This window comes from Euprymna scolopes, chromosome 11 (genome assembly GCF_053919585.1).
Source record: "Euprymna scolopes isolate OS-2025 chromosome 11, ASM5391958v1, whole genome shotgun sequence".
Classification (NCBI taxonomy): Eukaryota; Metazoa; Mollusca; class Cephalopoda; order Sepiida; family Sepiolidae; genus Euprymna; species Euprymna scolopes.
Genome location: NC_136492.1, coordinates 106,381,744 through 106,525,922, shown reverse-complemented (window position 1 = coordinate 106,525,922; position 144,179 = coordinate 106,381,744). Strand labels below are relative to the sequence as shown.

Sequence of the window (144,179 nt, the reverse complement as noted above, 5' to 3'; positions counted from 1 at the left end):
CTGACACACATCCATGACAGATATTATTTTTTTAAAGTCTAACACCGTTAATATCTGCAACAGAGAGAGGAAACTTTCAGGCCATGAATGCATTTCCAGTTACGATATAACTGAAAATGTTTTCTCAATTATTAAATCATTTCTCTCTGATAGGCTCATAAGAGTAGTGGTTGATGGTCAGAAATCAGAGGCCCACAGTATTAATACTGGAGTCCCTCAGGGGTCCATCCTGGGCCCAACTCTCTTCCTGATCTACATCAATGATCTCCCAAAACACATACTTAAATCATTCATAGACATCTATGCTCATGACACGACCATCTACGGCAACACATCAAAGGCCGTAAATGACAAAATTCTCTCTAATTCTCTCTCCTCTGATCTTGAGCATGTGGTACAGTGGGGGAAGAGGTGGCTGGTTACTTTTAATGCATCTAAAACCAAGCTCCTATCTTTACATCATCAACGCTCTGATCCCCATCTGGCATCAACTGAAATGGATGACTCTCGTCTTGGAGAGGCTCCATATTTTGACAAGCTTCTGGGCTTGACCTTTACTCCTGATCTGAAATGGAACACATACATCAAGTCTGTTGCCAATGTCGCTGGAAAAATGGTAGGAGTCTTCTACCATTCCAAAAGATATCTCACTGCTGATGCAATTCTCTATCTATATAAAAGCCAAGTACGTCCAAGGATGGAGTACTGCTGCCACATATAAGTAAGAGCTACTAAAAACAGCCTATCTTGCCTTGACAGAGTACAAAATAGACTTCGTGGCTTAGTGGGGGATGCCCTTTTCTCTTCCCTGCAACCTCTCTCCCACAGAAGAGATGTTGCGAGCTTGTCTTTGTTTTATTGTTACTTCCATGGCAAGTGCTCGTCCGAGTTCCCATCTCTGGTCCCCCCTCGCCAGTCTTTCATGATAAACCCGCCTAGCTGAAACCACTGTCAATAATTTTTACAATCTTTATCTGTGCCAAATCAAAACGTAGATTCCATGAACAAAGCTTCTTTCTTACAAGTGCACGACTGTGGAACTCTCTTCTGTTTGCCTGTTTCCCACCTAACTACAACTTGGATGTCTTCAAGTCCAATATAAACAAATTCCTGATGAACCTCCCCCTTAAGTAAGACACTTTATCAAATCTCCAATATTAACGATTACTACGATACTATCCCAATGATTACTGTACACGCAATAACCCTTATCTCCGAGTTGCTTCTGGGCCTTGATAAGTAGTGACTACCATGTAAAAAAGAAAAATGCATAAGTCCAGTCATCATAACAATGCAATTTGCAATCCCCTCAGATCCATTCGGGTGGAATAAAAAATAAGAGGCATTTCTTCTTGGAATGCTCCTCGTAATAATAATAATAAGAAGAAGAAATAGAAGAACGGAAAATTTGTAGATTAACAGCTAAATCCGACTTCAAAAATGAGATTCTACTTTTTTAGGTGATTACGTGTAAACACGGTGGACATGTTGACATAGGGAAATAACAACAATTATTTTAGAATTTAAAGTGAGATATCAGTTTCGTATATGAATTTAATATGAAACTAGCGGGACCCGTTGATATTTCACAGTGGATTCTTTCATATGTAATATATTGATGTTGGAATTCTGTGGATGCTCAGTTTAAATGGAGACAACCTGATATTATTGTAGCTCTTTTGTTAAACCTGCAAAAGTATTTATTTAAACTAAAAGGGACGTCTGGCGTAGCCCAGTTGTAACATACGGTTAAATATGATATTTTAATTTATGCAGATTTTGTATATATTGTTATAGAGTCAATTCTTATATATTATAAAGTTGTGCTTTCAAAAATATATCCATATGACTTGGGTGCATCAGCTTGAATCGAAACCGAAACCAAAACTTATGAAGAAATATATATATGTACACACACACATATATATATATCTTGAGTTCCTTCAGCTATAATCAAAACTGAAACCAAAACTTATGAAGAATTCTTGGTAAAATTATTTATTACATGAAATAAAAGGTCATAACAATTAAGCGACAGTCACTCAAAAGAAAAAAGATGTAAGCATGATACACAAAATAACACACATACTACCGTGTTAATATATAGGTAATTATAATTTCTGGACCATTCGAAATTGTGAGGGATGTTCACTAAATTCATAAAACTATTTGTAATTGCTTAAAAAAGTAGATCCCCACCTTCTATAAAAAAAAGGTAAAGAGTTTATCTCCCAGAACCTTATAAAAGTTTTTTTTTATGTGTTCTAAAAATCTGAAACACATAACTGTCTCAGAAATGGGAGATCATTTTAGGTTAAATTTATGTGTGAAACTGCTCCTCCACTCAAATTCTTAAATACTGTTTTTAGGATGTCAATCACAGTCATGTCCAACAGTGCCCGCCACTAGATGACACTACCGTATGAATATTGACGACAGCCATTTCATTTCAAAGCAACCAAAGATAGATTGACATGATCAATAATGATCGACAATGACCAAATGCAAGTAACCACCTAAAAATGCTAATGACCACTAGTGCTCACCACTGAAGACAGACAATTTCATTTCAGAGCAGGTCAATGGAGGCTGATACTGGTCGTAACCGGCGCGCAGCCAGTCTCCACCAGCAAACACAAGTAAATATAAGTACATGCTTCAAAACAGTATTAACTACCAGTGACCATCACTGCTCAGCCCAGGCAGCCAGTGGATGTCAATATCCAACAAAGTTGAAGACAGAAGATTCAGTTTGGAGCAGTCCAATGGAAGTTGACACTGATCATGGCGGTTAGTGACTGTCACTTACAAAAGCAGCCAGTGCTTCCTAGTACCCACCAGTAATCTTCCTCAAACCAACACTAATTGCTAGTAAACCTCAGTTTTGACAATGACAGCCAAGGGCTTCTACTAGCTGCCACTGCCAGACAATGCCCGATAGTTAAAGCCAGATGATATCACTTGGACCAAAGATGGCAGTGCCTGCTATTTTCCAGGGCTGACAACAGTAGTTTAACTTGTTTTTAAAAGTAGGGGGGAGGGTCATTTACCGAATCTGTGTTTGTGTTATACTTTCACAGAGCAATGCCGGTACACATGTCTTGCTAGTATATATATATATATATATATATATATATATTGGGACATTTCACAAATGGTCAATTAATGGCAATGCTTGAACACAAATTTGAAGTCACTATGTGTGTCGTGTGTGTCTGTATTTTCTGTATAAGTTTGTATTTATACAGCTTTATTATGTAAAAAGTATTTCATACAACTATTTATTCGTTTTTTTTTTTGTTTTTTGTTTTTTTCTTGCATAATTTCTTTCTTTTTAAACTCTCTTAAGTATGGGTAGATCGAGTATTATACAGTGCAAATTTAATGTGTAAATATGCATATATTTTATATACATATATATATATATATATATGTATATATATATATATATATATATTACTGGTAGGACTTGTTACCTACACTGATGATTGCGTAAGCATGAAACACTGGTGTATTTAAGTATTAATTAATAATTATAATTATATATGCTCAAATAAAATAGCATATGTATATTACCTGCAGGAATTTTTACCTGACATTAATGATTGCGTAAACATGATACACTAGTGGATGTACGTCTAAATTAATAAATATTATATAAATATCTATCTATCTATCTATATATATATATATATATATATATATATATATATATATATGCGTATATATAAGCAGTGCAAATTTCAGATCCAAATTTATGCATAAAAGGATGAACATTTTAGTCTATTGTTGCATGGATTGATAATGTTTTATTATTCAATTGCATGTTTGTGTAGTACTGTGCGTTTTATAATGTACTAACCTCTACAATTAGATTGTGTGTGTAAATCAGAGAAATTTTATGTGCATATGTGATTAAATGTACCCGGTATATTTACAAATTGTTATTCTACTTGTATGCACTTTAGATGGAAATTGGCCTTCAAGGGAATTAGCAGCAAGGAAGAGAATAATCAATTACGATCAAAGAAAGAAGGTAGAGCAAGGTAGGGAAGAGAAGTAAAAGAAAGAAAGAATGGAAGAAATAAAAACTGAAAACAGGAAAGCGGTTTTAAAAAAAAGGGAAGAACAAGAGCTAAACAAGATGAAAAAAAAGAAGAAAAAATCAAAAGAGAGAAAAAGAAAGAAATTAGTTATTATAATAAAAAAAGAAGGTAAAGATCGAAGGGAGCAAAGATAAAAAAGAAGGCAAAGGAAAGAAAAATAGAAGACAAAAAGAGAAGAACAAATAGAAAGAATTCCACATAAAAGAAGTTTATCAATAAGTTTATCGTTTGATATATAATGATTTGGTGAATTTGAATCTGAAATTTTCATTCTACAATGTTTGACTCAGAATCAAGAAATTTTTCATAGCAAGTAATTATACCGTTAAATAGATATACATAAACACTAGAAGAATATCCGTCCCGGATTGAGTAAAATTAATTTCCTGAATAGAACGTTTGCCTGTTTCCCACCTGACTACAACTTGGATGTTTTCAAGTCCAACATAAACAAATTCCTGATGAACTGCCCCCTTAAGTAAGACACTTTATCAAATCTCCAATATTAACGATTACTATGATACTATCCCAATGATTACTGTACACGCAATAACCCTTATCCCCGAGTGGCCCCCAGGCCTTGATAAATGGTGACTTCCTTGTAAAAACACAAAACAAAAAAAATCAGGTTTACACCACTTTTATGTCACCCGTACAAAGATTAAAACAAGATATAATAGTACTAAACCTTATGTCTAGAATTCTTATTCTAATTTGGATCACAATCACTTACATAATTTTGATTCGTGAAAATGTTTAAAATATAAGCTTAGAAGATCTAAAGAAAAAAACTGAAATTCAAGGAATCGTGCTTAATTTTTGCCTACTGATTATGCATTAAATTTAATGAAATTGTCAAATACAAAGTTGGAACGCTTTAAAATATCCCCCCAAAACTGAAATTTGGAGAATATTTATTAATTGTTAAAATGTCCCAAATATTGGAGGCATTTAAATGTTTATGTAGAGTTTCCACTTTCTCTTTGCCTCCTTTAAACAAAATATATTCAACATTACTCACATTCTTTTTTTATTACTAACAATTTTGAAATAAAGTAATGATTAAATATATACATGTCTTAAGCCCAAACACTGACCCTAAGTTCGAGATGGAGATCATTAATCTTGAGAAGCATTCACTAACCCCAAAACTTGTTATAATTATATAATTGTGAGAAAAGTAACAAATGTTCTCTAATGTATTGGTAAAGGTTTATTATATTAAGGCTAGTCAATCGAAAAGAGAGGATGACTTTCGAAAATATCGGCGAAAAAAGCAACCCCTCCTTGTAGAAAAGTGCCCAGTTGAGGGTGAAGGAATTCATGCTTTTAGGCAATTTTTCGATATTTGTCGTCTGAAGAGTCGAGTTTCAAAATGATACCAATTTCGTGAAAATCCGCCGCGCCTGTCGAAAGTGTTCAACATACATACATACATAGATACATACATACATGATGATGATTGCAACATCTTTTCAGACGAGTGCCACTCCCTCAGACACTTACAGTCCATAGGCCTAAAAATTACTTTTATTTTTTTAGTCCTACCGATAAATTCACATGCTCAAGCAGGCATGATACTGAAGATGGTCATTGAGATCAAGTATTACATGTTTCCAGAATTTCAAGCCTCCACATGTCACAACTTTTCCATCGCCACAGGACCATTTTCATAGACAAATGCCTGAGGGAATATCTATACAAAGATGATGTTACAGGGTCTTAGCTTTGTCCGACAGCTAAGTCTCTCTCTCGGTTCAAAATGTTGAGATCCAGCAACAAGCAAGAGCAAGATAGCCAGCAACAAGTTTAACTGCAGACCAGCTTAATTCAGGTACTGGTCTCCCACTTTATGGTTTTTTAATCAGAGATTTGCTTCTCCTAGAAAGGTTGCCTTCACCACGGCTTATGGGAGCCCTCTCCACCCATACATACATACATACATACATACATACATGCATACATTTAAACAGACAGGTGATATTTATATAATAGATGCATCTCATGATCAAGAAAACCATGACTGAACACATAAAGATGTAGCAGACAACGATGATATTAAACCACAATAATGGGAGAATAACAATCCTTACTTGAACGTCTGCAGAGAAATTTTCTAAGGGGATAGTTTATCTCCCTTGCTCTTGTCATGGTGCCAGGGACGCCAACACGACCCAAATAAAAAAGTCAACCACCAGTTTTTATGGATGATCTCAAGATGCATGTCAGTTCAGACGTAAACTTAAGTCAGTTCTTGCAGATTATACATAGCTTCTCAAAAAGATATTGGAATGAAATTTGGTCTCGACAAATATGCCAAGTGCTCATTCAGAGCTGGTGAAGAAGATCCAAGCAGAAAACATACAGCCTGGCGAGTGTACCGATATCAAAGAACAGGAGTAGTACAAATAATTTGGCAGAGAAGAAAATGACTCAATGTTGAAACATGGCAGAATGACAGAAAAAATAGGCAGAGAATATGTACGCCGTGTACGAAAAATTTGCAAAACACATCTCACAAACAAAAAAAGTAATTGCCAGTAACTAGCTTGTCATGCCAGTAGTAGTAGTAGTAGTAGTAGTAGTAACATATAGCTTTGGCATTATTGCCACAAAAGAACATAAACAGGTTAGGCACTAAAACAAGAAAAATGCTGACACCATACAGAGTAATGTATAGAAACCAGTGTCTACCAAAATTGTATCTGCCCAGAGGAACAGGTGGTATGGGTCTTTCAGAAATTGATCACCGACACAGCCATATCTGATGAGCAACGGGTAATATCTGATGAGCTCCCCGAATCCAAACTTAAAGATGACGTATGAACACCAAGAAACAAGAGCCAGTAGAACTATCTCCATCACAAAACTAGTGTTGTGGTGTTAGTGGTTGAATAAATGACGAGAAAGACACAGTAACAATTAAAATAAATATGTTTTAACAAAAATGCATAAAAGTGGGAATTGAACAATATCTTTGCTCATGGCAAAACTAGTTGTGAACGACCATCCGCTTCGCGTGTCTGGCACCGACTCTCTCGTAAACCGCTTCTCGTTGCCTGGAAGTGATATTATGGACGGAAGTAACGTCATGGAATAGTTTATTATACCTGGCAATAGGGGTACGTCCTCAACAACTAGCCAAATATTTTGGACAGAACTGTCTTACAAATGAGACAAAAACAGAAAAGAAGCTTGCAACAAAAACAGCCCAGAAGAGTCGGCAAAAATACACAAAGAGCTTCTATTGCAGAAAACTGGAAGAATGGGCCAACCAACAACGTGCAAAGTATTTCCTGGATGAATTATCACAGTAATTTATAACTAAGGAAGACTTTGTCGAGTGGCTGAAAAGAGGATCACTTCACTTCACTATGATCAGGAGAGAATGATAATAGCTGCCCATGATGAATGTTTGATGACCAATGCTTTTAAAAAGATGAGTGGTTTCAGTAATAGCAACAAATGCAGGTTCTGCTACACAGTGGTAGAGTGCATGAGCCACCTGACATCCAGTTGTAAAGTTCTGCTGGGGACGGCTATTATACAACACAACACAATGGAATGTGTAAATGGGAAAATCTGTAAAATGCTGATATAGTGATATGGAACAAAGAAGAGAAAGTAGCAACCATAGTTGAAGTGTTACAACGATGCTAGCCTTAATAGAGCTGAGAAGGAGAATATAAGGAAATACAAAGGCTTTATACACGATATGAAAGTAAAATCTTAGAAAGATTTCTATCAATCCAGTAATTATAGAAGCAACCGGACTCATGAAAAAGAATTTCAAAAACTACCAGGCGAATATATCCGGTGAACGAAGTGCAAGAGAAATGCAAACAATTGCACTGAAAGGAACAGATAGAGTCTTTAAAAAGTCTTTCGGATGGAGTGACCGAAATAGTAGGTGAATGACTGATATCTGATAGAATGTCCCATCCCCAGCAAAAAAAAAAAAAAAAAAAAAAAAAAAAAAAAGAAAAATTAAAGCATAAAAGTAAAAAGTTAAAATTACGAAAAACTTTATTAAAATCGCTAAAAGTGATGAAGTGGAAAATACTAGAAAATGCAACTTGACCCCATGTTAGATTTGTCAATAAATTTTTAAACATAGAGGAAAATTGTTGAACCAATTTTGATAAGAATTGAAAAGGTAACTAAATGCGTCAATGGAGAACAATTAAAATTTGAGGGCGAGCTAATAGCTACAGTTACATAACCTTTAAATTCAAAATGTCTTTGATGAACAAGTCAAACAACCTTTCAGTTACGGATTAGATTGAAATTTCAATTATGTGATATCCCTATGATTTCTTTCTGTAAAAATATAAAAACCTCAAATGCTGACACAGAAAGACTAAAGAAAAAAAATTAAAAGAAAGCTATTCAGAAGTTTTATTTTGGTGGACTAAAAAAATACAAAAAAATAAATAAATAAATAAAATTGACAAAGTTGAATTGAAAATATATATTAAACCAGTTTCTAAAAAGAAAAGTGTTATATTTTATTAAAAATTAACGTGAAAGATTTAAATAAATAGATGTAGAATACAGCAAGTGGGTTTCGCTTACAGTTTACGAAAATAAAATAAAATGTATTAGTCGAATTATAGACGAATATATTAAAAGTTCAGACCCAGAGCGAGCGAGTGTGATAAAAATGTACCAGCTTTAGGAAACGTATCGCCTTCACAAATTCTCTTGATTTGTGAATTACTACAAATGGTTTATTCAAGACATGCTCGATTTGTTATAGTCTCTTAGAAAAAAGAAAAACATTAGGTCAAAATGTTAGATTGCGTTTGAAAAAAATTCCTTACCTCAAGAAGAAACCGAATGATTACGAACTTCATTAAAATAAATACGAAAGGAAAAGGTGTCAACTCCATACAAAGCAAAGCTAAAAAGGCGTATAGTCTGATGATAATCTTTTCTTTTGTTACAATGAAGTCACCACTTATCAAGGCCCAGAGGCCACTCAAGATAAGGGGTAATAAATGTAAGGTGGTAGTGTAGTAATCCTTAATGAAGATTGGGTAGAATTTGATTATTTAAGGGGACGGCTCAACAAGAACTTGAAGGTTACCATATTGTAGTCGCCCGGGAAGCAGGCCAATGGAACAGTATTCCATATGTGGGCAGTTCTAGGAAAGAAACTTTGTTCATGGAATCTGCGTTTAGATTTAGGCACAGATAGAAAGTGGGGAAAATTGTTGATAGTAGTTGTTGCTAGTCAAGTGTTTTTTGTGAAAGTTTGGCAAGGAGAGGCCATAGATTGGAGCACAGATGATCATATTTTGGTAGTAGATGGACTCTTCCAGAAACTATGAATAGAATTATGATGAAGTAGATGGACTCTTCCAGAAACTATGAATAGAATTATGATGAAGTATCGTAGCAATTCTGGTGGCAATCATTTGTGTTATGTGTCGGCATACATACCAGTCGAGGATTCGATCTCGACAGTCTGGCAGAAACTTAGCCATTTTGGTAGACTTTTATCTGTCAGGCTGAGGTATTGTCCTGAGTAGCCATAGGAAATTAACCTTCCTAGGCGTTGTCTCCCCTCTTTGGCGTGGAATTAGTCTATTGCTAACTGCCTGAGTTGCCCCAACTAGGGAATAATAACATGACCGGCCAAGTTAATTTTAGGAAACCAGAGCATCGCCTTCATAAGGGGCAATTGCTTGATTCTTCCCACCTTTCAACCTTGCTCCATATCTTCCTGCAGTACAAAGAGAGTAAATACCGCAGCAACCATAGCCACAGTAGACTATTTCTGTAAATGCACTCATAGGTATATCACCGTGTTGTTTTCATTATTACCGGCTCTTCAAGGTCACAACACTTTTTAATTTGCTTGTCGATATTTTTCTTTCCTTTTGTTTTCCGTTAATCAAAGATTTTTTTTTCACTTCTTTATCGTTTCTTTCTCTGATTTTTTTTGTTTGTTCATTTGTCTCCATGTTTTCATTCTCTTTTTCTCTTTGATTTCTTTTTTCTTCCTTCGTCCTTTTTTACTTTTTCTCTTTCAAAAATAAACTTATGAAACGTTAAGAAGCAGAAAATCTTTTTTGACTTGAATCAAAAATTTATCGAAGGAAATTTGAGTCACCAAAATGGCTGCTGCCCCTGAAATAGTCATAAAACTAGGTTCAAGAATCGACACATAACACAAACAAAACCAAGTGTAGATAACGTAACCTAACACCAAGAATGAAAAGATTCAGGTAACCAGAAAACTTTGTCAGTTCAGTTCATTAGTCTATCTTCGAGTGCAAAGAGATAATGTCAGAGATCAGGTACTAAAATATAGAATTTCAGATTCAGGTTGGCAACTAAGTTTTGGCCGTTTTCTTTCTTTTTTAATTTAAGTCTGAAAGGCTTAATAATAATAAAGAAACATAGCAACTAATTAATCAATAGCATTTTCTTCCTTTTTCTTTTCGCTGTCTTTTTAACCTTTAACAAGACTTTGAATATCTTGTTGGTAGATTTAAGAATAAAATAAATAAAATAAAATAAAATAATTGCCATTCCGTTTTAATGATATCGAAGTAAATAGAAATTTATTTAAATTAAATCGAAAACAATTTTTAAGTACAAATCTTGTAAAAATTTATTCCAACGTTTGAATATTCGATACATTCCAAAAATTAAAAAAAAAGAAAAACACGATACATTCCAACAATTAGAAAAAGAAAACAAAACACAATGCATTCTAAAATTAAAAAACACACAGTACATACCAAAAATTAAAAAGTAAAGAAAAACACAATGCATTCCAACAATTAGAAAAAGAAAACAAAACACAATGCATTCTAGAATTAAAAAACACACAATGCATACCAAAATTAAAAAAAAAAAGAAAAACACGATACATCCCAACAATTAAAAAAGAAAACAAAACACAATGCATTCTAAAATTTAAAAAAGCACACAGTACATAAAAAAAAAATTAAAAAAGAAAAAAACACAATTAATTCCAAAAATTAAAAAAGAAAAAAAACAGTACATTCCAAAAATCAAAAAATAAGAAAAACACAATACAATCCAAAACTTAAGAAAGAAAACAGAACACAATTCATTCTAAAATTTAAAAAACACAATAAAGTCCAAAAATTTAAAAAATAAAACATAAAACATTCCAACGATTAAAAAAGAAAACAAAACGCAATTCATTCCGAAAAAAAAAAAAAAACGAAACACAATGCATTGCAACAATTAAAAAAGAAAACAAAACACAATTCATTCCGAAAATTAAAAAGGGAAAAAACATAATACAGTTCAAAAATAAAAGACACAAAACATTCCAAAAATGAAAAAAAGAAAAAAAACACAATATGTTCCAAAAATTAAAAGGAAATGACACAATACATTCCAAAAATAAAAAATAAAAAAACACAATACATACCAAAATTGTAAAAAGAATAGAAACGCAATGCATTCCTAAAATTAAAAAAGACACTATACATTCCAACAATTAAAAAAGAAAACAAAACACAATTCATTCCGAAAATTAAAAAAATAAAAAAAAAACACAATACATTCCAATAATTAAAAAAGAAAACAAAACACAATTCATTCCAAAAATTTAAAAAGGAAAAAACTCAATAAATCCCAAAAATTGAAAAAAGAAAAAACACAAAACATTTCGAAAGTTAACAAAAAGAAGATAAAACACAATACATTCCAAAAATTAAAAACAGAAAGCGAAAACAGTGAGAACTAATACATATCTATTAATATATTAAAGCTTAGTAAACCAACGTTTTTTTCCTGAGGCTTATTTTTTTTTTTTTGCTATATATTTTTATCACACAAAATACGTGCTAAAATTTCCTTGGTTTATGAATTGAGTTATGCTGGAAAAATCCATTTTAATTGTTCTATTTAGACGTAATTTGCAATTAACTCAACAAGTCAGCCAACTTTTACTATTTATGTCGCTAATAGTAATGATTACCAAAAAAAAATCATATTACTTGAGAAGAGGACATTACATCACAAAAATTTAGTAAACCACCCAACAATCTGACTTACATTACACTTACACTTACATACAATGGATACCCCCTGTAAGAGTGCCTGTTCATGTAATTAGGAAGCAAGTGTTGCACGATCTCCAACCACACTTCTACTGAGTCGGCACTGCCTGCCTCCAATAGCAAGAAGTTCAAGCCGATTGGTAACGATGCTGAGATAAGCGGAGAGTACATATATAACTGGACCGATACTGCACCATCTACACAAGGTGTCTCTAACCTCATTGAACTGCATTCGATATGACAGATGCTCTTTCAATCGTACGTTGTCCCGTCACAAGTTGACCTAGGGATGGTCTTCACACGTTGTGTTTCCATGGTGGGATGCTTCGCCTCTCGACTGAATCGTCTCCTACCCTGCATGGTCCCTGCAGCTCACTGCAAAATGAAGAGAGTCCTCACCACAAACAAACAGAACTCCGGTTTATAACAAAACTATTTATTAAGTTCATTACTTCACAATGGATACTGTCTAAATTGAGGTGACTGACTATAGCAGTGAACGATGTATGACTAGACAAGTAAAGCCACAGATTTCCCATTAATACAGGCTAGTTAACATCATAACATCAGGCCCCGAGGGTTCCCAAGTCGGGAGCACTTGACCAGCCCAGCCGTTCAGAACTGTGTGGAACAACAATACTTGATTGTGTCATAAATATTTGCTTTGTTGAAAACAATAATAATACAATATAAAATGAATTCCTTTTCTGAATCCAACCCTTTTTTCTCACCTTTCCCTCGGAGAGTAATTAAAAACATTCTTTCTCTCTTCCTCTCAGAGCCTCCCCTTGTCTCGTCCACTCAACATCTCTCTCTCTCTCTCTCTCTCTCTCTCTCTCTCTCTCTCTCTCTCTCTCTCTGTCTTTCTTGGGAGAGGGTGGTTGCTCACACTGATATCTATTGTCAGTCCCCTGTGTTTCTTTCGCCCAGCACTGTATGTGGCTCTTATCATCTAATGTCACTTCTAATACAAATATCTCATTTGACATCTCATAGATAATTCCAAATCTGTCTCCATTTTTGGGACAATATACCATCTGGTTTTCTTGCAACAAGCCCATAATGACATATTGGCGGTTGATCCTATTTTGCTAGCTAAGTCTTTGCATTTCTCTGCACTCTTCCACTCCATCCCGTCTGCTCAAACACCCCCACCTCTCACGGCAATATGCTCCTCGCTGCATGCATTCATGACACCATAGTGTCACACATACAGCACTTGGTATTCCCAAATAGTTATCTATTTCAGTACCGACCAGGCTCAACGATGCTTAACTTCGGTAATCTAACAGGAACTGGTGTGTCAATGTGATTATAACGTATATATAGTACTTATATCATTACAATCTTTGTAGACTGATTGATGCATTATTTGTACATTGGTCGATAAGAACACATTTGCACATACAAGGCAACTTCCGCTCAAGCCTTTTTTCTTCTGCTCGCTAAAAATTAGTAAGAGTTTAAATATCAAGTTGAGAAGTTGTTGTCTCTATCTAAGACTTTAGCGAGATGCAAGATGAATGTATAATATATTTGTGTCTGCTGATTCAATGTTTTTATATTTTTGTCTCCCAACTGTTATATATACAAAAAACATTTTACTGCAGAATCCATTTGTGACTTTCGGTTTGTTCAAGAGCTTCCGGCAAATGGCTTTCTCCTTAATAAAATGTATTAATAATCTCACTCCGATGTTTATCTCTTTTTTTTTTTTTTGTATACCTTTTCTAAAGGACATCAAGGTCTCTAATCTCTCATAACAACATGGAACACAAGCCTGAACAGTTAGAAGAAATTATTTCATCATTATAACACCCCCAAATGTATAAACACAGTTTATCTCAACCTAGTTTCCAACCACGTGTGTGGAACAACAATACTTGATGGTGTCATAAATATTTGCTTTGTTGAAAACAATAATAATACAATATAAAATGAATTCTCACTTTATTCCACCTCTTCCTCAAGACTTTTCCTCGGAAAATTTTTCTGAAGACTGGAATGTATTCAAACAAGACCTTAAAATATATTTAATGACAACGGAAAAACTCGAGAAAAGTAACGAAGTTAAAGCGAGCATTCTTTTGCAATATCTATGCAAACAAGGCTGCAAAATTTATAGAAATTTTAACTTTCAAACTGAGGAAGACAGCCTTAAATTTGCAACAGTTTTAGACAAATTTGAAGAATTTTGCAAGACAGGAAAAAAAATGTCACATTCTCTCGTTTACAGTTTCTCACTAGTTGTCAGGAAGACACAGAATCGTTTGATGAATTTGTTAGTAAAATAAAAACACTCAGCCAGGAATGTTAATTGGGTGAATTCTGTGACAGTTTAATAAGGAATGTTATAATAATAGGCACTAATGACTCACGTTTACAAGAAAAACTATAGGCGGAATCAGATTTAACTTTGGAAAAAACTATAAAAGCAGGTCGAACAGCCGAATTAATGAGAAAAAGACTTGGAATCTTACAGAGAGAATTAAAATCGGTAAAAAAAAAAGCTCAGTAAGTCTAAAGGTTACAATCAGGATTCGGTTCTGGGATTCGGGAAGGAGTGAGTCACTCGCTCAACAACAACACGTTTCTGCCCTCTTCTTTTCCAATCGACCACACCTGGCCTCTTGCCACCAATGTCACACAACACAATCTGAACGTCAGCAACACGAAATACTTTAAGAGAAGATGTTCACGACTCTTTTCTTTTTGTCCCTTCCAGGGAATTTTTCTCAGATTTATATTCTCCTATCTAGAAAAAAAAGGAAGAGACAGGAAAAAAAAAATATCTTCTCCCATCATGCCCTGCCTTCCCAAGATGCCCTTCGGGTATATAAATGAATTAGCCATCCTTTCCTTCTTCTTTCCCGAGGAGCGATGCAGATACGCCTGATATGTGTTTTTAATTTTTTTTTACCCCCTTTCGCATATACACCACATGCTCCTCCCCCGATCTTCGAGATCAATAAGACACTTCATAATCCTTCATTCAAGCAGGCCTCTTCCTCTCACGTTGAGGCCTCTGGAGGACAACTTCTTTGGGGTTGACGTTTTCAGGTTCACTACAGATATTCTCGTCCAGTTGTAAAGAACCACAATGTGAGGCTAAGTCAAATTGGGGTGCATCGTTAACTTCTCGGTAGATCTTGACTTCCTCCTCTTCACTGCCATCACTGCACACTGGCAGACTTACACGACGCAGGTCTAGGATATGCCGGGAAACGCCATTCACCATCATGTTGTTCTTCGACTGCATTCCCGTTACGGCCCCCTTCCCCCAGCGAGTGGTACATTTTTCATTTGGGGAGGGGCTTCACCCACACCTCCTCACCCACTTTAATGGTAGCTTCTTCGCCCTCAATTACTACCGTTTTGTTGCACAGATGCTGCCACTTATATGCAAAGATGGCTCTATGAGGCACAGTTGTCTCATCTTGTTTGGTTTTCGGTGAGATGTTGTACCAAAACACCGCCTCCATGGGTGAAATGTTGCTTTTATTCTGCAGCAGCCTTGATGGTGCGATGATTCCTCTCCACTATCCTATTACCACTCGGCCGATACGCCGCCCTAAAAAATTGCCTTACTCCCCATTTATCACACATCTCTTTAAAGGCTTCTGATCGTTCATTAACAGTTCCTCAACCGGCCCTCTCTCCAAAAATATCTCTTCGATGACCCCTCTGATCGCCCATGCAGCTTCTGCCCTGTTCTCTCTCCAGATGGCAAACTTCCCTGGTCTACAGTCGACCATCGATAGATACAGCTTATGGCAATAATGGGTCACATCAATGGCCAATCACTTCCAGTCCTCCACAATGTGTCCATTCTCACATTTTCGTGGAAACTGACCTGCATATGGACAGACTTGTAACAAATGCAACAGACAAAATCATTTTGCAAGTAGATAACCTGCTAAAAGATCAATGCATAAAGTGCACCAGGAATGCAGTGAGGCATCTTCTACAGACGATGAGAATTATAAGAATTATGTGGATCCTATCTCTACCAAATTCCCATCCATAAAAGGAAAAATAAACATCCAAAAAGTTAATGCTTATCTGAAGATTGGAATGTAAATTTACAAGTTAATGAAACAAATATAGAATTTAAAATGGACTAATGTTAAAGTGAACATTCCTCCCATAAAAGATTATTACAGATTATCGATTCGTTCGAAATTAAAATCAACCAATATAACATTCTCTGCCTATAACAACGCAGCAATACCAGTTCAAGGTAAGTGTATTGCTCAAATAACAAGAGATAATTTGAAGCGTCATGTCATGCTTAGCAGATATAGATGCATCTCCAATCGTTGGATTGAAAGCTTGTGCTAGTATCAATCTCATAAAAAAAATGGTATGTAAAATTAACACAAGCAAGCATAATTTTCTTTCTGAATTTAAGCACTGTTCTGGAGAACTCGGTACTCTCCCTGGTACTCATCACATTAGAATGCACTCAGAAATCAAGCCTGTCATAAACCCTTCACGGAACATTCCATTTGTATTAAAGAAAAAATTAAAAAAGGAATTCAAAAGTATAAGGTGTCATTATTAATTAGAAGTATTATCGCTGGTAGAAAAATCCAATGGTTCCCTTCATGTATGCAGAATCTAAACAAAGCTATAAGTTACCAACAGTATCGGACATGATACAGGAGATGACAGGTGCAAAGTTCTCCACTAAGCTTGATACATCCAATGCATTTTGGCAGATCAAAGTTGATGAAGAAAGCTCCAAACTGCTTACTTTCAACTCGTCTTGTGGGCGGTACAGATTCAACGTCTCCCATATGGCATACACAGTGCCAGTGAAATATGTTATGCAAGAATTTCACAGGATGAAATCATCATCTGGGCAGATACTCCAGAACTCTTACAACATAGAACTATTGAAGTTCTGAATGCTATAAAAAAAAAATCCGGCTTGAAACAAAATCAGTCAAAGTGCCAGTTCAACATAACTGAGTTGACATTTCTAGGGCACAAAATATCCAGTCATGTGGTTGACCCTGATAGCAAAAAATGCAAAGCCATTATGAACATGTCAGATCTAACAAATAGAACTTCAACATTTTTAGGTATGCTAAATTACTTATGAAAATTCATTCCAAACTTATCAAATGAAACTGCACATCTTCGTCTCTTGTTGGAAAAAGATAGCATGTAGTCTTTTGGTAAACCACATTTAATAATTGAGAAGACATTTCCAGCTATACCGTAACTAGAGATCTTGTGAAGTAGACTTTTATACCATACTTTTAAGGCCTTTGATATGTCAAGGGCAACTGCCCTAGAAAGGAAGCCTCCGTCAAAAGATTCGCTAATCCTACAAGACATAACTGTAAGCACATCTTACCTATATCATTCCACCCCCCCTCCTAAAAAAATATTTTTTTTATTTATAAAACTGCTATACTTCAGATTAACCCAGTACACTACTTATCACACTTCTTTTTTTTTGGTTATTAATATTTTTTTATATATTTACATTATTATTTACTTATATAATGCTTTTATATTCATTATAGTCTATTTAAAAATATATAAAAATTCAAAACATATAATACATACAGGCTATTTACAAAATAGTGTATACATTTGTATATACTATTTTTTTAAATAACCTGTATGTATTATTTAAATACATTATACATTTTATTCTGTTTTGTTTTTAATGTGTCATTGCATATAAGTGACGTTCACCATAAAGAGATGACCGAAAATAATGAGTGTAATGGTCAGAAGATTGTGTAAGAAAAATTGATTATCCGAGAGGGCAGTTCATCAAGTAAACGACCAAGTTCTCTCTGATTCTCTCTCCTCTGATCTTGAGCACGTGGTACAATGGGAAAAGGAGTGGCTTGTTATTTTTAATGCTTCAAAAACCAAGCTTTTATCTTTACATCATCAATGCTCTGATCCCCATCTGGCATCAATTGAAATGAATGGCTCTCGTCTTGAAGAGGCGTCATCTTTTGACAAGCTTAACCTTTACTCCTGATCTGAAATGGAACACGTACATCAAATCTGTTGCCAAGGCCGCTGGAAAAATGGTGGGATCCTTCTATCGATCCAGTAGATATCTCACTGCTGATGCAATTCTCTATCTATATAAGAGCCAGATACGTCCAAGAATGGAGTACTGTTGCCACATCTGGCCAGGGGCTGCTAGAAAATGCTTGTCCTGCCTTGATAGAGTTCAAAATAGACTTTGTAGCCTTGTAGGAGATGTCCTTTTCTCTTCTCTGCAACCTCTATCTCACAGAAGAGATGTTGCGAGTTTGTCTCTGCTTTATCGTTATTTTCGTGGTAAATGCTCAACTGAGCTTCAATCTATGCCCCCCCCTTGCCAAACATCCACAAGAAACACTCATCTACCTGAAAACATTATCAATAATTCCCCTCACTCTTTATCTATGCCTAAACCTAAACATAGATTCCATGAACAAAGCTTCCTTCTTAGAAGTGCCCGCCTGTGGAACTGTCTTCCGTTTTCCTGCTTTTCAGCTGAATACCATGTGATTGTCTTCAAGTCCAACATAAACAAGTTCTTGATGAGGCGTTCCACTTAAGTTAACAAATTTACCAAATTTCCATTACTAACGATTACTATATTGTCCAATTGACTACTGTACACTCTTAACCCTTACCCTCGAGTGGTCTCCTGGCCTTGATAAGTGGTGGAAAAAAATGTGATAGCGGCCATGCTACAGTCGGTTGGAAAGATGGGATGTTTCTTGGAAAGAAACTTTGTTCATAGAAATTTCGTTTGGTTTTTGGTAAGAGAGAGAAAAGAAAGTTCTCTGTTGTAGTTATAATTAGACAGGTTCTTACTTTGAATGTCTTACAGAGAGAAGGCGAGAGATTGGAGCTCAGTCGAGCACCTACCATGAACATATCGATAAAACAGAGAGAAGCGAGCAGCATATCTTTTGTGTGAAAGAAGCTGTAGGAACGAGAAGAGATCGTAACCCACTAGATTGTGAAGTCGATTTTGTACACTGTCAACCCAAGAAAGAATGATCCAAGCGGCACCTCCACAGATATGACAGCAATACTCTATCTTAGAACGTATCTGTCTATCTGGGTGTGTATATGTGCTAATATGTTTGTTTCTGTGTGCGTATGTGCGCGTAAATGTGTTAATGCTGCATACAAAAGAAGGAGAAATATTTTGTATTTATTTCAACTCAGACACTAAACTTTCGCCTGATCGCACCTTTGAGCATCAAAATTCAAAACCCATTTCGCAGAACTAACCCTAATTATTCGCTAGAAGCTAATATTTAGTTAAATGGGTTATTGATTTCTGATAAATCTTAATCCGTAAAACAAAATATGGGCCGACAGTATTTGTCATCCTCGAGCTATGCACTGTATTAATTAGAATGGGGATCAATCGATCACCATTGACTGATGCTGCAATGAAAGAAGAAGAAAAAAAAAACTCAACTAAAGAGAACAACAAATAAACAATGGTTAGGCTGATTGCTTCTGCCATTTTATCTAAAAGTTGATGCTCAATTTACAAACAATAGCAGCAGAGTAAGCACTATGATATTAAACTGCACTCAGAATATTTGAGAAAAAGACGTAGTTTCAGTTACAGACAGAAATAATGTGGATCTGCTTTCGAGACCCATGTAGTTTAAAATTTATAATTTGCTAAAATTGATCGAGAATGAGGAAGTTGTAGGGGGGTAGCGATGTGATACAAACAAATGTAAAAAGTTATAAGCTTATATAAGTTACTCTCTTTCTTTCTCCATTCATTTAGTTTAGTTTTTTTTTCCTTTCACTAATCCTCTTGAAATAAAAAAAGACAGAATATCATACAGACGTCTTGGGTAGACATTTTCCAATTTCTAACTGATGAAAACGATTTGTTTGAATTTATATAGTTAGTGAGCCAGTGTAAAATATCAATTCTTAATAATAACAGAAAACTCGACAACAAAAAAAAACAAACTCAAACTAGAGAGAAGACAGAATTTAACAGCATCAGAAACAAAAATGTGAGAAGGGCTAAGTAGTTAACGAAACAATCTGATAACCTGGATGTGCCGAGTTCTAATCCAGTTCATTCCACGGAAACACTTTCACTTGGGACGTTGGTAACCTTCGCATAGTTCCTACCATAAGCATACAATGTCTTTCTAGAAAAAATTCTAACTTTTCAATCATTTTTAACATTCAGTTTCATCCATTTCTCTCATTCAGCGATTATAACATTTCTTAATTACCAGCATGGGTCTTGATACATTTCCAAAGTTGTAACCATCGTCTATACCCTATCCAAGCCACGCTCCATATTATAAAGATCCCAACTGAGTTCCCCCAACAAATAAATAATGAAAAATCTACAATCAAAGTTAATCAGACATTTTTTTTATTGTGTAGTAGTTACAATCATTATTGACGGCAGCTGCATGATAAGTGGCATTAACTAGAAACTGAATGGCATTAAAATTATTATAATGAAGACATTTGTTATGCATCCTGTGATTGGATAAAAAAAACAACCAATCACAGCCCACTATTTAGAACTTCTGACGCACCTCATATGGGCCCGTTTTTCAAACTTTTAGTCTCTTTTTCCCACCACACTTAGCAGAAGCAGTCACAGAAACTGTTAGTTCCATCTAGCAGGTTATCGGTGTGTCTTACTATGTGCAGCTGGTACACATGGCTGACCCAGAATTCTCCTATTTGTAGTCTTTCAAAGGCATACATTATGAAACTATGATAACTGCTACCAAGATAAAACTTGAAAGCTAAGTTTGCAAAAATACCACTTTTTTACAGCATCCTTTCTTGTTTATTTTAAGTTATATAAAATCTAATTTATAAAACTCACTATGTCTGTCTCCATATTTTCAAACTCTATCTCTTCTGAAACTAAAAGTCACAGAGGTAGAGGCCTCAAATGATTTTTATGGACCATTCTTTTATGGGTCTTTAGTCAGTTAAAATAGTTTTCAAGGAATTAAAATAGGGTGAAAATTTTAAAAATCGTTCTACATTTTGCACATCCATCTTAGTTTATTTGATTGGTACAGAGGTAACATCACCAGCTTTGAATGCTACAGTTTTGCTTCCGGTTTCAATTCTAGCTGATGGCACCCAAATACTTTTCTTTTTTTTTACTTTTGAAATCACGACTCGGTAATAATATATACGAAATCTGGATAAATCAAAATATCATATTTAAGCGTATTTTACGACAGTGCAAAGCCGGGTGCCACCCACCTCTGCTAGTCTTGCTATAACTAAATCGTTGTTTTTGTTCTTTCACTCATTCCATGTCACTTATTCTGGAAGCAGAATTTGTCTCGTATTTGGGTCCAACAGTACAAACTGAAAACGTTTGAGTTTTTGTATTTATTGAGAGAGTAGAGAGTGAAATTTGGGTTAACTTACAAAAGCCTCGTAACTCTCATTTCCCTTATTTTGTCTTTTGGTCCTCATATTCAATGAGAAGTTTTTCTAGATCAGAATCTATATATCAAACACTTATTGGTCCTCAGACAAAAGGACGGTGGACATGTAAATTCACCCTTGTCTGTTTGTCCATTCATCTGTCTGCACTTTTCTCAATAACTACGCCTTGGAAGTTTTTGAAATTTTGTTGGTTGCCCCCCCCCCCCCCAGGGGTGTCTTTCAGGTTAAGATGGCTAAAATTGACACTTTTGTGCTTGTTAAAAAAAATTGATGCCTTGGATTTTTATAAAACTTTCTGAAAAGTTGTAACTAACTGATTTCTATATAATTTTGTGTGTCTATACGTCGTAATAACTCTTGGATGCTCCCAGGAGCTCTTTTAGGGCTAATAAAAACACTCCATTTTTAGGACTATTTTACCATGTTTGTCAAAAATTTTCTGTGTATGTCTATTTAGCAATTTTGCATGGTGATGAACTCAAATTTAAATATGTTAAGGATTTGGGTACTTTTGGGGTTAAATGGGGGGGGGAATGATGGACTTAGTCATTTCTTTTTTTTTGCATGGTGCAGAACCCAAATTTACATATGTTAAGGCCTAAAACTACACCGTGTGTTTATTTTTACCAGGATTTGATGTCCTCTGGGGAGTTTTGAGGCTAAATGGGGGGGGGGCAAATGCTGAACTTAGTCATTTTTTATGCCTCGTTCACTGTGCACTCATAAGGGACTATGCATGCTTCACTTGTTGTTGGATAATTTTTGATCTTGAAGTAATATATTTTTAGCTCCTTACATTAGGTCGCTTCATATCTTGTCTGAAGTGATTTCTATTAAAAAAATCCCTTGGCAGTCAACGAAAGTGGTATTTTCCAACTACAGATCACACTTATTATCAATGTGTATCAACCAATATTTCTAGACAACAAGTCACCACAATTCACCCTGATTTGCATCTATCAGCCATGCACAAAACTATAATGTGACAGTAATGAGATTATTGGAAATCATTTAATCAATCTGTTAACTAAATAATCTACAATTTTTAAGATGCTTCCTCGAACATCTATGAGAGGCTCTAATGATCATTTACTTTTGATTTCAAGTACATTTTCATCCCTGAATGTGCAGAGTAAGTGGTCATATCTTATTTTAGATAAAGCATTTTTAAAGCGTGTTTATAATGTAATGTAATGTGGTGTTTTTTCATCCCTGCAGTATGTTTACTTTCTTGGCAGAATTGCTAGTCGTAGTCACAGTGGTGATGTGGCAGTCAACGTTTTCTTCTTCTTCTTCTTCTGCTTCTTCTTCTTCTTCTTCTTCTTCTTCTTCTTCTTCTTCTCAACAGCTTTCACATAAATAAACATCCACAAATGAAATTAAGTTTTAAAAAATATCTCTTAGATTTTATTCATTCTTCACTGCATACATGTATAACCCCCCGCCTCCCCGCACGGGAAGCTGGTTGTCTACCCTACTATCCAAAAAGCTTGACTCTTCTCTCTGGTGGCTATCCCGAAAGAGAAAGATCCTCAAGGCTCATTTTTCATGTAAAACTGATCGTTTTTTTTTTGTCTGTGTGACGTCACTTCCGAGTAATCTAGCCTTACTTGAATTCTAATGGGAAAAATCCACTCTACCTAATTTTTAACTTTATGTAGAAATGTACCAAAATAATTATATTTTTATACACTTGTCTCTTATTTTGTTACAATAGGAGGCTTTATCTAATAACCAGCTTGTCATGATTTGGGTTGAACTAGCATTTTTGTAGGTCTATTATGCTTAAATTTGTAATAGCATTTTCATTAGTCAGTCACACTTAAGTTTGAAATAACATTCTCTTTGGTCTGTTATACTTAAGTTTGAAATAGCATTTCTTTTCATGCAATTCTGAATTTTTTAGATGAGATGTAAATGTTTGTATTATTTTGATTAATAAAACAATTATTCTCATCTTGTGTGTTATTAGCACAACCATATCTATGCTAATTGTTAATATTAGTAAAAAAAAGTGTTTTACGAAACAGAGGATCGATACCCACGCATATTTTCGTTAAAAACAAAAACAAAAACAATCAACAATTAGCATAGATATCTCGAAAAATTGAGTCATAGGAAAGCCTTAAAAAATATCTTAGTGACTCCTGAAGATTGAACTTTCTTTATGAACTATGGATCCACCCTCAAACTTACGGTTCGAATTCTTGCAATGCAGAGCTAACACCCATAACACCCAAGTTCTTTGCTTTTGAATTTAAAATAATTTTTGTTTTTTTGGTTTGTCATGCTTAAGTTTGAATAAACATTTTTTGAGGTCTGTCAGTTGTAAGTTTTAAATAGCATATTTTGTTGGTTTGTCATACTTCAATTCGAAATAACATTTGAATTGCTAAAAGTGTAGATAGAATAGATGTATTTAAAAATATAATATAATAATTTTATACACTTTTCTGAACACATAATTTTATTGCCTCAGTGAATATTCGAGTTATATCGAAGTGATATCAGATCAGAGAGTCGCACTCCTAAGACCGGACTGATTTTACATTTCGTTTGATATGGAAGCTTCCATATAAACACAATTCCAACGGGCATGAAATAGTTTTATTGAATGACTCCGACTTCTAAAGAAAGAAAGTTAACATGGAGAGTCTTTGAGATAATATTTTCTTTGATATTCTTTAGGAAAATTCAGAATTCAGAAGTTATTGCAATAGTATTGACAATTCAGTATATATATATATATATATATATATATATATATATATATATATATATATATATATATATATATATATATATATATATATAAAATAAAATAAAAATTACAATTAAATTTACCAAAATGATCCAAGATGGTAAAATGAAAGTATATTATAAATATTAAAGAATTAATATTTATAAAATTATCTCAGCCAGATGTAAAAGCTCGATAAAACCAAATAGGAAATAGAGCTTATAATATGAGCAAAAAGTTAATAAAATATGTTAAAAACACTTTGAAATGAGTTAAAAACATATTTAATCTGAAAAGGAAACACTAGATTTTTCAGATTAAATATGTTTTTAACTCATTTCAAAGTGTTTTTTTACATATTTTATTAACTTTTTGCTCATATATATATATATATATATATGTGTGTGTGTATATATATATATATATATATATATATATATATACAAACACGCAATCTATATATCTATAAAAGTGAAAGTGCCTGTCTGCCTGTCTGTCTGTCTGTGTACATATCCCTATTCAATAACTCTGTCAATTTTCAGTCTAAAGACTCGAAATTTGATATACAGGGTATGGAGATTTGGGAAAATCTTTGTAATCCGTTTTTGGCCAGAAATTTGGCTGTTAAGGGGGCAAAGTTCAACGATTTTTGGCCTTTGAAAACTCTACCAAACTCCTCTGCCAATTTTGGGTCTAAACACTTGAAATTTTAGATATAGGTTTCTTGGACATGGATTGATTGAGCCCAAAACAATAAATGTTAAGGTGTCATAATAGGGGTCAAAGTTAAAAAAATATTGACCTCTGCGGTCTCTACCAAATTACTCAGACAATTTGTGGTCTAAATATTTAAAATTTTACATAAAGTGTATTCAGAGATAGGGCAAGCTTTTTAATCGGTTTAGATCGAAAATTTAAGCTACAAATATATAAATGTATGTATGTATGTTTGTATGTCTGCTAAAACTTTCGACAGAAGCAACGGATTTTCACAAGATCAGTATCGTTTTGAAGCTCGACCCTTCAGACGACAAATACCGAAAATTTGGCTAAAAACATTAATTTCTTCACTCTCAACTGGGCACTTTTCTACGGGGAGAGGTCGTTTTTTCACCAATATTTTCGAAAATCATCCTCTCTTTTCGATTGTCTAGCCTTAATTTAAACCTACGTCATTTCCGGTTTGGCGGTGGTCGTAACAGCAAAGACGTCACGTTTTTTCCTCGTTCTTTTCCTCCTTCGTGGTATGGGGTTGAGCCGGCCTTCCTACTACCTCCAAACACTCAGGCACTGCCGGGCACCCATGCTAGTGCATACATTATATATATATATATATATATATATATATATATATATATATATATATATATATATATATATATATATATATACTGTGTATCACAAAACTGAGTACACCTTCACATTTCTGTAGATATGTAAGTATATCTCTTCATGGAACAGCATTGACAATATGACATTTTGACACAATGAAAAGTAGTTTGTGTGCAGCTTATATAACAGAATAAATTTATTTTCCCCTCAAAATAACTCACAATATAACCATTAAAAGCTAAACATCTGCCAACAAAAGTGAGTACACCCCTAAGAAACTCCATCCCTAAATGTCCAAATTGAGTACCACTTGACATTTTCCCTCCAAAATGTCATGTGACTCACTAGTGTTAATAGACCCATGTGTGAATAGGGAGCAAGTGTGTTCAAATTTGTGGTGCAGCTCTCACACTCTTTCATATTGGTCACTGAAAGTTCCAACATGGCACTACATGGCAAAGAACTCTCTGAGGATCTTGAAAGACCGATTGTTGCATTAGATGAAGATGGTCAAGGCTAAAAGAAGATTGCCAACACCCTGAAACTGAGCCGCAGCACAATGACTAAGATCATCCAGCATTTAAAAAGAGCAGGGTCCACTCAGAACATGCCTTTGGTAGATCATCCAAAGAAGCTGAGCGCACATACTGAACGTCACATCCAAATGTTTTCTTTGAAAGATCAGCGTAGAAGTGCTGTCAGCATTGCTCCAGAGATTGAAGAGGTGGGGCGTCAGTGTGAGTGCTCAGACCATTTGCTGCAGTCTACATCAAATTGCATGGCTGTCACCCCAGGATGAAACCTATTCTAAAGATGATACACAAAAAAAGCCCACAAACAGTTTGCTAAAGACATGTCAACAAAACACATGAATTATGTATAGAACCATATCCTATGGTCTGATGAGATGAAGATTAATTTGTTTGGTTCCGATAGCTTCAAGCATGTGTGGGTGAGACCAGGTGAGGAGTACAAAGATAAGTGTGTCATGCCTACAGTTAACTATGTTGATAGGAATGTCATGATCTAAGGCTGCAGATGTTGGAGAGTTAGATTTTATTGAGGGAAACATGAACTCCAACATGTACTGTGAAATACGGCAGCAAAGCATGATCCCTTCCCTCCACATATTGAGTCACAGGGCAGTGTTCCTGCATGACAATGACTCCAAACACATCTCCAAGACGACCACTGCTTTACTGAAGAGGTGATGGACTGACCAAGCAAAAAAAAAATAACTTGCCTGCAAATAAGTGCAGAAACAAGAAATAATGACGCAATGTAGGCCTTTTTTTATTTTGGTAAATCAGAGCTCTTTAAACAGGTCTAATGTATGCGACACCTCTTTTTGCCAACAGAGTGATGATTTGTGCATTAGTACAGTTACGGCCTCCAAAATATTGAGATGCTGTTTGGAATGGGCCTTGTGTACAATGCAAAAACAACCATCTGAATACACTTCACCACATGCTTTATTGTCATACAAGTGCGCACCAATTGATGACTCATGAATAGGTGAGCGCCTGGATGTGCTCCGTAAATGCCTGTATATAGTTGTACAAAATCGATTCTCTGTCCTTTCTAAAGGGACGTCCAAAAAGGGTAAAGAGTCATTTTGCTCTTCCTCCATCGTGAACTTGAGTGCAGGGAGGCTAGGGCAGTAGCCCTAGACATATCTAAAACCTTTGATAGAGTTTGGCACAATGGTCTTCTTATGAAAATTAAATCATATGGTATTACTGGACGAATACTTAACATAATAAAATCGTTCTTAGATAAGAGAAAAATCCAGATTGTCTTTGATGGTCGTACGTCAAAACAACATGATATAAATGTTGGTGTGATACAGAAGTCGATCCTTGGGTCTTTATTGTTCCTGATATTCATAAATGATGTTCCTGATAAAATTGTCTCTGAGAGGGGTATATTTACTGATAACACCATGCTCTATAACAGACTCGAGGGGAAAACGAATGAGTACATATCTAAGGAAATGGCTGAAACTCTCAAGGAAGATCTGTCAGTCTGCAGTGGAATGGGACTGTGAATGGAGGATAATGTTCAGTGCTGCCAAGACTAAACTTTTTCCCCCTTAATAACTACACAAGAAACCTTATTAACCACCGACTGCTATGGCTAATGATACACTAACTGAATGTGCTTCGTTCAAGCTCCTAGGCTTAACACTTACAAGCAACATGAATTGAAACAAATACGTTGAGGCAATTATCAAGGCTGCTGCAAAGAAGGTGGGCTCTCTCTACATTGTTAGGTTACTCACACCTGCAAGTATAAAGCAACTATTCATCCTTGCATGGAGTATTGTTGCCACATTTGGCCTGATGCATCTGCCACTAGTCTTAGTCTCTCGCAGCTAGACATGGTTCAAAAAAGAGTCGCCAACCTAAAAGGTCCCGCACTAGCAACCAAACTCCAACCTCTGTCCCATCGCCAAAATGTGGCATCTCTGTGCATGTTTTGCAACTATTTTAACGGAATATGCTCTGACAAATTTAAAGAACTTGTACCCCATCGATGTAGATACCACTGACAAACCTGTTAAGCATCAAAATTCCACTCTTACACTGTAGAGATCTCTGGATTCTGTAAAGCCTCCTATTCAAATAACTTCTTTCCTCGAACTGTTATACTTTGGAATTCCCTCCCTGTTTTCTGATTCCCCAACTGTACTAACATGCAGAAGTTCAAGTGTAATACGAACAGATATCTCGCTGCTCAACTCCCTGCATAGTATTCCTGCAATTTTGGTCCCAAATCGTAGCCTCTCACGACAAAGTGGCACTATATCTTGTTTTGGGTGAAATAACAGTAAAAATAAAAATCAAATTTAACTTATAAATAGAAGCATCTTGTCACAAACATTGACTTTCTTTGGAAAGTAAAAAGATTATCTGACCGTTAAATTAAAATTGCAGTAAATTACATAGAGTACAGAAAAATAAAAATAGAACTAAAAAATATGTTAATATTGTAACTTGAAATGCCTAAGTTTATTTTAAGGCAAACACGAAGTAAAAATAATTATGCCCCGCATAGGTTCGAACTCACAAATTGTCTTTATAAATCACACTCAACGGGGCAAATACGATATGGTGACACTATTAATTCAATACAACAGACACACACACACACACACACACACACACACACACACACACACTCTCTCTCTCTCCCTGTCTCACAAACATACTCTCTCTTTCTCTCTCTCTCTCTCTCTCTCTCTCTCTCTTTCTCTATCTCTATCTCTATCTCTATCTATCTATCTCTATCTCTATCTATCTATCTCAAGCAACAAAAGGAGAAGGACCCCAAGCTTCTCGCTCTCTCCTTTTAAGCCACCGATCAATACCTAATGTTATCTAAGTCCACATTGAAAAATTCGTCCTTTTTTTTAAAAAAGAAATTAAATTGAAATAGACATTTTGTTGTTACAAACATGGACGAATTTTACACAAAACAAACTGACAAACCAGAATCAAATATGGATTTTGTAGGAAGAAAGCTATAAACTCTTTTCCGTACACAAAACTATTTTCACATTTTTCATGTTATACACAAAAAGAAAAAAAGTTCTAGTTTTTAAACAAAGCAACATTTAAGATTTTAATCGACATAGAAATGAAGAGATTAAAGTTGATAATTTAATGAAATCACCATAAAAATATAATAGTTGTGAAGTTCAAATAAAAATTGAATTTATTAGCAATTGTTATTAAAGCAGGAAAAAATATTACAAGATTAGTCAATGTTATCTAAAATTTGCTCCCCCCAAAAAAGCAGAAGAGGTGATATATTCGAACAGTCACTATGCTAAAATGGACCCGTTTTCGTGTTTATGAAAACAAAGGACTGAAATGAAAACGCAAGGGAAATAATTATGTACTGTCTGTAATTGTTTCATTAGTAAAATATGTCACAAGTAGGATTGTCCACATATTTCTTCACAGCTAATATATTTATTACTAGCAGGTCACCCTGTGTTGCTCGATCATAAATTATGCATAAATATTATATCTTAATTTATACAGAAACTGAGACATGTGCATGCAAGCATTATGTTTTCTCTAAACAGCTCATTTCTTGTAAGTAAAAAACATACTTGAGCTGCTACAATATGGTTGTCTTCAAGTCTAATGTAAATAAGTTCTTGATGAGCCGTTCCATATAAGTTATCAAATTTACCAAATTTTCATTACTAATGATTACTATATTGTCCAATTTCTACTGTCTTTAACCCTTATCCTTCATTACTAATGATTACTATATTGTCCAATTTCTACTGTCTTTAACCCTTATCCTTGGGTGGCTTCTTGGCCTTGATAATGTGGTGATGCCTATGTAAAAAAAAAAAAAAAAAAAAAAAAAAAAAGAGATCAAAACCAAAACCTAAAGACAGTGGGTCAAGTATGATAACCATTAAGCCAGCTTTACACGATCTTTAAAAAGTGTTTTCAAACCTACTTATTCTTAACATAAGGAATCTGTCATGTGAACGATTCACACATGTGCTCGTAAAACAGTTAACAAACAGATAAAAATCTGATAACACCCACATACCAACTGTTCAATTTTGATCCTTTAGCAACACATTTCCCCCTGGATGAAAACCAATTAAAAAGTTTTCCACATGTCTAAATACCCTACATACCAAATTTCAAGTCTGTAGATGAAAAGTTCGTTGAGTATATAGGTTGAGAAGTGTTCTTACACACCCACATTCTCACTTTTATAGATATACTAGCAGGCCACCCTGGCTTGCCCAGTCATATAATACACATAAATATTATATTTCAATTGATGCAGAATTATTATTTTTATAAACAGAAATACCGTAGGTATTAAACATAACGCCAAAATCCTTAAAAAAATGGAGTAAAAAAACGGTAAGAAACTGAGACATGCGAATATTATGTTTTTTCTAAAGTTCACTTCTTGTAAATAAAAAACACTCGAGCTGAGATTGAAATCAAAACCTAAAGACAGTGAGTCAAATATGATAACCATTATACCAGCTTGACATGATTATCAGAGAGTGTTTTCAAATCAACATACTTATCATAAGGAAGCTTTACAACCGCGCATGCGCAGTCGTGAAACAGTTGGATAAAGATAAAAATCCTGTGGCCTCCCACATACCAATTTTTCAATTTTAACCCTTTTTTTCCAAATAAAAACCGATTAAAAGGTTTTCCACATGTCAGAATACCCTATATACCAAATTTTAAGTCTGTAGATTAAAAATTCGTTGAGTATATAGGTTAGGAAGTGTCCTCAGACACACATACATACATACATACATACATTCTCATTTTTATAGAATACTAGCAGGTCGCCCGGCGTTGCCCAGTGGTAAAATGCGCATAAATATTTTAATTAATGCAGAAATTGATGCATGTGAATGCGAGTATTACATTTTTTTTTTAAACAATTCACTTGTAAGTAAAAGAAAAAGAATACTTGAGTTGAGATCGAAACCGAAACCTAAAGACAGTAAGTCAGGTAAAATAACCATTGTACCAGCTCAACAACATTTACAAAGTGTTTCCTAAAAATCTTATTCTAAACATAAAGAAGCTGGAATGTTTCTCGGCCACGCATGCGCAGTCGTGAAACAGTTGACAAACAAATAAAAATCCGATGACTCCCCCCACGTACCAATTTGCTAATTTTGACCCCTTAGCAGCCGCTTTTTCCGGATGAAAACCGATTATAAAGTTTTCTACATGTTTGAATAACCTATATACCAAATTTCAAGTCTGTAGATCAAAAATTCGTTATATAGGTTGAGAAGTGTCCTCACATACACATTCTCATTTTTATAGATATATAGATTATTACAACGTCAAACCGTGAACTTTCTGCTGGGCATTATAGTTATCTATACATGAAAGAAGATTATACATCACTTTCTATAATATTTTTATTTGGAATCTTACTTATACCATAACAAGAAAAGTAGTTCAATTTTTAATAATGGCAACACACTAAATGTTCAGCATTGTTGACGTTTTCTATGCCAAATTATTACTCGTTCCGACCTATTTCCCCCACCCTCTCTATCTTTCAGAAATCAATTATTAGGAAATAATTTAATTACAAATTGTGTGTTAACAGAAATCATATTTATAAAGACTTTTTGCAATGGTATTGGAAAGAGACAGAATCGAAATGAAATATTACAATGTTTTGTTCAGGTGTTTTTTTTTTATGAAAGTAGGGAAAAAATGAATAAAAGAGAATCGAGATATTTGTTTCTGTGTCGTTTTTGGATTCCATGACTGCATTATCAAACATTCAAGCCAATGAAAAAGTTAGACATATGTTTAACAACACGTGTACATTGAGAAAATGTCTTTTAATAAATTATTTTTTTCCGGTGCCATGAGTAGAGTGGGAGTAGATGTGACAGACAAAAAACTCACTACAGAAGTTAACTTTTAATTTATCAATGTCTTCATAATGGCAATTAAATTGCCGCAAAAAAAAAAATATGGAATGCAATAAAACAACTACTCTTATTATCGCCACTTTGTATAAGCCAATTGGCTGAACATTAGACTGAAGAACTAAAAATTCCTGTTTTTATAACAAGTTTTCGCATGTATTATTTTTATTACTATTAGTCCAATAGTTATTGAATTAAAAAAGCAATAGTGTAAAATAAAATGCATTTTTTAAATAGTTTTCTGGAGGTTGAAGGTTCAATCTGCAGTACAGGCGATACTAAGAATAAAATTTAAAAAATACTTTTGACTTCTGTGCGATAACGGGTCACAGAACAATCTATCTGCATGGATTAAATAAAGGGTTCAAATTGAAATTCCATACATAGTTTTGCATACAACATGATGCACCTGAAGAAGGTTGGCGCGGTTACACTGGACGAAACGTAGTAAAAAGAACATCCAAAATGAGAATAGCAATCGAAATAATCCAAATAATGAAAGTTGAGAAAATGTCCCCCACCCCCAGTAATTTGGCCACTGCCCTATCGCCCCCCCCTTTTGTATATCACTAAAGTAAAGCTATGCAAACCTATGCAAAATGTAGTTCTTCATCAACTAATTACTGATGCTCTAATTGTAATAAAAGTTTACTATTATGAACGATTTGGAAGTTGGTATTAATGCATGTGTTTTAGGTAGCAAACCTTGTGGTATTTGACATTGCGGATATCAACCTTTGCAAGAGTAGAATGCTATGGTTCTCGGCAATTTTGTATTCTTAAATGCGTTCATATCACAGTTGTAATGTTGCTACGACTGATAGATGGTATTTTGCCAACAGTGTATCACAACAAAACAAACACAGTGTTTATTTTCCTCTAGCTACAAAATAAATCATTTTTCGGATGTAATGCTTTTCAACCTTTTAGAAGGTAAGAACGCAGCAGAAATATACATACAGTCTCGAGGCACAATTAATAACACCTGTAAAGGTGCTTGTGTGGGGAATCTATTTGTGAAGAAAAGAGTGCACAATATCCAACCAGAGCTATCCTGAACCGACGTTGCTTAAGTCTAGTGACAAGGAGAAGTCCAAAACGATTTTAAACAATGCAGGAGTAAGCAGAGAGCTTTCATTTACATACCTGTATTTCTCAATGATCACCGATTTGGTACTGACTAGGCTCAACGTTGCTTAACTTTAGTGATCTAATATGAAACGGAGGATCAACGTCATTATGGCGTATAATGCAGCAAATATATAAATGTGAATTTTATGAAACAGATTGCATCGATGAAATACAAAAGAAGCTGACGGATTTTTAACTTTGATTAACTTCCTCGATATTTAAGTTATGCTTACCGATTTTCATATGTAGGTAGATGAGCCTCTCCATGATTTCTTAAGATATAGTAAGATATCATAGTTTACTTATTCTAATTTTATTTACACAACTTAATCTAGGGTCTGTTTTTCACAAGGTCTAATTTTAGTTATGAAAAATGATGTTACTCAAATGTCCACCATTTTCATTTTCACACTCTTGTGTTCTCTGCAGGGCATTGTCCATTGTCATTGGCTGAAGCTCTGGCATCAATTGAATTATATATGGAAATTTGTCCTCTTTATGAAGCATTCTGTGAAGAGATGATCGAGAGACCTTAATTTGACATGACCTTCTTACTAATGTGGATTGATCCTCGGCTACACTATCTGCTAATCTCATCACTTCTTGCTGTACGGGGTCTACCAGATTTGGGGAGGTCACATACAGAACCTTGCTCATGAAATCGAGCCACTATAGCTTTTATTGCATTAGGAGTAGAGGAATTTCTTGTGTTGAAGTTTTGTCGAAATTCTCTTTGAGTTTCTGATACTGACTCATTCAACTGAAAATACAACTCTACAATAAATATCCGCTCCTCGGTAGTGTAATAACTCATGATGACCTTGGAAGGGTTACTCTAGATGCTCTGAAAAAATAAAAGAAAAATATAAAAAATTAAGAAAGTTATGAATTTTTTTAACCATCAACTTATTTAGGGACACCCTGTAGTTTTCCAAATTTGAATGAAGGAATCAAACTTAGGCGATTCACTCTATCATATTTAAAAAACCATAATCATCTAATGATCCCATGGATAACCTTATCTTCCCCCTCCAATGCATACTCCCTAGACAAGATCCCATAATATGCCTACTGCTAGACGTTGCATCTATGTTAAATATAACAGCAGAGCATATATAAAAGAATAACAGTATAGTTATATGTATCTTATTAGATTGTCATTATATTGCCATGCTGTTTTTTCTTTCTAAGCAAAGAATTTCTATTTTTTTCTAAAGAGTATATGCGCGAGAAGAGTTGGTGTTGACATAATAATAACAATTGTTTCTACATAACGAAACAGATCTGTAAAACATGTATCAAAATTTTAAAATTTTAACATGCTGAAAGAACTGTTTTGCATGAAAAATAAATATTTGGATCTTGGAATATAGCTATATTGTTATTCTTATATATATATATATATATATATATATATATATATATATATATATATATATATATATATATAAATGCAACCGTCTCTTTCTCATTATCCTTTTTTTCTTTTTTACTTCCCACCAACGAGTGCTTCCAAGAAAATTCATATATAATTTTACTTTCTGATATGCCAACCTGTTGTCGCTGTACAAACGTTAAAATAAGAATGTACAATATAAATCCTTTAAGTGAACTCTTATTTAACAAATAATTGCATGCCTTCAAATGAAGAAACACTAGAACTTCACCATTTAATTCCAGTGAAAAATAACACATGATAAACTTGTAAAATCATTCCCTTAGTTTGTGTATGTAAAGAGAAATGGATGTGTTTCGGAAATAGGAGACTGAGACTAAGGAGAATAGAAAATGGATTTGGGGTTTATTTTTGTCGGCTTCATAACTCTCGCTTCCCTTATTTTGTCCTTTAGTCCTCACATTTCATAAATGATGTTTCTGAGAATATATCCATTTCACACTTATCATTGCCTGTTTTTTGACCTTGAAGGAATATTTTTTTGATTTTAGCTCCTTGCATATAGTGGCTTCATGCTTTGTCTTGGATGATTCCTATGAAAAAATATGTAATATAACTGTAAACTAAGATAAATTTGAAAGAAAAAAATAAATAACTGTTACACAATCAACAAAGGAAGAATGACTCTGTATTAACAACACCAGACAGCACAACACCTCCCAGTTTTAGTAACGTATTTAATAGATGATGCAAAAAAAAAATGCTTGCTGTGTTTATGTTGTAGACTTTGACATTTGAAAGTGACCTCAAAGATTTTAAATTGATGATTAGAAAGAAATAATTTCAGGCGAGAATTAAATCGAGCATTATGGACCAGGAGATTGGGGTTCAATCCTAGGTTGAGTCATACCAAAGATTTTAAAAATTGATACTCTTTTGCCAACAACTTAGCAGTATAAGGTGAGGATTAAAGTAAGTGGAGGAAAGCTGTATACCTCATTTTAGTGACTAATGAAAAGGGAACCTTTGAGTCATCTTCAACTATGGTCGACCACTTTACTTATTTTTATTATAATTCCCTAAATTGAAGAAAAACACCAGCCTAGAAAAAAAGGCTGTTCAGTTCTTAGAATGCATCCAACAAGTCTTGTAAATGATGCTTATTAGAATGCTTTCATAAAGATTTTAGAAATAAAAATATTCCAACTTGTTATGAAGCTGTTTAACAATTCTGAAATAATTCAACAGATTGCCAAGCATCGGTTAATAGCCAATTCTTGGACGTGTGAAATCTGTAATTTAACGTGTGCATTCAACCGTTATTTCCAATCAGTTGATGGTTGGAGATGGGAATGTTCAAAAGATAAATTGCGTGATTCAATACAAACAAACAACAAAAATAAAACTCTTTTTTTGAACAAAGCAAAATTTCCTTACAATCAATTATTTTTATAATTTATATATAGAGTAAGGATTTTTTTTTTCAGTTTCAGTTTTTTCCATAAAAAGAACTCAGTAGACATTTTGTTTTCTGGGCCACTGTGTCTACACATTATCAAAAGAACCACTATTCTAGAAAAAAAAAAAAAAAAAAAAGAAAAGATCTTTGACTAATTGCAATAACAGATAGGAAAACGAACAATCTTTCTGGGTAAAACAAAAAATAAAAACAAACAATAAAAGCAATAGAGTTTTTTATGCTGATTTTGGTTAATGCATAAGGAATGTCGAGGGAATATCATGAATGTACTGCTCAAATCACATTTCATCACCAATAATAATATGCTGAAAGGGGAGATAAGCGGGTTATATATATGAGAAGCAAACAGCAAACAAGTTTGCCATTAATAAATATTGGCATACAGGGACAGATCAGCAATGGCCATATATGTATACAGTCCCTTTGATTTAAAAACATCAATAGGGATCCTACTGAAGTTTGCATGCTGTATGTTCCGAGCTAATGCACAAAGCTTATCAATAAAGACTGCTGGCACTCTTAGGGTAAAAAGAAAAAGAAAATAGAGAGATGTAAGCGGGAGAATGAATCGGGAAAATATTGATCATTTCTTACAATATTCAATACAAGTTTTCAAGATCGTTATATTTTTTGCTCTGTTCCAGATATGATTTTCACCTATGAATTCTAAGATTTCATTTTTTTTTTTATTTAAGTAACAAGCAAATATATTCTCTTGCTAGTTGCATTTTTTTTTCTAAGCTGGGAGGATTATATAAATGTCAAGAAACTACATACAATACATAGTTAAAGAAATTTTGAACTATTAAAATAATTTCTGACGCTATTGCTAATGTTTACCCATTCATTTATTATTTTTTTATTATAATGTCCTGAAACACGACATGAGTCATACATCTATGACGTCATGCCAGCAGTCAGTCATAGTACACCCCTGAAAGTGCTGCCACCATTGCTTATAGAAATCACTCTTTCAATTACTTTCAACCAAATAGACACACTGAAACCGAAGCTGCCTTTAAAACTATCAACAATCATTACAAAAAGGTTTTAGAAAATACAAAATAGTCTGACAAATCAAGAGTGACTGAGCAGAGGCTTGGTTCCCACAAGTTTTGCTGAATAACAAACAGAGCCTGAACAAATGCAAAAAGATCACTATTTCAAATATCATCAATGGACTTTTTTTTTCATTTTCTTTCATTGAAGATTGTAACGCTGAGTATGGGGCAGCCAAACCAGCTGCCAACATTGCCCTGCTTTTTATTGAAACCAACCGAGAGCTCTTTTTAGTATCCACGCTGTTCCCTTAAGTGCAATTGTCTTTTGCACTTGGTTTACCAGGAATATTAGTTAGGTAGGACTTCAGGTTCTTCTTCATAAGCCCTGCAGCACCTACAATAACTGGTATGATTGATATCTGCCTAAGATTCCAGTTTCTTTTCATGTCATACATCTCAGTATCCAGTAAAGCTATACTTTTGCAGAAATACTTTGCATAAAATTCCATCCTTTATGGTCAGGTCCACTTATCTCCCAAATTCCCCTCTAACTGTGAACACTGAGTGACATTCACATATCTGCCCAGTAATGTTGCCAATCTTTTCAAGAACCTTAATGCCAACAATGTAACTAGTCTTAGCAATATTTATTTATTTATTTGTGGACTGTTATCTTCACCTTCATAGTTGTTGTTATACCACGTTTTAACGAACCATTCCTCTGGCCTTCTTCAGGTTGTTAACCATGACAGGATAGGAATGCTGAGTCTCTTAACTGTATCCCCAGCAATTACTGCCGTCCATAGTCGTTGTTGCCTCAGTAATTTCATAGTTGTTGTCTCACCACGGTTTTGGCCAACTATTGCCACATCTGGGTAGGTGCCACTCAGAGCATCCTTTCCTGCCTTGACAGAATACAAAACCGACTTTGAAATCTAGTGGAAGATGATCCTTTCTCTTCCCTGCAGCCCTTTTTCTCACAAAAGAAACGTTGCTAGTCTTTCTCTACTCTATTGTTATTTCCATGACAGGTCCTTGACCAAGCTCTAATTTGGTTGGTTGTTTTTGTTTTATAGCATATCAACCCTTTTCAGATTATTTAATGCCGAATCCAGTGATTTTGAAAAAAAATTTTTTAATAGAGTATATTTATTTTTTTTTTAGTCGGTTTCTATTTAACCCATAGTTGGGGCCCTAACAGGTACTACCACTCCGGGTCAAAGTGGATTTGGGAGCAATGGCAATTAAAGGGTGGCTCCACACTCCCCAAAGCCCACAAGCTGGGGCCTCACCACTGGATATAGTTTAAGGTCATATCCAGGACCTAAGCTCTAATCTGTGCCCCTCTTGATTAAACATTTACAATAGAAACTCATTTAGTTAAAACTACTGTAAATATTTTTCTTTTTCTTCTATGTGTACCTGGAGCTAAACAGAACTGGTAACTGTGCATAAAGTGAGAGCCTAACTTTCAAACTGGCACCCGCGTCTCTCAATTGAGGTATGAAAGCACAAAATGGATACAATTTTCAAATATATTTTATGTTTAATTTTAACGATTTAAAAATAACTGTTTTGGCAATATCATCTACTAGATTCATACTTATTATGTTGTTTGAATTTAATGTTTTTAACACATGTGAAATATTCACGTTTTATAACTGTTAAACTATTTTCTGTTGCACATTCACTTTTTTTAAACTGCTAAAACTGTAAAAAAATGTGACACATTCATAGTTTTCTTTTCATGTTTCTGTAAATAAATATATTTTAAAAATATCTAAATAGTTTGACAAAATATATAACATTAACTTAAATAAACAGTTATTAAAAAAGATATGCGATTAAAAAATAAAAAATTAATTGATAAAAAAAGTTTACATATTTTTATATATTTTTATTATAAGGGGGAGGGGGTGAAAAAAAATAAACATGAAATATATTTGAAAATTGTATTCATTTTTATGTTTCCATACCTCAAATGAGAGAAAAAATTAATTGATAAAAAAAGTTTACGTATTTTTATATATTTTCATTATAAGGGGCGAAAAAAGGAAAATAAAAATGAAATATATTTGAAAATTGTATCTATTTTGCGCTTCCATACATCGATTCAGAGACGTAGGTGTCAGCTTCTGTGTTTTTAAAAGTTAGGATCTCACTTTATTCACAATTACCACAGAACTTCTATGAACTTTCCAAGACTATCTGTCTATAGAACCTTTTCACATTCCCTACTTCCTCTTTCTCACAGAAGAGACATTGCGAGTCTATCTCTGCCCTATCATTATTTTCATAGCAGGTGTTCGACTGAACTTCAATCTGTGGTCCCCTTTCTGCAAAACATTCACAACAAATACTCGTCTAGATATACAACAACTATTAATAATTTCCTTACTATCTAGCAGTGCTTAAAACTAAATGAAAATTCCATGAGCAAAGTTTAATTCATAGAACTGTCCTACTGTGGAACACAATACTGCTGGGCTGCTTCTCAGCTGACTATAACAAGGTCGTTGATACCATGAGGTTGCTTCTCAACTGATTACAACATGGTGGTTTTCAAATTTAATGTTAACAAATTCTTGTATAACCATCTTCTCAAATAATGAAAGTTTGTTCAATTCCGATCATTATTGCAACCCTCAAGATGTTTGTCTCATCGTCCACTTGATAAATCTATTTTTTTTACTCTTTTTAACTCCAAACAAGGCATATAGTGTCTGACAGGGAGTGTAGGGATTTGAGCAGTAAGATGTCTGTTCACTTTTCATTTAAAATTCTGCATGTTAGTACAGTTAGGGAAGCAGAAAAGGGAGTGAATTCCAAAGACTAGCAGTCAAAGGGAAGAAACTTATTGAAGTAGAAGGCTTTCCAACGTCTAGAGACCTCTACAGTGAAGGGGTAGGATTTTGCTGCTTGTCGGGTTAATCGGAAATATGGATGTCAATGGGAACAAGTGCTATGAGTTCATCAGAGAACATTCCATTAATGTACTTGCAAAAACAAGCACAAGGATGCTTAAAATAAGCTGATTGAGAAGCCGTCAGAGAACACATCAGAGATGCTCCATGAACTAATATTCTTTCTCTTCCCACTGAAGAGTCTGCCAATGAAACAATTGAATGGAACAGCCTAATCTTCAAAAGAAAACCGTTCTTTTTGAGAACTCAAGTCTTTGTTCAACTGTCATTGCTTTCAATTGTTTCATGGTTTGATCAAGTTCCTCGGTGCAAACAACTATCTGCTTTTTATCATAGTTAACATGTTCATTATTAGGCCTGTGACAACAGAATATTCTTTTCATTGTTTTGACTCTTGAGTATATATCCGTTAATATCTTATATTTTTTTTATGTAGACTGATGTGGTTCTCGGTTGATTAACTGTGTCTAACTGTATCGGATATATACTTGAGAGTCAGAAGAATGAAAAGAATATGCTATTGTCACAGCCCTAGTCATTATGCATGGCATAGGTGACCCTATGTCGTTTATGTCTGGTAATTAGACCTTATACTCCCTCCTGATCTTGTGATCATACAGGTAGCAACTACGTGACAATTGCTTTTATCCAGCCCTTCTTGAAATTTCTTTTTGCTGGAGGGTTACTGCTTATCAAGGATTAAGGGTCACTTTAGGATAAGAGCTAATGAGTGTCAGAGAAACTATGAGGCAACACCTTGATAATCAGTAAAGGTGGAACTTGAGTAAAGTTTGATTATTTAAGAGGATAGCTCAACAAGAACTTATTTACATTAGATTTGACAACGACCTTGTTATAGTCAGCTGAGAAGCAGCCCAGCAGTATTGTGTTCCACAGTAGGACAGTTCTATGAATTAAACTTCGCTCATGGAATTTTCATTTAGTTTTAAGCACTGCTAGATAGTAAGGAAATTATTAATAGTTGTTGTATATCTAGACGAGTATTTGTTGTGAATGTTTTGCAGAAAGGGGACCACAGATTGAAGTTCAGTCGAACACCTGCTATGAAAATAATGATAGGGCAGAAATAGACTCGCAATGTCTCTTCTGTGAGAAAGAGGAAGTAGGGAACGTGAAAAGGTTATCGCCCACTAGATTGTGAAGATGGTTTTCTACCCTGTCAAGGCAGGAAAGAGTACCTTTATGATTCTATTGAGACCTGTTGGTAACCAATGTTGTCATCGTAAATTGAACACTTAAGACCATCATCGACCAAGTGAACAGCTTCATCCCTCATCATCAACATATAAAGTCTCTTGCATGGTGAGACAATACATCCATTTACACAGTTTGAGGACTCACGGCTTCTGTCACAGTCCTCATCCTCCATTCACAAGTGAAACTGTTTGGTTGGACACCCACGAGCACCACATCTCCGTTTTCATAGATCCCATGTTTGCAGAAGAAAATCTTCATCGCCATCACTCGGATTTCACATGGGTATAATACATTAGCCAATGCCACCATGAACATAATCCTTAAACATAATATTATACCAATAAACCACCATTGAGGTAATGCATCACTTTCTAAAGGCAATCTGCTTTATTGATTTGCCATTTTCATAAGCACAGCAAACACATACTTGGATACCCCAGTTCTCAGAAAACATTCTAAGGCTCCTGCTGTCAATAGTTGTGTCATTTTTAGTTAGGATTTCTATCAATGAGAATACAATTGAGACACTAAATCAAAGCGGCAGAATTCTATCATTGCAGGAGTCACCAGATTGCAAACTGGGTGGTCCCACAATTAATGAATTTCAGATATTGAGAAACCCCATAGAGGGGGAACATCATAAAATTGAGGATTCTAGTTTATTCTTTTCATATCTAAACAGTACCAGATTAACAGGCATACACTCACATTGAAGATTTTACATTTCTTGACAAAAAATGTTAACTGTTTCACTGTAGAGCTGCCATTGTTCAATTAGATGCATTGTATTTGGCTCGGTTCTATGCTGTAACTGAGAGTGGCACATATCTGCAATAAAAACTCTGCGCCCTTCCTGGAGGATTAATGATCTTGTCTGCTTTATTTTGAGGTGACCCGATGAGCATATTATCCACAACCAGTGTGCACATCGATTTCTAATCTACCAGATGTGACTGGTGCATTAAGACAGGTTACTAGTCTTTCTCTGCTCTATCGTTATTTTCCTAGTAGGCGTTCGACTGAGCTCCAAACTATGGTTTCCCCTGTAACACATTTACACTAAAAACTAGTCTACTTATAACCACTGTCAATAATTCCCTTCTTTTGCTCTATGTACCAAAAACTAAATGGAACTTCCATGGGTAAAGTTTCTTTCCTAGAACTATCCGTCTGTTGAACACAATAGCATGGAGCTGTTTCCCAGCTGACTACAACATAGTTATTTTCAACTCCAATGTAAACAAATTCTTGCCAAACTCATTAACCTTTATCCTCAAGTTGCTTTTCGGCTTTGATAAGCAGTGATTCATTAGTAGGAAAAAAAAGAAGAAACTCATACTAGCACAAACACAGTTTGCATACATGCATTTAAACTTCCTCAAACATCTTTCTTTTAACAAACGTTGTTATATTTTAACCACATTAATATCATGGTTTAGTTATTATTTAGATCGCTTGTATTTGAAAATGGTTATAGTCGGCTAACGTACTTCCTCACTTCCAGCGTGGTTGCTACTAGAAGCGGTGACAAGGCAAATCAGTTTCTTCACTTTTATTGTTCTTCAGTATTTCTATTGTGAAGCTATTTATTGAAATGAAATATAAGAAAAGGGCATTATTGAAAAATATAACAATAAAAATTAACAAAATTATACAGATAAAAATAACACAATTAGTCTTTATTTGCACTTGTAATAAAAAAAATTTAAAAAATAACATTTTTTATTTTATTTGAAATTTTATAAGAAATATATGTTTATGAAATTATAAAAATACGCTTTTTTAATGTTAAAAATAAAAGTTTTTTTTGGATTTATGCAGTAAATATATATCTATGAAAGTATAAAAGTAAAATTATTGAAATCAAAATAACAAATTTTCAAACGTTGTGAAAAATGGTACTTATGTTACCACACTGAAATAATGTTATTATTTAGAAAGCCATTCTTAACATGGGGGAGGATATTTTTGTAATTATTCTGTACTTTCACCTAACAATTTAATAAAAAAAGATATTGTAAATCTTGAATTTAACTTGAAAATACTATTTAAAAAATAGCATGGTAACATAAGTGCATAAGCACCAAAAAAACATATCCAATACATAATATACTCAAAATAGTTTTAAAAGATTTTAAAAAGTGTTTTCAATAACCCTTAAAAAAAAATAATAATTTCAATAATTCTTAATTAATAATTTTTTCAATGATTATTAAATAAAAAAGAAAGATCGGAAAAACATAATTAAAAAAAGAGTACATATACAGGGATGATATGGGTGTGAGAGAAAAAAGTGAAGGAACTGATTTGCCTTGTCACCACTTCTGGTAGCAGCCACGCCGGAAGTTAGGATGTACGTTAACTAACTATAACTGAAACTTTTATTTTCTTTGCTTGTTACGTAATATACAATACCTGCAACAACCATTAACCTCGTTTCAACTTGTTTAAAAAAATGGAGAATGCATTTTTCCAGTCTAGTTTAAATTTTGACATTTCACATGTTCCATAAAACTCATGTTAGAAGCAGCAGCGATAGTGAATGTTTTTACATATCGACTCTCAATAGGAAAAAGGGATCAATTAGACCCCATAAAATAAATGTAACATAGTTCGGATGTGGAATATAACTATATGCAAAGTGATGTCACCAGTCGGGGAAAAAATGACTATAATAAGAGAAAGGGAATGATCACGAGATAGACAAAATAATGTTCGTGATCACGTGCGAGGCATGAAGAAAGATGATCATGTGAAGGACATCACAACCGTAGAAAGAGAATAAAGAAATAAATGTTGCTACAAAGAACAAGCGAGTTGGAGTTATTTCCTATTCTTTCCCTTGGTCTCTTCTATAACTGAAACTGCACCCAACATGTGCTGGTTCGCAGACAACATTACATAAGCAAAGACGATTGAGTACTGTCCACTGTAAATTCAAGGTATGGTGTCTTCAACACATGCTCATCCCAAATCTGTTATGGGCACTTCTCATATATGAAGTAACTATGAGTGCAGTTGAGGCAATAGAAGCAAAAGTCAGTAGATATACAAGAAAATGGTTGGGTTTGCCTCCAGGATTATCAAACGTAGCTTCATATAGCAAACAATCTGAACTAAAATTACCACTTAAGTCTATTGCAGAGGAATTCAAAGCTGGAAAAGTCAGATTCCAGATGATGTTGGACAATTCCAATGACACAGTTGTAAAGACAGTACAACCCTCTTTTAAAATAGGGAGGAAATGGAAAATCCAAGACGCTATAAATGAAACAAAAGAAAACCTAGCTCAATCAGACAGGGAAATCTGGTCTGGGAATGACCAGCATTCAAAGATGGTCTACAGCTACAACCAAAGAGTGCTGAGATTTGGTCATTCAGGAAATAAGGAGCAAGAAGGAAAGCAAAAGGCTTGTAAAAGGTGTACAATAGTCACAGCAAGTTCAATGAACAAACTAAGAAGAAGCTATGTAAAGATCCATTACATGGAATGACACTTGGCATATGTCAAGGTTGAGTTTCATAATACGCTCAACTTATGATGTGCTTCCATCAATAACTAACCTTATCAAATGGAAGAGGAGGGATTATTCAATCTGCCCTTTATGCAAAAAAAACAAACAAAAAAAAACACAGACTATGGAACATGTTCTTAGTTCCTGCAGAGTGGCCCTTGCTAATGGCCGATATACGTGGCAGCACAACAGGGTACTGGAGGAACTGACCATAACAATAAGTAACTATATGAAGCCCGAAGCAGCTAACATAAGCCACAAGTTTTTTGCTGAAGGAGGAAAAATGTGGATCGGATCAAAATGTATAGCTGACCCATTACTAGTACATAGCCAAAATATTCTTGGAGTCGATGATGATTGGATAGTCGCCACAGATCTCCCTGGCTGGTAAAGTAAGTACCCAAAAATTATAAGAGAAAAGGGGCAACGGCCAGACATTGTTCTCTCATCAGGAACAAGGAAAAGACTCATCTTGATTGAATTGACAGTACCTTATAAGAGCCGGGTAGAAAAACAACATCAATACAAGATAGAGAAATATGATGACCTAAAAAGAGAGCTGACCCATCCTTCGAGCTGTAGAGATTGGAGCAAGAGGTTTCTTTGCAGACTCCTTATATCAGCTTTTAAGCCATCTTGGAACTAAAGGTCGAAAAAGAATCGCAGCCAGTAAATGCCTCATAGAGATACCTGAACAATGTGCAGTATGCCTCTGGGCAAAAAGGAATTCCACATAATATGTTAGCAAGTGTCAACAGTGCAGTTATCTCTATGATTAGGTTTGTTTATTCATTTATTTAATGATTTTATTAATTTATTTATGTATTTAAAAAAAAAAATTTACTTGTTTTATTTTATTTATTTATTTATTAATTTTATCATTTCTGTTCTTTTTCCTATTCTTTTCGATAAGAGCACATCTTAACTTAATGAATACGTTAGATGCAGCCTCTGAACATTTAAATGTCATGCACAAAGCCATTGCTCGTAACTGGAAATGCTAAATTATTAAACATTTTTATTGTATTGAGCAGTTCATTCAAATGCAATTTAGATAATCAAACCTTTATCAATTCTTAAGCCAGATTGGAACTAAAGGCCGAAAAGGAGCCAAAGCCTGTAAACGCCTCATAGAATAAGTGAACAATATGCAATGTAGCTCTGGGCGAAAAGGAATACCGTATGTGTTTACGGTGTAGCCATTTATTTAATGATTTTATTAATTTATGTATTATTATTATTTCTTCTTAAATTTTAAATGTATATATACACATTTTATTTATTTTATTTTATTTATAAATATGTATATTTTTAAATTCTATTATCATCATCATTATTATTATTAATTTCTTCGATATGAGCACGTCTTAACTTAACGAATATGTTAGACACAGTCTTTGAACATTTAAATGATGCATGCAAAACCGTTGCTCGAAACAGGAACTGCTTAATTATCAAATGCCATTTTTTTTTATTGTATTGAGCAGTTTATTCAAATACAATTCAGATAATTGGGCCTTGCATCAGTGGGAGGGAGGGTAATACATGAAAAAGCCATAGAGAGGAAGGCCCCAAAATGATGTGTATTCTCTCCTGATGACCTGATATTACCTGGAGGACGCTATGAAACACCTCCACACAAAACATGATTATATGCAAGTCTTTTTTTTAAATTTTTTTTTTATTCAATTTTCACCCCAAACAAGGCACAGTGCCACTTTGAAGCAGGGGGCTACTATTAGGGAATTAATTAGCGGGGTCATTATGAAGGGAGAAGAGTAGAAAGATGTTTGTTAACATTACACTTGAACTTCTGCATATGATTGCAGTTGGGAAAGCAGAATCCCGGAAGGGAGTTCCAAAGACCCGCAGTTCTGGGGAAGAAACTATTGGAGTAAAAGGCTTTCTTGCACCTAGGGATCTCTACTGTAAAGGGATGAGACTTAGTAGCTTGTCGGGGGTAGTTACGTCGGGGAGGTACAAGTGTTTGCAGTTCGTCAGAGCATTCACCATTAAAGTATTTGTAGAACAGGCAGAGGGATGCAACATCTCGTCGATGGGACAGAGGTTGAAGCCTAGATGACAGTTCAGGACCTATCAGGTTGGCGACTCTTTTTTGAACCCTGTCCAGAAGCGAGAGACAAGCAGCAGATGCACCAGCCCAGATGTGACAACAGTACTTCATACATGGGCGAATGGTTGCCTTATAGAGGTATAGGATACTGGCAGGCGTAAGTAGTTTTCTAGCACGGTAGAGGGAGCCAACCTTCCTTGCAGCAGCCTTGGCAATGCTCTCAATGTATCTATTCCAGTTCATATTCCCTGTAAACGTTAGGCCGAGGAGTCTAAAAGAAGTACTTTCAGGCAATGTGTTCTTGGCCATTGCTATTGGTGGTAGAGAAGGTTTCTTGTAGTTATTGAAGGAAACAAGCTTAGTCTTAGCAGCATTGAATGTGACCAACCATTTTTGTCCCCATTCCACTATGGATTGGAGGTCGTCCTCTAGTGTTTCTGCCATTTCCTTGGATATGTGTTCATTTGTTTTCCCCTCATATCTGTTATAGAGAGTGGTGTCATCGGCAAATATACCCATCTCCGAAACAATATTATCAGGGAGGTCGTTTATGAATATCAGGAATAATAGAGGTCCAAGGATAGACCCCTGAGGCACTCCCGCATTTATGTCATATTGTTTGGATGTATGTCCGTCGAGGACAACTTTGATTTTTCTATTACTTAAGAAGGATTTAATTACATTATGAATTCTTCCAGTGATTCCATATGATCTAATTTTCCTTAGAAGACCATCGTGCCATACCCTGTCAAAAGTCTTAGATATATCAAGGGCCACCGCTCTACCCTCCCCTGTTTTATCCAATGAACGGTATATACGTTCAGAAACTACAGTTAAGATATCTGCTGTTGAACGGGCTTGCCTGAATCCATATTGTTTGTCAGTCAGGAGTTTAGCAGCTGTTAGGTGCTGGACTAGGGCTTGATTAACTAAGGACTCAAATATTTTGGCGAAAAGCGGGAGGAGGCTAATGGGGCGATAATTTAGTGGGTCAGTTCTTTCACCAGAATTCTTGAAGACTGGTACCACAGAGGCGGTTTTCCAGCAGTCGGGAAAACAAGATTCGTTAAAGCATTTATTGTAAAGTTTGGACAGAACTGGAGCAACCTCGGCAGAGCATTTTTTTAATAGCACAGCCGGGATGAGATCTGGTCCACATGCTTTTGAGGTGTCTAGGTTTTTTATAATAGCATGTACTTGAGAAGGGGTGATTTTCAAATCGTCAAGTGTGGCGTCTGTTCGCAGAGGAAAATCAGGGAGTGAGTGGTGTACTGAGTTCAGTGTGGAGTTTGAGGCAAACCGACTGGCAAGCAGATTAGCCTTGTCAGTTGCCGTGCAAGCAACCTCATGATTGTTTGTTAGTGGGGGAATAGTTGACTGTCCATTATTAACTATGCTGTTGTAGATTTTCCAAAAATCCCGGGTTCCTAATTTCTGTGCTTCGATGCGCTTTCTGGTGGTTTCAGAGTAATCTGTCTTAGCTGTGTCTATCACTCTCTTACAATTATTTCTAGCTTCTATAAACTTCTGTTTATTTGAGCTGGACTTATGTCGGTTGAATCTGCAGAACGCATGCTGCCTTTGACAAATGGCAGCTGCACAAGCAGAAGTAAACCATTGGGGAGAGTGGGGCTTGCTATAGTATTTCCATGCGGGAACATGTGCTTCAATAGCAGTTTTGAACCATTCAGTTGTCTCATTTGCACACTGTTCCGCTGGAAGAGTAAAGATATTTTGCCATGGGGCATCTCTGATGAGCTCCCTGATGGCTTCCCAATCAGCCTTTTTGTAATACCTCGTTGTTTTGAGAAGTGGGTCTTCAGTTTTAGGGCGAGAATTTAGGCTGATTTCTACCATTATCACAGCGTGATCAGCATTCCCGAATGGGCTGTGGGCATTTGTTGTACAGTCATTGGGAACCGTTGTCAGAAAGAGATCTAGAAGTGAGGCATGTTGATCGTGCTGGTCTGGGAAACGTGTCGGAAATGTAACCAACTGAGATAGGGAATGAGATATAGAGAAGCTATGAGTTGCGCTACCAGCTACGTCTGTGTGATTTGAGAATCCTAGCCAGTTACTGTGGTGGACATTGAAGTCACCAAATACATGTATTTGTGCGCTAGTATCGAGGGAGAGTGCTATATCTATGCTGTCTGAGACTTCGTTTATTAGGGTACAGTCTTGGTTTGAGGGAGAGCGGTAGAGAAAATACAAGTAGCTAATATTGTGTTGCATATTTAGTCTGAAGCACATAAAGGTCTGGCCCTCTGATTCTAGTTTTATTTCTCTAGTTAGGGGGAGGGTGTTTCGAATATAGACTCCAAGTCCATGCATATGTCTGTCCGAGTCCTTATGGTAGAGTGGGAGATAACCAGGCGTGTTAAAGTGGTTAGAGGGAATGGAAGAGTGAAGGTTAGTTTCACTTAATGCTAAGATATCCGGGGTGTTTACAAGGAGAAATGACTCAACATCATCTAAGTTAGTTCTAAGCCCGCGGATATTAGTAAATGCAAGCCTCAAGGGAGGAGGCAGGTTGGTTTTCTTTGAGTTTTGTCCTGGTTTAAACGTAACTTTTGCTTGAGCTGTCATTTCATTTTATTTTATTTAAAAGTTTCAGTTAGGGTGGATGAGTGAGGGGGTGCTGGACAAGTAGTTGTGCAGAATACCAGACATGCGATACAAGTAGACCATCAGCTGTCCTCACCCACAGGATTGTGGCCTCAGGAAAGCCCACCGGGGATGAGTGCAAGGTCCCTTTCCATGCATGACATGGCACTACAAACATCCCGATATTTTACAACTGTTGATGGAGCAGCCGCTCTAAGCACTACCAAAGAGTTAGGGCTCCTGTACTATCAGTTGGAAACAGCAGCCAGGAACTGTCAATCCGGTACCCTCAATCCAGCAAAGCCAGCCCAGTCCAACTGCACCGACATATATGGCACTGAAGCACCCCACTGTGTCCAGTTTAGGGGGATGGGATGTGGCGGGAGTGGGGGAAAAGCGGCGTTCATTGCCCTAGTCAGGAAACAAGGTCAACCACTGGGTGATTCAGACGAGTCCCTGTGATAGTACCTCTACGCCTGGCCAATAGGCAAAGAAGGAGTATGAAAGCCGGGCGATAGACAGAGTCTATCTCCTCCTTAAGCAGTTTAGGTTTGCCAACCGGTGATTTGTTTGAGTCACCAGCTCTAGGAAGGTTGTCGTCCAGGACTGAAGAGGCCTCCCTCCCCTAGGTTTAGTTTCAGAGTTTTCCTTCTCCTAGACGGATGACCTGGGAAGACCTATGGGTCCATCAGCTCCGAGGGGGTTCGCCCCACGCCTGGGTCCTAATCAAGGTATTTCTGCGACCCCGCATGGGTAGTTAATATTTATTGGTTATTTAGGTTAATATCTCCTGGAAAAATCGGGCATTTAGGTTAGCTTCTACAGAAAATTTTCACTCCTCAAGCGTGGTTAAAAAAGGGCATTATTAAATAAACTAAAAAATGAAATGAGATACTCCATGAAAAAAACCATAAATACCATTCTATACAAGTCTACGGGGGAAAAAATCTAAGAGGAGGAAGGCTTTGAAACGGCCCGTTTTCTCTCTTGACAACCGACATGAACTGTAAGCTGAAATGGATTACTTCACAAGTAAAAACAGTTCATAAACAGCATTATATACAAGCCTATAAGATCAGCGTTTTCTTTCAAAACACAACATCTTCTGTTGTTTGCTTGTTTCATGATGAGTTTTGCTCCCGTTTTGGTAGTAATTTTTATTCTCTTGACCTTTTGGCTAGAAACAAAGTCTCTATTCTGATACGTTAATTCTGCCTTCGGTCAGTGAAGGAAAAATTTTTCGACACTGAGTGTTATGATGAGGGACTAGATTAACGGAGAGTGTCATCAGTGTTAAAAGGGTGAATGTGATAACGTTTTCTAGTTTCTCGACGAAACACAAATATTAAAAAGTATCAAAACAAAGTCGAATATAAACAAGTCGAATAGAAAAAAATTATATGGTTTTATTTAACATAGCAAAAAACAATAAATCATATTTTTATTGTTGACATACTTTTTTTTATGTGTGTGTGCCCATTCAATACATGAGTAAAAAATAATAAATGAATAAATCAGCCGATGTTTGTGAAAATGTTCTTGAAAGAAGTGTTCTGGCATAAATGCTATGTTTGTTACTTGATGTATAGTTGCTAGGACTTTATATATATTTTTAAAGGAGTCTGATAGGATTTGAATTAAAACATGTAATGAAAAGCAGGAGAGAGAAATCTTCCTCTGACCGAGGCAGAATGTCATTTTTCTAGAAAAATATTTCTTTATTCTTTTTTTATGAAAAAAAAAAAAAATTGGTTGTTTTAATCAGTTCTTTGAATATATCTGATGCAACACATAGTTATATATATTTTTTCTTTTGGTAATTAATCCAGGTAGATTTATAAGCTTTAAGTGCATGGCGCGCAAAATCATATTAATGGTTTAACGTCACGAAACGGAGCGAGCGGTTGTGGTACGTCCTGGTTTGGGCTGAAAGAAAGATCTGACTCGAGTGACTGGGTTTCGCGTGCAGTGCTTTTTATGTGCTTTGATCGGCTCCAGGAGAAAGCTATCAGAAAAAAGAATTTAATCAGTGTTTTCTCTGAGCGCTGATTAGATAACAAATGGCCACCCTGTCACGTGGTATTGCCGAGTACTACGTCCGTGCGAAAAGGCAAGGTTTTAGTTTTTATGCCCGCAGAATTTGTATGAGTATATAACAATTGTACGCGCAACTGGAACGTTCCTTGTCCAGCCACTTTAATGTCTCTGGCATAAACAATTAAAATTTTTTGTTCCAAAATCGACCTTATGTCTAAATGTGTCTCGTGAGGAGGCATGTAAATAAGAACACTTATTTTTCGAATCATGCGTCTTCCTTTCATTTTGTGTATAGTTGATGCCATGACAACAAGATTTTAGAAGTTTAAATAATATTATTCGTACTTTGATATATGTCAACTATTTATAAAAATTTATATAGTAAAATAATTTAATTAATATTATTTTATAATTTAATATCAAAATAAACCATATTTAAAAAAAAATAAACGTATAAGAATAAAATACTAAATTAAATACGAAACTGAATTCCTATCTTTACAAAGCTGTACACAGTACACTAAATAATCAAAATGGCGACGTCTCATACGCGTAATCAATTAAAACGTAGTAAGTTAATTATTTCAATTATTCTTATTTATTTCATATATTTATGCTTTAATGATGCAACACTGCTATTTGTAATGATCAATATAGTCGTGTAGTTTTATTTATTTTGTGTTCATTAATAAGGAAAATTCACATCAGCTCTTTTTACGATTGAGAAACGCAAACACGTGTTTGGGGAAATGATTGATTTTTAGAATTCGACTTAATTAAAAAAAAAAAAAAAAAAAAAAAGAAGAAAAGATACAAAAAAATCTTTATGATGTACGTACTCAACACGGAACGAAGATGTCAGATTCCAAAAATTACGTAAATTGATCTAGTTTGTTTTTATATAGAAAACACTTTTGTACTTGTTGAGATAGTCGACAAATCGATTTTTTTAAAACAATATTACGTACTGAATTATCATGTGGAAAATAATAATATAGCCAAAAATTGCGAAAAAATCATCATCCAATATAAAGTTATTCATAGGTAAAAGTAATTTTTACGGAAAATTGGGTAAAATTGCATTTTTCTTAAAGTAAACGATGTAAAGGTCACGCACGAGACATAACGCGGAACTCCAAATTTAGATTACACCGACACATGTAGCATAGTGATAGATTTTTTGGTGCTAAAACACAGTCTACTCGATAAATTTTCGTAATTCTTTGATATATTACTATTTTCGACGTGATAGTTAAGTACGTAATAAATATTGTTTTGCGTAAAACGACATATTTAAAAAAACGATTTGTCGACTTTATCTCAACAAGCACCGGTGTCTGATCAAATAACGCCGCTTCGTAATAATATTCAATTTTCTTATTTAAAAAAAAAAAAAAAAAAAAAAAACTACTTGATCCAGATACGTGATTTTGGGAATATGAAATCTTCGTTCTGTGACGGGTACAGACATCATAAAGATTTGTTTGAATTTTTGTTTTTTAAGAACCAAATGATTTATTTAAAAAAAAAAAAAAAAAACCTGTTGCTATCGTATCACATGTTTATGTAGCTAAAAAGTTAATCACATTGTTCTGTTTTTGTTTTGTTTTGTTTTTTTTGGCTTTGTATTACTGTATTCGAAAAAGTTGTCAAAAAACAAATATAGAACAAATAAATGTTATCAAAGGCAAGATAAGTTACTTTTCTACCTAACTGGATATAATTCACGTGTTTTTATTCAGTGTAACATGTTTATTCAGCTCGAAAAACATGCAATGTTTACCGATGTATTGGAAAATTCAAAATGGCAGCCGACTGTCTCTCGGAGAGGGTACGTTTGGGAAAAGGTATTATAAACAATAAACTAGACAAAATACTGTTAGAAAACAACCGAATACATGTCAACTTATGTCACGGTAACATATATTGAGCGAATTTCTAACAGTACTTTGTCTAGTTTATTATTTATAATACCTTTTCCCAAACGTACCCTCTCCGAGAGACAGTCGGCTGCCATTTTGAATTTTCCAATACATCGGTAAACATTACATGTTTTTCGAGCTGAATAAACATGTTATTGTTACACTGAATAAAAACACGTGAATTATATCCAGTTAGGTAGAAAAGTAACTTATCTTGCCTTTGATAACATTTATTTGTTCTATATTTGTTTTTTGACAACTTTTTCGAATCTATGTGTACAGTAATACAAACCCGTTTTTTTTTTACTTTGGAACTAACGCATTTTGGAAGTATTTTCAAGAAAAGCTCACAAAGCAAAATAAATAAAGGTCAATAAAGGCCTGTCAAGTTGAAGCAAAAAATAAAATGGTGGTCTCATTAGAGCCGTCGTCGAGCTTCGATCATCACTTAAAAATCGAAAATCAAGCAAAATACTGATAGAAACCTTACACTTTCGCATGATTCGTGATATTGACTGTGTTTCTATATATGAAATAAAAATAATTAGTAAATTCCTATTTCAATCACATAGATTTTTTTAGAATTCATTTCTCCCAAACAACTTATTTTACTTAAATAAACAAAAAATCAAAAACACTATTGCAGTGAGTTTAATGCTGACATGAAAACTGTGCTGATAGACTATAAACGTTACCAGTACTAATGCATTTTACGAACCATGCTATTTTTTAATAGTTTTTCAAGCTAAATTTAATTTTAACGATATCTTTTTTTTTATTAAATTATTAGGCGAAAGTACAGAATAGTTTACAAAGCCGCCTTAATGTTATTTCAACCTGTAAATCGCATAAGTACCAACTTTATAAACAAGTTGAGAAAGAGGCTAGCTAAGGAAGACTTAGTTATAACCCTGTTCTGTAACTAGAAAATAATTAACTTGAGTTATTTTTTCTCTTAGATAACCTTTTTCTTAATTAAAGATGACGACTATATTTTTTTTTATAGTTTTGATACATATAAGCAGTTTAGAAACTGATTAGTGGTGAGGTTACTGAGTCTGTTATTGTGAATTTGTGAAACAATACTTTGTTTCAAGACCTGCGTTGTGCTTGAGAGTTCACTTAATTTTAATATGGTGAAAGTCATCGGTAAGATATTTCTTCTGACTAGGCCAGCTTCAGAACTGGCACTAATTGTACCTATTTACTATCCCTCCCCACGGGACAGAGTTAGACACCAGGGTCGTTTTTTAATGTGGAGAAAAGGTACAAAAATAAAAATTGTCTCAGTCGTGAAGGATTTCTCCTCCACCGAAAGAGAACAAAAAATAGAAGTGCAGCATCTGAAGAACAGATACTACACTTTGATCTTGTCCCGACTAATTGTAGCGAATCTTTCAAGTGGAGACTTGTTCACTACTATCGATATCTTCAACAGCTACATCTGTTATAGGAGTCTGAGTGAAATGCTCTTTCCAGCGAACTAGCTGCTCAATCAGATTTGTGTTACTATTAGCATTCTGAGAGCAAAGCATCAAACTAACCCCAACAATTTGCTGCTTGCTTGTTTTACCATCTAGTACAGTTTATGAGAGTCATCACAGGTTTTTTTTGGTTTTTTTTACATAGGCATCACCACTTATCAAGGCCAAGAGGCCATTCGAGGATAAGGGTTAAAGAGTATACAGTAGAAATTGGACAATATAGTAATTGTTAGTAATGGAAATTCGGTAAATTTGTTAACTTATATGGAACGGCTCATCAAAAACTTGTTTGCGTTAGACTTGAAGACAACCATATTGTAGTCAGCTGGAAAGCAGGAAAATAGAAGACAATTCCATAGACGTGCAGTTTTAAGAAAGAAGCTTTGCTCTTGGAATCTACGTTTACAGATAGGCGCACAGATAAAGAGTGGGGGGAAATTAGTGATAGTGTTTTCTGCTAGACGGGTTTTTCTTGTGACAGTTTGGCGAGGAGGGGACCATAGATTGGAGATCAGCCGAGCACTTGCCATGAAAATAACGATAAAGCAAAGACAAACTCGCAACATCTTTTCTGTGAGAAAGAGGTTGCAGAGAAAAGAACATCCCCTACGAGGTTACCACATATTCAATTTCTTTGGCAAAGGCACCACAGCATGTATTTCGGTGAGTGTGGGTGGAATGAATTCCACACCATTATAGATTATAGAAGTTCACTGTACTTGTCAGCCATGCTTCCTTTGCATTCTCTGAGCAGAGAATAGCACTTAGAAAAATTTCTGGTGATCCAGTGTTAATGACAGCAGCAGGTGTGCCAATTTGTTGATAGCAGATTGAGAATTTGTCATTCCATCTCAAATTGAGATTCTGGTAGTGTTTGTGTGATTAATCGGAATTGGAAAAATCTGTGCCTATTTTCCGATGCTAAAATGATTCTTTTGTTTTCTTTTGATTTGATTTTGTTTCAAACAAAATCTTCCACTGTTTTTACTGATGATAAAATAATAAATGTGTATTGATTTTAAATTACTAGTAAAACTAAAATCTATACATTTTCTCTAATAGTTGTATTTTACATCTATGAAAATATATGCACATTTAACATGCATTTTTACAATAATCGGGAAAAGTAACAACTTTATATTTAAATATTTAGAGATTTATAAAAACTCGGAATCAAAAATTGTATTGAAATCAGGGAAAAATATTGGAATTGTCCAATCACTAGATTCTAGGCTTGGATAGAGGAGTCTAAGATTGAACCAATTGTAAAGCTCCAAGCAGAATTGAACACCAGCTTCAAATTGACAATATTGATTCTCAGCCATTCTTGTCTGAAATCAAAGGTACTGACTTGTGCATGGTCCGAACCATGTTTATTACATGTTTCTGCATTTTAATAAGCCGAGAAATCTAAAATGGAACTTGTTTATCATGAATGCATCAGAATATAGGTAATCTGATGAGATGTACAGCCGTCATTGGAGCGATGGGAGATGAGATGTCATCAAGGATGCTGAAATTCACAAGGTGACAAATTGGCTAGATGGTTGCCATTGTCATGTCATGTTTTGAAAGCAAAACAACTAAAACATGTCTGATGTTTTCATCCATCAGTTCTGTAGAAGCATTCCAATTTCTTACGATTAACAGATCGGTAGATGGGGTATGGTCTATCTGTAATGTTGTATACTTTTTTTTTTTATAGCATTATTACATTTTAAGACTCAACACATTGTAGACTCTGTCACAAGGAACATAAGAAAGGAAAAAACTCAACTCACTTTCTTTTTTTTTTAATAAAGGCCTTTATATCTGGTATTTCCAACAACACATTTTTTTCTAAATATTTAAACTTTTCATTTCTCCTTCTCCGGTTGCTTGTGACTTTTTTGATCTTGGCTCTGACGCCACCCATGCGTCTTTAATACGTCTCGAATTCCACTTCTCTGAACATTTGTGTTTCAAACACGTACTTCTCTGAACATAAGTATTTTTTTATTTCTGTTGTGATGTCACATCGCACAGCCAGCTTCATCATTTGTATATAGCTGCTGCTGCTATCCCAGCATGCGTGGCTCCTATTAGATACCACTGTTTGAAGATCACAGTAGGAGACATCCTTATTTTCTCCCACATGATGGAGTGTTGGTGCATTGGTAGAGATGACTGTGATGTTTGTTATAAAATATTTGAAACAAATTCTAATCAACCTATGGAAAATAAGCTCCCATTCGAACAACGCAGCATGTATTTCAGAGTCAAGAACAATTGTAACTCTTTGCTTTTTGCTGTTGTCAGTGATTCTATTGTGATAAAGGCGATAGACAAAGTCAATTTCAAATACTTTGTTTAGTCTGTAACTATTGTTCGGGAGGCAGAATTATGACAAAGAAGCTACATTGATACAATAGTTGTGAGAGATTGCATTGCCTCATGATGCTGGTACATGTTCTAGCAATTTCCATCATATATTTCCTGTTCAGAACAGTGGTGGCTTATCATCATTCTTGAAGCGAACGTCCTTGCATGATGTGTATTTACAGTTTTTGTATTGTTCTTGGAGAAAGTTTCGTTGATAACAGAAACGGTACTAATGCAGTATAATGAAATTTTGAACAAATGCATTTCAGATAAAACTGCTTTGTATGTATCTGTCATGTTGAAATTTGTATGAATTCTAAAAACTACAAAAAATAATAGAAGCTGTACTAGATCTATTTTTCGCTAAAAGTCATAGACACCAGAAGTTGGACATTTTCTATTGTATCAATGACGGATTTCAAGGTAAGCAAGGGAGATGAGTCAGTTTGTCATACTAAATTGGTCTCATAACTCTTCCACATCACAACATATGATAAAACTCGATAACTATTTAATTACTGGATTATTTTTCATAATATTTTGAATTTATACTAACTTCGACATGACACATAAGAATGTAAGAGTGTTTTTACCTGAAATGTATTTGTTTTACACTGCACAAGCACTAAGAAAAGTTCCCAAGTCTACTGTAATAAACTTATGTTTATCATAACATCAGGATGGGCTCCTTGCACGGACCAATGTGACTCTTCCTCTCCAGAACTTCCTGTCTTCCATCAGCTGCCTCAGATCTTCAGGTTCACAGTTTTTTATCACAGATTCTCCATAAATGCAGGGAAAAACATTTACAGGATTTTCATCAGAGTCCTTTTACCACTAAGTTTTACCAGAGTAACATCTGGATGAGGGACAGCTAAGGTCAAACGCTGTATAGGAGCTGCAAGGTCCACCTTTGTCGATCTCATGCTATTAATATGGGTGTATTTATCAGGGTATGGTGCAGTCGATCAGAATGGTTAATTTGCATATCGTTGAAGTCTTTGATAATTATTGTCTCACATTGTGTATTGCTGCCATGTGGATCAAATACCAACTCAAGCTCTTCAACAACTGAATCTTCACTTCGTTACTGTCAGCAGCAAATAATCAAAAATTATATTGAATTTAATGAACCGACTAAAGTATTTGACAGCATAAAATCATCTAAACTATGGAACATTCTCAATAAAACTCCAATTAATAAAAGGTATATCAGTCTAGCAATGAATATATACAATAACTCAAAAGCTTGTATTAAGACAGACGTAAAAGCATCAAGATAGATGGAAATTACATTTAAATTTCAGGTGGTTAGTACAGTTGGGGAAACAGGAAACAGGGAAGGAATTCAAAAGTTTAGCAGTTTGAGGGAAGAAACTATTAAAGTAGAAGGTTTTCCCATCATCTAGGAGCCTCAACAATGAAGGGGTGGGATGTTGTTGCTTTTCGGGTTGATTGAGAGTTTATATGTTGAGAGGGGGTACAAATGCTACAAGTTCATCAGAGCACATTTCATTAAAGTACTTGTAAAAAAACAAGCACAGGAATGCAACATTGCAATGATGGGACAGATGTTGGTGCTTGGCCAATAGTGCAGAACCTATTAGATTTGAGACTCTTTTTTTTTTGTTTTTTGGAGTCTGTCTAAGAGGGACTAGTGGTAGATGCACTTGCTCAGATGTGGCAACAATATTCCACGCAGAGGCAGATTGTAGCTTTGTAAATATATAGGATGCTCTCTGGTGTGAGTTATTTCGTAGCACAATAGAGGGAACCTTTGCATCAGCCTTAGCAATGTCCTCAGTGTATTTGTTCCAATTAATGTTGTCTGTAAATGTAAGGCTGATGAGTTTTTAAAGATGGGCTCTCAGGTAGGAATCAGTGATTCTTTTTGAAATAGAAAATAAATGTAAATCAGAACACTCATCTAACAGAGTTGTTATGGTTTTTTTTTTTTAAAGTCATACTAAAACTGAAAGCTGGTCAAACACGTCATACAAGTTTGAAAATCAGGCTCAAAAGAGATGGAATCGTTTTCTTAATTTTCCATTGTGTAACTATTAACATCATCACTGAAGTTCCAAAAAGACAACATAAGAATAAAATGCTTCACTTTTTACCTGAGTTTTCTTTTTTGTAAAAAGTTGAGATTTTTTTTCCGAAATTGAATTTTTTCAATATTAAAAAAAGAAAATTTCCTTTTCTGTAATTTCTATCTTTATTTTTGTCATTATATATTCTATTTTTACTTTTAGAAAAAAAAGATGCTGATAAAGAATCTGACTCTTCAAGCTACTCATCATCATCATCCGAAGATGAAGAAGGGGAGGTAAGTAAAATATAAAACTTTATCAGTCAGGGGATGTAACTCTTATTAGAAGTAAAATGTAAGATAATTTTTCCTTTGTTGAGAATTTATTTATCAAAAACTATTAATTTCCTAAAGAAAACAAAAAATTTAACGAAGGAAGAAAATTATTAAACGAATTTGAGAGATATTGCTATTAACGCTTATATTCACTTAGTTATGTACCTTTAAAAGAAACAAATTTATTTTCACTGTTTTGTATTATTATTTTTACTAGATGATTGTTTTTGAGCTATGGCTGTTTGATGATTGGTTGAACTAATTTGAATCTCAATTGCACAAATGTTTGTCATAAAAATCATTCTTTTGATTAACTTGCAAGTTTTCCATAATCACCGCATATTTTTTTGCCTAATGATAAAAATACACGCAAAACAAGTTCTTATGTTTATTCTGGAGCATATTCACCAACCAGTAACCTACCAGATAGAATTGGGCAGTTTATGAATTTTGGTTTTGTTATTGGTTTCATTATTTTTTTTTTTATCCTTGATACTTCAGTTTTCAGTTTTTAATTTAGTATATTTTCTTTCTAGTGATGCCATTAATTATCTTGTGTGGCAATAATTAGGGTTCGTATTCAAAATTCAATCTAATTTAAAAAAACAAAAATATAGAAAAATCTTTGTAATGTACCTATCACGCAATGAAATATTCATTTCTAAAAAGTCATGTAAATTCATCAAGTTTTTTTTTGTTTTTACTAAGAAAAGCAAATTTTATGAGTAAATGATAATGTCAAACTGGGATTAAAAGCAGCTTTGTAATGGCTACGATTTACTATTCAAATTGCTAAAAATTATTATATATATATATATATATATATATATATATATATATATATATAAGAACAAATAGTTAATAAAACATATTAAAAAATACTTTGAAAAAGAGTTAAAAACATATTTAATTTTAAAAAAGGAAGCACAAAATAAGTGGATTGTCCTTAATCCGCTGAGTTTCGAAGAAATACTTTGTCCTTCTCATCAGAGGGTAGGAGTTAGCAAAATGTGGGATCGGATTTTGCTTGCAAAAGTATTTAATGAAACTAGAAGTAAGTCATAGATCTTACTTGGTAACAAATAGTAAAGCAGAGGGAATAGGGTGAAGAAAAAGGTGATTTAACGTGAATGGATGGTCTGGTGAAGGGTAAAATATCCAATAACGGTAAAATCCAAAAATCCACAATCCCCCAAAAAAATTTGGTTAAATTTCCATTTCCACAAGTAAAATCCAAGGGAATCGCGTAATTGGAAGATGATCCAAATAATCTAAAATGCAGAAGTCCATGGAATAATTCACAAATAGGTACAAGGAAAAGGGAATGAGTTCAAATAATATTATTAAAAGAAATATATATATATTGAACTACTTGATTAATTTAGTGATTTTTGGAATATGACATTTTCGTTCTGTGATGGGTAAAGATTTTTATGTATTTTTGTTTTTTTAATTAGTTGAAGTTTGGGCAACAACTATAATTAGTTATTCAATATTCAGTTAAATTATGCCACTATTTCAATAATGAGATGATCAATTTTATGACTCGGTGTTTCTCTATGTTGTTATGAATCATATGTTTTAAAGAGTTGACTATTGAAATTACTCTTCTATGATTCTTCTTCAACGGTTAACTCATTAAAACACTGATTTATGGAAGATTTCAGAAGAATAAAACTTTGAATATCCATTCTTTCTAATTATTTAACTTATCAGAAGCTAAATTACAAGGAAGAAATTCAAGAAAAGAAAAGTACAATTTATTTAGACAAACAGAATGTTATAAAAATAATAATGAAATGTCGGAAGTATTTAACATATCAGCCTAGCAATGGACACTGTTCAATAAAAGAAAAAAGTAATTTTTATGTTAATAGCACTACCATCTGTGCAAATTGACTGCCAGCAAGAGCCACCGAGCTTCAGATATTTTAAACAGCTAATCTCCAAAGATTGGCAACGATTTACTATTAATTCCATTTTGATCAACATGTGAGTTTAGGCCAATTAACGGAGTCTTCAGGTACTAGATCCACTACAGGAAGTGTGAAAGACATTGAAGGATATTCCCTTGACAGTCATTCCTCTTTGAGCTTGTTTATTAATACTCTTCAATCAAAAAAATACAGTTTTTATATTCATAACACAACCACCTAGGTAAATTAACTGCCAGCCAGAGTCACTCTATACAGCCAATGTGAAAAGGGAAGACAACTATTGACAAATATTAACTGTTAATGCCATATCAACATGACAAATAAAAATAATAATTTTGTAAGTGAAAATGTTTTTCCTCATTTTCTTCTTTTTTTTTATTTTTAAATTATAACTTTTTAGCATGCGTAAGTTTCATCCTACATTGCCAGTCACTGGTGATAAGTCCAGCCTTGTTGAATATCGCTTCACTCACTACAGAGGTAGCTGGAGTACTCAGAAATTCCCATGTTAAAATACAAATATTTGGGCAAAGTATTTTGTTTTTCTTCTACTAGCTCAGAGGGCAAGCTAATTTGGTTTTCTCTCCAATATTAATTTCCACTTTTCTAGCTTGCATTTTATTCTGACAAAATCTCCAAAATCTTTTCTCCCTTTTGGCTCACTATTTTGTTGAAGACATTTAAATTCTAAAATCTGTTGTGCAGTGTCACCTAACAGAGTTGACTGCAAAGATTCCTTATTTAATAATTTGGTTATCAGTATGCTTTTTGCAGAAAAAGACATGATTTGTGACCAAATTGAAGATTACGCTATTCTGGTCAACAGCACAAATAACTGCCAACCGATTCTATGGTGGAATGTTTATGAAGAATTGTCGCGAAAGTTGCAAATTATTATCCAATTGCTGTGCACAGAGTACAAGTTAATTTGAGGCAAATCACTGACTACTTAAATGTGCCTCCAAATATAACCAGTTGAATACTACTATGTGCATTCAAAATCCATCTGCAGGCACGTGTTGCAGGAAAATTTATTTATTTGATTTTTGTTCATCCATACAAGTGACTGGGAACCGCTTGTGAACTTAATATTTCCACGAAACTTCCCTCGCTAACGGTGAGTACTGCTTTGGAATAGAGATTCTGTTCACCTCAAATCATATTGCCACTAAGCATAAGGAGCTTCTGTGATAGGAATCAGATACATAAAGGAGTAACCTGATTGGTGAATTGGACAACAAGATGTTTGCTCGCATTGCACTTAAATTTCTGCATGATTGTATAGTCAGGAAAAGGAGCAGGAAAGGAATTCCACAGTCAAATGGTTTGAGGAAATCAAAAATAATAAAAGCATTTTTTTAATAGTTAGATAATTCATTGTATATACGTCTTCATGAAAAATGTATGCAAATGTGTGTATATGTGTGATAATTTTCATTTGTATGTGTTCATTTGTATGTGTGCGATAATTTTCATTTTTTTTATAGATTTTATTTTTATTTCTTTTCATAACTTTGTTTTTTTTTATTTTATGTTCATCTGCAAATGTTGTTAGTAACCATTATTTTTCTTTTTGGTCTGTTTCGTCTTTAAATTTCAGTTATCATTGTGATTACTGTCTCCATTTCAGTGCCAGTTGCTCTTTTATTTTTAACTGATTTTTTTTATCTTTTGCTTATTAAGTTATTTGATGAAAATATAGAATAGATAAAGGAAGATCTTCTCTCCGTCCAACCTTCCTGGTGTTAAAAACTTCTTGAAATAATAATGTTATTATTTAAAAAACATGGGGAGGGGACAAGTAGAAGTGAAGACAATAATTGTTTAAAAAAAAAAAAAAATTTACTATCATAAAAATTTCTCATTTTTTGTCAGTTTTATTATTTATTAGTCTGCCTTGTTTTTTACTTACCAAATGCTACCAACAATTTACTTGTTTTTTTTTATGAATTTTTGTTGAATGTCTGGTTCCATCATTTGACCTTATATTTTTTTTTTTAAATTGGCAGCGAGAAAGTCATTTATTACTACTAGTGTTGGGACGATTAATCGGATTCGGAATCTGGATTCTGAAAAATTGGAACTTTTAGGGATATCAAAATCGGAAAAATTAATATCTATTTGTCAATACCAAAAACGATTCTTTTGTCTTTTTTATTTCATTTTGTTAAAAGCAAAATCTTCCACTGCTGATAATAATGCTAAAATCATAAATATTTATTGATTTATAACTAATAATAAGAACAAGATCTATAGATCATCCTTTACAAGTGTATTTTTTATTCTTGAGAAAATATCTGCACATTTAAACATGTGTTTTTTTTATGATAATTGGGATAAAATAACTACTTCATAGTTAAATATTTAGAGATTTAGAAAGAATTGGAAATTTAGTAAGGAATTGGTAATTGTTATTGGAATTAGAAAAAATATTGGAATCATATTATCACTAATTAGTATCATTACAGCTTGAAAATTAAGTATATTTGAAAAACAATATTTCTTCCATGCTATTTTTTTTTCTTTTTACCCCTTCCTCCCTCTCCTTAACACAGTGGTGCTCAGTCGCTGACTGAAGAAGGAGGATGATGTTAAGAATAGAATATAAGAGAGATATTTTATCTTTTTATAGGCTGTCACAGAACAAAAAGAAAAAGATTGGTTATCGACTCTGGCAGCTTTAAAGAACAAAGATCCAAGGATTTATGACAAAAGCATCAAGTTCTACCAAAGTTCTGGTGAGTAAGAATTGTTCACTAATGTATTTATGAAATAAAAATGACACGTGTCAGAATGCAGAAAGGACATGTGAAAAAACTTAACTAATGCAAGGTATCCAAACGAGTGGATTAAATAAAAAGCTCAGTTTGAAATTTACAAACGGTCACTGGCTACAACAAAAGGTCAAAGAAGACAACAGATGAAATATTAAGAATATAATCACATTCATGATGTTGCAGGGCTCTATGGACAAAGTTATCTTTAGTTGACCTTTAACAACTAAATATTTTCATTTACTAACCAAACCCATGTGATTTTTGGAATATGACATCTTCATTCTGTGACGAGTATGTACATCGTAAAGATTTTTCTGTATTTTTTTTAAACAAGTGTAATTCTAAATATACAACAAATTTTATGCAGATACTTGAAGTTATAAATATTCTGATTTCCTCAGATGTTTTTTAAACAGCCTTCGTGTAAAAATAAAAAAAAGTATATTGTTCTATTAAACTTTTATTGTTTAAATAATTTAACTTTGTTTGTTTTATTAAAAAAAAATTGAAAAGATATTTTTCACTCAGTAGTGAGCTTTGGAAGATTGTCAGTGAAAGAAACGCAATCGTATTTCATGCAGAAATTATGATAAAGTTTTTGTTTCGATCAATCAACACAGGGCTCTACATTGCTAGTGAAACAGTCGCATTTGCAAGTGATTTTTCAAAGTGGCGACTAGAAATAATGAAACGCTTATCTTTTGGCGATTGCGTTTCTTTCACTGACAATCTTCCAAAGCTCACCATTGAGTGAAAAATATCTTTTCAACTTTTTTTTTTTTTAATAAAACGAACAAAGTTAAATTATTTAAACAATAAAAGTTTAATAGAACAATGTACTCTTTTTTTATCAAAGGCTGTTTAAAAAAACATCTGAGGAAATCAGAATATTTATAACTTCAAGTAATCACATAAAATTTGCTGTATATTTAGAATTACACTTGTTAAAAAAAAAATACAGAAAAATCTTTACGGTGTACATCCTCGTCACAGAATGAAGATGTCATATTCCAAAAATCACATGGGTTTGGCTAGTAAACGAAAATATTTAGTTGTTAAAGGTCAACTAAAGATAAATTTGTCCATAGAACGCTGCAACATCATGAATGCGATTATATTCTTAATATTTCATCTGTTGTCTTCTTTGACCTTTTGTTGTAGCCAGTGACCGTTTGTAAATTTCAAACTGAACTCTTTATTGAATCCACTCGTTTGGATACCTTGTATCAGTTCAGTTTTTTCTCATGTCCTTCCTGTGTTATCATAATTTCTGCATGCACATAAAATGTTATATTTTCATAAACTCCTGTGCATTTGCACTTTTTGATCTTTATTTTTAGAAAAAAAAACATTTAGGAGATTACTATAATTTAAAACAAATGTTAGTTTAATTTCTTTTTCTTTTTTTTTTTTTTTGTTTCACTGTACTCATTATTTCTTTGTTATATATACTAACAATGATATACACCGTCAAGTTGTATACTTTGCTAATAAATTTCAGAAACATAAAAATTGTTGAAAGAATGGATGAGAGTTCTTTGAATTAGTAGGTGTAAAACAGTTGAAGTTGCAGGGTCAGTTGACAGAAAAGTCAAGAAAATATGAGAGGAATTGATAATGATAGACTTAGGAGAAAGAAGGATAATTAAAGACCTGGCCAGAAGTAGGTTTGAAAGTCAGTTTGTTCAACACATGCCAGCATGTAAAACAAACATCAAATTCTACAATCCGTCCAATATATGTGAGCATTCAAGATGGATGTTAAACTGAATATGATGATATTTTTTTCATTTAAATTTCAAAATCTATAGAATATTCTCTCCTTTATTTAAATTTAATACAAAATTATACATTTTTAATTGCATCAATAAAATTTAGACTAGTGTTTTCATCTTGAAAACATTTCGGTTGGTGTAACCTCCAACATTCTTCAGGTGAATCTTGTAAAACTCTAGAATCTTTCTGTTGAACACAGAAATTTCAAACAGAACTCTTTTATATTCTTAGTATTGCCAGCACTGGGGATTGAACCTTCAAGTTTCAGAAGAGTGTCACCTTTACAACTGAATTTTACCAAATATTTTATCTTTTGTTCCATAATTGCTTGAGGACAATTTTAGTATGAATTTTAGAAGCCTTAAACCTATTCTTGTCTTTAGATATACAATTTTGCTACTTATCATAATTTTAATACAATATGGAAACCATTAATTATAAATAATAGATTATTTAAAACTTCTACTCACTCATACATAACAAAAACGGCAGCATGCTACCCCCATAGATATTTTTTCCTCATCTTTTCTTTTTCTTTTTCTTTTTTCAGATGAGGAAACAGAAGTAAAGAAATCAAAAGTGAAAAAAGAGAAACCAGTTTCTTTGCAAGATGTTCAGAGGAAGACGTTGTTTGAAACGGATGGGTTTGTGCTTTATTTGATCAACATCATTTCGTCTTTTACATTCTATGTGCTTCGATTCCATTATTGTTTAGCACTTGAAAAAACTTTGGTAGCTTTATCAAAAAGTGGAATCAGCTGAAAAAAAAACTCTTTCTTTCAACTTCTTAAAAAATTTTGAACTGAATCCGGACTCCTTCAAAATTTCCCAACTTTGACTCCTGACTTATCACCATCATCTAATTAAGCAATGAAATTTACCATATAAGTGTATTATGACACCGAAAATCTCCAGAAATTTGTGAAATGCACATAAATATGTTGTAATATAAAAATTCCATGTGTTCATTAAAAAAAGAAGTTTCAGAATTCAAAGTTGAATAGTAATGTATTTTATGTACAAGAAACTTAAATCTAAAAATGAATATATTACAAGATTTCTTTGGTATTATTGCAAATTTACACCTGTTAAATCACCTCCACCTAATGTGATTCTCCCTTTTTAGGCAATTACATATAAACACACTAAAAAACTTGGCAGAAATAATATATATGTAATTTTGATATTGTGTAAAAATAATCTTAGATAGGAGGAGGAGGAGGAGGCTTGCCATTCAGACTTCAAGTTAGTTGGTAGAGCTAGGGGCAATTACATGCATACTCCTGAAAACTTGCCAAGAAGAAAAAACAAAAACAATTATTTTAGAGTGGAGGATTAGTTTCACATATAAATTTAATGTAAAATAATCCACCATTTTCCAGGCCATATTAGCATTTTAAGACAGTTAATTTAATTTTCTATGAAAGACAAATCCTGTATGTGTTTTTTAGAGGTGTGGGGTCTTTTTATACATACATATATATATATATATATATATATATATATATATATATATATATATATACACACATATATATATATATATATATATATATATATATATATATATATATATATATATATATATATATATATATATATATAAGTGTGTGGTTTTAAGGTAGTTTGTATGATAGGGAAACTTGCCGCTCAAATTTAGGGTTAGTTGTAGGGTTAGAGGAGATTTATTGGAATGGAACTTGTCACTCAGAATTAAGTTTAATGCTATGACAGGTTCAAGAGAGGCACTTTTAGTTAGTGGGCTTGTCATTTAAACCTAGATTAAGTGGTAGTGTAATTTTTTTTTATATATATACTAACTATTTAGATTGAAAAAATATTAAAAGAATTTGGAATACTAACTGCTCTAAAAAGCATGAATGGCTGGGAAATGGGAGATCGTTATATATTAAATTTATATGCAAAACTGATTCCCCCTCTACTCTTAAATTTTAAGTTATCTTTGTTGTCAGTTTTTCTTTTTTTTCACTAAGTTATTTAAGATACTCACAGATTGCCTAAAAACGTAAAATCTTATTTTTCCTTTTTTTGTAAATTAGCAGCTAGACAGTCATTTATTACTACAATTTGAAAATTAAGTATTTTTGAAAAACAATATTTCTTGAAGGAACCACTATTTTATAAAAGAACCACAAACTACATTAATTTTAAACAAAAAAGTTTTTTTTTCAAAAATAAATCGGTAAATGTAGTTTATAAAACTCGTAAACAACTGACAATGACTGCTGCTACAGTTATTTGCTTATAAGCTTATAACTGAGGAATCAAGTAAAATTGTTTACTTTTGCTGAAGAGAGATTAATATTTTGTCGGAGGAGTTTATTAAAAACTATTGATACTAAAAGCAAAATCAACATAGTCATCATTTTAATGCATAAAAATCGTAAACGCTTTAATTTATTTAATAGTTGTTCGGTTCTGAAAAATATTGAGAAAAAATGTTTTAAACATGTCATGTTGAAGTTTTATTTTAAAGCCCAAAAAAAAAACAAGACAAAACAAATGAACCAGTTTATATTGTACCCCAACAATAAGTGAGATTTATGCTTTTTCTGATTGTTTTTCAAATTTCATGACAAAATTCCTGATAGGGAATGGTACCAAGCTTTTAAACACCACAGGGGAAAAAAATCGATTTCACATTACATGAAACTCCTAAAATAGAAAATTATAAAATGTAGAAACATGATAAAAAATATGGACTGTATACAAAAAAAACAAACAAACAAACAAATAAACCAAAAAATATAGGGTTTCTTATTCAGTCTTGGGCAACACTGGCTCTTCCTATTTGTAATAAAGTTAGAAATATTTCATTGAATTTGATATATATATAATAATTGCATGACTAGTTTTCTAAATGTTTATCCAATGAAGCTCTAATGCTTATAAAAAAGTGCTCAATAACAAGTAGAGCAGTATTGTAGTATAAATTCCTTTATTCATACAAACATTATTGGCTACTTATGTGCATACGTGTTTCAGTTGCGATTTATTATGAAATGCAACTTCTTCTGCCTAAAATCATGTCAGACCCAGAAGCTTGTCAAAACATAGAGCCTCCCCAAGACGAGAGCCATTCATTTCAATTCATGCCAGACAAGGATTAGAGCATTGATGATGTAAAGATAGAAACTTGGTTTTAGATACATTAAAAGTAACCAGCCACCTCTTTCCCCATTGCAACATGTGCTCAAGATCTGAGGGGAGAGAATCAGAGAGAACTTGGTCATTTATAGCCTTTGAAGTGTTGCCATAGATGGTAGTGTCATCAGCATAAATGTCTACGAATGAAAGGTTGTTGCAGAAGTTGTAAAGTTTTTACTTAAATAATGGAGTACTTCATTTCGAACTTGTATCACTAAAAATTTTAAACATGCATAAAAACAGAAACTATTATTTTGCTTAGCTTATTTTTGAATGCAAAGAATGTATGTCTTGCAAGCACCTCTCGAAATTATATATACAAACACGCACGTACATGTGTATAAATTTTGGGAACGTTCTCCAAAATTTTATTTATGATTTCATTATTGATATCAGCTTTAACATATTATTTCCCTGTTTGGTTTCAGAGCGCCACCTCCAGATGCAAAAATACTATATGAAGATGAAGAGGAGGAAGAACACAATATTCCTGTTGCTCCCAGTTATTATGAAGAACAGGATGAACTGAAGAAGAAGTAAGTAGACATGTTTTTTTTTTTACTTTGAAGTTAACATGTTTGGGGTTTTTTATAGTCTTCTTTTTTATATTGATTTATACTTAGTCCTGTTGTCATATTTGGGTTGATGATTCTCTGTCCCATTTGAGGGTTTTTAATAAGGTGCAGAAACGTATCTGCAATTTGATTGTCCTCCCACACCCTTTCTTCTAATATACAGCCTCTCTCTCACAGATATGATGTTGCTAGTCTTAGTTTTTTTTAAATACTATAATAGCATGTGTTCTTTGGAATTATCCGATTTATTTCCTGCTTCCTTTGTTCCAGCTCGTTTGACTCATTGATCTAGTGGTCTTCATCAATTCAATGTTTTGATACTTCATTAATACAGCTTCCTATTTGCAGTAGTTGTTTTTCCAAGAACTGCAAGCTTGTGGAACTCTTTTCCTGCTGACTGTTTTCCTCCTACCTTGGTCTTTTTAAGACTAAAGTCAATATGCATCTCATATTTTTGCAATAATTCTTTGGTTTTTTTGTTAGCTCCTTACATCAAGTGGCTTCATGTCTTGTCATAAGCAATTTCACCTCAAAAAAGTAGGTGGATGGTTTCCTCTATATAATCTGTTTCTGTATTTCCACAGAAAGTTATTTATTAAATCTCTTGGTGAAAGTGCACTGGGGGACCACCCGATTATTTACCTTTAAGAAGTCGTTATTTTTTTGATATTCGACTGTTTACAGCTGCAGTCGGGTCTGCTGCTTTAAAAAAAAAACACATTTTATAGTATCGCTGACTAGAATTATGTACAATAATAACACGGAAAAAACAATGCTTTCGGTAATAGTTAATGGCCACCATGTTTCCTGCCATGCAAGACAACCGGCAACACACTGCGCATGCCCCCCCCCCCTTCCCTCCCCCGACAAAAAAAAAAAAAGACACGCAAACTTTTTTTTTTTTTTTGAACAGATTTTAATTTTTTTACTGGAAGGGTTTGGGTTGATATCCTGCCCCCCCCCCCCTTTTCTGTTTTTTTTTTTTTTTAAATTTTACACAGAAAAATAGTTCAGAGTTAACTTTTGTTTTTTGCTTAAAAAGGAAGAAAAAGTTGAGAGTAATTTATTTTATCTCCTTTTTTTTTTTTTTGCAAGCAAGGAAGGAAGGAAGGTTTTTTTTTTGTTGTTTTACAGGGAAGGTTGGTTGGTTGTTTTGTTTTACGGCATATCAACCCTTTTCAGGTTATTTAATGCTGAATCTGGTGATTTTGGAGAACAATTTTTTAATATAGTATATTTGTTTTTTAAGTCATATTCTATTTAACCCATAGTTGGGACCCTAACAGGTGCTACCACTCCGGGTCAGAGTGGACCTGGGAGCAATGGCAATTAAAGGGTGGCTCCACACTCCCTAAGGCCTGCAAGCTGGGGCCCTCACCATCGGATATAGTTTAAGGTCATATCCAGGACCTTACAGGGAAGGAAGGTTTTTTGTTTTTTTTAACAAGAAATCTCTCGAAGTTCCGACTTGTGTCTGTACAATGCAGCAGCCTGTAAAAAAAATTTATGCAACAGTTTCGTCTTGTCTATCTCATTCCTTATAAATAAATACCTGGCTAGGTATTGCTGCATGAATTCTGCTCGAATACCAGGCCGCTTAATCCACTGTTTTATGTCTAGCCACATGCATTCTATATTTTGTGTGTGGATGCTGGGATCCTGAGGGTCCACAAAATTTTGTGAGTGGTTTATGGTGTAATGTGGAAAAGTCCGTTCGAGGTTACTATATGCCTTCCAACAATCACTGAAAATGATTGAGCCCGGAAGGATAAACTTGTGCACCAGCGGAATCAGAGTTTTGGCGTCCCGTTTTTCATCTGGGCCCGTCAATGCGATGACAAAACTTTTTTTTTAAATTCTTTCGATTCCGCCGAAAAGCTATATTTGACTAGCCATCCTTCCTCTATTGTACTTTCGGCGCACGATAAGGGTTTCATCGATTTCGACAGCTATCCCGTCGCCTCCAATGGATTCCTGGTTGTTAAGCCAGTCCTCACAGACCTCGGAGCAGAAGGACCGCCAATCAACTGAGGAGTGGTGCGAAATGTCCAGATTTTCGCGTACTGTCCGGTGGTTCCACATAGTGCTTAAAAAATGATTGACGAACATTATTACTTTCCACCCTGGCATCCGAGCAATGAATGTTCCTGTTGTTTCGGCGACAGTGAAACCGCAATACTTTATTTTTTTTGATGTTCCCACTTTTGTGTAGTGCGTGCATCTCCAGATTCGTTTACCTTCTCGAAATGAACACTTGTTCTTGCATTGCGGACAGGTAACGCTTGTCGGCAAAACACCATGTCTTTGCAGAAATTGCCTGTTCGTGTCTTCTTCTTTGTGAAATGCCTTTACTGTATCGAAATATTTGTTGCTACAGCCGTCGCAGGAATCCACAGTATTGGTATTCATCTTTTTTTTTTTCCCCCTCGAAGAAAATGTTAAAAAAACTTTTTACAGAAACAAAAACACAAAAAATGGAAAGAAATAAATGTATAAAGAGATAAATGTATGAAAACAAAAAAATAACTTTTTTGGCATTAAAAAGATTAAGAAAATGTTTTAGGATTTAATTTGGAGTGGTTTTCGTTTGCAGTAAATGCTGAAACTGAAGAAAAAGAAATATCGTCTGCTACAATCACTGACAATTTCTGCGCATGCGCACCCACTTCACCATCGTAGATGACAGTAAACCCCCAAAAATGGCGGCCAGACATTACTATACTAGAAACCATGGGCTAATGCATGTATCAGTTTTGCTCATAATTCTAGTCAGCGATACTATAAAATGTGTTTTTTTTTAAGCAGCAGACCCGACTGCAGCTGTAAACAGTCGAATATCAAAAAAACAATGACTTCTTAAAGGTAAATAATCGGGTGGTCCCCCAGTGCACTTTTACCAATCTCTTTAATGAAACACCAATTCTAGCAATGGTTTTCTGAAAAAGTGGAATTTTCATTAAAACACTTCCATGTTTTATAGGTTAAATTTCTTCTGAAACATGGTATTCTTATTCAATCCACATACACTGATGGAAAATAATATTGCATGACCCTAAACATATTTCAATTAGACTAAACGACCACATTTGGATCTAAAAAAATACTATATCAACATTGTAACAGCCTTTGAAAATCGCTTGATTTTTATAGCTAACAACTGGGTCACATGATCCGTTGTATTACCTTTGTGAAGAGGTTTAATGGTGCAAAACTTGAAACCACAATATCTCCGACAATATAAAGCAAGACATCTGAATGATGTATTTTACACAGATCAAAAATGTGTAAATCACTAGTACTCAGACCTTATATTAATAAACTGTATTATCTTTCACGTCAAGTCAGTTTGACAATTAAGGGAGATAACCCTTGATTTAAATTGACAAATTAAAGTTGCACCAATGTGAAATCAAGTCAGTTTGATAAAATTCGATAATCGATAAATTCTATTTTTATTTGCAATTTTTTGTCATAATTATTTGGATTTGATACTAATTATATGTAATAATGTTTTCACCTGAAATGCGTTTAAAAGATTAACAAGCACCATAAGTTGTCGACAAGAGTAATATTTACTGTTTAAAGTTGCCTCCCTTGTATTGTCAAAGTTTTTTTTTTGTTTTTATTTAATTTTTATTTTTATGAAAATGTTTTCTGCTCTTTTTCATGAACAAATTTACGTACTTCCTCCTTTGATTGCCCCCTCTTTTTGGAAATCAAGTGAACATATTTCAGTTTATTCTATATAAATCTTCTACAACTTCTGACCTTTTCAATTAAGATTTAGGAATCTTCTGTCTCTATTGTGAAAATGGCTTAGCATACTTCTCGTTCAATTCATCGAGCTGGGTCACAAAACCTCATTTTAATATTGACTGCACAGTTCAACTGAATGTTTTAAAAATTGTTTGATCTTTTGATTGATTGCAAATCACAAGGTAAAAATTAGTATTTGTCCATCATAAAGTTGCCATATTATTTTGTATGAAATAAAGAATCCAATAATCTGAGCAACTCTTGAAATAAATGATAACAGCCCTTATGTTTCCAGATTATCGACAATAACTGTTATTATTTTTTGTTACAGGTTCTTGGAAGCTGCTCCTTCTTCTGATGATGAAGATCTTTTGTTAAAAAAAAATTCTTGCGATAAGAAGGTAAGCAAGATATGCATACTTTAAGTTTGTCATGATTGACAATGGCTATGCCATTATTTGTTTGGTCTCTGTAAAAAACTTAGATTTACTGATATTCCAAATCTAAAAAGGTTTACATGTGTTTATGGGTAAGGAGCACTAACAATCTCTTTTAGAAATCAAGGGGACGCCAGCCTGAAAAAGTTTGGGAAACCCTGTTTTAGAATTTTTCTCCTAGACTAATTGCACAAGCAGTCTAGTCTACCCTAGTATTTAATCTATATCTGTTGGGAAGATATTTCTTCTTTTTTTTCTCATTGGAATTATGATCAAGATGAGTGCGCCTGTGAATAAAACGGTTGAACTTTCATTGTCTCGAAAAGATTCAAGGGATGGTTTATGATATAGGAAGGGCTTCCTTTCAGTCTCAACAGACAATCAATACCCTCTGTAATAGAGCCTGCTCCTTTGCATGTCTGTGGAGGGTCTAAAGTGAAGAAGGGTTCGTGCAGTCATGAACTGCAACTTTCTTGAATTCAGTGACAAGGAGTCCAGGATATCTGGATACTTTGATAAACAGAAAGAGTAGTGTTATTTTAGAGCAATGCTTCCCAAAGTCATTGGTACCCCACGCTTTGATATTGGGGGAGGGGCAATAACGTAAAAAAGGGTGGTTGGGTAACTAAAAACATAAACTCACAAAGAGAAAATAGGCAAACTTTTTTATGCAGATACATGAAAGTGTGTGTATGTAGGTATATTGTGTGTTTGCATTTTGTAAGAATGCAACAATGCAATTGAGTGTGTGTGTATATATTTATATATATATATATATATATATATATATATATATATATGCACATTTATATATAATAATTACACAATAGTTTTTAATATTGTTTACAATTTCCAAAAAAGTCACATCTGTAAATTAAGGGTAATTGTAAAAACAAAAAATGCTTAATTAGATTAACTATTGTTTTTGAAAAGCAACTTTTGTGTTTAATATCATTTTCAATTTGACAAAAAAAAAAATGTTATATGTGATTATTAAGGGTTATTGTCAAGATCAAATAAAATGTTTACAAGCCAACAAAGTCGAGCTTCAGTACTATATCATTGTTTTTCAATCCATATTTTGTTGATAATATTGTTGTTTTCACTTTAAAAAAAGGTTTACATATGTTTATGGCTAAGGAGTGCTAACAATCTCTTCTAGAAATCAGGGGGACGCCAGCCTGAAAAAGTTTGAGAAACCCTGTTTTAGAGTTTTTCTCCAAGACTAATTGCACAAGCAGTCTAGTCTACCCTAGTATTTAATCTATATCTGTTGGGAAGATATATGAATTCATACCTTTTAGCAAACATGGAAGAGAGGACTCATATCTTTCTCAACTTTATAAACATGTGGTTGATTTGAACGACAATACCTCTGAGTTGCAGCAAAATTCACTCTTTTACTGTAGAGGTTTCTAGATGCAAGAAAATATTTTACTCTGACACCTTGTCTTTGGAATTCCTTCCTTGCTTCTTGTTTCTCTGACAGCGTCAACATTTAAACGTGGACAAAAATCTGTCTAACTCTCCAATAAGTTTATACCTCTATAAATCTTGCCCCTATCCATGTAGCGCCTTGTTTGTGGTAAATAACAAGAAAAAAAAATGAAAAAATTTTGAAGATTCTACAATCTGCATTGGATAACCTTTACCTTATTCATGCAATTTGTAGATTCTTTTGAAAAGTTGAAAGAAGGTTGAGGTAAGACAGTGACAATTCTTAGGGAAATATTTTGAAAATATTTTCTTGTGTATCATTTCGGTATCGTCTCCAAACTCCTCAGTCTAATATTTGCGGGCAATATGCACGGGAACAAATACATAGAGAACATTACAAAGGCTCCTGCAAAGACGGTGGGTTCCCTCTATTGAGCTAGAAGACTACTCACACCTGAGGGTATCCTGTATCTTTACAAGGCCACCATTCGCCAATGCATGGAGTATTGTTGCCACATCTGGGCTGGTGCATCTACCACTAGTCTCTATCTTTTAGATAAAGTCCAAAAAAAGTTGTCAATTTAATCAGTCCCACTTTATCAACTAAGCTCCAGTCCCTGTGCCATCGCCACAATGTTGCATCACTGTGCCTGTTTTACAAATATTTTAATGGAATGTGTTCTGATGAACTCGTTTCACTTGTACCCACTCAATGTACATATCCCCGACAAACCCACTTAGCAATAAGATCTCAATCCTTCACTGTTGATGTCCCTAAATGACAGAAAACTTTCTATTCTAATAATTTTTTTCCCTCGAACAGCTAGACTTTGGAATTCCCTTCCTGCTGCCTGCTTCCCTGGTTATACTGATATGCAGAAGTTTAAATGTAACATAAATATCTTGTTAATCTTTCCTAGACATCACCCCAAATAGTAGCCCCTTGTGTCCAAGTGGCGATATGCTTTGTAAAAATGCGATTTCAAGTGCCTCCTCTCCTATCATGTGATCTTGTTTGACTAATCAGATCCTTTTGATATATTTCAGCTGATAGTCATTATTAAACACTACTTGAATTTGTAATTGATTAATAATAATGGGGTACATTCTAGTAACAATACACATGAAAAAATTGAAATAGCTTAAAGTATTTTAAAGTATATTGGTATACATAGAAAGAGCTTGATGAGCTAAGAAAGAATCTTTTTAAATTTTAAAAATCTGATTAAAATTAAGGAAGTTATGACTATTTTTGTGCCTCACACGTTTGGATATTTTCCCCTCTTTAAGACCATATGCGTTTTGTCACATTTTTTACACTACTTTTTCAGTAAAAATGTCATATCTTTGTTAAAACACAAGACTAAGCAATGAAATTTACCGTATAAGTGTATTTTTGTACAAGGAATCAGAATATGCAACTGAAAATATCCAAAAGTCCATGGTTTCCAAATAATCTGCAGTAAATGTGCTTAAATATGCTGCAATTCCTTAAAAATGCCATGTATCCATAAATAGAAAAGAAGTTGGAGAACTCAAAGTTGAATTGTAATGTGCATTACGTACAAAAAACTTAAATCTAAACATAGGACCATTTAAAAATGAATATATTGCAATATTTCTTTGGTGTTATTGTAGATTAACACCTTTTGTTTAACCCCACCCAACCCCTTCTGACCACCCCTCCAAAATGTGATTCTACCTTTTTAGGCAATTATGTATGAAATGCCATGAAAAACTTTAATGAAAGATAAACAAATTATTTTAGAATTTAATGTAAAATAATTCCCCATTACAGGTCATTTTAGCGTTTTAGGGCAGTTAACTGTTTTTTTTTTTATGGGAGATAAATCCTGTATGCTTTTTGTTTTATTTTTTTTAAGACAATTATGTGTGGTTTTAAGAGGGTTTCTATGCAATGAGAATATGGGGAGGGTTGCCATTCGAACTTTGAATTAATTGTAGGGCTAAGGAAAATTATGTGGGAACATACTGAAGACTTGACAGAAACAAAAACAATATTAGAGGGGGGGGGCGGTTAGTTTCACAAAAATGTAATGTAAAATAATTCACCATTTCCAGCATTTTAGGGCAGTTAACCAATTTATTTTTTATGTGCATTTTTCTTTAAGGAAGGATCTATTTTTTGTTTGTTTGTTTTAGACGCTTGTATGTGGCGTACAGAGGTATTTTGTTGGGGGGGGGTTGCCACTCGAACTTAGTGTTATTGTTAGGGTTAAAGAGTGTTTTAGGAGGAGACTTGCCACACATAACTTTAGTAGGTGGGTTGCTAACAGTATTTTGTTTTACTATTTATTTTTAAGTGATTAACAAGACTTCAAATATTTAAGTGTCAACTGACATTTGTCTTGTTCTCTGGAAATGCTCAACAGTCAATACTATTTGTGCGTTTGTATTACTTGCCACAGAAGTCGAAAAAGTTGTTGAAAAAAATAAAAAAAATAAAATTATAACAAATAAATGTTATGCAAAGCATGTTTTTATTTAATGTAACATGTTTATTCAGCTCAAAAAACATACAGTGCTTACCGATGTATTGGAAAGTTAAAAATGGCGGCCGACTATCTCTTTCACATGGTAAATTTGGGAAAATGAGTTAAAATAAAAAAAACTAGATAAAATACTGTTAAAAACCCGCCGAATATATATCCGCCTATGTTACGGTAACATATATTGAGCGAGTTTCTAACAGTATTTTGTGTATTTTTTTTTATTCATTTATAACCCATTTTCCCAAACTTACCGCCTCAAAGAGAGAGTCGGCCGCCATTTTAAATTTTCGAATACATCGGTAAACTATGTTTTTCGAGCTGAATAAACATGTTACATTAAATATAAACACTAAAAACATATCCAGTTAGGTAGAAAAGTAACTTATCTTGCCTTTGATAACATTTATTTGTTATATATTTGTTTTTTGACAACTTTTTCAAATCTATGTGTATAGTAATACAAACGAGATTTTCATACATCTTTTGATTTTGAAAAAAAAAACATTTGTGGCTGTTCGCAGTAAAACATTGTTTTAATTCGCTGTTCAAAACTAATGCAACGAATAAAAGTGCATGCAAGCTATATATCTACAAAAGTTTACTTTGTTTTTTTTAACCATGTTTTTAAATTTGACCAGAAATGTGAGAAATTATAATGGTTTCATAATGCCGAATTGGTTGGGATTGTTGTTATTATACATTCTGAAAACCGAATAGTTCTAAACTAATGTTATTCTGATAACAAAATAACTCTAATTAAACATCAGAAAACGTGAATAAAAATTAAAGAACGTGTGTTGTTTATACTGTGCTATGACTAATACTACAACTGCTGCAGTGCTGCTGCTGCTGCTACTAATACTAACTTAATTTGACCAAACTCGAAAAATAAACATTTTTTTCGGGTAGGTCCTTTTAAATTATTATCAATTACCGCGGTCCTACTCAACATAAAATAATACTTTTAATTGATAAAGATAGTAAAAAGAATGATTTATTTACTAGTAGGTGTCCGATGAAATTTTTTTTTCAAAATGTTCGATACTCGTCATATTAAAGTCTTATTTTTAACACAACAAAAAAAGAAATGTTCAAAAATATTTCGGACACTCGACAGTATTAAGATTACCACCTCTTCTGATTGGTTTCCAAATTTCATAACAAAATTCTTCATACAATCATGGTACGGGCCTTTAGAAAACAGGGAGGGTCATTATAAAACCTTACCGAAAACGCTATTTTATGACGTTCACATTTTTATCACTTTATTTTCTTAAAACTCTTAAAATATATAAAGTACATTCATATTTATTAATTCATTTGAAAGTATAATCATTTCCGAACAAAACAGTAGTAATTTGAAGACTTGAAGTGCTTTGGTTTGAAAAATATGGCTGTTTTAGTAGAACTACCTTGAAATCTGTAATTATCCAAAGCGTTTTTTTCGTCCGTGTGTATTACTAATTCTAGAACAACCTAATTTAAAAAAAAAAAAAAAAATTATACTAATATTTTTTTAGGAAACGTTTTTGTACATTTTTAGAAAATTAATAAAACTTAGTCTTCCTACAACTCTTTTATGTGATCTTAGACGAAACTTGAACAACTTTTTTGAGTTCAGATTAATCCTTTTTTTTTTTTTTTTTTACTGTTTTTTATTCTCAGAAAGATGAAGATAATGAAGAAGAGTATCGTTTGTTCCTTAAAGGCAAAAAGAAAAAATTAAAAAGAGATAAAAAACTTGCTCCAGAATTGGTAAGTTAATAGAATAATAATGCATGCTGTGTAGATCTTTATCTGCAACACCTTCATTAACTACAAATAATTTTTGAGCAATAATTTGAAGCCTACCGTCGCGAGAAGTCGGTAGTTGTAGTCATTACATCATTTGAGTAAATTATGAAAGCTTTGAGAATTAATTTAAAACATAAATTCATTTTATTTTTTTGTTTTGAAGCATACTATGAAAAATGATATTAATTTAAAAATTAGGAAATCATTTCTAAAAAGATTTTGATAAAAAATAAAATAAAAAGTGATATTGTATTTTTAATCCTTATTTTCACTGAGGAAATTTTATAATAGTAGCAAAAATTTAAGTAATTTAAGTTTTTCTCTCTAATCATAGGGCTCTGAAAAGTGCCCTATGATTTTTTTTAATCATCCAATTTCTAGTGTGAGTACTCCACTAGTCATAAAATTAGTTAATATTAATTTTAAGGAAATAATTAAAAAAAAAATGTCATTTGATATTATTTCAAAACAACTTATTGCATAAAACCACAATTTTTTGACAAAAAAATACATTTAATACTTGATATTTGCCATGGCTGTCTCAACTCAAAACTAATTTCAACATGGCTCGGTTTGTTTACACTGGTTAATGACCTGTTCAAGATATTTCAAGATTGCCATTTTATGATTAGTGATGTCTTCTAGGATTCAAATAATTTTTAAAAAACTATTTTGTTTATTTTATTTTCTCTTAAAAACCTTTCATATTTCTAAAATTAGTGATTTTATTTTATTCCAAATTTAGGGAAAAAAAAATCTAGAATGCATCATTCATTTCATTATAGAACAGCTATTTTGAAATGTCTTCAATCAACAATCAAGTATAAACAAATAGAGCCATCTTGAAATTAGTCCTGTGTTAACATAGAGAAACATCCATAGTTAATGATTTTGTCAAAGAAGCATTGTATATTATTGTTTTATCCCTAAGTTATTTTGAAATAAAGCTGAGCGATATCTTTTTAATTCCTCCAAAGTGAATATAAATCGTGCACATTAAGAATAAGTGTATTAGTATTTTTAAAATTTTACTTAATACTTGATAACATTGCAGTAAATTTAAGTTTGTATCTATAATAAACAACAATGTTATCTTGACATTTTGAGTGCTGATCGTACCAACTTTTCAAAGCTTATATCGTTTAGAAAATAACATGATATTCGAAATGAAAAAAAATGATCATAAAATATTTAGGAAATGTTTAGTTAAGTTATTTGTATTTTAATAAATTATGGAATTTTGCAAATATAATTGAATTTTAAGGAAAATTGTGAAAAATATGTTTGCAAAACAACCTAATATGAAAATAGTGATCATTGTTTTATACAACTGCAATTGGTTATCGACACAACATGGTTTAAACCTTATAATGATATCATATAGTAAGTAAAAGTGAAATGAAACTGACCTGTTTGTCATAGAAATATATTGATATTATGAGTCTATGGTTATTAGAGCAACTATGTCATTTAAATACTGACATTTAGAATATAATGAATGGCTTTTTCAAGCAACCATTTTGTTTTTACTAATTAAGAAATTAAATTTTAATAGCTTTTTATGGATAAACTAAAAAAATTAAAGTAATATTTTAAAAATATTTATCATACATTTTAAAAAATATTTCTTTAGGTTAACTTTTTTTTCAGTTTCGATAGAAGTTTGACAAAAATACAAACTAGTAACTTATGAAGAAACGTTACAAGAGAAAAACAAAACAATTTTTTTATCAACAACTCTGTTCGTTTGAACGTAACAAAAATTATTTGCATATTGTTAGTCGATACTATATCAGAAGTATCTAACATTTGAACATTTTTATATTTATTTTTCAGTCAGTTTTGAAAGATTATTGGTCAAAGCCTGATTTGGACGAAGGGGAACAATTCCTGCGAGATTATATCCTTAATAAGGGTTACAAAGATCAAGATAAAGACAAGTTTGTAACTTTTAAATCTGTTTTAGTTTTATTTCATTAATAATTGATTTCAACTTGGTTTGGCAATTCCATAGTCTGCATTGGTAACTATTATCCCATTTGTACCCTCTGTAGAATCTCTTGAAAAGGTGCTCAGATATGATTGACAAAAAAAATTCAAGAGGACTGAGGCTATTGTTGCATATTCTTTCTACCCCTCTCCCTTCTACCAGTAGGGTAGATGACAGTTCCCTCTAACCACTTTAACATGCCTGGATATCTCCCACTCTGCCGTAAGGACTCTGACAGACATATGCACGGACTTGGAGTTTACATTCGTAATACCCTTCCCTTGACTAGAGAAACAAACCTAGAAACAGATGATCAAGCCTTTATGTGCTTTAGACTAAACGTGCAACACAGTATTAGCTACTATTATTTTCTCTACCGCTCTCCCTCGACTCAGAACTGCTCCATAATAAACAAAGTATCTGACAGCATAGACACGGCACTGTCCCTCGACACTAGCGCACAAATACATGTGTTTGGTGACTTTAATGTCCACCACAAAAACTGGCTTGGATTCTCTACTCACACAGATGCAGCGGGCAGCATAACCCATAGCTTCGCTATATCTCACTCCCTATCACAAATTGTTACGTTTCCAACCCGTTTCCCTGACCAGGAAGAACAACACGCATCACTTCTAGATCTGTTTTTGACCACAGTTCCCGATGACTGCATAGCGAAGGCCCACAGCCCACTCGGGAACGCTGACCATGCAGTGATAATGGTTGAAATCGCCCTAAACTCTAGACCCAAAACTGAAGAGCCAGTGCTCAAAACAACGAGATATTATAATAAGGCTGACTGGGAAGCCATCAGGGAACTAATTAGAGATGCTCCATGGAAAAATATTTTCTCTCTCCCTGCTGAACAATGTGCAAACGAGACCACTGACTGGTTCAAAACTGCAATCGAAGCGCATGTTCCCATGCGGAAATTTTATAGTAAGCCCCACTCTCCCCAATGGTTTACGTCGACTTGTGCAACTGCCATTACTCAAAAGCAGCATGCATACCGTAGGTTTAACCGACATAAGTCCAGTTCAAACAGACTGAAGTATATAGCAGCTAGAAATAACGTTAAGAAAGAAATAGCGACAGCTAAGAGAGAATTTACGGAAACCACTAAAAAGCGCATCGAAGCACAAAAACTAGGAACTCGAGACTTCTGGAAAATCTACAACAGTGTAGTAAATAATGGGCAATCAACAATTCCCCCACTAACCAACAATCACGAGGTTGTCTCCTCAGCAACCGACAAGGCTAACATGCTTGCCAGTCGGTTTGCCTCAAACCCCACACTGGACCCTTCCAACCACCCCCTACCTGACTTTCCTATGCGGACAGACGCCACACTAGACGATCTGAAAACCACCCCTGCTCAGGTGCATGCTATCATAAAAAACCTTGACACCTCAAAAGCATGTGGACCCGATCTTATCCCAGCTGTGCTATTAAAAAAGTGCTCAGCCGAAGTAGCTCCAGTTCTCTCCAAACTCTACAACAAATGTCTTAATGAAGCTTGCTTTCCGGGCTGTTGGAAAACTGTTTCTGTTGTACCAGTATTCAAGAATTCTGGCGAAAGGACAGACCCATCAAATTATCGCCCCATTAGCCTCCTCCCACTTTTTGCCAAAATATTTGAGACCATAATTAACCATGCTCTAGTCCATCATCTTACAGATGCTAAACTACTGACTGACAAACAATATGGATTTAGACAAGCCCGTTCCACAGCAGACATCCTCACCGTGATCTCTGAACGTATATACCAATCACTGGACAAAGCGGGGGAAGGCAGAGCGGTAGCTCTAGATATATCTAAGGCTTTTGACAGGGTATGGCATGAGGGTCTCCTCAGTAAAATCAGATCATACGGTATCACTGGTAGAATACTTAACATAATTAAATCCTTCTTAGATAAGAGAAACATCCAGGTAGTCCTCGACGGTCGCACATCTAAACAATATGATATAAATGCGGGAGTGCCCCAGGGTTCTATCCTTGGACCTCTATTGTTCCTGATATTCATAAATGACCTCCCCGACAACATTGCCTCTGAGATGGGTATATATGCTGATGACACTACACTCTATGGCAGACACGACAGGAAGACGAATGAACACATTTCTAAAGAAATGGCAGAAACACTAGAGGAAGACCTCCAATCTGTAGTGGAATGGGGACAAAAGTGGTTGGTCGCGTTCAATGCTGCCAAGACTAAACTAGTTTCATTCAATAATTACAAGAAACCCTCTCTACCACCAATAGCAATGGCCAACGACTCTTTATCTGAGAGTCCATCTTTCAAACTCCTTGGCCTAACGTTCACAGGAAACATGAGTTGGAACAATTACATTGAAGGCATTGCCAGGGCCGCTGCAAGAAAGGTAGGCTCTCTCTACCGTGCTAGAAAACTACTAACACCCGAAAGTATCCTGTACCTCTATAAGGCCACCATTCGCCCATGTATGGAGTATTGCTGCCACATCTGGGCTGGTGCATCTGCTACTAGTCTCTCGCTCCTTGACAAGGTTCAAAAGAGAGTCGCAAACCTGATAGGCCCTGAACTGGCATCTAAGCTTCAGCCTCTGTCCCATCGACGAAATGTTGCATCCCTCTGCCTTTTCTACAAGTATTTTAGTGGTGAATGCTCTGATGAACTGCAATCACTTGTGCCCCCACGACGCGAGCACCCTCGACAAACCCGACAGGCTACTAGATCCCACCCCCACACTGTAGAGGTCCCTAGATGTAAAAGATCTTTTTACTCCAATAGTTTCTTCCCCAGAACCGCAAGACTCTGGAATTCCATTCCAGGTCCCTGCTTCCCCAACAGTACTGACGTGCAGAAGTTCAAGTGTAACGTGAACCGACACCTTGCTGCCCAAATCCCTACATAGTACCCCAGTAGTTGTTGCCCCTGATAGTAGCCCCCTACACCAAAGTGGCAATTTGCCTTGTTTGGGGTGAAAATGTAATAAAAAAAAAAAAAAAAAAAAAAAAAATTAAAAAACTTTAATTTTATAATAAATGCTTTAAGCTTTTGTTGGATAGCAGGGTATCAAATTATCGATGGACAGTTTTTTGCTCAAGGTGGACTGAAACGATGACATGGACATATCACCATGTTATTTGAGGGTGCTTCAAATAACGAGAGGGGACAATGTTTCATTGATGGAGAGTTAGACAAATGTTCTTTGATGAAGAAGAATGATAGGAGTGCATATAATAACAACAGTCTATATAATAGATAATATATATATATAAAAGTGAATATATAATGTATATATAATAGATAATATATATATAAAAGTGAATATATAATGTATATATAATAGATAATATATATATATAAAACCATGGCAGGTGCTCGTCTGAACTCCAATCTCTGGTCCCCCCTCGCCAATCTTTCACGAAAAACACCCGTCTAGCCGAATCCACTGTGAAAATTTTCCCCCACTCTTTATCTGTGCCTAAATCAAAACGTGGATTCCATGAACGCCTGTGGAACTCTGTTCCGTCTGCCTGCTTCCCACCGGACTACAACTTGGATGTCTTCAAGTCCAATGTTAACAAATTCCTAATGAACCGGCCCCCTTAAGTAAACACTTCATCAAATCTCCACACTAACGTAATGTACTTGCAATAACCCTTATCCCTGAGTGGCTTACGGGCCTTGATAAGTGGTGATCACTGTGTAAAAAAAAAGAAAAAAGTGAATATATAATGTATATATAATAGATAATCTATATATATGAAAGTGAATATATAATGTATATATAATAGATAATCTATATATATGAAAGTGAATATATAATGTATATATAATAGATAATCTATATATATAAAAGTGAATATATAATGTATATATAATAGACAAAGTCTGTAAACATTTAAAAGTCAGATAAACATTTAACATGACAGCAACAACTGGGACGAATTCACATACTTGTTTCTTCGAAAGATAACACCACACAAAGTTATATTTCATATAATATTTATTCATACACCGTGTCAACATTTCGAAGATTACAACGTTTTGACTTCACATTTTAGACCTTGACTTCATGATGTCTTCTCTCTGGCTTCTTGTCTGACTTTTTTGACTGACTTTTCCACTACCAACTAACGCCCGTGTATATATTAAACTAATTCTTTGTGATTACGTCAGTTTCACATCCTCAAAGAATCCTATCAGTTGACATCTTTATCACGTATTTAGGTATCATTATTGTTAACGCAAACTCCTTTTTCTGAAAACATATTTGTTTTTATTTATCTAAAATTCCTTTGTGTTATTGTCTATAGAATCTAGTCAAGTTAAATTCCTAAAACGTCATTTAACCATATTTGCCCTAGGATTGCATTTTTCTCTTTTAAACAAATCTAATTCAATCTACATCACAATAATACTAATCTTGCTGAAATAATTCAGCAATACCCAAGGTGTGTGCTAGTTTTCAACACTTTTTTGGTGTTTGTACATTATAATGGATATCAAAAAAAATACATTTTAAATAAAAATACTGTTACATAATTATGCGTTATGTCAAAATCATTAAAAATTAAAAAAATTACAAATAATAGTTGAGTAGAGGATCTACTAGAACTATTTTTTTTACAAAAAATAAACATTGTAATTATTGTAAATTTTCTATCTGCCATTTTCGAATTTGAAATTATGAAAATTAACAAAACAAGGGAGATAAGTCAGTTAGGAGGAAATTAAGAAATACAACAAAACTACATAATTCGATAAATTTTATTTTTACTTGTAATTATTTTCTATTCTATTAGTTTTAGTAATTTTTAGAATTTTTTTGTTTGGACTTGACGATGAATACTCTGGAAAAATCATTTCTGATTTAGTTTTAGTTTTAAAATATGCAAACAAAGAAATTATTTGCAGCGATTTTAAATGGTACCTCTTCTTTTATTGTAAATTGAACTTATTAATAAGAAAAAAATAAAATGGTGAGGTACACCTGGGCTTGAACATGGGATAATTCGATCTGTAGTCTTATGCTCTACAACTGAGCAATATCTCCAGTCTCCAGATGTCAATAATTCTTTTCTTAAGAAAAAAAATTATTGCTAAGATTTTTTTATCCCCCTTGCCAGTGTAACGTATAAAAATTCCCCTGTAAAAATTATTCTTTTTCATCTATAAGAAAAAAACTACTTTTAGGATCAGATTTATTTTATTTTTTTATTTTATTTTATTTTTTTTTTTTTACACAGTGATCACCACTTATCAAGGCCCGGAAGCCACTCAGGGATAAGGGTTATTGCAAGTACATTACGTTAGTGTGGAGATTTGATGAAGTGTTTACTTAAGGGGGCTGTTCATTAGGAATTTGTTAACATTGGACTTGAAGACATCCAAGTTGTAGTCCGGTGGGAAGCAGGCAGACGGAACAGAATTCCACAGGCGTGCAGTTCTAAGAAAAAAGCTTTGTTCATGGAATCCGCGTTTTGATTTAGGCACAGATATAGAGTGGGGGAAATTTTTCACAGTGGATTCAGCTAGACGGGTGTTTTTCGTGAAAGATTGGCGAGGGTGGACCAGAGATTGGAGCTCAGAAGAGCGCCTGCCATGGAAATAACGATAACGATTTTCGATATTTATTAAGGAAGTAGAGATTGTTTTTACTTATAATGTATTTTTTTAGATATCTAATTATAATGGACAAACATCTCTTTTTTTGCCTCAATTAACCACTCCTTATTACCTGATTATCTTTTCTTTCTGCCATAAACACCATTTCTTGATTAAATGAAAATTATTAATTTTTAGTTCTTTTTGTCCGCCAAGAGAATGTAAAGCAATTTTTTTGTTTACGAGACCCAAATCCAATATTTGACCTAAATAAGGCATCTTTATAAATAATCAAATTTTGTTGTCCATTCATCATTTTCAATCATTTCATATTTTTTCATCATTCAACTAATGATCCATTCATCTCATTAATCTCTATCCTTAAATGGCTTTTGGCTTTGATAATCGGTGGCTTGTTATTACAAGAAAATCAAAATTTAACAAAAACAAGAATATTCTTAAAAATTCAATTGGATATTTAACAAAAATAAACGTAACAGTTAATTCTATCTTTTCATTCTGCCATACAATGTGTACATGTGGCAAAGATTGATTTAAGGGTTTCTACCACCATGGATTTATGAGGTGATAAATTTTGTTTCACCATCTTGACCATCACCCATGGATTAGAGTTTTTGTTGGATTAATTATTTTTTATGGCTAGTTTAACGGTTTCATCTGTGCTTTTCATGGTCTTAGTAACTATTTCTTTATCATATTCTATGTAACTCCTATCCTTTGTATATTTGCTTCAGTTTCTACTTTAAAAATGGTCTTTAATTTTGGGTAGCCATATTGGATTTGGGACTATTATAGCAAAATTACACCTAACTTCAAATTTCATTTTTTTCTTTCCTGCAGTAAAAATTCTGTTTAGCCAATATAATTTCAAACATAAAAAAGAAATATAGAGAAAACTATTTAATCATTCCTAAGAAGGATGACATTTTTATGTAAAAATGGTAAAACCAACATTTTGATTGTCTGTCTTTGGTTGATATTTATACAGACGAAAAATCTTTGGATTATTTAGACTATTATCCCCATCTTGGATATTATTCTTACAATGTTTAGTGATGTAACCTCTGACCATCTTCAAATGCATTTTGTTGAACTTGAGAATTTCTATAGAATTTTATACAAAATCTTTCATTTAACCCACGATGGTAACTTGCTCTCATTCTGTCAGTCATGACCAAGTATAAGTCTTAAGCAATACATAGTTGTATTTTTGGTATCATCCACACCTGAGGATTGAACCTTCAATCTCCAGAAGACTGTCACTTAGAATTGCTTATTACTTAGTATTTTTATCTATTACTCCTTGCAAAAAAATTTGGAAACTTTTCAATCGTTAAAAAAAAAAAAAATGAAAACAGTTTGTAGATTGCTATAAACAAAACAGATGTTAGTTTGTTTTTTATTGTTTCATCTTTCTTGTCAACGTGTGTATCATTTCTGCATTCCTCCAGTTGTGTCCACATCTCGACATGTATATCAGCCATCACAACAACATCTTCATTTCACTTCACCATCCGACATCACCTTCTAGTGACTATATGTATTCTGTACATGCACAAGTGTCTTTCATGTTTAACTACATTGTGGTGAGACCCGAGTTAGAAATGTCGATACACAATTTTTAGTTGCCATTACTCACACATCCATTTAAAAAGTTTGCGATGCCATGAAACAAAACGATGAATATACAAGATAAAAATATGTGAAAAATATTCCTTGCTGACATTTTTTACGTCTCTATCTTTGTAAAGTTATGTCTGTATATTTTAATGTACAGGATTCACTCCTAAGCTAATTAACCAATTATTATTAACTTTTTGAGCGTGCTTACTAGGCTAAAACCACCCAAATGCGGCTACATTCAGTTTATTTTAGCTTTACACAAAGGAAGATGACAAAGAAGGTTGAAACCCTTTTTTAAAATTCAAATACCTCCAACTTTTGTGAAATTTTAACAAAAAATATTAGACATTATTCAACAAATAATCCCCAAATTTCAGTTTTCTTTTCTTAAAGATTGAGGGAAGGGGTATAATATGTGCACAATCTCCCATTTGAAAGTTCAATGCATCAGATTTGCATTGAATTTTATCCATAGTCCTTAGACAGCAATTAAGCAAGACCCCTTAAATTTTAGACAGTTTCTAAGAATAATAGATTTTGATAAAATTAGAATAAGGATATGGTTTTAGTGTCATTATATCTTGATGTTTAATCTTCATAAAGAACATAAAGGTGGTACAACACTGTTCTATTCAGGGAATTAATTTTACTCGTCTTGGAGTGCATGTTCATTTAGAATGTGCATACATTTAGAACTTGTGATTCACATTTTGAAAGTGTAGGATTTATTTTGTGGACATTTTCTCTTAATCCAGGATCCCTTCATATGAAGCTATTGTTGGAAATGAGGATTCGATCGACGAAGATGTTAAGATTCTTCAGAAACAAGAAGACTTTGAGAGGGAATACAACTTCAGATTTCAAGAACCTGATAAGAATTTTGTAAGTTTAATTTTTAATTTTATAAAGAGAATTATGATGAGATTTTGTTCAACTCATTGTTTTGTATAAAAAAAAAGGAATTTTCTCAAAAGAGATTTTAGTTTTGTTTTATCAATTTAGTGTGTATAAACTGTTGTTTTTTTTTTTTTAAGACTTGCAGAATATCTGACCAAGTAAATCCTCATAAGAAACTAGAAGAATACATATATATAATAATAATATATAGTAATAATAAAACTATTCCAGAAATACTGTAAAATAGAACTTTACTGAAATTTAAGAAAATCATACAAAGAAAAAAAGCAATTTTAAACCTTATCTTGGGACTACCCTGCCCCTCTCAAAACTGACTACATAGCTGATTACAGAATTGTTAGGCATTGTTGCAGAAATGTTGAAGGCTGTGGTTGAAACAAGAATTTAGATGATCACAGACTTGACATCAGATCATAAAAAAGAGGCTATCCTGAAATTGTGAATTGTTACAAAGCTAAAGAGATCTACTATATAACAGTAATTACAGTCTTAACATTGATGAATCAAATCCTGAAAGTGATTGAGAGAATAATTTAGTTAGATAAGTATAGATGAAAAGCAGTTTGGTTTTATTCCTGCACAAAATACCACTGCTGCTTAGTACCTTGGTAAGAAGAAACTGTATTTTGCTTTTTGTGGATTTAGAGAAAGCTTTCGATAAGCAAGTCAAGAGATGTCTGGAGGACTTTGCATAAATTAAAGCCAAACAATTAGTGAAAATTATATGATTGTCCAGAATTCCCCCTATATTCAAAAACAAAAATACAGAAAAATCTTAATGATGCCAATAAAGAAACAAGAAATCATATAAATTAGTTGTATTTTTATAAAGAAAATCATTTTAAAATAATTTTAATCTATTATTGTCAAATCATAGGCATAACAAGGTTGATCTCACAAGTTTGAATTATTGTGGAGTTATTTGCCCTTGTTTATGCAAGATAACAGCATGAGATGGTCTATTTTTACTCATAAAATCTGATTTTCTTAGTTAAAAATAAAGCTACTTCATCAATTTATGTGAATTTTGGAATGTGACATTTTTGTTCCGTCACGGGTACATACACCATACAGAATTTTTTTTCTATTTTAATGTAGGAAGAATTCTGGACGAGAAGCAAATATTGTTCCAGCAATATACAGAAATGCTTAAAGTGGTGTTAGAATTAACAGCACATTTAGTGACAAGTTTAATGTTAAAGTAGTACATCAACGTTTTGTATTGAGTCCGTGGCTTTTCATTTATGTCTCGGGATTTTTGTACAGATTGTCTGGAAGAGATGCTGCTGTAAGATAAATAATGGCCAGATACTTTACTCCTGCATTTTGAACTTTAATTCAAACCATTAATTAAGAAACAAATCAAAAGTATGTTCTTTGAGATGACAAAGGTCCTTATCTATGACAAACTGATGAAAATGCCATTGGCCCTTTCTAGTGATGTTTGAACATCCAAAATAGAAAGCAAAATTAATGAATAATTACAACTGAATAGAATAAAAGGTTCTTAGCCTTTGGGCCAGGATCAAAGTGTAGTATCTCTTCTCATGCTGCACTTCATTTTTTTTTTTTGCTTCACTTTTTTTTTGCTTCAAAATTTTTGGTTTTGGTTTGTGGAGGAGAAATCCTTCATGACTGATACATTTTTTATTTTTGTAACTCACCAGAATGCCCCGTTTTAGGGAGCTGGTTTCTCCCAACATTAAAAATCAACCTTGTGTCTAACTCTGCCCTCGTGGAGAGACAAGTAAAAAAAACAAAAAACAATTGCAACTGAATTTATTATCCAATGTAATAAATCTTTTTTAACTTTTCAGATTAAAAGTTATCCAAGGAGAATCAAGAATTCTGTCAGACCTGAAGACAATACAAGAATTGAGAGAAGGAAAAAAGTCATAGAAAGAAAGAAAAAGGTTTGGAATTTACAACATTGTTTTTTATATGAAACTAGCGAGGGATACCTGGCGTTGCTCGGGTGTTTGTAGGTGTGTGTGAAAAAAACCCGAAAATGTGAAAAAAAAACAGGTTCCCGTGAAAAAAAAAAAACGAAGCCTTGACGACGCGCAGTTTGAAAATAGTAAAGTGTGAAAAAAAAACAGGTGCGCGTTTTTGATTGACGTGACGGCGATAGCTATTCAGCAGTTAGCATTTTGTGCAGGACAGTTTTTAATGAGGTCAATAAATGGGTTTGTTTGTTTTTAAAAACCCGCTCCCTGTTTATTAGGGGGAGTGTCTCGTCTCGAAATGAAAGCTACCGTCTGATATGACGAAGTCGACATTGACCAAACATTACTTAGCTCGCTAGAGACCACTGGCTTTCGGCCAGTGATTAGAGTCGAGTTTCGCTTTTTTTTATACCGAAAACCGAATGTAACGCGTGCCGATGCGGGAAATGTCGAATAATTAACGTTTGAAAGTCAATAAAATTAAATAGACAGGCGAGCTCCGTGGTTAAGTGTGAGATATTACAATTTATAGATGATATAAAAAGTTTTAAGAAGTTGTGAAGCGAGCGAGCGCTTCTCTGAAAGAAGCCTGTTGTGGACATCGAGGAAAAGCGTACATACATACATTTTCGCTTTTATATATATAGATTAGCAGATGAATCTGGTGTTTAGTATAAAATGACAGATTTTGTTTAAATTTATGAAAAACTTATGTGTACACTAGGAGTTCTCACACAGGCTGTCATCAGAGATTACTCACTGATAATAAACTGGTGTTCCTTGGAGTCTGAGTGACAATAAGTTTCTCCTGATTTTCAGTATTTTCCATTTTTTTTTATAACTATTGCAAATAATTTTGTGCTATCACAACAGCTACTTGCTATTGATTCCTCACTGGCAACAACTATTGGTCTTCACAAAAATTTGTGTGGCAAAAAGCCATCTCAAAGTTCCAGCCTTCTTCACACTCATCTAGTGATGGTCTAATTAGTACTTCTCTTCCTCAGTCTTTCCATCCTCCGTGACCCTTTACAATTATTTGGTGTGATGCTACTCTATGCCAACACCACCATATATATGTATATATATATATTTTTCTTTTTTTTTTGGCGGGGGGGGGGGGGATAAATTACAATTTTATGGTTTTAGTTTTTTTTGGTTCTATATAGTTTTCCTCTCGATCTTTTTGTTTTACTTCTGCTGCAGTTTTCTGTATGTCCAATTAGCATTTGTAGCTCATGGGAGTTAGTTTCTGTATTCAAGGGTTTTCCTTAAAATTTCAGCTGTTTTCAGCATTACGGTCTGTCGTATAGTGTCAATCTTTCCCTTGATTTTGTTTTCTAATATTTTTTCCAGGTTCTTTGGGACTGTTCCTAGTGCTCCTACAATTCTTGGTATTATATTGATTTTCTTCATGTTTAATATTCCTTTCAGTTCTCTGGCAATTTCTGCATAGTTGTTTATTCACCCTGTCATCTGCTGGGATGGCAAAAAGAAACCAAACAATAAATAAATTCCTGAAAATCTTCTACAATTTTGAAATTAAAAAAATAAAAATCTTTATATGTTGTTTGCTTTTAACAAATGATAATTGGGTTCAGGCATGGTCCCACAGGGTCAAAGCATCATTGTCACTATCCCAGAGTGCTTCACCAGTTTCTCACAATACTATGAGACTTTGTTGGATTCTTATCTCTCTATCCACACTGATGCAGTTAAACCTTTATCTTGGATCTATTTTTTAATTATTTTTTCTTGTTTGACAGAGAAAGTTCAAGATTAGTTAAGAATGTGAAAGTTAAGTTGGCAATAAAAGTTCATTATCCAATTCTAAAAAAAAAAAATATGATTGTTTTTCATTTCTAACACATTTTTCTTGTAGGTCTTCATAATTTTCAAACTTATATAATTTAATACATATATAGGATGTATATACCAGTGCAGGTTAATAATATTGGGAAATGCTTGTACCTTTAAAATGCAAGATTTCAGACTCCTAAATACTGAAATGCAAAAAAGAAAAAAAAAAAAACTACTGCTGTTCAGCAAATTGAGTGGAAATAGAACTTATATGTAGCTGTTCATTTGAATCTGTAATCATAAAAATTGGTCAGTCATCTCATAAGATGTATAGAAATAACATACTGAATTTTCAAGAGTCTATGACTACATCACCACAGAGTTGCATCCCTGTGCTTCTTTTATAAATAGTTCCAAAGAATATGTTCTGATGAGCTTACTTCACTTGTACCCTCCCCCCAACGAAATACTCTTGCCCCACTTGATTAACAGCAAAATCTCACCTCTTCACTGTAGAGGTTCCTAGATGCCGGATGTTTTACTACTTTAATAATTTCTTTTCTCAGACCACTTTGGAATTCCCTCCCTATTTCCCTGGGCATACAAATCTGCAGAAATTTAAATGTAATGTGAACAAACATCTTGCTGCCCCTTCTCAGAATCTCATACACACGCACACACAAAAAAAGCATCCCCTCAAGCTTCAGTGACAATATGCCTCGTTTGTGTTGAATAAAAATAAAAATATAAAATTGTAAATTCTTGTTATGTTGTGTCATACAATAATGTCACTTTATATGCTGTCAATTATAGGAATGTGTTGATGTATATAAAAACAGGAAGTCAAGAAAAAATATTCTTCTTATCAAACACTATGATAATGTTGTATGCACTTTGATCAGCATGACTTATCCAAGTTATTTGGGTGATGTAGAGTTGAATAATATATATATATACGTATTCTTGACAAAACTTATTTGATTTGATTCAGGAAATGGAAAAGAAACAAGAGGAACTGAAACAAATAAAAAAGAAGAAACGGAAGCAGATAATGGACAAAATTGCAGAATTAAAAGAAATGACTGGTAATTCTTCTCTTGGGATTCTTGATCTTGACGAAGAATTTGATGCGAAAAAGCACGACGAAATGATGCAGGTTTGTTATTTCCATCCTTTTTTTTTGTTTTTAAATAAACTTTTTTGTTGTCTTTCAAAATCTCTTCATATAAATATTGTGAAGATGTTGAGTTTTGTTGTAATTTGCATTAAATGACTTCATCACGAATTAGTGAAAGTACGTTTGCATCTTATGCTTCTGAATTTTTTCAGATGGAAGTCAGAGGTTATATTGACTGAAACGTGCGAATAACACTCAAAAATGCAAACAGTAGTCCAAATAATCCAAATACATTTAAATCATTTGGAAATTATTTTGATTGAACTTACTATCACCTGCTATGGTTCAAAAAGTAGTGAAAAATATCACTACTTTTTGAACCATATCATTTTTTTTTTTTTACTACTACTACTACCACTGGATTTAATACTTAATCACTAATTATCTAGAGTCACTGAAGAATAAGAATTAATGAGTCAGAAATGATTATCAGCTGAGAGATGAGGAATATTATGGGAGTACTAACATTGATCTAATGTATGAATTAGATTTAATTACTTATGAGGTGATCAATGACAAAAACTTGTTAATTTTTGATTTAAAAACAACCAAATTGTAATCAACAGGAAAACAGGTATTTGGTAATCCACAGGCAGAAAGCCCTTGCAAAGTAGCTCTTTGAAAATTCTGTCAGACATTAGGCACTCGGAGGGGAAAAAAGAAAGTCACTTTCTGTTCTGTTAGTAGCAAGGAAAGTTCTTATTGTGAATATCTTACAAGGAAGAACCAAGGATTGGAGCTCAGTCGCACACTTTTCATGAAATGATAGACTAGACCGAGATGAGAAAGGAGTTGTAGGGAGGACTCCCATATAAGCAAATTTTTGCATGTATCAAAAGAGTCCATAAATTAACCTTCGTAGGCAACACTACTATAAGATGATTTAGATCCACCACGTGGAGAATCTCGAGGCAGTTGCTGACAATTTTACCGAACATTGTATGTGAGAATGGCAATGTACAACACATGTCCAATCTGTACTCTTGTATGGCATCAAGATGTGGCATCAAAATGAGACGATATTGGCTGCAGTGCATAGTCATCAGAAACACTCCAAAGTATGTCCCACATTGATGTTGATAGCTAAAAGTCGCTTAAGACATGAAAAGAATCAAATTATTCTTGTTACATGTGACAATGTGAAGTACATAATCACAAGGAATAAAACAAAATGTGCGTCTCTCTTTCAATGCTGTTGTGTGCTGTGGTTTTCTATTCATTTTCATCTCTTCTCGTTCTGGCCATGGCGTCATCTCTCACATTGACAATTGCTAATTACCAAGGGTGTGAGCATTTAGTTTATGAGTACAAAAAAAATAAATAGAATAACTCAAATTCACAAAAGAAAACGCAACTATGTACATCGTTGATAAATCATTTGTGCTTTGCGTGTGGATGATAAAGAACCTCTAACTATTGTGTGTTGATGACTGTCGTTCAAGGCATCTTTGTCGTCAGTTGATCAGTTCATCTTATCTGCTAAAGCTCTGCTTGATCTGACTCCAATTTCTCCAATCTCTCTCGGGGGACTTCTGAGCTTCCAAATATCGGCAACTGTGCAAAATTAACTCTGAATATATCAACCTCTATTTTGTCTTAGTGACCAACACACTTGATTCATAGAAACTGACTTCTTCTGCAATCGCCATACCAACCAGTTGTTCTATCAGCCACTCTCAGCTGCCTATTTGTAAACTGACCACCAACCGTGAGGTATCTTCAGGTCTCAAGAATTCAAAAGATCTTGACAGCCTCCACATTGTCTTTTTACTAATCTTACTTTCTATACTTTTGCTCTTTTCTTATTATCGGGGTGGGGGTGGGGGTGGCTTTGGGTGAATGGGTGTAGTACTTCCATAGTATCACACCTGCATGTTCAGTTTTTTATGAGCTCTGAAAGATGTGTGGCACTGAGCTGTTCATACTTTTGGTAACTCAATGAAAAGAATTCAATCAACTCTTTTTATTGAATCACAAGTTCAGTGTTTTACTCTTTCTCTTTCCTGGGAGTTATTGCAGAAATTAAACATCGTTTAAAATCAAACTCTCTTAGAATTAAGTCTGTTTTACTTTTAAGACATACACGGATCCTGAATTGATGTCATCAAGTATAGTTCTTCAAGGCTTATGTTCAAATAAATGACCACTGGATTACTTATCAGCTCAAAAAGGGAACTAACTTTTATTTGTTTCACTTGAAATTACCTGAGCATGTTTGCCAATCTATAAGGGATTATTATGAGCTAAGCTAATCTACCCATTCCTAGAATAATGAACTTACCCAGAGATAATAAATATAGTTACACAGAAACATCCTGGCAGCAATTTGTGGCAGTTATGGCGTCAGAATCATGATGTGTACTTCTGTAACATACTTTTGCTAATACACATTTTGTTAATTATATCATTGTGTTTGTTTTGGTTATTACCGGCCTACAAAATCACAACTATTTTTTCTTTTTCTTATTAATGCTAAATCATTCTAACAATCCCTACAAATTTTTATATTTAGAAATGACCCAAACAACCTATAAGCTTTCTCCATCTCTCCTGAAAGCTCACCTAGTTTTGTAATACCCCTACATTGATTTATTTATGAAAAGAAATTATGGATGACCTAAGTTATCTTTATTATTTCTTTACCTCTTGTCTTCAATAATATTTAACTAACAGTGACAATGAGGCTATAGGCATAGAATATAGATTTAAATGAGTGACATGACAGGCATTCTCCTTGGTGTATGAATTTCATAATATTTGTACTTTTTCTTTCTTTCAGGCAATGTTTAGTAATTATAAAGAAAAAGGAGATGAAAAACCAGTATTTTCTGATGATGACTGGGATGAAACTTATTATGGTAAGACACTTTATTTCATCTTCATCATAATCTTTTTTATTTAAAAATTTTTATTTTTTGTTTCATTCCTTCTTTTTCTTTCTAACTAGCATAGCTGATTTTGAAATAGGTTGACTTAAAGGCTATAGACTGTATGGTTCTTAGAATTAAAGGACATTTACAATCCCTGAGAAAATGGTCCAACCTCATACAACTCGTAATTCAGGAAATGAATATCCATTAGGCATATAAATAAAGTACATTTGAAGTTAAAATCTTTGTAGTCTTTGGTTATGAATATGTCAGCCACTCAAGAAATGTATCCAGTGCACGACTTCATCACTGGTTCTTGAAAGGCAAGCAGTAATTTGATACTTATCAAGAATACAACAGTGGAACTGAGGGAAAAAAAAAACTTCTTTTACACGTAGTTCAGTTTTTATTTATTTTATTTTCCATCCATCTATTTTTGAATTGTGATTCCAAGAATATGGAGTTATGAAAAAGTTTCAACCAAGAAATTAATTCAACCAAAAATAGAATTGATTCTTTTCATGCTGGGAGACTCAAATTAAGTGACAGAGAAATGAAATCAAACATTTTGGTGGTAAATAGTATGATTGTTATGTAATACATGGATCAAAGAATCTTCAATACCTGGTGTAGGCGTAAACAGAAAATAAAACAATATGAGATTGACTTTTTTAAAACAGAATTTGAAAATCAGTTGACAATGGCTAATAAGGGTAGTTAATTAGCAGAAGTTGGAAGTTCTTCACAATAACTGCCTCGGGCATATCTTGCAGTGCTGGAAAATCAATCATATATCTAATGATTTGGAGATGCAGCTTGGTGGGAGAGCTAATGGTGTACTCCTCCTTACTTCTCTGTCTGAGTGATACAAGTGTGTTTGAAGATAATTGAAGACCTGGACAACAACCATCAATGAAAATTTGGCTGAAGTCTCAATTCACAGGTCTTCAATGGTGGAATCTTGTGTGTTCTTGCTCAAGACTGCCATGCATGGGCCACTATGATTTGGAATATAGTACAGGCTAGGGAAGTCAATCGAAGTGACCACCATTACAACAACAAAAGCACTGGGTTTTGAATTTATACAGTTGAATGTTCATTATAAATAGAAATAATGTGTGGAGTATTGTTGTCATATTTGGGCTGGTGCATCTGCTACTAGTCTCTCACTCCTAGACAAGGTTCAAAAGAGAGTCGTCAACCTGATAGGTCCTGAACTGTCATCTAAGCTTCAGCCTCTGTCCCATCGACGAAATGTAGCATCCCTCTGCCTGTTCTACAAGTACTTTAACAGTGAATGCTTTGACGAACTGCAAGCACTCGTACCCCCTCAATGTAAATAACCCTGACAAACCCGACCAGCAACTAAATCCCACGTCTTCACAGTAGAGATCCCTAGATGTAAGAGAGCCTTCTACTTCAGTAATTTCTTGCCCAGATCCGCTAGACTTTAGAATTCCCTTCCGGGTTCCTGCTTCCCCAACTGTACTGACATGCAGAAGTTCAAGTGTAACGTGGACCGACATCTTGCTGCCCAACTCCCCACATAGTACCGCTGTAGATTATGTCATTGATAGTAGCCCCTACATCAAAGTGGCAATGTGCCTTGTTTGGGGTGAAAATGTAATAATAAAAAAAAAAATTTAAAAAAAGTAAAGAAATTTTCATGCAAGAAAAACTGTATTAAAAAAGAATTAAGAATTTCTGTACATGTCAATAAATGTGTGGAAAGTAGATAGAATGGATTTGTAATGTGAAGTAAATTCATGGAATTTCTGCCATTACCAACAAGCAGAGTGTTATCGCTGTCATGATGTATGAAAATGAAATCTGGCTAGTGAGGATTGGAGATATGTATTGCATGGAGAGAGATGACATGATGGGTGTGTAATGCAAGTCTTAGACTGACCAGAGGTAGGTTAGTTTGGAAGTCAATTTCTAAAAGACACCCAACGCATGCCATAATGTAAAATGAACGTTAACGTGAATATGATGATGAAACGTTTAACTGAAGCAATTTTATTTTAACATCTGATAATGTTTATTTGAAAAAAAAAAAATGCATGAGGGAAATTAAAATTTTGAATCTCTTTTTCTGTTCTACTGCTAGAAGTAAGAAGTTTGAATTTTAAAATTTATTTTTAAATTGTTGTTTCACATTTGCTTGGTCAGATGATGCTGATGCTGGTTATGAAAATGATGGTGAAATGCCAGGATGTAGTTATGATGTCCAGGAAGAACTTGATATTGATGATCCAAATTTCAATGTAAGTAATTTTTCTTTCTCAAAAAACATATTGAGGTACTCTTTTACTTTAAATTAAAATGAAAAATTCTGACAACTGGATGGAGTATTGTTGCCACATCTGCGCAAGAGCTGCTAAAAGCAGCTTGTCCTGCCTTGGTAGAGTTAAAAATAGACTTCATTGTCTAGTGGAGGATGCTCTTTTCTCTTCCCTGCAACCTCTTTCCCACAGAAGAGATGTTGCGAGCCTGTCTCTGCTCTACTGTTATTTTCATGGCAAGTGCTCATCTGAGCTCCAATCTATGGTTCCCTTGTCCTAACTTTCACGAAAATACTTGTCTAGCTGAAATCACTATCAATAATTTCCCGCACTCATTATCTGTGCCTAAACCTAAATGTAGATTCCATGAATAAAGCTTCTTTCTTAGAACTGCACGCCTGTGGAACTCTGTTCTGTTTTTCTGCTTTCCAACTGACTACAATATGATTGTTTTCAAGTCTAATGTGAACAAATTCTTGATGAGCCATCCTCTTAAGTAATCCAATTTACCAAATTTCTACTAATAACGATTACTAAGACATGTTCCCTTTGACCACTGTACACTCATTAACTTTTATCCCCTATGCATTAGCACATATTTTTGTATTGTCGATTCCCTCCCCCTTTTTCTGTTTCATATATTTTTTTTTTTTTTACACGGTGGTCACCACTTATCAAGGCCCCGGAAGCCACTCAGGGATAAGGGTTATTGCAAGTACAGTATGTTAGTGTGGAGATTTGATGAAGTGTTTACTTAAGGGGGCGGTTCATTAGGAATTTGTTAACGTTGGACTTGAAGACATCCAAGTTGTAGTCAGGTGGGAAGCAGGCAGACGGAACAGAGTTCCACAGGCGTGCAGTTCTAAGAAAGAAGCTTTGTTCATGGAATCCATGTTTTGATTTAGGCACAGATAAAGAGTGGGGGAAATTTTTCACAGTGGATTCGGCTAGACGGGTGTTTTTCGTGAAAGATTGGCGAGGGGGGACCAGAGATTGGAGTTCAGACGAGCACCTGCCATGGAAATAATGATAAAACAAGGATAGGCTCGCAACGTCTCTTCTGTGGGAGAGAGGTTGCAGGGTAGAGAAAAGGGCATCCCCCACTAAGCCACAAAGTCTATTTTGTACTCTGTCAAGGCAGGATTGGCTGTTTTTAGCAGCTCCTGCCCAGATATGGCAGCAGTATTCCATCCTTGGACGTACTTGGCTTTTATATAGATAGAGAATTGCATTGTTAGTGAGATATCTTCTGGAGCGGTAGAAGGATCCCACCATCTTTCCAGCGTCCTTGGCAACAGACTCGATGTACGTGTTCCATTTCAGATCAGGAGTAAGGTCAAACCCAGAAGCTTATCAAAACACGGGGCCTCTCCCAGACGAGAGCCATCCATCCCAATTGATGCCAGATGGGGATCAGAGCATTGATGATGTAAGGATAGGAGTTTTATTTTAGATGCATTAAAGGTAACCAGCCACGTCTTCCCCCACTGAACCACGCGCTCGAGATCGGAGGAGAGAGAATCAGAGAGAACTTTGTCATTTACAGCCTTTGATGTGTTGCCGTAGATGGTCGTGTCATCAGCATAGATGTCAACGAATGATTTAAGTATGTGTTTAAGGAGGTAATTGATGTAGATCAGGAAGAGAGTTGGGCCCAGGATTGACCCTTGAGGGACTCCAGCATTAATACTGCAGGCCTCTGATTTTTGTTCATTGACAACTACTCTTATGAGCCTATCGGAGAGAAATGATTTAATGATTGAGAAAACATTTCCAGTTATACCGTAGCTGGAAATCTTGTGAAGTAGACCCTTATGCCATACTTTGTCGAAGGCCTTTGATATGTCAAGAGCAATTGCCCTAGAAAGGAAGCCTTTGTCAAGAGATTAACTAATCCTGTGAGATATAACCGTTAGCACATCTGCGGTAGATCTTGTAGAACGGAATCCATATTGTGTGTCACTAAGAAGGTTGTTTCTGCTGAGGTGGTTGACTATTTCTCTATTTAATATGGATTCCAGCAACTTACTCATAACACACAGGAGACTTATTGGTCTGTACTGAGAGGGAGATGACTTATCACCTGAATTCTTAAATACAGGGCATACTGATGAGGTTTTCCAGGGAGTCGGAAAGCACTTCTCCTTAAGGCAGCACTTAAACAGTTTCGTAAGTATGGGAGCAAGTTCTGGTTGAAGCTTTTTTAACACTATAATTGGGATGCCGTCAGGGCCAGTTACTTTACTGGAATCAAGGTTCTTGATTAGCTTGGCGACCTCATGCACGGATATTTGTATGTTACCTAGCGTGTTCTGTGTTATAGGAGGAAATATGGGGAGTTGATGGCCTTCGTCACATAGGGTAGAATTAGCTGCAAAGTTCTTTGCAAATAGTTTGGCCTTGTCTGATGCTGATGAGATGACCTCTGGTCCATTGATAATGGTTGGGATAGAACGCACACTTCTGTTCAGGATCCTATTTGTTATTTGCCAAAACTGGTGGGAACCAAGCCGCTGATCAGCTACCTTGGATTTAACAGACTGGGCATATAGCTCTCTTGCATTTTTTATTACTCTTTTACAGTGGTTGCTGGCAGTCCTGAAAGCAGCTTTAGTCTCAGTGCATCTATTACGTTGGTAGTTATGGAAAAAGTGATTTCTGTGCGTGATAGCAGCAGCACATTCTGAGGAGAACCATGGCTGGCTGTTAGGTTTTTGTTGGAATTTTTTAGATGGTATGAATTGGTCTATGCCTACAATTAACCATTCGGTCAGATCTGATACTATAGAGGACACTTCCTTTTTAAACATGGAGTGCAGAGGTAAATCAGATATGAATGTACGGAAGCTATCCCAGTCAGCACTAGAGTATCGGTATACAGTACGGTGGAGGGGTATGTCTGGGGGCTTATTACATTTCGTTTTTATTTTAACTGATACGACGGAGTGGTCGGAGGATCCTAGAGGAGAATGAACGGAACATAGCTCAGGAGAAGTTAAGAGAAAAAGGTTTAGGAAGCTTGCATATTGACCGGGTGTATCAGGCACACGGGTGGGTTTGCGAACAATCTGAGTGAGGTCATAAGCAATGGCACAATCATGACAAAACCTCCCCTCATCGTCTGTCTTATTTGAATGGGTCAGCCATTCCACATTATGGATGTTGAAGTCACCACAGATGTGGATGTTAGCCGAGGGATGTGCAGACAGGATGTGGTCTATTTTCTCAGATATGCTCTTAAAGATAGTAACTCCGCTGTTGTGGGGCCAATAGAGGGCAAATATAAATGCAGTGGTGTTAGCAAGTGTAACCCGGAAGCACATATAGGGTAAATTAGGATCTTCTCTAGAGATATCCCTGCTACACGGGAAGCCATCTTTAATGTAGGCACATATTCCATGCCCATGGCGATCTTGGGTGTCAGATTTAGCTGTTAAGTTAGAGTATCCGTTAATTATGAACTCATCTAGGGAAGTGGTCGGCCCTATTCCAGTTTCGCTTAGAAATAATATGTTCGGTTTTGTCTCCTGTAATTGGGTTTCAACCTCTGGAAGGTTGGAACGTAGATCCCTGATGTTGGAGAAGGAGACCTAGTAGTAGGGGTCTACGTTGGAAGATGGGGTTCTAGGTTTATTCGAGTGTTTTTTCTGGAGATATTTCATGTTGAGGTTTTGGGATTTGTGGAACAGGTCGGCATACTTGGTTAGAGCAGTACAGAGAGGGAAAGTAAGAGAGAAAAAGACAGGAATTTTTTTTTTTTTTATGTAGCACATGAAAAGAAAAAGCCATAACAATTACCCACTAGTATGGCATCGAGAGGCCCCACTAGAGACTACTGCATGGTCCAGATCTACTCACCAAATGGCAATACAGCAGTCCCAATACTTTGCGCCTGCTGATAGGACAGCCTCCTTAGTGGTTAATCCAAGGTTCGGGTCCCTGACTATCAGACGGATAACATCAGCCCAGACAAAACGTTTACCTCCAGCACCCTTATTAGTGACATGGCCACAAGGATAGACATAGAGAGAGAAAAATCTCAGACTACTGTTCACCAAGTACTACCGACCGATATATATACATATTGTTTATAAACAAAGCGGTTAGAGCACTGTAAAAGTGGTGGATGGATGTTTGCTTAAATAAACATTTGGCAAGATTATTTACGGGCATCGCTCCCGTGGGTCGATCAGTAGAACTGTTGACTGTCAACGCGATGATTCTAGGTTCAATCCTCGGCTTGGGAGAGGTGCTAGTCTAGCAGCACTGATGATACAATGAAACAGGACTGTATGTTGATGACTACATATATATATATATATATATATATATATATGTATATATATGTATAAGCATCTTTTTAGTCTGGAGAGACAATGGATAACCCCTGTAAATATAGATATATTATTTATATTAAAAGTATGCATTTCATATTTCAGTCATGTACCATCGTTTCATTGACATAGGTAGACCTGAAATGAAACCATGGTATTTTTCTGGAATATGTAAGTTATAGATTTTAAGTAAATAATTTGGACTTTAACTCTTAGGATAAAACACTTTATTGATTTCTTTTCAACATACCAGAATGCACAAATATAAGTGTGTATATATATATATATATATATATATATATATATATATATATATATATATATAACTACTTAATTTACTCACATAAAATTAATATACGTAAGTATAGATTTATGCATAAACTTTAAGTATTTACTTCAAAAGTGCTCAAAAAAGTAGAGCTAGTTAGTAATGTATAAAATATATATGGCGATTAAGCTACACTGAATATTCCGTGTTTCATCCACTCTAGGACTCCTCAGGCTTATGCGCGAATTCTGTGGTTGTTTATCGTTTTTATATGCTCCTCTTCTATTGAGATTTTAGTTAGCCAATCAGCTTTCTAGTATCCACCGCACCCTTCCTATCAGCCAATGGGCATGCATTTTATCAGACAAAGGATCTGTTTTAAAACTAGGTTAGTGTTTTTTTTTTTTTTGTTAGTTTATATATAAATATATATATGTGTACATACATATATGCACACATACATATATGTGTGATCGTTTATGTATATTCATGTTTATTTAATTTATTTATTTGTTTATTTTCTATTGTTTTTGTTAGTTTTAAAACTATCTTGTATCGCTATCCTAGAGTAAATTTTATCTTGTGAACACAGTTATTTGCTATTTCTCTTCTACAGTTTAATAGATGTTGGGGTTCTTTAAAGTACAGGATAGCAAATTTTTCGTGAAGGCATAATCTACATTGGTCGTCTAGGTCCCTACACGTGGTAGCTTGTCTTATTATTTTCCATTCGACTACCGGAGAATGTCCGCTTTCCTTGAGTTCCCAGTATTTATTCGCTAGTGTTCTTTTTATACAGTGTTTTTTATTGTTGAATGTACTTTTGTGGTCATAGTATCGGATTTTGAAATCTAAGGAAGTCATGTCTACGTAATATTTCTTGTTATTCGGGTTTTCTTTCGCAAATATTGTTGCCTGATAAACTACGCTTTTGGTTAGACATTTATTTTGAACTGGGCAAAGTGTGCGGTGTCTACAGTTGCATTTATCTTGTTCGTTATTAGTATTTTTATTTATAGTATGGTTGTTCTTGTCCGGGGTTGGTTTATTATTATTGTTGTTATTATTATTATCATTATTATTATTATTTCTGCTAGTGTTAGTTTTATTTTTGTCATGGTGTTTACATTTTTTATTGTTTATTTTGTTGTTGTTTACATTGTTTTTATTTAATATTTTGTTATGTGCTTTAATTATCATCTCTAAATTTTTGCAACGACTGTAGGATAATTTTAAGGTATTTTTATTGAAGATTTTGTGTAAGGGGTTGGTTGCGGGAAGGGTTTTTTTCAATAAGATCTAGAAATTTCTTACCAAGTTTTGTTTTTAACATTTGATTGTATGGGGCCTGTATACCAAATTATAGTTCTTTTTCTTCTATTTTTAATTTTATTATAGTTATTGGTGTTTTGTTGCTTATATTTGATATCGATATTTTTGTATCCACTATTTTTTAGGGCTGTTTCGTAGATATTGGTTGACCTGTTAAATGCATTTTCATCGCTTGAGTTATTACTGAGTCTACTTACGATCGAGTTAGGAATGTGTTCTATAATTGATGGTGGGTGATTGGACTTAGGGTTTACGTATATTGGAGTAGTGTTATCTTTTAAGTAGGGTTCATATGTGTTTTTATCTAAATTTAACGTGACGTCCAGGAAGTTTGTTATTTTTATGTTAGCTGATACGTCTGCTTTTAGGCCTAATTTTTTCATTTCCTTGTATATGATTTTCTTAAAGTTATCTCCCTTGACTTTGTTGGAGTTTTTTTATTATAGCTAGTCCGTCATCTCTATATAGGCCGATATCCATAGTATCAAATATGCTTGTAAGGGTATATAGAATGAATAATCCCACAAGATCTGATGCTTCTGCAGAATCCCTGGCACCCATCGCCAAATCAAACGAATTTTTCATTTTAGTTTTTATCCATTGGTTATTATTATTTATTAGAACTGATTTTCTACATTTTTTAATGATGTTGATTTTTTCCGAGGATATATCAGTGTATGCCTCGGCAAATTCTAGGGCAGATGTTGTTTCCATTCGATGTTACCAACAAAAAGTTGATTTTGTACATGATAAACCTGGTGTGTGGGGAAAAGAAATTCCATCCCCACGTCAGCCATCTTGGGTGTCATGCTAACCAAAATTTCTGTTTTAAACCTTACGAAAATGGTATACATTTAAATTAACAATATTTCAAAAATAAACTTTTATAAATATATATATATATATATATATATATATATATATATATATATAAAGCCTAATTTTCAATAATGACTAGTGGTTGAGTTTATTTTTCAAATATTTTTTTTGCTAGAAGGCTGGCCTATTTTTAGTTTTAAACAAGAAATTCTATCCCATTGCTTAAGCCTTTTGTTAATAGCATAAACCTGGACAGATGACTTGAATAACCCCTGTGTGACAGACCGCCAGCAAGTTTGCTGCCCAGTTATATATCTGTTTGAAGGTTTTGCTTACAACACCAAATATTCCCAAATGGTCATCCATCTTAGCACTAACTCGACCCTTACATAGTTTTACTCTCATCATCTGACAAAAAGCTGTGACATAAATCTCTTATTTTATGCCAAACATTAATGAAATCTTAAAATAAGAAAAACAAAAACAAAACTTCTGAATCTTTGTTTGACAGAAAATCTTTTATCAGATAAAAAGTCATCATCATCGGTTTAACATGCTGGCATGCATTGGACAGCTTTTAGAAATTGATTTTCAAACTACTCTATCTCTGCCCAAGTCTTTATTTATTCATCTTTCTCTTAAATCCGTCCTTTGCAATAGAAATACTTAAGAACCATAAAAATGAAGAAACTGATTTGCCTTGTCATCGCTTCCGGTAGCAGCTGCACCAGTAGTTAGGAAGTACATTAGCTGACTATAACAAAAAAAAAAATCTATTCAATTCTTAAAAAAAAAATGTGGCATTTTTTTTTTAATTTGCAGATGGATGCTGATTATGATCCATTTCAAAATCGAAGAATTAAGAAAGAAAGAAAACGAAACAAGAAATCAAAGAAAGTTAAACCATTTTTCAATGCAGGTAAAAAAAAAAATTTTTTCTTTACTTTTTCTTTATTACATTTTCACCCCAAACAAGGCACATTGCCACTACTGGGGTACTATGTAGGGATTTGGGCAGCAAGATGTCGGTTCACGTTACACTTGAACTTCTGCACGTTAGTACTGTTGGGGAAGCAGGGACCTGGAATGGAATTCCAGAGTCTAGCAGTTCTGGGGAAGAAACTATTGGAGTAAAAAGATCTTTTACATCTAGGGATCTCTACAGTGTAGGGCTGAGATTTAGCAGCCTGTCGGGTTTGTCGAGGGTGCTCACGTCATGGGGGCACAAGTGATTGCAGTTCGTCAGAGTATTCACCACTAAAATACTTGTAGAAAAGGCAGAGGGATGCAACATTTCGTCGATGGGACAGAGGCTGAAGCTTAGATGCCAGTTCAGGGCCTATCAGGTTTGCGACTCTCTTTTGAACCCTGTCAAGGAGCGAGAGACTAGTAGCAGATGCACCAGCCTAGATGTCACAGCAATACTCCATACATGGGCGAATGGTGGCCTTATAGAGGTACAGAATACTTTCGGGTGTTAGTAGTTGTCTAGCACGGTAGAGAGAGCCCACCTGTCTTGCAGTGGGCCACTTCAATGTAATTGTTCCAACTCATGTTTCCTGTAAATGTTAGGCTAAGGAGTTTGAAAGATGTACTCTCAGATAAAGAGTCGTTGGCCATTGCTATAGGTGGTAGAGAGGGTTACTTGTAATTATTGAATGAAACTAGTTTAGTCTTGGCGGCATTGAACGCGACCAACCACTTTTGTCCCCATTCCACCACAGATTGGAGGTCTTCCTCTAGTGTTTCTGCCATTTCTTTAGATATGTGTTCATTCGTCTTCCTGTCGTGCCTGCCATAGAGTGTAGTGTCATCAGCATATATACCCATCTCAGAGGCAATTTTGTCGGGGAGGTCATTTACTTTTGATCTTTACATTTCTAATATAAGTTTATTTAAAAAAGTTGATCAGTCATTCCTAACCCATGATATCCCTGGTAATAATTACTGAAAATCTAAATTAATTATATATATATTAGTATATTTCGGAAGCATTTTTATTTCTCTTGCGATCCGTCTTTTCATTTGGCTAGTCAATGTTCAAACGTTCAGGTCAAGTGTAAAAAGAAATTTGTATAAACAAATTGACCACCAATCAGGTTCAATATGAAGGAGGAGAGGGTACGCTTAAGTGCTTTTAAACGATTTTAATTCATCATGGGTCCATAGATGACTCATGAAAGTAAAGATGTTCGCAGCTACGGCAAATTTCTTTTTACACTCAAACAGAACATTGAAATATTGGCCCGTTAAATGAAAAAAAAAAACCCAGATCATAAGAGAAATAAATAGGAATTATCCCTGCTGTTCAATGAAGCATGCACATATATATATTAGCATAATTTTCTTTAAGAAAATATGATAGCACAAAATTACAAATGTATTGATTCCTTAGAAACCGTTTATAAAATAAATATAGAAACCGTTTATAAAATAAATATGCAAATTAAGATGTTTGTGGGTATTTGCACTTTATTATATATTTACAGTATTTCAAAATGTTATGTTATATTAAAGAATCAAATGAACACAATTTGTTTTGATGTTAATATAGGTAGGATAAATGAAAAAACTTTTGCATATATTCATTTAGAAAACATAATACATCTTCCAAGAAGATTTACCAGGTCGGATGAAGGATAGAACAAGATGGTATGAAAGAATCAACCGAAGATTTTCATCCTTGGACCCAAAATCAACAGATTAGACAATTCCTGTAATGATCTGGTCCCTGTGGATTGCGGTGTAAGGCTGGTTTGGTGCAGTTCTAGGAGGTCCACCCTCCCAGGCTTTGCTTTCTCTCTTTGAGAAAGGGTTAGTTTATTGCTAATCATCTGAAATGCCCTGCCAAGAATGCTGACGGAGCTGCCCAGGCACCTTTTGCAGGTCAGAGTGACCCTCCTCTAGGACGCTGACTTCTCCCACTTTCCGTTTCTGGTGTCACTATTCTTGCAGTGGAAGAGAACTAAATACTACCCACACTACTATGACAAGACGATGATAATACAGGTCTAGTATAATCCTACAAACCGTTTCCGTTCCGTGGTAGAACAGGCGAACACAACCTACGAAAACAAATTATTTTTTCAAATCTTCTTTACTTAAAGAAATGCATTAACATCAATGCTTTTTGATGTTGTACTATTTTATTTGTTTTTAAAATGAAGGAAAAAAAATGTTTCTGAACATGATCTAATGGTAAAAAATTTGGTGCTTGTGCAGCTATGTTACTGCACTATTTTTTAAATAGTATTTTCAAGTTAAATTCAATTTTTATGATATTTTTATTTATTAAATTGTTAGGTGAAAGTATAGAATAGTTACAAAACATCCTCCCTTCCCATGTTAAGAATGGGTTTCTAAATAACGTTATTATTTCAGTGTGATAACATAGATGCACAAGTACCAAAAATTTGAATAAGATTCTTATGTTTATGTTGTGCAGACTTTTGTTATTGCAGAAAAAAGTATTAGTTTACTTTTTTTTTACTTCAATATTTTCAAATTTTCTTGTGTTTCTGGGAAACTATTTTCTCTGGTGTATGATTTTGTTTACTATGAGATGAGGGCAAATTTAAGGTTTCTATTATGATCCTGGTATTCTGGAGTTGGACCCAGAACTTTGGGTTAGTGTCATGGGTTAAGGAAGGGAAGCTTTTATCCTCTTCATCGTCAAGGGAAGATAACTCATAATACAACTAAATCATAATTTGATGATATCATTAACTTTGATTTGAAAATCATTGAAATTACCTTTGCTCCAAAGGTTACAAAAATATGAAAATCTTACATAAAAACACAAATTATTTTTTTTTTGTTTTCATAAAGCATAAAACAATTCTTATCTTCACAACCTGATAAATCTGCATCACATTCAATTAGAATCTGACTTTCATTTGTTAATAGTAAAAAAAATATTGAGCTTTCGATTTTTACTAGAAAGAAATTCTAATTGATCATGACTTGTTTTTTTAAAACCTATTTTGATATGTGAATAAGGTTATCAAGAGAATTTGCAAAAGGTCTGTTAAAATGAAATCGTAAGAGAGCATATCCGATTTATCTTGGAAGTGATAAGCCTGATGTTTTTTTTAACTTTTGAGATGAGGATTGACTTGGGTTATTTAGATTACCATCCTTATCTTGGATATTATTCTGTCGACATTTTGATCAATTTAACTTTCATGTTTTTAAACTCTGGAATTTTTATATAAAGAATCTATACAGAAGTTCAAAAGGAAATCTTTATTTAATTCTTGGGGTATATTGTTCTCATTATGTCTGTAAAAGTTTGTTGAAAGTTCAAATAAAGTTTATAATTTAATTGAAAAAAAACAAAACATCTCGTCTCTTTTTTTTTTTTTTTAAAAACTAACTTCAATTTTAAAATTTCGATGTTTGAAAAACAGTCCATAATATATGTCATTATAAAAGTTCTATTTTTGTTTGATAAAAAGAATAAAACAATTATTAAAAAGTTCTGTAAATATATTAAAAACTCACTCAGAAAGACACCCATTTATTTAAATATCTTTTATTTAAAAAAAAAATCTTGCTCACGAATATTCGTCAAAATTTAATATTTAAAAATATTATTTTAAAAATATATTAATTGTCGCTGAAGTTAATGTTTTAAAGAATAATTAAATAAATATTGAATAGTCTTAAAAACGCACACAGAAAAAAAAAACACGGTACATAAAAATCAATCTTGGTCGCAAAAATACGAAACAGAAAGACACCCATTTATTTAAATATCTTTTATTTAAATACGTTCGTTTTGTTACTTGCTTAAAAAAAATGTTTTGTAAATATGTATTTTTTCTTTTAAATCTTCAAAAATTTTGTAAATATATTTAAAAAAAAAAATTGCTGGCATGTTTGCTATTTGACGTGTTTACAAACAACCAACACTATGTGCTTGTGCCAATGTCAAGGTCGAATCACTGGTGTTAGTTGAAATGTTTGCCGGTCACAACCAGGCGACGGCATCTGCTACAGGGTATCTATTTACTTGATCCCAGATTTCTGCATTTGGCAAGACACACTTGAAGACGGTAAAAAGTTTCATTGATCGAAATGTTGTGAGAATGACATCCAACATTAGAACACAAGTTTGAATAAACCATAATAATTTGAATAAACCATAATTGAATAAACCATAATAATTTGAATAAACCATAATAATTTGAATAAAACAAATGACAATGTACCATTTACTATCAACAACTTTTTTATTTGAACTCTTTGTTAATTTGTGTGTGCTTGCTAATCGATTTTTTAAATATATTGTTTGAAACAAAAGCAATATCATACACTTAATAGTCATGTCGAAAATAGTAATATATCCAAAAATTATGAAAATTCATTGAGTAGAACAACTGCTAGTAAAATAATGTCTTTCACAATAGGCAACATATTGCAGCCATGAACGAGTAATCTAAAATATTTTAAGAGTTATGTCCCCTGCATATAGACTGCTAGTGTTATAACATCTACAAAAATGTGATTTTACCCAATTTTCTGTAAAAATGACTTTTAACTTGCTACTCCATGATTTTTCCTAATTTTTGTATATATTACTATTTTCAACATGACAATTAAGTACGTAATATTGTTTTTGCTTAAAGCGACATATTTTAAAAAATTGATCTGTTAACTGTATGTTAACAAGTACCAATTTGTGTTTTTTTTCTAGATGAAACGACATTTGATGAATATTTTGACGAGTATTACAAATTGGATTATGAAGATTTAATTGATGATCAACCATGTCGTTTCCAGTATCGATCGGTTTTACCAAATGATTTTGGTTTGTCAACAGACGAGGTTTGTGTTTTCTTTCCCACCAATCCTTAAAATTTTTATTTGCTTCTGCAATGTATACTCAATCAGTCATGTTTTGTTTTTATTGAATTGACGTTATAATTATTTGAAAACTTGAAATATCTTTTCAGTTTATCAATAAACTGACACTGTCACTGGCATGCGACAATCGTTAACAGATTAGTGCAGTTTTATCAGAACACATCTACTACTCACTGTTATCTCCCTTGCACAGATCATTTGAGGGTCAACATTTTGTTGCACACAATTATTGTAACAGAATTCAGAAACAGATATCTCTTTGGTTCACTTCTGTTTAGTAACTATGTGATCACACAAAATCAATTACACACACATTAAATCGGTTGTCCTTTTCTAAAATAGACTAGCAATTTTGCAATAATAAGTTATCATTTTTAAATCGTTGAATTGTGTGTTCTTGTTTTTAACATCATTAAATCTCCCGATAAGGTGACCAGAAGTATTATGTAAAATCAAAGTCCATTTTGCTATGTCAAATGCATACATAACATTAAATCTTTATAATCAAACCAAAGAGGACAACTGTTTCTTATTTTCATATTTTTTTTTTTTTTTTTTTTTTTACATGGGGTTCACCACTTATCAAGGCCTGGAAGCCACTCAGTGATAAGGGTTATTGCGTGTAGAGTAATCAATGAGATAGTATTGTAGTAATCATTAGTATTGGAGATTTGATAGAGTGTCTTACTTTAGGGGGCGGTTTGTAAGGAATTTGTTTATGTTGGATTTGAAGACATCCAAGTTGTAGTCAGGTGGGAAACAGGCGAACGGAAGAGAGTTCCACAATCGTGCACTTCTGAGAAAGAAGCTCTGCTCATGGAATCTACGTTTGGATTTAGGCACAGATAAAGAGTGGGGAAAATTATTGACAGTAGTTTCAGCCAGATGGGTGTTTCTCGTGAAAGATTGGCGAGGGGGGTGACGAGAGATTGGAGCTCAGACGAGCACTTGCCATGGAAATAACGATAAAACAAAGACAGACTCGCAACGTCTCTTCTGTGGGAGAGAGGCTGCAGGGAAGAGAAAAGGGCAACCCCCACCAAACCTCAAAGTCTATCAAATTTGTCCATGTATTAGCACTTTTAGGTAGCATTGTTACAAATCTGAGATAAAGAAAAATAATCAGCCATCACATCTTAACAATGTATTCAAATAAATTAACCATCATGCATTGTAATTTAGTCACATCCTCACATGTTAGGAGATTTGATCAATTAGGCCACTGGCCAGAAGCTAAAAACAAACATGAACATTGCTGACGTTGTCCTGGTGACTTTTCCAAAATTTAGAAGTGAGGTTATTTGTTTGTATTCGACAAAAGGGAGAGATAGGTTAAATTGTGCCTGTCATAAATATAGATTCAGGTCCTTGCACTAAAAAATGACATCATTGTTTGAAGTCGTAGCAAGTAAGATCTGTTGAACAGTCAGACTGTTGATAATAAAAGAGTTTTACAAAATGTTTGCAGATTTTTAGCTACTACTAACATGATTACATTTATGGCCGTCTCTTTAATTTTTCTTTTCATAAAAGTCAATCTTTCCTTAAATTTTATAAATTATTTTTTTAAATATAATAAAAAAAAGATGTATCATTTTCATCAATCTTAATTAAAACTACTGCTTTTATGTTAAAACAAACTAATAAAGCATGTTTATGCTTTTTCCTAATAAAATAATGTTACATTTTATTTTTCAAATAAAAATACCATTTTCATTTGAAGAACAAACCATAATATTCTGCAAATATATAAGCGTTTGTCTGTGTACATGCAATAGTGTCAAAATACATACTTATAGCAAGTGAGCTATACAAACATTTGTTTATTTCTACTAAAAAAAATTGCTAGGCCAGGCTAACTGTTAGTCTGAAAATTTTGTGTCCAGAGAAATGGGTTGTCGGAATCAGGGAATATTTGAATAATAAGTAAACAAGCTCATTTTAGGTTAAATACTATTTATTACACTTTAAACACAAATTATATTTACAGCACGAATATTCCGTCATCTTGTCCATTCTCTCTCGAACTGTCCAGTCTTTTCTTTTCATCTAAGGGCAATAACTCTTACTTCCTTTATTAGAGTTATTTCCCCTTTAGCTTTTGATCACTATAACATTTGTGATAAGTGTATATTTTATACTACTGCAAACCTCTAGAGTATTGAATAGTTATATATATATATATATATATTCCCTATATATTGCGCTTGGTACTGTATGATACGTTGGGGGGGGGGGTACACGATAAAACTCGATAAGTTGATAAATTTTATTTTTTTGTAATTATTTTTCTATTTGATCATTTTTCATAATTTTTGGAATTTATACTAATTTCGACATAACATGTAAGTCCGTAATAATATTTTAACCTGAAATTTATTCGTTTGAAATCCAATCATACTGCTGGAGCACTCTTTAATTAAACGTTTAAACAGGTTTCATAGTTAATGTTTTTAAAAGGATCTTTTGTTTTCCATTTTTTTTTTTTTAATGTAAAGTAAAACACTTTCTTTTTTTCTTTTTTTTTTTAGATTCTGAATACTGACGACAAAGAACTGAATACCTGGTGCCCACTTCGCAAAATGCTTCAATACAGGTATTTTTGATGTTCGTTTGAACATTTCTGAATTTTTATCATTTTAAGAATTCTGGAAAATAAATCCAATTTTTTACTTACCTTAATGTTTTTGCATGTAAGCGAGAAAGGTAATGGAACTGAGTGTGCTGTGTGATCTATGGGCAAAAGTAGTATAATCAGATCATATGATCACCTAACATTACACATTGTAATCTTGTCTTTCTACAACCATTGTATTTTTTTTTTTTACCCTTATTCTTTTGTTTCCACCTTTTCTTCTTTATCATAACTTAATGCACTTCATCGCAAAGCCCTGGCCATTCAGAAGTTCTTGATCAGTTGTAATGGTGTTGTTACATTTTAACATAGACCGAACATCGTGTATAAAAATCTCACAATGAAACAAAGAAAAAGAAATGCAACACAAGTTTGTTTTTTTGTTTTTCTGTTAAAAGAAATGATATTTATTGTCAGTCATTTCAACATGAAGCCTTCAACAAATATTTTCAAAACCAACAAAATATTGGTCACATTCTTGCTTTTCTCTCTCTGGGTAAATTAACAGTTTCTTAATATGCAGCTATGACCAGCTGTTATGTGTGTGATTTGTTCAACAGTTTATGGTTATTCTACATAAAGTTTGGAGCATTCACAAGACCTACATCTTGTTCAGAGTTGCAGTCTCTCCTCTTCTTTGTTTTTCTCCCTCTGATCCCAATGTCTATATATTCATTTATTTCTGTGGCATCAGGCTAGCACCACAACTTGATCGTTTCCATACGTGTTGATGGAGTTGTTACAAAAGAAGAACTGGATCAACCTCCCTATTCATCTGATATTGTTCCATGTAAAATTTTTTCCTCCCACCACTAAATTCAAGCAGGTCATTAAAGAAAACCCATTTTAAAGAGGGCCATAACAACAACGCTTATGAGCATCCCAGAAGAATCTTCCCAGCATTTCATAGAAACATGTCTGAAATCTAGAATAATTTTAAAAAATAGCAAAACTTAAGCGTATAAAAATATCGCTATCAGTGAAATGTGATTGACCTGATGAGATTTGTGATTGAAACAGGATTTTTTGTTGTTGTATTTTATTACTTTTTATATAAAGTTAGACACATGTCCATCTTTATAGATTTGTAACTACAGTTACCAGGCATTAGGAGTCATAATGTGGGCTAAATTTAGTTTTATGGATGGGGATACTTTGAAAAAAAAAACATATTTAAATAAATTCTTTGTAGCACTTGTCCCATTATTTTGCAGACAAATCTTGTATAAAAGATATTACAGAAAAAGATCAGCAAAATATGCAAATCTTCATAATGCATGTTTTCAACATTTTGTTTAATAAGATCTTCTCTTGAAGAGTGGGATGGGTATGTTTCAACATACTGTGTTTACATATAAGTACATTTGACCTCGTCGAAAAAATGAAATGAATTTCATGTTGCTCACATTTCCTTTACACTCCTTGTCTCCTCTTCCTTCTTAATCCCCTGACATTATAGTGCTTCTCAAAAAATACTGAGAGGATGTGCAATTGTGGTAATTGATACGGTTATGGCATGTTCAAATCATTTCCAATCTATCGAGATTTTTTTGTTGTTTATTTGTTAAATGAGTTAAACTTTTGCATAGAGTTTACAAAGATTTGCATTAGAATTGACTGGTCTGCATGAAGTCCTCCTTTCAGTTATTAATTATGCTGCAGGATTGCACATTTTACCTTGAATATCGAGACCAGCAAGTACTAACTGTTGCATGCAAAGTCGGGGAAGGTTTAGTCGAGAACACACAAAGGAATGGCACAGAAAATTGTTGCCACTCTCACTCCATTGGTTTGCAGTTCCATACCTAACACGTCTTTGATTGCCATATGCAGAGGTAGAGACAATCATACAGATCTTGGTGCTAACTTTTCATACTGTTAGCCATGCTGTAGTCCTAATACGATTTGGTGCCAAACGTCCGCCATGGATGCCCTTGCCAGAACTGGAGTTCCAATCTATTGTGACCGAATCATATGTTCTAATATCCTTACAAATAGTATGAAATCATAATTTCCTGTTGTTTTGAGATGAAAATAGCAATGCTATTTGATTAATTTCCTATTTAATTAATTTCCTATTTAATTAATTTCCTATTTAATTAATTTCCTATTTAATTAATTTCCTATTTAATTAATGCTCCACAATTGTTTACAATGACTATTGTTTCAGGATTAAATGGTGCTGAGGTGCTGTAAAACAAACTCAAAAAAGGAATAGGCAGAGTGCACTTTACTAAGGCAGTAGTTTTACGATGTGAATACCTGAGTTTAAATCTTATGTGAAATTTTTGAAAACTATATACATGCTTTAAAAACTTAAAGAAATTAACATAAAAAAGATAATCTTTTTAAACTAAGTTGCCTTCGTTTTTTTTTGATATACAAAGAGTAAACATAAAGGGCATTCGACATTTGAAGCAAATTATTTTTTTTTTTTAATATAATTTCAAATGTTTTTTGTTAATGAAAACAATACATAAATACATTCATCAGAGTTACTTATTCTCTCATGCGATACAGGATAGAACAATAAAATTGTCACCCTAGAAAAGACGACATGATTCCATTTCTGTTTAATGAAAACTGGTTTTCTTTTTTTGTTGAAGATGATCTACTAGTTGGTCAGTTGTGTACAGATCTCAAGTGTGATAGGAGTCTTCTATCATGTCTGAAAGTGACACAATGTTCAATGAGCAAAATTGGAGATATGCCGCTGTATAACTCATTCTCTCTATTGATTCAAGTTATGACAACAGGACCATTGCCAGCACCCTCAAAATGCATTGAATAACAGGGACATGCCCATGGTGATGAAAACAAAGTTTTCGGCCACAGTTATGATCTTTGGTGTGGTTTCAAGTGAGGGCCACATCATGCCACCTCACATCTTCAAAGCCGGCTTGAAAGTCAGCACCAAAGTGTACCTGGATGTGATGAAGAGTGTGATGATCCCCTCATGCAATCAGGTGGCCACTGGCAGACTCTGGGTGTGGCAGCAAGACTTGGCACCTCCACAAGTCCAAAGATATCCAGGCTTGGCTTCAAAAGGAGTGCTATGATTTTGTATTCTTCTCTCACTGGCCCTTCTCCTCCCCTGACGCTGGACTACATCATTTGGTCATACATCGAGAACATCATCAACATGACCTGCTACAACCCACAACACCAAAGCCAGCCTAATTGCCGCCATCCGCCAAGTATTCGCCAAGCTCCCACCAGTGCTTGTGGAAAAGGCATGCTCCCAATTATGCATCCACATTGAATAGATGTCAGCTCCACTACATAATCAATTGAATTGATTTTTTGAATAAAAGTTTTAAAATAAAGCTGGAGTGTTGTTTTCTTTAAGACGATAAATTTATCGTTCCATCCTGTACTGAGTAGCATATATTTTTTCCACAAAAATTTAATATCTTTTTATGTAATAGGTATGAAGCACTGGAAGAAATACATTCATCATAGTTACTTACTCTTTCATCCACTACTAAGTAGCATATATTTTTTCCACAAAAATTTAATATCTTTTTATGTAATAGGTATGAAGCACTGGAGGAAATACATTCATCATAGTTACTTACTCTTTCATCCACTACTAAGTAGCATATATTTTTTCCACAAAAATTTAATATCTTTTTATGTAATAGGTATGAAGCACTGGAGGAAATACATTCATCATAGTTACTTACTCTTTCATCCACTACTAAGTAGCATATATTTTTTCCACAAAAATTTAATATCTTTTTATGTAATAGGTATGAAGCACTGGAAGAAATACATTCATCATAGTTACTTACTCTTTCATCCACTACTAAGTAGCATATATTTTTTCCACAAAAATTTAATATCTTTTTATGTAATAGGTATGAAGCACTGGAGGAAATACATTCATCATAGTTACTTACTCTTTCATCCACTACTAAGTAGCATATATTTTTTCCACAAAAATTTAATATCTTTTTATGTAATAGGTATGAAGCACTGGAGGAAATACATTCATCATAGTTACTTACTCTTTCATCCACTACTAAGTAGCATATATTTTTTCCACAAAAATTTAATATCTTTTTATGTAATAGGTATGAAGCACTGGAAGAAATACATTCATCATAGTTACTTACTCTTTCATCCACTACTAAGTAGCATATATTTTTTCCACAAAAATTTAATATCTTTTTATGTAATAGGTATGAAGCACTGGAGGAAATACATTCATCATAGTTACTTACTCTTTCATCCACTACAAAGTAGCATATATTTTTTCCACAAAAATTTAATATCTTTTTATGTAATAGGTATGAAGCACTGGAAGAAATACATTCATCATAGTTACTTACTCTTTCATCCACTACTAAGTAGCATATATTTTTTCCACAAAAATTTAATATCTTTTTATGTAATAGGTATGAAGCACTGGAAGAAATACATTCATCATAGTTACTTACTCTTTCATCCACTACTAAGTAGCATATATTTTTTCCACAAAAATTTAATATCTTTTTATGTAATAGGTATGAAGCACTGGAAGAAATACATTCATCATAGTTACTTACTCTTTCATCCACTACTAAGTAGCATATATTTTTTCCACAAAAATTTAATATCTTTTTATGTAATAGGTATGAAGCACTGGAAGAAATACATTCATCATAGTTACTTACTCTTTCATCCACTACTAAGTAGCATATATTTTTTCCACAAAAATTTAATATCTTTTTATGTAATAGGTATGAAGCACTGGAAGAAATACATTCATCATAGTTACTTACTCTTTCATCCACTACTAAGTAGCATATATTTTTTCCACAAAAATTTAATATCTTTTTATGTAATAGGTATGAAGCACTGGAGGAAATACATTCATCATAGTTACTTACTCTTTCATCCACTACTAAGTAGCATATATTTTTTCCACAAAAATTTAATATCTTTTTATGTAATAGGTATGAAGCACTGGAGGAAATACATTCATCATAGTTACTTACTCTTTCATCCACTACTAAGTAGCATATATTTTTTCCACAAAAATTTAATATCTTTTTATGTAATAGGTATGAAACACTGGGAGAAATACATTCATCATAGTTACTTACTCTTTCATCCACTACTAAGTAGCATATATTTTTTCCACAAAAATTTAATATCTTTTTATGTAATAGGTATGAAGCACTGGAGGAAATACATTCATCATAGTTACTTACTCTTTCATCCACTACTAAGTAGCATATATTTTTTCCACAAAAATTTAATATCTTTTTATGTAATAGGTATGAAGCACTGGAAGAAATACATTCATCATAGTTACTTACTCTTTCATCCACTACTAAGTAGCATATATTTTTTCCACAAAAATTTAATATCTTTTTATGTAATAGGTATGAAGCACTGGAGGAAATACATTCATCATAGTTACTTACTCTTTCATCCACTACTAAGTAGCATATATTTTTTCCACAAAAATTTAATATCTTTTTATGTAATAGGTATGAAACACTGGGAGAAATACATTCATCATAGTTACTTACTCTTTCATCCACTACTAAGTAGCATATATTTTTTCCACAAAAATTTAATATCTTTTTATGTAATAGGTATGAAGCACTGGAGGAAATACATTCATCATAGTTACTTACTCTTTCATCCACTACTAAGTAGCATATATTTTTTCCACAAAAATTTAATATCTTTTTATGTAATAGGTATGAAGCACTGGAGGAAATACATTCATCATAGTTACTTACTCTTTCATCCACTACTAAGTAGCATATATTTTTTCCACAAAAATTTAATATCTTTTTATGTAATAGGTATGAAGCACTGGAGGAAATACATTCATCATAGTTACTTACTCTTTCATCCACTACTAAGTAGCATATATTTTTTCCACAAAAATTTAATATCTTTTTATGTAATAGGTATGAAGCACTGGAGGAAATACATTCATCATAGTTACTTACTCTTTCATCCACTACTAAGTAGCATATATTTTTTCCACAAAAATTTAATATCTTTTTATGTAATAGGTATGAAGCACTGGAAGAAATACATTCATCATAGTTACTTACTCTTTCATCCACTACTAAGTAGCATATATTTTTTCCACAAAAATTTAATATCTTTTTATGTAATAGGTATGAAGCACTGGAAGAAATACATTCATCATAGTTACTTACTCTTTCATCCACTACTAAGTAGCATATATTTTTTCCACAAAAATTTAATATCTTTTTATGTAATAGGTATGAAGCACTGGAAGAAATACATTCATCATAGTTACTTACTCTTTCATCCACTACTAAGTAGCATATATTTTTTCCACAAAAATTTAATATCTTTTTATGTAATAGGTATGAAGCACTGGAAGAAATACATTCATCATAGTTACTTACTCTTTCATCCACTACTAAGTAGCATATATTTGTTCCACAAAAATTTAATATCTTTTTATGTAATAGGTATGAAGCACTGGAGGAAATACATTCATCATAGTTACTTACTCTTTCATCCACTACTAAGTAGCATATATTTTTTCCACAAAAATTTAATATCTTTTTATGTAATAGGTATGAAGCACTGGGAGAAATACATTCATCATAGTTACTTACTCTTTCATCCACTACTAAGTAGCATATATTTTTTCCACAAAAATTTAATATCTTTTTATGTAATAGGTATGAAGCACTGGAGGAAATACATTCATCATAGTTACTTACTCTTTCATCCACTACTAAGTAGCATATATTTTTTCCACAAAAATTTAATATCTTTTTATGTAATAGGTATGAAGCACTGGAAGAAATACATTCATCATAGTTACTTACTCTTTCATCCACTACTAAGTAGCATATATTTTTTCCACAAAAATTTAATATCTTTTTATGTAATAGGTATGAAGCACTGGAAGAAATACATTCATCATAGTTACTTACTCTTTCATCCACTACTAAGTAGCATATATTTTTTCCACAAAAATTTAATATCTTTTTATGTAATAGGTATGAAGCACTGGAAGAAATACATTCATCATAGTTACTTACTCTTTCATCCACTACTAAGTAGCATATATTTTTTCCACAAAAATTTAATATCTTTTTATGTAATAGGTATGAAACACTGGGAGAAATACATTCATCATAGTTACTTACTCTTTCATCCACTACTAAGTAGCATATATTTTTTCCACAAAAATTTAATATCTTTTTATGTAATAGGTATGAAGCACTGGAGGAAATACATTCATCATAGTTACTTACTCTTTCATCCACTACTAAGTAGCATATATTTTTTCCACAAAAATTTAATATCTTTTTATGTAATAGGTATGAAACACTGGGAGAAATACATTCATCATAGTTACTTACTCTTTCATCCACTACTAAGTAGCATATATTTTTTCCACAAAAATTTAATATCTTTTTATGTAATAGGTATGAAACACTGGAGGAAATACATTCATCATAGTTACTTACTCTTTCATCCACTACTAAGTAGCATATATTTTTTCCACAAAAATTTAATATCTTTTTATGTAATAGGTATGAAACACTGGGAGAAATACATTCATCATAGTTACTTACTCTTTCATCCACTACTAAGTAGCATATATTTTTTCCACAAAAATTTAATATCTTTTTATGTAATAGGTATGAAACACTGGGAGAAATACATTCATCATAGTTACTTACTCTTTCATCCACTACTAAGTAGCATATATTTTTTCCACAAAAATTTAATATCTTTTTATGTAATAGGTATGAAGCACTGGAAGAAATACATTCATCATAGTTACTTACTCTTTCATCCACTACTAAGTAGCATATATTTTTTCCACAAAAATTTAATATCTTTTTATGTAATAGGTATGAAGCACTGGAGGAAATACATTCATCATAGTTACTTACTCTTTCATCCACTACTAAGTAGCATATATTTTTTCCACAAAAATTTAATATCTTTTTATGTAATAGGTATGAAGCACTGGAAGAAATACATTCATCATAGTTACTTACTCTTTCATCCACTACTAAGTAGCATATATTTTTTCCACAAAAATTTAATATCTTTTTATGTAATAGGTATGAAACACTGGGAGAAATACATTCATCATAGTTACTTACTCTTTCATCCACTACTAAGTAGCATATATTTTTTCCACAAAAATTTCATTTCATGCTAGCTATAAAGCAGTAAACGTTTAGTAAAAATGAAAAGTGACATACCTAAGTACTATACCAACACTGCTTAAGGAGTAGTTTTATAAAATCTTGGAATCTATTAAAAAAAAATTACTTTTCTAAAATTTTAGTGTTGAATATTAAAACCACTTTTTTCTGTAAATCAATAACAAAATAATTTTTTTTTACATTTTTCTCATGTCAATTTCATTGTTTTTTTGTGATTTTTGTTATTTTCAGAACGGAACAAGAAGAATTCAATGATGAAATGATTTATTACAAGAGAGGAAAAAATATCAACCGGAAAAAGACATTTTTATCCAGTTATTACAATCAAAAGTAAGTGAATTTTGATTTATATAAAAAAAAAAAATTAATAATTTTACTTATATTTTTTTTCATTTTTGCTTATGCATCCACTAAAATTTCCTCACTACTAACCATTTCATTTGCTCTAATTATTCATGATTTCTTCTAGCAACAGGATTTCTAATTTCTATAGTTTATGCAATTTACATTACAAATCAGTCAGAGTTGACTATGAGTAGTACCTCAGTTGTCTTGGTTGGTGCATTGGTATAATTTATTTTATTTACTAGCAGTTCAGCCCGACTTTGCCCGGGCCCTATGTACTGTTCATAACTTTATGTGCATATATATATATATATATATATATATATATATATATATATATATATATATATGTATATATATTAAAATGTTTGACTCCTGTCCAGGTAACCTACATCTAAAATTTCATGTGTTTAGTACCCAAAATTGCTGGAGGAGTTTGTTAGAGTCTGCAAAGGTCAACGTTTTCAACTTTGACCTCTTGCCAGCCAAATTTTCACCCCCAAAACTGATTAAAATGCTTGCTGCATGTCTGAATACCCTTTATGTAAAATTTCAAATGCATAGACCCAAAATTGGCTTAATAGTTTGCTAGAGACTACACAGGTAATATATTTTGAACTTTGGCCTCTTGGCAGCCAACCTTTTTGGCCAAAAAAAATGATTAAAAAGCTTACCCTATGTCTGAATACACTTTATGTAAAATTTCAAATGTTCAGACCAAAAATTGGCTGAGTAATTTCGTAAAGACTTCAGGGGTCATTTCTTTTAAACTTTGATCCCAATTATGACCCTTTAGCATTTATTGTTTTGGGCTCAAATCAAATTATAAAATTAGATCCATGTCCAAGTAACCTACATCTAAAATTTCAAGTGTTTAGACCCAAAATTGGTGGAGGAGTTTGGTAGAGTTTTCAATGGTCAAATTGTTGAACTTTGACCTTTTAACAGCAAAATTTTGAGCCACAACCCGATTAAAAAATTTTCCCCAAATCTCAATACCCCGTTTGTCAAATTTCGAGTCTGTATACCGAAAATTGACAGTTATTTGGTAGGGAAATGTACACAGACAGACACGGACATTTTTACTTTTATAGATATATAGATTTTATAATTCATACTCAAACTAGGTAATCAGATATAACAATAGCTTTAAAAAAATAAGACCAAACAAAGAGTTAAAAAAACAACTGGGGTGCAAAATAAAACATGGTACTTGTACAGTTAATTAAGACATTAAAAAAATGAAAATATCGAAAAAAAGGTTATATTATACGTGTCCATTTTGACCGGAAGATCTCCGAAAAAAAATTTCACTTAATTTGATCCAGTAGTTTTTTTTTTACAGCGGAAAAACACATTTTTATGAGAGCGCGTTGAAGGCAGACATCTTGGATTTTTTTCTTAATTTTTGTTTGGAGTTTAGAAACGTCACAGGGAAGGGAGATAACTCCAGTTAAAGCGCCGTACTAGCTTTTCTTGCTAAAAATCGAACCTTTTGCTCGGTATCATAACAAATTGTTTTTTTCGCTGTAAAACAAAAACTACTTGATGAAATTAAGTGAATTTTTTTTTTTCAGAGAACTTCATTCCATAACGGATACATACAATTTAAACTTTTTGGGATATTTTCATTTTTTAATGTCTTGATTAAACTGTACAGGTACCTAAAACACAATTCAATGGAAAAAGTGAAAAATGTAAAAATCAATTCACAATGGTTGCCATACTTGATAGATTATGGTATCAAACAATTGCGAAAACATTTTTTAGAGAGGTGAATAAGATTCTGATTTTGCTTTTTTCTCATCTGATAAACTTTTAATTCTGTATATTCACATCTTGTTCCAAAATTGTGAATTTGTTGTTTTCCATACAGATTTTTTTTTAAACAATTGCAAACCTGATGACTTGGTTTGAGTATAAATCATAAAATGATATAAGTTTTGAAATGAAAACATATGCATAAACTCTATTTAATGTTTCTGTAATTTAATTTTTTTTTGTTTTTTTGTAATTGAAATTTGTTCACTTCATTTTAATCAATATAAATTTATTTTGATATAATCTCGTGTGCATGTATTATATTACATTATATTTGTATTTCTATTGTATCATATTACATTATATTTGTATTTCTATTGTATCATATTACATTATATTTGTATTTATATTGTACTAGCGAGGGGTACCCGGCGTTGTCCGGGTGTTTTTCGGGGTATGTGAAAAAAAGCCGAAGCGTTGACGACGCGCAGTTGGAAAATAGTAAAGTGTTTTAAAAAAAACAGGTCCGCGTTTTTGATTGACGTGACGGCGATAGGTATTCAGCAGTTATTTTGTGCGGGACAGTTTTGAATAAATGGGTTTGTTTGTTTTTAAAAACCCGCTCCCTCGTCTCGATATGACGAAGTCGACATTGAACAAACTGGCTTTCGGCCTGTGATTAGAGTCGAGTTTCGCTTTTTTTTATACCGAAAAGCGAATGTAACGCGTGCCGATGCGGGAAATGTGGAATAATTAACGTTTGAAAGTGAATAAAATTAAATAGAGAGGCGAGCTCCGTGGATAATTCGTAGATATTACAATTTATAGATGATATAAAAAGTTTTAAAATGTTGTGAAGCGAGCAAGTGCTTGTTTGAAAGAAGCCTCTCGTGGACTACGAGGAAAAGCGAACATACATACATACATACATTTTCGCTTTTATATTTATAGATTATATTACATTATATTTGTTTTTATATTGTATTATATTGCATTATATTTCTTCTAGTTTGTCTGTTTTACTTTTTCTCAGAAACTACTGAGCCAATCTGGGTGAAATTTTATATGAACCGTTGTTACAATTAAATTTATCATAACGGGTTAAAAAGTCATGTATGTATATATATATATATATATATAGAATAGCTCGCGTTACTTTAAAATTAACAGATTTTTTACCACCAGTTTCTAGCTTAGTAATAAGGATGATAAAACAAGGTGGGGATAAAAATAAAATATTTAAACAGTTAAATAAAACATTTGTTCGTTATCCTGATGCTTTTGAATCATTTAAGATTAACCAGACTATATTAATAAAGGAAATCCAAAACTATATTAGCAATGTATAAAATGTATTTATAATTACATATAATAAAATTATAATTAAAAAAAAAAAAAAAAAAATGTATATATGTAAAAATATTTTTAACCTTTATATATCTAATTTTAAATAAATAAGAATGTAAATATACTAAATACTAATCATAGTGGGGGTGATAAGTAGTTAAATGGATTAATCCGTAATCTTATAAATACAAGACTGATAAATTAAAAAATATATCCATTTTAAATGTGGAAATTGATGAATCACACAGGTAAGAAATTCATTTTTATAGTATGAAAAGGTTAATAACTGCAATTAAGAATAGGAAATTGGATCAAATGTTTGTAACATGTCTTCTTCCTAAGATTAAGGGTGATGGTGTTTGATCAACACTGCTGGGGAGCCATGATGTAATATACTGTTTTGTTTTTAAATCCCCGAAACAGTGTTTCATGGTAAATGACTGATGATCCCTTGAAAAATAAATTATTGGCACTATAGTAAATTCGAGAGCGAGTTGATGCAGTGATTGCAGGTGATTAAATAACTTACTGACTAGATGGTTTTCTAACGAATGATAAAAATATATTTTTTTGTATAGTTTTAAAGGTTTAAAACTTCAAAGACTATATATATATATATATATATATATATATATATATATATATATATATATATATATATATATTATGTACATCAAAGACATTGTAGAAAAATGTAAGTATATACTAATGGTTATTTTGTCCCATGATTCATACAAATGTCTTCCCTGACTGGGTTTTTTATAAAGAACTTAACTGAGTTCTTATATGTTTTATTTTACAACAATGTGCGTTTGTGCCATGTGATGTTAATTAAAGATGGCTGATACAATTGTGGCGTAGTTACAGATAATAGTAGTAAAAGCAGACGTGATACAACAGAAGGAGTTAAGACGTTTAAATTATTTCCCTCTAATCATGATTTGAATTCTTAAACAAAATTTCTATTTTATGATATTTTTTTTTTTTTTTCATTTTTTAGCAAAGATTCTGTGAATGAAGAAGAAATTGATGAAGACGTTCATCGAAATGGCTCAAAGGAAAATTTTGATCTGAAGAAGGAAACCTCAAAGAAGAATAAAAAAAAGAAACACTTTGTGGAGAAGGAGAAAGAGGAATGGGAAGAGGAGGAATATTACTTGGAAGAGGAGTGGGAAGAGGGGAAGATGGAAGTGAATGATTCTAATGATGTTCCAAGTGAGAGTATGAATGGACTGCAAGGAAAAACAGAAAAGAAAAGGAAAGGCAAGAAAGGGAAACAAGTCATTGATAAAGAGGGGGAGGGGGAATGTGCTGAAACTCTTTTAGAAAGTCCGAAAAAGAAAAGGAAGAAGAAAAAGAAGAACTTAAAAGAATCAAATGAGAATGAAGAAGAAAAGAATGAAAAAGTGAATGAAATTCCAACTCAAAAGATGTCAAAAAAGAGAAAACGGGAAAAAGAAAGCGACGACGACACCGATGAAGTAATCGTTCAAAAATCGACTAATGATGAAAATGATTTGAAAAACGGCAATGTAAAAGATGTTAAAACACAACACAAAAAACAAAAGACGAAAAACAAATTAGATGGTTCCGTTTCAGAATCCACAAATTCTTCAACATATAAACAAGAAAAGAGAGAAGGTAAGGGCAGTGAAGTAAGTCAAAAATCAATAAAAGATAAAAATTGTTTGAAAAATAGTAAAAAAGCGAAAGGAGAAAAGCAACTCAAAAACAAGAAAATCAAAAGCAAATCGGATCATTCGGCATCAAAAACTCCAGAACACCAGAAATCTTCAATGTCTAATACACGTATCAAGAAGAAAAATCGAGCTGAGATGTGGAGAAAGAAAAATGATGCTGATTCTAAGCGTAACGAAGATTTGAATATTTCTCTTTCGAATGCAAGGTTGAAAGCATACGGACTAAATCCTAAGAAGTTCAAATACCTAAAAGTTACTGACAAAAAATCATAAAATAAATTTTTATAAAATGTTTTCATTCGATTAATATAAAAAAATTGTCACACAATGATTTTGTTCTTTGAATTCTTTGAAAATATTTCTGTTTTGTTGTTTTACAGCAAAATAAGAATGGACAATCTTGGTCAGCATCTGTTCAAACTTATCTGCATAAATGCTGTTTGAAATTTATGTATGACCGTCATACATAAATTTCAAACTTATCTGCATAAATGCTGTTTGGAATTTATGTATGACCGTCATACATAAATTTCAAACTTATCTGCATAAATGCTGTTTGAAATTTATGTATGACCGTCATACATAAATTTCAAACTTATCTGCATAAATGCTGTTTGGAATTTATGTATGACCGTCATACATAAATTTCAAACTTATCTGCATAAATGCTGTTTGAAATTTATGTATGACCGTCATACATAAATTTCAAACAGCATTTATGCAGATAAATAAAATGTTGGTTTGCAACTAAAGCATGATGGATGGAATAAGATAATATTTAAAAGTAAAGCATAACAGATCAAATAAAATGATATTTGAAGCTTAAGTGTGATAAACTGCATCAGATTCAATTTGTAACTTAAGCCTGACAAACCGAATAAAATGCTATTTGAAACTTACACATGATAGATTGATCAATGGATAGAATCTTTGATAGAAATTCAAAGACATATTTAAAGTAAGATACAACCATTCGATCTACATGCCTCATGTTGAAATTACTATTTTGAGTTGAAGCGTATCTGGATGATAGACAGCTTTTCAAAAATTATTCTTGACATTCATAGATATCTATTAAACTTAGTATATTGTGTCGCAAGATGTGTTTACATTCAACTTTATAGTTTTGTATATAAGCATTTATGAAAATATGATTTACTTTTAGTTATGCAAAACTCTAATAACTTATTAAACTTGATTGTATAACATAATACAAAAAAGAAATTGTATGTACAAGGTGTTTTTTTTTTTTTTTAGGCGACAAACTTTAAGTTGACAACTCTATTTTCTATAATTGCAGTTGACAACTCTATTTTCTATAATTGCAGATTTTGCAACTATCAGTTATTTTGAGTTTGGCTATTAATTATAAAGAAACTAACACCTGTGCAGCATTTGAAAATTGTACAAATTTATTTTTTAAATCACGATTCAGTTTGAGCAACACATTGTTCATTATGTGAGTTTTATGGTGCTCATAATTGACCAACCATCAGAATGATTAATTAGAAAAACTATGAATCATTCTTGCACTACAGTTTTCCAATGAAGGGCCATATGACTAATTTTTTAGAGCTATATTGGCCCAAATCAAAAAGTTTTTAAATGGCACTTATGCACTTATGTTACCATGCTATTTTTAAGTGTTATTTTCAAGTTAAATTCAAGTTTCATATCTTTTTTTTTTTTTTATTAAATTGTTAGGTGGAAATACAGAATAGTTACAAAACACTCTCCCCTCCACATGTGAAGAATAGCTTTCTAAATACTAACATTATTTCAACATGGTAACATAAGTGCATACGTACCAAAAACAAAATGACCTTGACATGTTTTATACTTTTTTACTCATTAGTTTTGCTTTTTAATGAAACTGGTTCTCCAAAACATCATTTTATTTATCATTTTCTCAACAAAACAAAAAAAAAACTATCACACAATTTTCACACATTTAAAATTTTTTTTCTAAATATCTTTACATTTTCCATAAGAGCTCTGCAAGTTGGATAAAGATTTTGACAGGCCAGATCTGGCCTGCGAGCCCTAGTTTAGAGACCTCTGCTTTAGATGATAATAACCATCCTGTAAGATGTTGTTCAGTGCACACACAAGAAGCGATTGCTGCTGTATAGCGTAGTGGTGATGATGCTGCAAATATATCAGTTTGTCAACTAATTAAAATAGTTACCTTTGACTTTATGGAAAACTAGCAGATGTACCTGGCATTAAACATTAAAATAACATTAAATTCCTTTTAAAAAAAAATGAAGTAAAAAAACGGAAAAAAACTAAGATATGTGCATGTGAATATTATGTTTTTTCTAAACAACTCACTTCTTGTAATTAAAAGATAAAAATACTTGAGCTGAAATTGAAATCAAAACCTAAAGGCAGTGAGTCAAGTATGATAACACGTAGGTCACTTGCTATAATCTTTAAAAAGTGTTTTCAAACCTATTTATTATTCTGTCATGTGAACGATTCGCAGATGCGCAGTCATGAACCAAGCAGATAAAAATCCGATGACCCCCCCCCATACCAATTTTCCAATTTTTCGCCTTGTCAGTCTTTTTTCTAGATGAAAACCGATTAAAAAGTTTTTTATGTGTCTGAATACCTTATATACAAAATTTCAAGTCTGTCAATCACAAATTTGTTGAGAGTTGAACTCACAAACACACACATTCTCACTTTTATATATGTATAGATTTTGCATAACGATCTTGTTTTGCATGGTTATAAGATTCAAGTTGTGCAGGAATTGAAGCCAAATAATCATTCACGCCATACATTTGGTGAATGAGCGAAAAGAAACATTACCATTGAGCCACAATTTCCTTTCAAAATTTTATAAAGCGATGAAGCACTGTTGGTTAAATGACTATATCAAATAAACAGAATTACCAAATTTGGAGCAATGATAACTTACAAGCTATGGTTTAAACACCATCTCATCCAGAAATCCTGTTTGGTGTGCTTTATGGTCTGGTGGAATCATTAGTCTACATGTCTTCAAAGGTGATGATGGTCAGAACATAACAGTCAACAGTGAGTGATACAGAAAAATGATTACCAACTTCTTCATGCCTCAACTAGAACTCATTAATGTTGCAAACATGATGTCAGCAGGACAAAGCCACATGCCACACTAAACGATCAATTTACTGCGAGAAACATTTGATGAATGTATAATTTCACAAAATGGACCTGTCAACTGGTCATCTTGTTCGTTCAATTTAACGCCATCAGATTATTTTCTTTGGGGTTATGTAAAATCCCATGTTTGTGCTGATAAACCTGACTCAATAGATCATTTGGAAGACAACATTCGATGTGTTATTACTTAAATACAGTCTAATGCAATTAATTTAATTGAGTTGTGAAAAGTTAATATCTAGATTATGTAATATACACACAAGCTGTAAGGACATATGCCCAAAATTGTATTTCAATTATAAATTGTATTTCAATTATAAATTGTATTTCAATTATAAATCATAATTAAATCATAAATTGGATTTCAATTATGAATTATTGAAATCATAAAAGCCAAAAATTAATCTTTGGAATAAACCAGATATTTGGTTGGTTGGTTGGTTGGTTGGTTGGTTGGTTGGTTGTTTTGTTTTACGGCATATCAACCCTTTTCAGGTTATTTAATGCCGAATCTGGTGATTTTGAAGAACGATTTTTTAATATAGTATATTTGTTTTTTAAGTCGTATTCTATTTAACCCATAGTTGGGACCCTAACAGGTGCTACCACTCCAGGTCAGAGTGGACCTGGGAGCAATGGCAATTAAAGGGTGGCTCCACACTCCCTAAGGCCTGCAAGCTGGGGCCTCACCATCGCATATAGTTTAAGGTCATATCCAGGACCCCAGATATTTGTAGAATAAAAATATTTTTCTTTAATTTATTTTAAAGTTTGACACCTAAAAAAAAAACACCCTTTATATATAAAAATGGATATAGTAATTTTTGTAGCAAATCCTGAGCAAGAGATCTCAATGCAATACAAAGCATAAGTAAAAATTAAAAAGAAAAAATTCAAACCAACATTTTAGTCATTGTAAGAAAGGAATAAAGAACGCAAGAGAGTTGTAGTCCGTCAAGTCCAAAGTAGTTGAGCAGTGGCTTGGTTCCCACCAATTTTGGCAAATAGCAAACAATCCTGAACAGAAGCGTGTGCTCTATCCCAACTATCATCAATGGACCTGATGTAATCTCATCAGCATCAGACAAAGCCAAACTCTTTCCCAAGAACTTTGCAGCTAATTCTACCCTTTGCGACCAATGTCGCCAACCCCCAATATTTCCTCCTGTATCAGAAAGCACGCTATGTAATATACAAATATCTGTACGTGATGTTGCCAAGCTAATCAAAAACCTTGATTCCAGTAAAGCAACCGGCCCTGACGGTATTCCAATTATAGTACTCAAAAACCTTCAACCAAAACTAGTGCCCATACTTACAAAACTGTTTAAACGTTGTCTTAAAGAGAATTGCTTCCTATCACCCTGGAAAATCTCATCAGTATGCCCTGTATTTAAGAATTCAGGTGATCGCTCATCTCCCTCTCAGTACAGGCCAATAAGTCTCCTGTGCATCATGAGTAAGTTGCTGGAATCTGTGTTAAATAGAGAAGTAATCAACTATCTCAGCATGATGTACGTACCTATGACAAAACTATCATATTCCAAAAGTCATGTAATTTGATCAAGTAGTTTTATTTTCATAAAGAAAATCAGTTTTAAGCGATTAACAGGAATTTGTACTTATTACAAAATAAATCTAGTAAGTATGAATTATTGGTTGAGTTATCTCTCTTGTTTAGATATTTTTTTCAAAATGGCGGCTGAAACGGTCACTTCTTGGATACTCATAAAATTTAATTTACTTAATAAAAATAAAACTGCTTGATCAATTTACATGATTTTTGGAATATGATATTTTCATTTCATCACAGGTATGTACAGATTTTTCTTTATTTTTGTTTTTAAATATGGGATGAATTCTGGACAAGAACGAGAAATGTTTACGAATATAATTTTTTTTGTTTTTTTAATTTTTATTTATTTATTTACTCATGTTCACTCCTAACAAGGCATATCGCCACTTAGATGTAAGTTTGGGACCATGCCTAGGAAAGATTAACAAGATGTTGGTTTATGTTACATTAAACTTCTGCATATCAGTACAATCAGGGAGGCAGGTAGCAAGAATGGAATTCTAAAGACTAGCTGTTCGTGGAAAGAAGCTGTTAGAGTAGAAAGCTTTCTCGCATTTAAGGATCTCAACAGTGAAGGGCTGAGATTTTGTTGCTAAGCAGGTTTGTCGAGGATATGTATGTCAAGGAGGAGCAACAAGTTCATCAGAGCACATTCCATTAAAATATTTGTAAAACAGGCACAGAGATGACACATTGTGGTGATGGGACAGGGTTGGTGCTTAGTTGACAAAGTCGGACCTATTAGATTTTGTTTTTGTCTGATAAATTATCGTCCTTGAAAATTTTGGATATGTTTGTGTTGTCAAGGATTTCCCACATTGAAAAGATGATCTTGTACCTTACTTTGCCCTCGAGGTGAGGCAAGTAACAAGCAACATTTATTTTGTTGTATTAAAACACTGGAGGGGGGGGGGGTACCCGGCATTGCCCGAGTGTTTGGAAGTTTAAAAAAAAAAACGTTGTCCGGGTGTTTGGAGGTGTAAAAGAAAAAAAAAGTTTTAGTAGAAAGGTAAGATTGAACCCCGAAACCTTGATGCAAATGTGGAAACGAAATGGAAAAAAAGCCAGACACCTAACTATCTCGGCCACAAGGGGAAAAGAATTGATAAGAGTGTTCAGTTAAGGCTTATAAAGCGAAATATACAGGTGCAACGAAGTGGCATGGTATTTGACTTAGTTTTGTGCTGCAAGCCAATTACTGCTCCCCTGCTTTTCGCTAGCTGGTAAAAGTCAGGCAAATTAAATAGAAAGGGGACCCTGGTTGTTAAGTCGTAGATATTATCATTTAGACATGATATAAAAAGTTTTAAGAATGAGCGACCCCCACCCCCGAGAAGGCAGACGAAAAAAAAAAAAAGCGAACATACATACATGATGATTGCAACGTCTTGTCAGACGAGTGCCACTCCAGCCCAAAAATGACTTCCATCGCCACAGGACTATTTTAATAGACAAATGCCTGAGAGAGTATCTATACACAGATGATGTTACAGAGTCTTAGCTTTGTACGACAGCTAAGTCTCTCTCTCGGTTCAAAATGTTGAGATCCAGCAACAAGCAAGAGCAAGATAGCCAGCAACAAATTAAACTGCAGACCAGCTTAATGCGCATACTAGTCTCCCGCTTTATGTTTTTTTATATCAGAGATTTGCTTCTCCTAGAAAGGTTGCCTTCACCACGGCTTACGGGAGCCCTCTCCACCCCAACACACATATACACACACACACACAAATATACATGGTGCTAGTTGGCCATTGACCCAGAAAAAGGGTTTATTCGCCTTTTGGAAGGTCTTGTTTTTAATCCTTCAGGGAGACTAGCTACCCTCCTTACCAAACAAGTACCATGTAACCCAGTACTACCTGCCTCATGGTCGGGTTACCGGTGACTAAACTGGTTCCCCCACATAGATACATACATACATAAACACATTTTCGCTTTTATATATATAGATGGCGTCAATCATCTTGCTGTTCATTCAGAGTTGACAGTTGTTTTCAACAAGTTGGATTAACTAGTGTTGCAGAGGAGCCAAGAGTCAAATCAATTGTTGTTTGTTGAGAAAAACTTGATGGAGTGACTTTTGTTCTCTCTCTTGTTTTGTATTCTCCTCTTTACTGAACATTTTACTCACTCTCAATTGAGAGCGACAGGTAGTTAGTGATTTTCTTTCTTTTTTTTTTTAATTTTCTTCCTTTGAAGATTGTAACGCTGGGTATGGGGCAGCCAAACCAGCTGCCAACATTGCCCTGCTTTTTATTGAAACCAACAGAGAGCTCTTTTTAGTATGAGGGGCGTGCAATAAGTAATGCCCCTGACCCACTTCCAGTTGTCTGATCTAGCCGAAATTTTGCATGTGCAATGATTTATATCTCTACGGGTTATGTGGCAATTTATAGCTCTGAACTAATTGTGGTTTCTGTTTTACAGGTGTTTGAACTGAGTCAGGTTTGAAATGGAGCCTGTTGAATGTCGAGCAGTGATCGGTTTTTTGCATTTGAAAGGACGCACACCACAGGAGACTTTTGATAAAATGAAAGAAACTTATGGTGATAATGCCCCATCATATGACCTTGTAAAACGCTGGCATCGTGAATTCAAACATGGCAGGAAGTCTGTGGAAACAGCTCCCAGACATGGTCGCCCCTCCCCCTTCTGCCATTGATGAGGCATGTGGCCGTCAAGTTGAGGCTGCCATTTTGGAAGATCGGCACATTACTATTCACCAAATAGCCCAAGATGTCAAGATTAGTACAGGGTCTGTGGAAACTATCATTCATGACCATTTGCATATGCATAAGGTGTCTGCCAGATGGATTCCCACGTTGCTCACACCATTCCAGAAGCGAGAACGCATCAAGTGCTCAAGCATGAATTTGGAGATGTGCCAAGAAGATGAGTCAAAGTTTTTCAAAAGACATTACACAGGATGAAACCTGGGTCCATCACTATGATCCAGAGACCAAAGCCCAGTCAATGCAGTGGAAGCACTTGGACTCACCACCTCCAAAGAAGGCAAGGGTGCAGCCTCTGCTGGCAAGGTCATGCTCACAGTCTTCTGGTACCAAGACGGAGTAGTGATGACAGGTTTCCTGGCAAAGGGTACCACAATTACAGGAGCCTATTATGCTTCACTTTTGAGGAAATTAAGGGAAGCTATCAAAATCAAGAGGTGGGGTAAGATCAGCAAAGGTACCCACCTCCTGCAGGGCAACGCTCTGGTCCACAACTCACATGTCGCCAGATCAGAAACACGGGCGTGTGGTTATGAAATCCTTCCCCATCCTCCTTACTCTCGTGACCTTGCACCCTCTGACTTTCACCTCTTCCCAGCCATGAAGTTGTTTTTGAAAGGAAAGCGTTTCCCAGATGATGCAGCCTTGATTTCTGAAGTCACGTCTTAATTGGAGGACCAACCTGAGGTGTTCTACAAAAACGGTCTCCAGAGCTGCATCAAACGATGGGAGATGGGAGAAATGCATAACTCTGGGTGGTTCCTATGTAGAGAAAGACTAATAACTGTGCCCAGTTTCGTTGCTCTACTGCTAAAGGAAGTGGGTCAGGGGCATTATGTATCCTCGCTGTTCCCTTAAGTGCAAGTGTTTGGATCTCTTTTGCACTTGGTTCACCAGAAATATTAGTCAGGTAGGACTTCGCACTGGGGGGTTGGGGGTGACATGTAAAACCAATTTGCGTACTCAAGATTTTTCCTGTTTTTCGGAAGCTGAAATGAATAAATAAAAAGTTATATTGTTTTATACAAGACATTTCGCTTTCTCTACAAAATAATAATTTTTCGGCAACGATATCCCCGATAAACCTAGACAATTCTCAAGAGAGATTTAATGACGCCAAAATTACAATGATATTAACTCATTAATTAGATATTAACTTAAATGCAATGGCCCGTTACAGTTAAGAATCTACAACATGGGCTTACACATTAGAAGCAATGGACAACCACTGTTTGAATCGGGGAATGTTATTATTGTACCTTCCACAGGAGCTGGTAAATCCGTGTCAAGGATGATAAAATTCCTTTCAAATTACGTTCTTACATCACATATACGAGGTGCCTTCAATAAGTTACCAGACTTTTTTGTATGGACACTTTTATTGATAGTACACACATGAAACTCTAGTCCCCTTTGAAGTAATCTCCTTCGGTTGTAATGTACTTGTTGTACTGTTCTAACAACTTCTGGAAATCCTCTTGAATAAGCGTTTCAATGACCCTCGTCACAACCTTTTTCTTCTCCTCAATTGTCTCATAACGACAGCCTCTAATGTTTTCCTTGAGCTTGTGGAATAACTGCAAGTCACAGAGAGCAAGGTCTGGACTATAAAAAGGCTGAGGAACTGTTGTGATGCCTATGACAATGTCTTTCTTTTGATCGTCTCTGAGCACCTTTGGGATTAACTTTACACAATTCTTCTGCATTTTCAGTTCCTCACAAATAATTATATGCACAGTTCCCACACTGACATCAAACTGTGCACTTATTGTCTCTACAGACACATGACGGTCCTTTACCATGAAATTCTTTATTTAGTGAATCAACTCTGGTGCTCTGACTACCTTACCTCTTCCCACACCTCTCATTATCCCTCACAGACTCCCTGCCTTCCTTGAATCCCTTATGCCACTCAAAAACTGATGCTCAATTCATGCAAGATGGTCCAAAACTGTCTGAAGCATTCCATACGTTTCTGTGACATTTTTTTTTAAAGTTTAAAACAGAATTTTATTGCATATCATTCTTTTAAATGTCCTCACATCCAGATTGAATTTTTGAAATTCACCAGCTGTGAAAATCAGGCTTTAGTAGGGTGTATTCCAATTCCTGGCGTAGCTGTTCATTTACACCTGAAATCATAAAAATTGGTCAGTCATCTCAGGAAATGTATAGCAATAACATACTGAATTTTCATCAGTCTCCGACGATTTTAAATGCCTGTACCAAAAACGTGTGGAAACTTATTGAAGGTACCTCATACATCAAGCTATTCCCCTCGATCGCGATACTATCACATTTGTATAACTTGTTTGAATAGATGATGAAACGACCATAAACAATGAATCTGTTCACTGATAAAAAATGATATAGTTGCTGAAATTCTATTTATTTATACTTTAAGATGTTCTATATTAGTTTTTTTTTTTCTTTTTTAACTCATTTTTTTCTATTTTTACTCATTTTTTTTTTTTTTTTTTTGGTTCCTTCAGCAGCTAGCTTCACTCATTTTTTTCTCATGTCATTATATAAAATATCTTATCCATTTATGAATGTCTATTTTAGCATCACTGTGTATTTTAAATTCTATGCCTATAACCTCATTATCACTACTGGTTTCATGCTTTTAGGAATGCATGGTTTGCACCTGCTAGACATTAATTAACAGTTGAACATGAAACATGAAAGAAAACCTCTTTTAAAACAAAGTAACAAAATATTTACTTCATTGTCAGAGCGAGAAAAAGGAAGAGTAAAAAGGTTTTGGTAGTTGCTGGTCAGCCAGCAGTTATTTTCAGGTGAAAATCCTCTATGCTGGAGTAAACAGGAACAGAAGACAGAGAGAGAGAGGAGAGGGGTCTGTCTTTAATGTGCTTACAGGGTTCTCTCTGCTGGCTGGTGAAGGAGCTAAAGCAGTTCTTTAAGAAAGAAAGAAATCAATGTGCCGGGCAATCTGATTTGTCAATGTATGGCCGAATCACTCAGTAGAGGTGACATTGATTCGCAAAAGAAAATAGATCTTTATTTTATTTGTGACTGCTATAAACTTGTCTAGTGTTTAGCATAGGAATGACCAGTTTTACTTTAAAAATGCAGTTTTCTGCTTTGGGAAGCCGCACCATTTTTTTCTTTTTAAATGAAACCATTAGGTAAAGTTCTATTTCTACCAAACGAACATAACCCAGTGGGGAAAAAGTTGTTCAGATTTTAATAAAAGATTGAACAAATAATATAAACATCTAATAATTATTTTTTGTTAGAATAGAAAATAATGTAGATTTATTCATTTAACATGAAGTATTTTCAAATGAAACCAATAAGCAAAATAGAAAGTGACATTGTATGTCAATTTCAGTTTGAAAGTCATCTTGTGATGATACCCTTCAATCTTGCAGCATTTATGTACATAAAATGAACATCATTTATATACATGTATGCCACAAATATCAGGGATCAGTTTGATGCTGGATCTAGAAAATTATAGGAAACTAGCAGATGTACCCGGCGCTTCCCGGTATTAAACATAAAGTTAAATTCCTTTAAAAAAAAATATTAAAAAAATGAAGTAAAAAAATGGAAAGAAACTGAGACGTGCAAGTGAGTATTATGTTTTTCTAAACAGTTAATTTCTGTAATACTTGAGCTGAAATCGAAGCCAAAACCTTAAGACAGTGAGTGAAGTATGATAACAATTAGTACAGCTTGCTACGATCTTTAAAAAGTGTTTTCAAACCTACTTATTCTTAACATAAGGAAGCTATCATGTGAATGATTCATGTATGCGCAGTTGAGAAACAGTTGACAAAAAAATAAAAATCTGATAACCTTCCCAAGTACCAATTTTTTTAATTTTGACTCCTTAGCAGCCCTTTTTCCTGGATGAAAACAGATTTAAAAGTTTTCCACATGTCTGAATACCCTATATACCAAATTTCAAATCTGTAGATCAAAAATTCGTTGAATATATAGGTTGAGAGTTGTCCTCACACACACATATTCTCACTTTTATAAATATATAGATTAATGTTTAAAAAGTAGAGAGAGAAAAGAAGTATTTGCGTTGAATTAAGTGAAGTTCAATTTTATAGGATTCTTTGATTACTTAAAACAATGGGATTTAATTCAATCAGAGATTTTTTTAACCCTGTGTAGTGGAGGGAGAGACTGTTGGTTGCTGCACCAGCCAGATGTAGTAACAATACTCCATGCATATGCGAATAGCGGTTTTATATATAGGATACTGACAGATGTGAAATTTTTCTAGAATGGTAGAGAGAGTCCATTTTCCTTGCAGCAGCTTTGGCAGCATCTTCAATGTATTTGTTCTAATTCTTGTTGCCTGCGAATGTTAGTGAGGCATGTTTGACTCTCTGCAAACTATTATTAGCCATGGCGATCAGATGTTGAAAAGGTTTCTTATACAGGGTGACCCAAAAAAAAACAGAGGACATTCAATTGTTTTCCTGAGCATTTTACAGTCAACGGAGGAAAAAGGCCAAAGACTGTAGTGTTTTGATGTGATGTTTTGAATATAATAAACTAGTTATGACGAAAGTTTCATTTCATTCGGACAAAGCACTAAGATACGGGGCCTAATTATAGTTGGGGCCCGTTTTTTTTCGGGGGGCGGTCACCCGGTAATTGTTAAAGGAAAAGAGCTTTGTTTTAGTAGTATTTAAAGTTACCATCCATTTATATCCTCATTCAACTACAGGCGGGAAGTGGGGGGGCGGATATTTTCTAAGGGTTTAAACATCACTTTGGACGTAAATGCATTTGTTTTACCCGTTTTGTTTTATTCATTTTGTTAAGAATAGAGCATTATGTCATCAGCAAGTCTCGGACACAATTTTATTGGTCATTTATGAAAATCAGGAGCAAATGTGTCGTTTGTTATTTTTTAAGCTAGGAAGGATCTAATTATATTAAATATTCGTCCAGTAATATTATGCAAATTAATTTTCATAAGTAAACCTTCATGCCAGGCATTGTCAAAAACTTTAGATATATCAAGCGCTAACACCTTAGCTTTACCTATCTTGCCCAGTGTATGATATATGCATTCAGAGAGGACTATTAGAATATCCGTAGTAGAATGAGCCTAAATTTATACTGATGGTGAGAAAGAAGTTTAGCATTAACAAAATGGTGAACTATCGCTAGATTGATTAATGATTCAAAGATTTTAGCAAAAAAATAAAGGAAGTAGACTGATGAAGCAATAATTTTGAAGGTTAGTTCTTTTCAACAGAGTTTTTGAAAACTAGAGAAATTTTCCAGCTATGTGGGGAAACAAGATTCAGCAAAGCATTTGTGGAAGAGTTTTGAGAGGACAGGGGCAAATTCAGTAGAGCATTTTTTTTTTATTGTTATAACAATATTGTTATAACAATATTGTTATAACAATATTGTTATAGGGGAAAGATCAGATCCATATGCTTTGAAGATGTCAATTTCTTTATGATGTCTTGGATGTGGATACGAATGATGAGCTGATTATCAAATGTGGCTTCAATCCACAACGGGAAATTTGGGAAGGAGTGGTTTGCAGAGTCCGAGGTGAATTGCTGAGCAAATAGTTCAGCCTTATCAGCTACACAAACAATACGCGACTGGACAGTGGAGGAATTGTTGATTGCCCATTATTCACTACACTATCATAGATTTTCCAGCTGCTATCTTAGTATATTTTTATTGCAAAAATAATTGTATTTACAATTTATACCTAGAACTAGCATGGATACCCAGTGTTGCCCAGGTGAACATGAAGTTCGGTTTGGGTACACCTGCTATATTAATTATATTAAGCACTTACCCCCACAACAATTTCAAAAATAAAAGAATGAAGAAAAAAAAAAATGTAATTGCCCAAAAAAGAAGTATGTGACAACCTCCCTACCAAAAGGAACCCATTCTCTGGATATTGAGCACTTTTTGTTGCCCATGCGCTGGGACCCCCCATCTCCAAAAAAATAAACATATGAATCAAAATAACTTTTCTTTCAATCAAAATAGCAGGGAGTGCCCGTGCGACCAAAAGAAAAAAAAATGAGCCATGGTAGCTGGACTTGAATTTGAAATACGAAAAGAGGAAAATAATACCATTACAGGAAACAACCCTCAAAACGCTAACATCCACATCTTAGTTATCAATTGATTTAATTAATTAATAATAATCAATTATATAATTAATCAAGCTCAAGTCCACCACCTTACAGTTGCTAAACTTCTGTCCGACCAACAATATGGATTTAGGCAAGCTCATTCTACTGCAGATATTCTAATTGTAATCTCTAAACGTGTATACCATGAACTGGATAAGGCATGGGAGAGAGGGCAGTAGCCCTAGATATATTTAAGGCTTTTGACAGGTTATGGCATGATTTTCTTGTGAAAATCAGACCCTATGGTATTACTGGACGAATACTCAACATAGTTAAATCCTTCTTAAATAAGAGAAGAATCCAGGTTGTCCTCAATGGTCGTACGTCTAAACAATATGATATAAATGGAGTCGATCCTTGGACCTTTATTATTCCTGATATTTATAAATGATCTCCCTGATAAAATAGTCTCTGAGATGAGTATATTTGCTGACGACCCAATGCTCTATAACAGGCACAAGGGAAAAATGAATGAACACATATCCAAGGCAATGGCGGAAACCTTAGAGGAAGACTGCCAGTCTGTAGTGGGATGGGGTCAAAAATGGATGGTAAAGTTTAATGCTGCAAAGCTTGTTTCCTTTAATGATGACAACAGATGGGCACCTTGTGAACATAAGAGGCCAATTGTAAGACAAAGAATGAGGTGGAAGGACAGCCTGATACAACACTTGGGTTCCACATGGCAGCAGATAGCTCAGGACAGAGTAAGATGGCAAAAGTTCAAGGAGGGGGTTCCTCATCATTATTAATTGATTGATTTACATATATATGTTATTCACACAATGAACATTTTTTACTTGTGCCTACTAACTCAACTTTCTTTGTGCATTTTTTTTTTTTTTGGTGATTTTTCTTTCATTACATAAGAGAATGAAAGGTTTCCTTAGAAAAAAATACTCTCTACCTTTCTTCATATTTTTAAAAATGGAGCAAAAATGATTAAAAAAGGAGTATACTCATGAAATGTGTTTGTTTTAAATGGTATGATTCGTGTACCACACAGTCTTGGTTTACTCTGTAAGAGTACTAACACTTGAGGTTAGCATAGAGTTATCCACATTATTTAGCAACAAGATAAAATTAACAAAGTCCTAGTATGATGCAAATGGTCACATGATGCATATATATAACAAATAGAATTCGTTCTATAAGTTTGTTTACAAAGGGTCGTTAACTCTGTCATTTCTTAATGACGATAATCTGTAGTCATCAATAGTGGTTTACTATTTTTTAATTTTATTTTTGCAAGGAAGTCACCTCTTATCAAGGTTAGGAAGCCACTCGAGGATAAGGGTTAATGAATATAACGTGGTAGTATAGTAATCGTTAAGGGTGTAGAATTTGGATTATTTAAAGGGACAGCTCAACAAGAACTTGTTTACATTGGACTTGAAGTCTACAATATTGTAATTGACTAGGAAGAAGGCCAGTGAAACAGTATTCCACAGACAGGCGGTTCTAGGAAAGAAGCTTTGTTCATAGAATCTGCATTTAGATTTAGGCATAGATAGTGGGGAAAATTGCTGATAGTGGTTGTAGCAAGTTGAGTGCTTTTTGTGCAAGTTTGTACCATAGATTGGAGCTCAGATGAACACTTGCCATAGAAATAATAATAGAACAGAGACAGGTTAGCAACGTCTCTTCTGTGGGAAAGAAGTTGCAGGGATGAGAAAAGTGTATCACCTAATAGGTTTTGAAGCGAGTTTTGAACTCTGCCAAGGCAAGATAGAGTGTGCTGAGCAGCTCCTGCCTAGATGTGTCAACAGTACGCCATTTTAGAATGAACTTGGTTCTTATACAGATGGAGGATTGCATGAGCAGTGAGATATCTACTGGAGCAGTAGAATGATCTAACCTTTTTCCAGCAATCTTGGCAACAGATTTGATGCATGTGTTC

The 144,179-nt window shown here is 33.7% G+C and overlaps 1 protein-coding gene across 3 annotated transcripts; it reads left to right on the top strand.

Annotated features, from left to right (window-relative positions):
* Nucleotides 1-52,019: 52,019 nt before the first annotated feature.
* On the top strand, nt 52,020-128,976 carry LOC145288039 (protein KRI1 homolog). Of its 3 annotated transcripts, none has more exons than XM_080136056.1 (18): nt 52,020-52,098; nt 59,551-59,624; nt 64,233-64,338; nt 66,704-66,797; nt 69,750-69,857; nt 73,984-74,053; nt 79,705-79,794; nt 81,670-81,773; nt 89,819-89,945; nt 91,799-91,894; nt 94,719-94,883; nt 97,684-97,758; nt 99,946-100,041; nt 107,635-107,731; nt 112,511-112,641; nt 115,212-115,276; nt 123,727-123,825; nt 127,949-128,976. In XM_080136056.1, the coding sequence occupies exons 1-18, from the start codon at nt 52,062-52,064 to the stop codon at nt 128,919-128,921; spliced, it is 2,607 nt and encodes an 868-aa protein (XP_079992182.1). In that variant the 5' UTR covers nt 52,020-52,061; the 3' UTR covers nt 128,922-128,976. The 3 variants fall into 3 exon arrangements, with proteins under 3 accessions (XP_079992182.1, XP_079992181.1, XP_079992183.1); XM_080136055.1 differs by having other exon boundaries at nt 97,684-97,762; nt 99,947-100,041; XM_080136057.1 differs by having other exon boundaries at nt 52,023-52,095; nt 97,684-97,762; nt 99,947-100,041.
* Nucleotides 128,977-144,179: the final 15,203 nt, after the last annotated feature.

Coding starts and splice junctions, on each gene's coding strand:
- LOC145288039 (XM_080136055.1), top strand. CDS start 52,062: ATGGCGACGTCTCATACGCGTAATCAATTAAAACGTA. Junction 59,625..64,232: donor CCGAAGATGAAGAAGGGGAG/GTAAGTAAAATA, acceptor ATCTTTTTATAG/GCTGTCACAGAACAAAAAGA. Junction 115,277..123,726: donor CGCAAAATGCTTCAATACAG/GTATTTTTGATG, acceptor TGTTATTTTCAG/AACGGAACAAGAAGAATTCA.